Source organism: Dermacentor albipictus, chromosome 5 (assembly GCF_038994185.2).
Source record: "Dermacentor albipictus isolate Rhodes 1998 colony chromosome 5, USDA_Dalb.pri_finalv2, whole genome shotgun sequence".
Lineage (NCBI taxonomy): Eukaryota > Metazoa > Arthropoda > Arachnida > Ixodida > Ixodidae > Dermacentor > Dermacentor albipictus.
The window spans coordinates 124691545-124816094 of record NC_091825.1 but is presented as its reverse complement, the minus strand read 5'-3'; the positions used below and the strand labels follow the sequence as shown (position 1 = coordinate 124816094).

At 46.2% G+C, this 124550-nt stretch overlaps 6 protein-coding genes and 1 long non-coding RNA gene across 9 annotated transcripts; 4 read left to right on the top strand and 3 right to left on the bottom strand.

The window, feature by feature from the left end:
* Positions 1–4180: 4180 nt before the first annotated feature.
* LOC135913963 (FAST kinase domain-containing protein 5, mitochondrial-like) lies at positions 4181–6204 on the bottom strand. The gene has a single exon (XM_065446674.1). The coding sequence runs from the start codon at positions 6082–6084 to the stop codon at positions 4195–4197; it is 1890 nt and encodes a 629-aa protein (XP_065302746.1). The 5' UTR covers positions 6085–6204; the 3' UTR covers positions 4181–4194.
* Positions 6205–13983: 7779 nt separating this feature from the next.
* LOC135913923 (myristoylated alanine-rich C-kinase substrate-like) lies at positions 13984–19572 on the top strand. The gene is made up of 4 exons (XM_065446614.2): positions 13984–14371; positions 15908–16172; positions 17144–17368; positions 18662–19572. Exons 1-4 carry the CDS (start codon positions 14049–14051, stop codon positions 18980–18982), a joined length of 1134 nt encoding a protein of 377 aa, XP_065302686.1. The 5' UTR covers positions 13984–14048; the 3' UTR covers positions 18983–19572.
* A 14360-nt stretch (positions 19573–33932) lies between these two features.
* LOC135913965 (uncharacterized) lies at positions 33933–35363 on the top strand. Its single transcript, XR_010568178.2, has 2 exons — positions 33933–34931; positions 34996–35363. It is a non-coding gene; the product is annotated as an uncharacterized lncRNA (long non-coding RNA).
* Positions 35364–36805: 1442 nt separating this feature from the next.
* SerRS-m (Seryl-tRNA synthetase, mitochondrial) lies at positions 36806–39142 on the top strand. The gene is made up of 2 exons (XM_065446675.2): positions 36806–37764; positions 38145–39142. The coding sequence occupies exons 1-2, from the start codon at positions 36988–36990 to the stop codon at positions 38664–38666; spliced, it is 1299 nt and encodes a 432-aa protein (XP_065302747.1). The 5' UTR covers positions 36806–36987; the 3' UTR covers positions 38667–39142.
* An 8315-nt stretch (positions 39143–47457) lies between these two features.
* On the bottom strand, positions 47458–55373 carry LOC135913924 (pre-mRNA-splicing factor ISY1 homolog). The gene is made up of 9 exons (XM_065446615.1): positions 55158–55373; positions 55017–55039; positions 54757–54923; positions 52409–52521; positions 51607–51668; positions 50585–50640; positions 50033–50280; positions 48472–48564; positions 47458–47641 (listed from the first exon to the last, which is right to left on the bottom strand). Exons 1-9 carry the CDS (start codon positions 55158–55160, stop codon positions 47531–47533), a joined length of 876 nt encoding a protein of 291 aa, XP_065302687.1. The 5' UTR covers positions 55161–55373; the 3' UTR covers positions 47458–47530.
* A 165-nt stretch (positions 55374–55538) lies between these two features.
* LOC135913966 (protein arginine N-methyltransferase 6-like) lies at positions 55539–77387 on the top strand. The gene is made up of 13 exons (XM_065446676.2): positions 55539–55837; positions 55923–55970; positions 56045–56178; positions 56246–56287; positions 56362–56462; positions 57899–57946; positions 59266–59334; positions 61411–61484; positions 65298–65380; positions 65505–65614; positions 69447–69556; positions 73959–74066; positions 77149–77387. The coding sequence occupies exons 1-13, from the start codon at positions 55767–55769 to the stop codon at positions 77231–77233; spliced, it is 1083 nt and encodes a 360-aa protein (XP_065302748.1). The 5' UTR covers positions 55539–55766; the 3' UTR covers positions 77234–77387.
* A 13295-nt stretch (positions 77388–90682) lies between these two features.
* LOC135913925 (paired box pox-neuro protein-like) lies at positions 90683–120478 on the bottom strand. Of its 3 annotated transcripts, none has more exons than XM_070539724.1 (7): positions 120388–120478; positions 111537–111561; positions 104211–104431; positions 103020–103251; positions 101889–102213; positions 99844–100085; positions 90683–91225 (listed from the first exon to the last, which is right to left on the bottom strand). In XM_070539724.1, exons 2-7 carry the CDS (start codon positions 111547–111549, stop codon positions 90747–90749), a joined length of 1512 nt encoding a protein of 503 aa, XP_070395825.1. In that variant the 5' UTR covers positions 111550–111561; positions 120388–120478; the 3' UTR covers positions 90683–90746. The 3 variants fall into 3 exon arrangements, with proteins under 3 accessions (XP_070395825.1, XP_065302688.1, XP_070395826.1); XM_065446616.2 differs by lacking the exon at positions 120388–120478 and adding an exon at positions 113361–113439; XM_070539725.1 differs by lacking the exons at positions 111537–111561; positions 120388–120478 and adding an exon at positions 108647–108753.
* Between the last annotated feature and the right edge of the window lie 4072 nt (positions 120479–124550).

Here is a 124550-nt window from a genome sequence, read left to right as displayed (position 1 = left end):
CTTAGTGGCACAGCGCCTTTCTGTGCACCCAGTGTTGGTAGTCGCATGATCTGCCGAGTTTCAGAAACGTGGCACAATGAAACTGCGAAAGGAGTGGCAGCATGGAACGCGCTCTCATTGAGTCAAGCAGACGTACTCCCCACTGCCGGCACTTGTCGCGTCGGAATCGTGGCCACTAGTGAACTTGGTTTGCGTCTTTCCTTGGCCACGTGACACCAGGCAGGTTTAGTTTGTAAGAGAAGCATACTGCAATTTGTACTGCCCATGAAACTGCAAGGCTTACTTCATGCGATATTCTAATACTTCGCTAATGTTGTCGATTCATCGCTATTGGCAAACGAATTAGACCCACCTCATGACTATAGGGTGGTGCTTCTAAAGGGCACAAGGTTGTTAAAGGTCGTCGCCACTGAAGCTTTATTCCGATTGGGGCAGATTGAAAAAAATCGTTCTTGTGCACCAAGCCTTAAGTGCACATTAGGAAACTCAGGTCATCAAAACAAATCTGAAGTTGCCCACTATGATATACTTAATGGACTCCGAGTTCCTTTAAGACAATAAGCACCATACAATTAATGTGTAAGCAATTTTGTGGCCGGTTTAGTAGCATCGGTGATACAGACAGAAGTTTTCACGGTTCTATTTCTGAACCAGTTCACAGAAGGGCAGTGACACTTCTGTAGTCCTGCATAATGCGAGCCTAGAAGTGCAAGAAAAACTGCAAACTAAACCTGCACAGAGAATGCATTGTGGGAAACGAATGGCAACATGCAGGTGCCATTGCGCATTACAACATGGAAGTGCTAACCAAGTTCAAGAAGTTCGGGGATAAGCCTGCCACCAAGGTGTCTTAGACTAATGAAGGAGGCTGAGGAAAAGGCTGCTGTAACACAGATTACACAGCCCACTGTTGCAAAGGCAACACGGTACACTGAAAAGAGCAAACTTGTGTAATGTAATACAGAATGCAGAGCTGCTTACCTTTTCAGGAGCCAATTCTGTTGAATGAAAACTTACTTTCACTGCATTTCTTGCATGTACAGGATCTTAAAAAGCATGCAGCTGTAAAATAAAGGAATTTTACATTCTGTAGCGAGTTTTGTCAAGTTTACACAATGTGAACAACATGTGAAAACACTACTGGAACATCGGACTAGTGAACATCAACTATTTCATGTCCAGCAGGCTTCAAAAGCACTGATCCAGCCACATGAAAATTATGCCTGGTGCAAAACAATGAAGTTAAGCCGCTACATAAAGGACCCACTGACACCTGGCAAGAACAACCAACTGTCTACCTTCCTACTCGTTTTACTATAATGTTTTGCGCATGTTATTCAACCTTGCAGAACAGTTCCAATCTGAAGTGTTTCAAGATGCATGCGACACGTTTTAAATATCATTACCTTCATCAATGCTTTTGCTGTTGATTCACTATCTTGGTGTACACATTAACGAACACAGCACTTGAAAGGGTTCGAGAAAACCCATGGACATATGAGTAATGCCAGATATGATGCTGAATTAGGGATTTAATAAGCAATGAGCTCTGGAGGTATCGTGGTCTACATGTCATTACCGGATTGAAGGTGCCAGTTCAGTAACCTAGACATGATGTTTCCAAACATCTGGTGCCCGTAACAAGTTCTAAAAAGAGCTATGTGCCATTGCTCAGATATGTGTGTGTTGCATATCAGTTATGTTTTGTAGCAAGTTAGCCACTTGAACTGTTGCATTATCTTTTCTTGTTAGTGGTGATGTGGGGCGCAATTGGAGATAGTGGTTCGAAACGTGTGTTCAGTTCGCGCTTAGTTTTGCCTTGCACGAGTAGCCTTGGCCATGCCAACGCCATCAGCCACACCTCTCGGCGTGGCCTAGGCCAATCGCATTAGGCAAAACGAAACACAAACTGAATGTGCGTCTTGAACAACGATTTCCGATCACACTTCTGTTACAGTTCTTATAGCAGGCTTAAACGAGAAGAAAGGGGGTTAACCGACGGGCTCGATTTTTATTCGTCGCACCATAAGAAGCAAACAAACACTGACCAGAAGGACAACATAGGGGAAATTACTTGTGCTTAGTAAATGAAGGAAAGAAATGATAAATAATGGAAATCAAAGAGGGTGAAGAAACAACTTGCCGCAGGTGGGGAACAATCCCACAACCATGCGAAGGTTGGTTGTGGGATTGTTGCGAACATAACCTGAGCAACGTGGGCCACCATCTGGCAGTTCTCTTTTTGGCAGCTGGGATTGTGTTCACAGGATGTTGTAATGCTAACGGAGGACCACTTATGGTAAATGCACCAACTGCTAGGCTGTTAACATTTCTGCTTGATATACTTGGATCGGAACCGGAAAGTCAATACAGTTCAACTGCTTGCATTCTTGGAGCCAGAACATGTGCTATCTGTATCTTTCCAAAATGATTAAGCATGAATGTGGTGTTGCTTTTATATCCATACAAGTATGTTATACACTTGTCCAAGCTAAGATTTGATTGTGTTCCCTTTAGAATCTGCATGTGCAGCTGATGATAATTAAAATTCGGCATTGGCAAATTTGCAACTCCCCAATAAAATGTCAAAGAAGCATAGTTTCAAGCTCCTAAGCCTAGGAGAAAGGTTGTTTAATGTACCAAAAAAGCATGTTGCAACTTGCAGAACAGATAAAACTGCTTGCTATGTAGCTTTTGAAGAGCAGAGGGAAACAGACTTGTAAATGCCATTGTAACAAAATTGTGGACTGTATGGACAAAAAAAAAAAACACTTCAATCTAGCGCAGCATCTGCATTGTCTGAAAGTGTAACATGGCTGAATAGGTGCAAAAATGATAAGGCTATATATATAGCTTGTGCTTTCAGGTGGCCTACAAAATGCTCCGTACATATTTGCCGATTGTTTGGCATTACTTGAGGCTTATTTTGTTATCGCACATGCTGCTGTTAAATGTCTGAGCGTGATTTCTTCCTTCTGAAGTTGAATAGACGGTTTGAACATCAAGGACAGAATACCAGTAATGATCGTTACCAGTACTTTGACACATGTGCTTTTGATGGAAGATGACTCGTTAAGTGGCTAAGGATGCCAGTGGAGATGAGACAACTAATTATTTTGTTACATTTCATAACACTGTATCGGCTCGCCTAATCCTATCACAACTTTCTGCATCAAATTAAACTTGATCTTTTATTTAAAGGACAAAACTTTGCTTGTTTCTACCATTTGGAATGCAATATGTCCGCGCGACAATTTCGGGACACGCTCTGGATGGTAGACAGCCCCTTTAAACCAATTCACAGACTATTAAAATATTCCACAAATATACACCTAGCTCAGTCATTTAAGAGAAGTGTTATCAGCTTATACAATACTTAAAGCCCAGAATTTTCTACTGAAGGGTGAATGACTCGCCTTAATGTTCCAATATGACAAGGCATTGAGCAAGCTTGTGGCCACCATAATGAAAAATGTTAAAGGGATACTATAGGAACACGAAATAAGTTGATTATTAAATTATGCTTTGCACATTTCATTATAGTTTATATCATGTAACAGGCTAATATTAGAAGAGAAAATATAGGTCGAAATTAAATTTTTTTTTTAATTTGTACCAAAACCACCAGTGCTTGTGCTTCACTGCAATGTCAAGGATTTCAAAGCATTTTCTCGTATTTCAGCCATTATGGCGCAGTAGAAGTTCTTAAAACTGGCCAAGTTCTATCTTTGGCTCCATTAGAATAGAGCATAGTCCATTTTTACCAATAAAAGAATTATCTAGGCCCAAGCAGACGCAGTCAAAATCTGCGACATTACGGCAAGTTGGTGTAGGGACTTCAATGCAGGTTTCCCCCAAATCTTTTGTTCTTGCACCTCTTTTTAGCCCAACATGCTACCCCTTACACTAAGAAATTCAGAGGCGGCATGGTATTTTTATTTTAGAAGCGTAATTTAACAGCTCAATTTATCTTTTTCTTCGTAGTTTAAGCATGGATGAAATACCGAAGGCAATTAACAAAGGAGCATTACACATGCCTTTGTGAAACTGGCTTCATGCTTGACACAGCAATAACTAGCCTCATATACAGCCTCGTAACCACCACACTGGAGTTGAACGGTATGACATTTTACTTGCTCAAGAAATAGAGGATCAGTAAGCCATTATAATTACTCAGCACTTTAATTGCATGGTCTATAAAACCCCTTTTATTGTAGAAGATTCTGAAAGTTCTACAGTTGCACGTTGAACCTGTAATTGCTGCTCAATCCAGGAGTCAAATGCAATCCTTGACATTTGCGACAGGAGAAAATGAGGCACTTCTATTACCTTATATCCCACATGGCGCAACTGACGCAACTTCATGATCTCGATGCCCAACAGCTTGTTAGTATTAGTGCAGTACGACCCTGGCCCGTGCACAACAACAGCACAAGCAACTTTTGTGCCACTTTTGCATGGTTTCCATACACCACTGGCAAGCTGCAACTCGCATTTTGACGGTTTCAACTTTCCTTCCTGTTCAACACAAAGCAAAATGTCAGGGTAGTGATGGTGCAGAAGAGTACGCTTGATAGTGCACACGTCGCCGAACTGGGTCTGCAGGCGATTTACAACTTCTAGAGTAACTTGCTCTGTGTAGACCAACCCTTTTGTTCCTTCATCAATGTCACGCCCCTTGATATGGCGCTCTGTCTGTAAGCTCTTGAGTACCTGCAGGCTCAGAAATGGTCCAGTGTACCGGGGGAGTTCAATCTGCACAGAGCTCTGAAGTGCCTCCGCATGGAAGCTAACGTCCTTGTGTTTGCAACTCCCATGCATGCGATCGTCATTCATTGCCACAAGCAGCAAGTCCGCAGAGTATATGCCCAGAACTGCCAGATACCACAGTGCTGACACAAATGTGTGATGATGAAGTTCAATTTCTGCCTTCCTATGTGGGCTCGACAGCTCATGTAATACAGATTTGTAATCAAACCCTTCAGGGTTATGGTTGAACAGCGCTACAGCTTTCAGTGTCCTTGTGATTTCCTTCAACCGAACAGTTGTTATCTCTGCCATTAAGTGCTGCAAGGCAGTGTCCAGGAGAACAGGGTGGTAGCTCTTGAGTGCAGTTGCCAGTGCCATTACATGCGCCACTGTGGCTGGCGCCCACTTGGCTACAGCAGGCTCGCAGGCTATCAGAGCCTTATCCCAAACAGATGTGTCATGAGCAGCCCGGCTGTAACGAAGTGCCTTTGCTACTGCTCCAATCAAGATACTGTCCGCTTCCACTACATTTTCTTCAAACGATTTCACGATCCGTGCCATAAGCCGTTTGTCTTCGATTACTTCCTGAGACTTGAAAAAGCTTTGACACACCAATCCAATTTCAGCAACACTGAGCACGTCAAAAGATGACAGAAGCCTTCCCTCAATGGCGGGCTTGATTTTTCGCACCATCCGCCGCTGCAGGTTCGTGAAGTATAAGTATTGAATCAATTCTCGGGGCGTTAGTTTGGTGATCGAGCGCCCAACAATATTAAGCATGGTTCTGTTGTACTTTGAGATCCTGCTGAGCCGCAGATGATAGAAACAGTCAGCCAGCAGAAGCTGGCGATGTTTGTCCCATAGAGAACACCGTGCGCTACACTCATTGTCAAGCGCGTTCCACAGCTGCTTAAAATGCGGAGTTGTGGTCGACTCCGTCTGTGGCCACAAGCAAAGACCTGCAAGAGCACACCTTAAGCCATCGTTGGATACGGCAGGCAAGCTGGCAACTACAGTCTCTATAATCGGTTTGTGCTCTTTATTTTCGATACATGAGATACGCTCGTCCGTGTGCACGGAAAGCTCGACGAAACGACGTACGGCGTCGTCTACCGTAGGGAGAGAAGCTCTAAGCAATTTGCGTACGCTGTCGCTGTTTGGCTGCGTCATCACACTGTGCTTCAGGTCGGGCTGCCTCTCCAGAACTTCGTGGAAATACTCGTTCTCGAGCTCGCGATGAATTTTCCCGTGAAGCGCTCGCCGAAACATCCAAAACTGGCACATCCGGCGCATCGCGGTCGCGAGCTGCGGAGTGTTAAACTTTGCGGCATGCATCAGGCATCTCAGAACATGACCACGGTGCTTGAAAGTTCTATCACGGTCGCACACATTTGGTCATCGCTTAAGTTTTAAAGGCTGCGATCCCAGCCGACGTTCGGAGCCGATCCGCGTGATTGCGCCCATGCGGATTCGGATATGGATTGAGGCTTACACAAAAAAACAATCCAGCGAGATACCCAATCCAACAAATAATTATCGCTAAAGTGTATATTATCTATAGTACACTCTACTTGTTGCTTTCGATCTTAGAGAAAAGAAACAAAATAGCAAGGAGGTTTAAATAAAACTTGCAAAAAAGAAGAGGCACTGACGTCACGTTTTTGAAGCCAGAAGTGTGCCTCCAATCAGCCCAGCGGAGCTGACAGGCGCTATCACGGGGCGCGAGCTTTGAATTTGCGTTGTTACGAGCCGCCAGAAGTGAGCGCTGTTGACGCGTGTCAAAACAAAGCCTACAAAACTTCTGTAACAGTTTTAATGAAGCCTACACGCTCCTGTGTTTTTCCGTGGCACGAAGACGACGAAGGCCCGTGCTGTGATGACTTGAGTCTGTCGGCTGCAGGCCCACACTCACAGAGCCAAAACACAACTTTCAAGCTTACACACCACACTCCGAAGTCGGCTTATCCCGCGAACAGAACGTGCTGCGAGAAAGACACGGGCCGAAAAATCTCACTTTTCAGAGGCCGGGAGCAGCAGCAAGAACTTCAGGAGCGCGGTTGCTATGGCGACGTTGATGTTTGGAGTGCCAGTCCCAGTGCCCTTTTGCGATAAACAGCACGTGAGTTCCGTCACACTTCCTCCAACGCTTTCGTTCCTGCATGCGTCCGCTCCTAAACGCACATGGAGCAAGTAGGGAAAATTTATGAAACTCATGGAGGAAAGAAAAAAACGTAGGAGAGGACCCGGCAAGCCCGGGTCAGTTAATTGAGGAGAGTGGCGGTCAAATAGAGGTTAAAACCGCAAAGGTTTGGGGAAGGAGGTTTAGGCTAATTTTTGCACTCAAGGGCACGTGACGTTAAACAGATCTGCTTATGTACACACAGGGCTTATAGTAATTAAGGGGTGGTTATCGGGGGGACCGAGTCCTCCACCAAAACTTATAGTGGGGTCCTGGCCGCCTAAGCCCGGTGTGATCAGCAGTAAATAGGCGCACGCACGTACGTACCCACATACATACATACATACATACATACATACATACATACATACATACATACATACATACATACATACATACATACATACATACACACACACACATACATACATACATACATACATACATACATACATACATACATACATACATACATACATACATACATACATACATACATACATTATGGTTGACGTTTCTTTGGTGTTTAATTCATTTGTTTCCAACCAGGCAGATATCTGTCAAATGTTTACCTTTGATAGCCCATGTATAGACCAGAACACGCTAGTCTCGCACCCAGACTAACCGAACGCATACTCTCGCACCCGGGTTGCCCGGTCGACCGGCGCTATTTTGTACTGGGCTGCCAACGTGTGTTCGCCGGCGACCAGTAGACATGGCAAGCGCCAGCTCTAGGGCTCCAAAGTGCGGAAATGTGCCCGTTCACACGGATCCAAAGTAGAAGAAGTCATCTGGGCATCATTGCGTCGTGTTTGGATGCCAAAACAACCAGCGGAAAAGGAGCAGGTTGCTTAGCGCTGTTTGCGAAGAGCACAACACACGTATGGAATCGTGCCGGTGCGGTGTTTTCAGCCTGCGCCGATTTCCATCCGCAGCGAAGAATGCCAAGCTGCGCCACCGGTGGATAGCTGCAGTGAATAGGAAGAACTACCAACCCAGTGAAAATGCACGAGTGAGTATTCGATCTGTGTATATTTTGGTGCCACGTTCAACTTTGCGCCCTACAAACGTAATACGTGTAACACGCATGTTTTCTCCGAGCACTTTCTGGGCAACAAGCCTACAGAGCAGAATCCCGCGCCGGTGCTTCGCCTTGGCTATAACAAAAAGGCAAGCCTTTTCGTGTTTTAAGGCAGAGCTCCCGACGGTTAAGCAGAACAGTTGAGTTTGCGGTTAGCGATACTTGCAGCTGGTGCACGGAATGACCATTAAGCGTGAACGACAAGTTGTAGGCCTTGCTGGTGAGCGTTATTGCTAATGAAAGTAAACCGAAGTCTGCTCGTCACGTAGCATGCGTCCACAAAAACGTAGACGACGACTACTCGTCGCCGAAGGTGTTCTTGCAGCGCACCTACCTTTACGAGCTGGTGTTGCAGGTGTCATTCGTAACGAATTCATTTGAGCCTCCTGAGCTCTAAACTGCGTGCGGGCTGTTATGCGGGGCAAAGCGCAAAATATTTCCGTTCATATGGCGAGGAAAATAAGGTGCTTAATTATTCTTGTATTTTGTAACAAAATTTTGATCGTTCTCACTAGTTTTTTTTACTGTTTTCTTTTCTGAGGGAGCGCCAACAATCCGATGGCCTCGCACAAGCGAAACAGGTCTGGCACCAGGTAGCTGCAGTTGGTGGGGCTAATTTCTTGGAATGCAGGTGCGGTTGTTGTCTTGTACCAAAGGGGTCCTGATGATGCAGCTTTAAGTAGGGATGGTAATTTTACGTGCCCTGTCATGGTTTGTGCAACTGTACAACACCTGCATCTGTCATGCTCGCCCTGTTATACGGGCTTTGACTGCACATGTAGTTGAACATTATAACTACTGTAGTACCTCATTTTCCAATGAGTGCAGGTTTAGCATCATATGCTGCTTGTTCGAGTGCTGTAGGCTTTTGTTCTGAATGTTGTACTCTTAAGTGGTTGCACGATACAATTGGCCTGGTGTATTTTCTATTTCATTTTGAGAGGACTTTATATCTTCGCAAAAGTGATGGCATGGGAAAGAAGTACATCCCTTCTTACTATAACATCTATTTTGTTTTCAGTGTGCAGGTGGTGAAGGGCAGGCGTCTGCTAACCAGGCAGTCAAACGACCTCGCCAGTTGGTTGCCAAGCGCGGCCAACCCAGTGGAGACCATTACAAACAAGACCAAACTGAAAGTGCAGATGACAGTGTTCTGCGTGCTTTAATAATATATGGCACCAACACAGTGCTGTAAATTCCTTCACAGGTTACGTGCCAAAAAGCTCACAGGTGTTCTGGCATATAGCGCGCGGTTTGTACAAACGTAATAGCGCACCTACCCGATGTATTCGCTTCTGCAGTCTGCACAGTACTCAGTGTGTCCATTGTGGACTTGCACGAGGTCTTGAAGTTTGATTGAATCCAGACAGCGAAAATGACAGGTTAGAAAAAACGTGAAACACGCCTTCCGCCCAGCTAAAAAGCCAAAGTTTCGCTTTCGCGCCGGGTCGCATCTCCCGGCGTGGCAGCCCAAGCCTGCTACTTCGCGGCGCTTGGGATAGATGGCGCGACCGGCGCTCATCAATATGGCGGCGCCCTTTGAATTCACGGTGTTCTGGTGTATATATACCCATGTATATATGCAAAGCCCATATAAGAAGCTGAGCCGTGCTCGGTCAACTTGGCTTCTTGTCAAGAAAGGTGGCCACGTTCCCGAATACTGTAATCCGCTGTTGCTCGGATCACACGGGCCACGTACGTTTTGTTGATTCCCCGAGTGTAATCGATATCCTGCAAAACGTTTTACTAGATGAACAATTGCGTAGTATTCAATTAACCGGCCGCTTCCCGAAACCTTCACTTCAAATGGTTCCTGTGCCTCATAATCATATCATGGTTATGGCACGTTAAACTCCAGAATTATTTTTTTTTTCAGCTGTATTCCGAAATTTGTGTTGCCACATGCATATTTTTTTATTTCTCACTTTTTCTCCGCATACGTCTGGGGTAGCGTGCACCAGGGATCAGGTACCTGCCATTGCTGTAAGTCACGCGCACAGGCCTCATCTAAACGAAGATGAAGAAGAAAAAAGAACAGCGCGCTTCACATTCGCTTGGTTATCGGCTAGGTTGCCTTCGTTGGCGAATTATTTGGTCCGCTGGCCTACTTAGTGCAGTCATCAGTTGAAAGACATATCTACTGCTGCCAAGATAAACGTCGACAAAGCGGTGAAGGGAACGGAAGCGTTCGAAACCCGCCCTTTACCGATGTCTGGTCCGGTGCATTCCGAGTTGACCGGCGGGAGCTACAGCGAGGAAGAAGGCGGATTCGCAGGTGCTTCTCCGAGGTATGAGCCACATCTTGACGGCAGCCATCGTGCCAACCAACCACCTGCTTCCGGCTCGGAAGGAGCGATCGCTCCGGCATCCGTGCAGTCACCGGAACAGCAGTCGCTGCGCGACGTGGCGCCGAAGTCCGATGCCGGTCCGTACGACTTCGCTGTGACAGTTGAACAGGAGGCCGGCGACGCTCTCGCCCACAGCTTCGCCGGACTTGCCAGGTTCTGGACCGACGCTTTGAACGCCTGGCGCGGCACGGCTCCGCCGCCCGCGCCATCTGACCAAGAGGCTGGTCGCCCCGCCAACGATCCAGGAGAGAAAAAGAACGCGGCGCGGTCCAGCAGTCCAACCGACCCTCGCAAACAAGGCACCAAAGAGTCGGCCGCCGGGGAAACGGTCAACGAGAGGACCGCGAAATCTCGCCATTTCCTCGATGACCTCGTCGTGGACCACATGTCGCCCTCGGAGCTCCTGGACGCTGAAATGCGTGAAAAGGCCGAGGAGGAGCTGGCCGAGAAGTACCGTGAAATCGAAATCTTGCGGCAGGCCGACGTGCCATCCGACCCCGCTGAATTAAGTAACTTGGAGAAGGAAAGAGAGGAGCTGCTGTCCTCTCCGCCCACCGTCACTTTTTTGTTGCCGTCGAAGGAGGAGGAGGAGGCCGCCGACGACGAGAGATTTGCCGTACACTTCGTCCCCGTCGCTCCCGGCGATGAAACGACGCAAACGTCGTTGGCCGAGTCGTTTGCTCCAGCGTCAACGTCACTCGCGCGTCCAGCTGCAGACCGGGACGGTGCCGGTGTGGAAGAACTGGACCACGGCGACGGTGGCGGCGAAGCTCTGGAAGACTGCTGCAAAGAAGACAAGCACGAATCTCACAGTGAAGAGCACCTACCGGACCACGGGACCAAGCTGGCAGCCGGAGGAACAGAGGCAGCAACCGACACTCACGCAAGCGAGTTCGGACCCACGTACCACCTGCCTCCGGACGTCGTGCAGAAGATCGCCGAGCTTCCGAAAGGCCCCCCCGCCAGTGCTGTGGTTCCTCCCGAGAGCCAGCCGGTGTCGCCGCAGCAGGCCCCCGCGCCTGGAACACAGGTCACCGAGCTGGTCTTTCGTTACAAGGCGCCGGTAGGGTTCACCGCAACGCTCCTCATCTTGACGTTGGTGGTGGCGATCACTATTGCGATCGGCCAGTTCAAGGTCAGGGGTGGTCAGCAGGAGGGTCGCGAGGAGGGCACCACGCTGCTGACCTTTCCGGAGTGGAACAAGAGCGAGAACGGCCGGGCTCAGCTTATGATACCGGAGGAAGAAACCGAAATGGACATTCTCACGCTGGACACCAATTAGGCGCAGGCGCTGTTGTCTTTGACATCGCTTTACATTTAATATTGTTTTCTTAATGACGCCGCTTGTGATTCGTGTTACGCTGAAACATAGGCACCGCCTCTTCCCCCCCCCCCTTTTTTTACGTTATATTTTAACGATGGTGAATTACCTTTTATTGACGTGCAAGCGAATTGAATATAGTGCAATTTGCCCTGCTCGTTCCTTGGAGAATAAAAAAAAAAGAACGAAAAGCATGTAAGGCGCAGATGATGTCGTCATAGAACTGTGTAGGTATGTATAGCTTGTTAGATGTGTATAGCTAGCTTCCTGTTAGAAGGACATGCACGCCGTGCTTTATTGCAGCGTGGCGCTGGACAGGACATCTGTGAGCACAGTTGGGCGAAGGCTGCTGGCTATCGCCCGTAAACAACCTCCTACCCATACCTGATGGGCTTCGTGTGGGCGGTGGTTGTGCGAGCCGTTCTTGCCATACCTGTATGAACGAGGAAAACGTTACCTGTGCAAGTGCGATAACCGCCACAATGGTGCGGCCGAATAGCATGGTAGTTTATATGTGTCGGGCACGCACAATCTGCAGAGCCGCAGGCGTGGTCAGTCACCGAAATCGTTTTCAAGTTCTCTCAACGATGTTTTAATGTGGTCGATAGTTCAACGTTGTTTAAGACCACCCTGAGCAAGATGATTTTTTTTCCGCACAGACCTAAAAACCAAAGATCGTGCGTCTTGCCTGACCTGGGGCTAAATTCTCAAATCTTTTCGTTCGTAAGGGTTATTTCCTTGTCGCATTCTCTAATGCCGTCAGGTAACAGCTTTCCTTTTATTTCTTTTTTTTTTGTGTGTGTGTGAATAAGAGGACTCGGTCTGTTGGTTCTCTGCAAATAATGCTAAATGTATTTGCCCCGCTAGTGGCTCGCATGAAACTGCTGTGGACATGGGTATAGTTCGAACGACCATATATATGAGACACAACAGAAGGAAAAGGAGCATGATCGCTAAGCTGACAGTATCCTTTCTAATCGTCGCAATACGGGTCGTGTTCTTTTTTCCTTTCTTTGTTAACAGAAAGGGCTTTTGGACGGCGTCATTCGATATTCTGGCTGGGCATACCACGCAACGCATTACTGCCATACACATACTGAATGTTCTATAATTGTGCCGCGTTAAATATTGTACTATGTATCGACGTAATAAAGGAATGCCAGCTGGGATTGAAGCACCGAATAAAAACGTGAAGTGCAAGAATTCGCACAACAAGATATTTAGCAATCATTACAATAGGATTCGCGTTTGTTTGTTTGTTTCTTTCTTTCTTTCTTTCTTTCTTTCTTCGCTTCTGAGCAGTATAATTATTGTGGCTGGGCATACCACGCAGCGCATTGCTGCCGTATACGTATACTCGTGGGAAAGAGTGTACTGACCACAGACTCGCCAAAAAGAAAAGCCTAATTCCTTCGTAATTCAGACGCACCAAATGAGATTGACGAATGAACTGGAAAGTACGCAAATCCAAGTTTGGTGCGCAGTCCTCAATTTCAAGTTACATTCACAGGCTGAGCAGAAAATCGACTTTATTGCGGGATCCCTGGTCCGTACACTTTTGCTCAGGGGAGTACGGATATAACATGACCTACACTTGTACCACATTAAAGCTTGGTCTACACATTGACGTATTTAAGTATGTCAGCTGCTTGGGCGGAAAGTTTTCAGAAACCGATGTTGTTCTGTTAACACCTTGTAGGCTATAGTGTCGAGGTCCCGAATGATCTGCAACAAGAATATTCTTAATCAATATCCACTCTTGCAAAGTGTATACTTTTCAGTAATCTTTATCACTCTGTTTCACCATATATTCATTTGCTTTTCATATCCAATTTCTTCATTTTTGCCTTCAAATACTGCGATTTCTTAAGTGCACTTTTAAAAACGCCCGCTTCTTGATCGGTCTCCCGTATGTGCGTATGCACCATCGCTTGGAAATAACGAATTTTTTTCACTTCTACGACAGAATTAGAATAAAGAAATCGTCACTTATTGGACTGTCTTTCGTTTCGCCTCCCTGAAGAAATTGACTTCGCAAATTTCACTGCGATAGGCTGACCTCCCATTGGACTCTCCAGTGCCACTCTTCCTTTCCCCATTGTGGGTCCGTGCAATATCCTTTGAGGCATCATCATCATCATCATCATCATCACCTTCTTCTTCTTCAACAACAACAACATCATCATCAGCAGCAGCAACAGCAGCATCAATTTAGTCCGCGAGAGTCACAAATTTCGTTTTCTGTGGCACTGCATCACCGATCTCCACTGGAGGGAGTGGACATGTCAGTGCATTGCATACATCCCCTTGAGTGGGCAGGCACCCCTGCATTTAAGATTATGATCATCATCAAGAAGAGCACGAAGAAGAATGGGCCAGTACTTCTGCCTCCCAGAAGCAACTCCGGTCCACGACGATGACGCGCAGGCGCAGCTTGTGGACTCGGGAGACGACCCCAGCGCGGTCGCTAATCGCCAGGAGTCGCAGCTGCCTGGCGGTGGCAAGGACGCCGGGGCAACGGATGCCGGAGTCGGCCACTCTGCCGGGGGTGCGGCCGGCACGGTTGCGGCAGCGGGCGACGCGTCGCAGTCCGAGGACGCAGCGGCCCACGCCGCCGATGGAACAGCGACATCCGCGGCGTCGAGCAAGCGGAAGAAAAGCATGCGCGCAACGGGAACCTCCGCAGAACGCCAGTGGGTGGGCGCTGCGAACTTCTTGCGCAGCGTTAATTATGCTTGTAGAGGCTTTCTGCTTACTCTTCAGCATAACAGTAAAAAAATAGAATTAGGCAAGAATTTATTCTTTGCTTTAGAGCAACTTGGGATGTGTGAGCACTTCCCTTGAAATTCAGTTGGCATCATTAACAGCAATAGTAAACGTACCTGCCTCACAATTTTATGTTTGTCTTCTGTTAGTTTGTAACTGTCCTGTGCAATTGCATTGTGTGTTGCCTGCTTTGTATTCATCATGTTTCGTTTTGCCCTTACTAGACAATTGCAGTTGAACCTTGGAGGTACTTGTATGCGTTTACCGTACGGAAATTGCACGGTGGGTAAGGAGGTATCTATATACTCCGACTCCGGATTAATTTTGACCACGCGGTGTTCTCTGACGTGCACCCCAAAGCATGGTACGCGGGCGGGTTTTTTTTTTGTTTTTTTTTTGCATTCCGCCTCGCGCACCGCGGCCGGGAGTCGAACCCGCGTCTTCGTGCGCAACACCATAGCCACTGAACAAGCTCGGGAGGTCGCTTGCAGCATGATGGCTATATATATATATATATATATATATATATATATATATGCATGGTCACCGCGTGTAGGCTGCTATTGACACGCGGAACACACAGCTCGCTATCAGTTGGAAGTCGACACCAGTACCAACAGCTTGACGCTTCGAGGCGGTTTGCCGAATTAAACAATTGAGCGGAGTTAGTTCCTTCAAATCACTTCAGGGGCCACTGGCGTCGCGGGGCGCTTTTTCGTACTGCGCACGTCATAAACGAGTAGTACGCGAGAAAAAATAATTACTCAGGACGTAGCGCGCGTAAAGGGACCGAAGTAGATGGTTTAGGACGCACGCAATGACACAAAGAAGTAAGAGAAAATAATTGAAGTAGTAACTTAGCGCGATGAAAACCACAGAGACAAGAAAGGTGGACAAAGACAAGCGCTTGTCTTTGACCACCTTTCTTGTCTCTGTGGTTTTTGTCGCGCTAAGTTACTACTTCAACTATGGAAAAACCAATAAGCCCAACAGTCGACTCTTCTAGTAAGAAAACAGTTTTCCCGTCTGAATTCGTGCCCTTAATTTGTAAATTAACACATTGATTATTCAATTTTCTCTATTTAACCAGATTATTATGACGAAAGAATGTACTGGTAGCGGAAAATAACTATACTGTACAAATACTATAGTGTACATCTTTCTTAAAGTGTACATCTTTTTTGTTCCAGTTAACGTCGGCTGACGTTAACTGGAACATCCCGCGCGTATATATAGTTTGCCCAATGAATTGTTCACAGTTTACGCCATCTCGGCATGCCGGCCCGTGTGCCATTACAGCCACTTGAAAACACACTGTTCTAGATGTTGAATCACGCTACGGATTAACTTTTGTGCGGATTGAGCGCTCGCTTGCACAAAGCCGGCGTCGTCAAAGCATTGCCCGTTCGTACGCTGCGACGCTGCGCTTTCAGCCCGAAATCTCTCCACTGCTTTTACCGAAGGGCGACGGCCTCGAAGCACAAGGAAGCCGTCGGGGCGGATTGCATCTCGGGAGAGCCCGTGGCCGAATTCGCGACCCCCACAAAGATGGCCGACGACAGTGGGCCTGCCAAAAAGGTTGCGAGCACCGCCGACGTGCACAAAGCCACGGCCTTGCGGAGGAATCGCAAGGGCGACGCTCCAAGGAGCGGGGCCACCGGGAAGCAGGAGCTGCGCGGAGGCAAACCTGACAAATATGAAGTCGCGAAACTCGTGAGCGGCACCGCTGTAAGTTGGGTGTCTCACGTGTATACTGTGGTGTGATCGCGAACGCGCGAGTTTAGTTGTGTAGCTTTCTTTGATTCAAGAGGAAGGAAAGGGGGGGGGGGAGACTTTGGGCCAATTGGTCCGACATGCTTAAAGTGGAAAAGAACCGCGACTTCAGACGGGACGTGACGAAGGAGTGGACAGGACGAGCGGTAACTATATATATATATATATATATATATATATATATATATATATATATATATATATATATATATATATATATATATATATATATATATATATATATATATATATATGTATGTATATGGAACCATATATCGATGTTTAAAGAAGAAGTGTAACTTTACCAATCTTCCATTCAAGCGGAGCTTCCCCCGTTGAGAGTGACTGTTGAACAGAATGGCGCTTCCGTCAGCAAAAATTCGACTCTATGAAATGAAAATATGGTTCAGGTCATAACAGAATAACGTTTATGGGCTCAGCGCCGTGGCTTCTGAGCCAGACGGCCAGCTCAGGCTCTCAGAGACTGATACCACGCGCGGACAGGAACAGGGAGTCGCCAAATTTGCTCGGTCGCATCTGGGCACCAACTGCCATGACTGCCAGCGCAGCTGCCCGAGCCGGCCCGACCACTCGCAACGGGCACCTGCCCTGGAGCACCACGACAGCAGCTCGCATAGTTCGCCCACAGTTTATATGCATAACAATTAAGGTGCAGCGAGCCCCTTTCGTCTTCCGTTGCGAAGAAATTCTAACATTCAAACACAAGCATGACACCTCCCCAATACCCCCCCCCCCCGATCCTTAAATATATGAAGCAAGATATTGCAAAGAAATAGCGCTAATAAGAAACGGACTGAGAAATCAACTACACACATGGATTGTTTCTTTCCGTTACGTCGTGCGAGCGAGGCCGATGTTTCTCCCGCTCTAATAAAAAAAAAAGAAAGAGTGCCTGATCTCCGCAGGTGAAAGGTACGGACGTCGTGGGCCGGCCATCATCGGCTAGCGATAGCTCGGCCAGCCGGGTATCCCGCACTGAGGTCCGCACTCCTCCGACTAGCGACTCGGCCGCATCTCTGGCTTCGACGCAACCGCCGGGTGTGCGAGCCGGCACACACGTCCCTGCTGCATCGGCCACCTCACCATCGACGTCACCGCCGCCACCGCCTGGCGACGAGGAAGAACAAGAGGTGCTACGCGAATAGCTTTCTTGGGTTCGTTCGGTCGCGTTTGTGTGCATGGTGGTAGGGAAGAAGTTTGGGCGTAGTTCAATCGTGAAGTGGGTTGCATAGCGCAAGAATGACACAAGGACGAAGCAGGAACACGGGACGTGTTCGTCCTTGTGTCGTTCCTTGTGTCCTTGTGTTTTGTCCTTGCGCTATGTATCCCAGTGTACCATGGCGGTAGGTGATGGTCACACTTTCACTGCTGACACATACATGCACGCGCCGATGCGTAAGGCCATGGGCGCTCGCACAACCGAGTTGCAGGGTGGGTTCGTCGCCGAATGCTTACTGTTATTTGTGTCTCTTTGAGAGGCGAGCGCTTTGAGGTGTCTGAAGGTTTAGATGCTGTGGGGGAGCGTCCGGGGGAAGGAAGACTGGCCTCCTGTTATCCTGACGCTCTCTCAGCCTGTGGCGAGCTACGGGAGAAGGCTCCCAGTCGCTTTCCACCGCATGCGTTCGCTCCACTGAAGACGCCACCACCTATGACGAATTGGCTTACCTGTATCGCCACCTATACTATAGCCACAGATGTGCTGGTTAAAGGCTCTGTTCTCTGCGGAAATTACGCGATGAAACAACAAACACCACCTAAATAGCTTCACTGCAACAAGTATGCGCAGCAAGCATACAGTGCATAGCTTTTCTAGAAGTCTTTGTATGTATGTATGTATGTATGTATGTATGTATGTATGTATGTATGTATGTATGTATGTATGTATGTATGTATGTATGTATGTATGTATGTATGTATGTATGTATGTATGTATGTATGTGTGTGTGTGTGTATGTATGTATGTATGTATGTATGTATGTATGTATGTATGTATGTATGTATGTATGTATGTATGTATGTATGTATGTATGTATGTATGTATGTATGTATGTATGTATGTATGTATGTATGTATGTATGTATGTATGTATGTATGTATGTATGTATGTGCATACGCGTGTGCGTGCGTGCATTCACATGCGTTTGTTTGTGCGTTCTTATACCTTCAGCCAGGTACAAAAGTAATGCAGTGTTAACGAAGAAAGTACTCCCTCTAATTTTGCTACTGCGTTTATGCGCCAGTCGACGGCGCTGCTCCTTTTTTTTTTTTTTGCTTCCTATCATATAGTCGTATGCCTGCTGCGAAAGAAATAATCACTGTGACATTTCTAGTCCAAGCAAAAAAAAAGCGCTATCAATCAATCACGGCGCGAAGTCAGGGCCAAGGTGGTGTGCGAATCGATCGATCAGTCATAACACGTGCAGGCTGAACGACGCGAGTGGCATGACGCTCGGTTCAGGGATGTTGTGCGTCGCATGTGGCGTCACACGGCGGCAGTTTGCTGCGTGCTGCTGCTTCTCGCCGTAGCCATCGCCTCGGTGGCCTTCAAGACCTCCGACGAGCTATCGCACCTCTTCATGATGCTGGACCTGGACCGACACACGCCTGCACCTGGAGCCGGCAACACGTCGGAGCCACCTCCGCCGTGGCCCGGGAACGAGACGATCATCAACGAACTCAAGCCTGATCAGCTTCTGCTCGATGGAATTCGCGGTCAACGCCGATTTCGCGACCAGCGTGACTGAAGCTCGTTCGCGGCTCGTATCGCTCAGCCACTGTGCATAGGAGACGGCGCAGGGGACGTGTCCTATGGCGTCAACGCACCACGGACGCCTTAACGAATGACGTCACAAAGCGTAGAGATCTATATTTACGTACTCTCTTTTTTTCCACCCTCCTCGTGCTTGTTTATCCTTTTCTTGTAATTTGCGTTCTTACGCCGTCATTACGCAGTTGTCTCGAAATATGAAAATAACGTATTTTTACTAATGCTTTAGTAGCGCGCGATCCTGATAAAGATGCTGACGATAATTGTGATAGAAGTGTCCGCGGGCCTTTTTTGCGACATGGAACTCTTCGCGATACTGGGTCCGTCTTTCATATTGCAGCTTGGAATAACAAAATATAATATTTCACGGCAGTGTGAGACAAGTAGCAACAAACACATTAAAAAAGCGTTGTACGCTCGCGTGAAAACAGACCATCGATGATGTTATGCCTCGTGTGAAAATCGCGTCACTGCGTAGGAAATCGCGCAGACGATGGACAACGGCCTTTCGAAAGTAAGTTCGTCGTGCTACCGTAGTATTATATAATAAATTTAATCTGAAAAGGATGAAAATTTGCAACAACGTGTTTCTCCTTTCAATTACTCTTATTGTGGAGAAGCTAGCTCTACAGGGGCCTGATGCTTATGTGCATGTACGGGAATAAAAAAAAATTATATATTCTTCTTCTCATTGTTGTTCTTACTGTTTTTATTATTCCGTTTCTGCTCCTTTTTCTCCTGAGACACGCGGCCGATTTGTCACAGGTGTCTGCAGTTTCCGAATTGTTTAAGATATATTGTGTCATAACTATTTTTCAACCTATTTTTTATCCATCTTGACGGTGTGTTTGACATGTCAAGTAGAGTGTTCGACAGCAAATGATAACGGAACACGGATCTTTTGTATATTGGTAGTGACGTGAGCGGCAACTAACATTTATGGTACCGCGTTTTTCTTTTTCTTTTTTAACAGTACAACGGAAGGCTTAGAGTGTGCAATCCTGCAGTGGTAACACGGAAATTAAACGTCATGGAATATTTTTTATTGGCGTCTTTTAGCCTGCAGTAGCGGTCACGTTTACGAACTCCGTACGCTGGAAACCTGCTAGCAACGGCGATAGGCAAGTGCGAAAGCGATTTTGTACCGGAACTGGTGGGAAGCGGACAAGTGTGGCGCTAGTCGCAAGAAATTAATATCTTGTTTACCAAGGCGACGTTTATGCGATGGCTTTTTGTATCTCACAAGAAGACCACACAATTCTAGGTATTCACTCGCTAACTCGTACGCGTACAAAGGCATTCATGTGCGTCGCCATGCAATGAGGTGCACCACAGCTCGACACGGTTCTTGATTTCCACTCGTTGCCACGAAGACTGTGCCGCTCGTTAGCGGGAACTTTTTGCTTTTTTGTTTTAGATCGTAATACGCAGAATAAAACGCTGGCGCCTATATGAGATAAAGGCTGCCATCTTAAACGGTACATATGGCGCACTTAGCAGCCAGGTAAAGTAAAGGCAAGGCGCAGAAGACCAGCACTCAAGAAGAACACAAACGTAATGTGCGGTTACGTAATGTGCGGTCACACAAAAGTAATGTGTGGTTACGTATTACCAAGGTTTCGCCGCAAAGTGGCGCGGCACAACATTCTCGCGACTCTCTGTACCAATTTAAGATTGCACTTACCACTTAAACCGCAAACAGCACGCTCAATTCTATCACAATAAGCCATGATCGTTTGATTTCCATCAAAATCGCGTGACAGGTTGTGGGTGGTTTTCGGTCTCTTTAAATAATGGTTTAACATACGCCAAATATATAACGAAAGCAAAGCACCTAGAATACACCGACAGTATGCCAGTAACTGCACTGTGGTAACACGTTCCCCATTTTTGCATTAAAAAAAAAAACACGACCAAAATTTGCGCTTGCGAAGGTAGACCACACCAAGACTTCTTGTTTTGCAAACAAGAACGAGTCACGCAGTTGGTAGCTGCAGGTGTAGATGAGATTGGAATTTATGCACAATATCTATGTTCCTGGGATGCTCAGGAACTCAGGCAGCAGGTACCAGTGAGCAATTTCTTTGATACTTAACAGTAACAGTTATATCCTGTAGACAAATTAGACTTCACAGGCAAGCAAGATAATATAAACGCTATCGGAAGGAGCAGATTTGGAGGTATTAACTGCGTGAAGGTTGTGTGAAACTGATTGACCGTAATGCTAATGTACTCTCCATGAAAGAAACTGTCGTCCAATCGGGTCCCTAGACTGAAACCACGTAGCACTGCGGGAATTCAATTTGAACAGGGAACTGTAGCGGATGCACAGGCACGTGAACGCAAGTCGACTGCACTGTCTTGTCTAAAACTATATTTGAAGAAAGACGAACATACTTTTTATAGCATCTTTAAAAAGTGGCCTGCGCGCAAAACTGTCGAGGCTGCGCACGAATTCGGAATCCACCGATTGAGAAGGTTCAAAATCTAGTTCTGATGACACACCTCAGATATAACTTGCTCGTATAAAAAGCGACATGCGCATAAAACTGTCGAGGCTATGTACCGGCAAGAATCGGAGGCCGACAGGTTCAAACCCTAAATTCTGATGAGACACTCGGTCCCGAAAAGGAGGTTCATGTCTCGTCGTTCACGTCCAAAATGGCAATGTCGTCACCTTTGGCCTCTTCTTCGGACAAGAAGACAAAAATGCGTCTGGTTCGGTTTTCGCTTGCTTGCCGGGCCGTTGGACGGACCATCTCGGTCGGCGTCTTTGTGGACGGCGTCCTGGGCGATGTCGCGTCGATCGAATCTCTATCGGAGAGATAGTAATCGGCCGCCACCGATACGACGACGAGAATCACCATGATCGCGAGCGCCAGCGTAACAAGCCCGGCAGCCTTGTACCGCACCACGACCTCCGTCTGCCCGGGAGGGCCTCGAGGCGCCGGCGCGGGGGCGGCCTGCTGTGCGCGTGACTTGTGCGGATCCCGAATATTCTGAAAAACGTCTCCCGGTGGAAATGACGGTTGAGCCGGCCCGTTCTTGTTACGCTCATTTCCTTCTTCCTCCGCTTGCTTACGAGACGCCGCGCTTCCTTTTTCCTCCGCTTGCTCACGAGACGCCTCGCTCTCATACGCCCCCGCGCTGTCATCCTGCTCTAGCGCCGCGGGCTGGACCCCTTCGCTGTATGAGTGGGAGGTCGTGTCCTTGCCGCGAGCTTCCAGGTCTTCTGAACATTCCGAATACGCTTCCCGGTCGGTACTCTGTTCGACTTGCTGCTCCTCTTCGGAGTATAGGGGTGACTCTAGCACTAGGTCGAAGACTAGACCGCGTTCACCTCCGTCAAACCAGTCACCTTGAGGCGCTCTCTCGACGACAGCGTCGTCCGAGTAGACCGGGTCTCCGTCATCCGGAGGCGGTTCGTCAACGACCAACTCCTCCAAGACGACGCAGTCGTCTTGAGGCACTACTTCGGCGACCGCCTCGTCCGAGTCCCCGAGTGTAATAACGACCTTTGGGTACCGAGGACGCTTAGGATGGCAACGGCCAAACTGGTCGTCACTTTCTTCGGACAAAGGAAAGCCGCGCCGAAGGCCAGGGACGTCTTCTAGGGAACCGCATTCGGACTCGCTGTGTCTGAGAAAAGGCAATGCATCGGCGCTACGCTGGCTCTCCGTGGCAGGAGGGTTCGCAGATCGAATTCCTTGTCCTCCATCGTTCAGCGCATCGGCTATTGTTGTCAGGTCTTCGTCCAGGTACCTCAAACCCCGCGAAGTTCCCACCTTGAGTTTGGCTTGTGATCCAGTATTGGTACCTTCTCGAAGACATCTGGTGTCTTGTGCGGATTTTTCTGCACCTCTTCTCGCTTCCACTGATGTTATTCCGTCCGATGTAGCGGGCTTGTCTCTGTCTGTACTGGATGAGCTCCCCGCAGACTCGGCATATTTCCTGGGTTGTTCCGACATTTCGGATTCCCTTGGCTTTTCCGTGGATTCGCTTTTGGCCGTAGATTGCTCTTCTGCAGCGACGTCAGTGACTTCTGTCCGCGGCTGCTGTTCCATGACGAGGCTGTGGTCAAATCCGTAAGTGCAAGCGCTTCGTGCGTCGCTCGTGACCGTTCTGCCTGGCAAAGTTCAGCGCGTCGACGGATATGCTGGTTTCAACTCGGTTACAGTTGACGTCGTAGCGCTTACCAGGGTCACGCTTCCGAAATGCTGCACAAAGAACAGCCTCAGCGAACTTCCCCTTCTTCCTCGTCTTCTTCGTTGTCTTATGCAGGGTGAAAATCGTTGGGGCACAGAAATTGGTTTTATAACAAATAAAATCAAAATTAATTTATCCCGCAAATCGCGCGTGCTGAAGTAAATTAGAGCAGAAACGAGAGGTTCACACAAAAAGTGGAATTATTGTAAGGACATCACAAAAGTTTGCACACATACATTACGGTAACCGTTAGCACACCTTGAGATAAGGGATGCTTTAGGAGAAATATATCTTCCCCTAGTCGAAGCGATGTCGCTGGTACGTGGTTGCCGCCAAGGCGCCAAATATTTGAAAAACATCTGTCATCTGCACTGACAGGATAGACGCACAGGTGCAGCGGTGTCGCAAGGCCCAGGCAGATTGATCCCAAGGTCATGTCACAATTTTAGTACGAAATGCGTAAATTCTTTCCTATTATATCCCGGAGCTGTCGCTGCCATATCCGTGCGGCTTGACAGAGCACTATGAGGCTTAAAACTATCATCCTAACAGTCTGAAAATGAACGTTTCGGTGAATTTTGGGGTTGCCACTGGGTCGGCTTTTAGGGAGAGCCACTTTGGGGAGAGCCAGTTTAGGGAGAGCCAATTTAGGCTCTCCCTAAATTGGCGCATAACGTGTGTCGCAGGCGCTCTGGCGGGCGCTCATAAATAGCAAACAGCCAAAATGTTGCAAGCGGATTAATTTCTAGGTATTTATATAAACTGTCCGCTGTCGTGAAACAGCCGCGTTAGCTGAAGTTGTAACACTAAGGGGTCCATTCTTTGAAGTATTTTTTTCTTTTCTTTTTATTTTCTTCTTCAGCGAAGTCGTTAATGCGAACACAGAAGCGCTCACAAACGTTAAACGCCAGTTTTCTGGGGGAAAAAGAACTGTGCCGTTCGCGAAGTTTCTATTTTACTGGAATGTGGGGAATGTTGGTGGCAATAAGCAGGCGAAGTTTGAAGCATATTTTTCAATTAGAAGTTAAATGAAATTTACTAAATCCTCGTTTTTCGCTCGTTTAGAGGCGTTATAAGAAATGCCTAAATAGTTACCCCATGTTCCTGGGAGGACCATAAATGGCAGAAATTTCGTACTTGCAGGAAATGTAGACACCTCTATGAGTGGCGTGTACCGAGGGTATGAAGTGTGTAACTTAATTATGTATTTTCAAAATAATTACTGAATACTGGTCTTCATTCAGTTTTTTCCTTTATACAAGTCATCTAGTTGCTTTTCCTCTGGCTTCTCGGTAAAATGTGCGGTGCACAGTGCTTGTACTTCGTTGAAGAAGGAAGAACGTTATGAGTGAAGAACGTTAAATGTTTAAACTACGCAGGTTAATCACAGCCTTTCTGGAAAGTTACTTGTTCAAGCATTCCACAGTGTCATACCGCCGGTGATCCGCAATGTTTCACAGAGTCCTAAAAAAACTGTGCAATACAGCAACTTCAGATTCAGAGTAAGTAAACGAAATGTTAATTTTAATATGTGGTCAAACTCTCACGTTACCTGCTCAATTAGAAGCAAATAATTACTGAACCCCTGTTTTTTTTTCATTTTTCCTATAAGTGGTTCGTAGTTGGTTTCTGCAATGTCCACGGGGAATTTAACTCGGCACCTTGTTTGTATCTAGCGAAAGTGAGGGACACCTTATGGGTGATGTTTAGGACAAATTTGGAGGTTGTTGGTTCATTGCAGCCTTTGAAATAAATTACGTATGCAACTGCTCCGGAGCGTTGTCAGTCTATTTTACGAGCGGCGCAAAATTGAGCCCGCTGCCCTGTAACTACAAACGCCCGTGGATGTACGTTCTGAATTTTTTTAGTGTCTTATAATGATTCTTTTATTTTTTTCGCCGTTTCGAAAATTTTAAAGCATTGAGTTTACTTCTGAATACACGGTATCACAGCATATTTCAGGTCTTTACAATCTGAATATTTATTCATCTCCCTTTCAAAGCGAAAAATCACGCGTCGCAAATTAATATCTCAGCATGACTTATTTGTTTTCTCATGCATTTCACTTATGCTGCATATCGAAGATGTTTAAGTGCACAGCGCTGTAAGCCGATCGCAACTTAAAGGAAAGCGAATATATATTAGAAGTATCATCTTTCACACTCTGCACTTTTACATTAGAATAGAAACTTGTAAACATAATGAAATGAGCGCCAAATAAATGGTTCGAATGGATATTTTCCGGAATGATACAGGAAAAGCAATGTAGTCGGGCTACCACAAAATAAATTTTCCCAGTTTCTTTTTCTTACACCATGATTTTGTCCTCGCCTGTAATATATAACATGACAATCATACAAGGAACGCTTCCTCGATCAAGCTATTTTGGGTGCGGCCTTCTGGAAACTAAATGGTATTATTTTCGAGAATAAAGTGGGAGGGATAAAACCCACTGTATGGCGCGGTTTCCATAGAATGAACCTTCCTAGACAAACTATACTGCCAAGTCTCAGAGCACCGTAAAAAAGTGCTACACTTAGTTGTGTGTAAACCGGATTAGGTTTACTTTACCATGAGGTGTACGTTTGGTAACGTCATATATGGTCACATGGGAGCAGGACATCGCGATGTTTTGACTCTCGCTCCAGCTCGCTCGGTAGTCTGCTGCTGCTACTCATGGAGCGGCCCGGTGTACCAGCGGAATACCAGTGTCACACTGCCACTTTTGATCGCGATCCAACGCGATTTGGTTGGAAATTCCGGACCACGATTGGCTTCCTTGTGCAGATTGAGCAAAGAAGACAATCGCAACCGAGAAATTCGGTCCATATATCGGGTTCGATCGTCATAAAAAGTGCGCCTTGTGATATCCGTAAAACAGACCACCGGGCGAGTGCCAAAAAATCGGAGCATACCTAAGCATTTCTTATCAGTTGTGAATGCAAAAGCGTTCATATCCAATTGAACGCCGCTGCAACGGTCCTTCGAGTTACGAACGCTTCGTAGGCAAGCGAGCGCATTTTGGTTTGGCCTAGCCGAAGCGCAGGTAGAACGCAGACGAGAGCTTGCGCGGGCAAAGAACGACTGGGAGAGAGTGATTTGGCGTCGCGGCGATGCCCTCTCCCCTCCCCACTAGCCCCTCACCCATGCTCCGTCGAGGCCGGCCTTTGTCAACACCTTCTCTAGGGTGTTGCCTTTGTGCGCTGCACTTTTTTACCAACACCCTCTAGAGAACTAGGAGGTGTTGACTTTACCCCAACCTTTCCTTCCCATCATCAACAAGAATCTCCTCTCTCTCTCTCTCTCGAGGCGCGTCGTGACGTGGCGTCGCAGCCAATGGGAATTTATGTGCCGTTTCGCTGCTACAGACGCCGGCTTTTTCGCTCAGTGAGCCATTTGACGATTTCGCATCAAAACGTCGCGATTAGCCGCGATGGATGCGAAACGGGGTCCGCTATCTTGTGCTGTTTCGCCAGGTTCCCTTGGTCCAAGGAAGGAACCGATTGCATCCTCACGTTCAACAAGTCAAGCGGCATCGACGGACACCACTCCCACCTCGGTACGTCGAATTTTGACCGCTTTCTCGCCTGAAAACCGCCGTTAGGCATAGCTCCTGTCTGAAGTGGTCGGGGCCGGACCGGCCCGCGACGCCACGCCAACATGGAAGTCGTCGTGGATGGGACGCCCATCACCCCCGAAGACCTCGCAGATAAAGGATGGCGCACGCTGCAGCGCGACAAACGTACCCAATGCACGTCGGCGACAAGTTCACCCCGCGAGAAGGCGAGCACGGCCGGAGTCGTTGTTAGGCCTAACCCGGCGCGACGTCCCAAGCACCCGAGGGAGCCCCCTATCCCTCCGCACTACTTCAAAGTGGTGTTGCGAATCAGCGGTGGTTTTAATGTGTCCGGACAACGCCCATCAGCCGTCATGGAGGCATTGTGTGTTTCCACGGGACTGTCAAAGCAAGCTTGCGGCAAGGACATGGTACGTTTGGACGCTGTCGGCAACTTCGTTGTCGTGGGTACCGAGGATGGGGACCGAGCCGACAGTTACGCGAAGCTATCGACGCTAAAGGTGGGAAGTCAAACCTATCCGATTAATGCTTACTTCCCAACTGAAGATCAAGGGAAGGGCATTATTCGCCAAATTCCTCCGCACCACACCCAACAGCAAATTCAGGAGAATCTGTCCGAGAGCGGCATGAATCCCGACATAGTGGGGTTCCGCCGTCTAGGCGAGTCCGAAACCGTCCTGCTGATCTTCAGGAGACAGGAAGTTCCTCATTACGTCATGTACGGCGGGGCATGGCACCGATGCAATTTATTTCGGCGCAGAGTACAAGCCTGCTTGATTTGCTACCAGACCGGGCATCGAGAAGACGTCTGTCCGAATCGAGGCACGACCAAGAAGTGTAGAGAATGCGGAGCACCCGACACGACCGACGGGCACGAGTGCACGCCACATTGTCTATTGTGCGGCAAGAGCCGCGTCACGGGAAGCCGGGAGTGCCGGAAGAAGTTTGAGACCCCTTTCATCATCCGCCAGCGCCGACGCCAGCGCCGCGATCGGCAGGCTCGAGAGCGGGAAGAGCAGCTTCATCCACCACAGCCACGGGGTGACGACCACCGCAGCCGGTCTAGGGAGAGGCGCTCGTCGTCAGTCTCCTTCGCGGACGGGGAGTCGACCGGTGACGGCGGCACCACGGCCGGAAGACGTCGGTCAAGCAGCCGGGGTCGGAGCCGGAGCCGAGGTCGGAGCCGGAGCCGCTGCGGCCGGTCGAGATCGCGGAGCGCCCCGAGGCAGCAGCCGGGGAGCCAAGCCAACCGTGGAGGCCGGGGCCAACAGCAGCATCGGCAACGAAACCAACAAGGAGCCCAATCACAGGTGACGTCCCGAAGAAACTGGGCCAGCATAGTGGCAGGGAGGGGGAGCGAGGTGCATCCCGAAATAGTTACACTTGACACAGTTAAGAGTCTACAGCAAACCATCCAAAACATGCAGACAAAGATCGCACAACAGGATACAAAGATCCGCGCCTACGAGAGGGGTTGCTTCCCACAACCAGTGGACAGGGACCGACACCCTAGCACGGCAATTAGCGCCCTATCAGTTCCCTCACCGACTTCGGTGCCTATTAGCAAACCAACAACTACCGAAAGTGAAGAGTCCGATATGGACTCCCAGGGTCCACCGAACAAACGAAAAGCCAGCCTCATTCACAGGACTCCCACTACAGCCCCAATTGAGGACGCAGACCTAATGAAACGCGTAGAGCAACACGTTGAACGCGCGGTCAAGGCGGCCATGGACGCCATCCTTCCTGCGATTTTTGAACGCTTCCAGCAGTTAGAGAACCGCATGACGGCACTCGAACAGAACCACAACACGCTAGCCGCACAGGTCGCACAAATCGCACAATACATCCCAAAATTAGCGCCCGTCCAGCCGGAGCAGACTCTCCCTCACCCCGCGGTCGTTCCTCAGGTGGCACCCATCAGCGCAGCGGCGGTCCTCCGCCCATCCCGCCTGGACCTGGCCGTCCACACACTCCCCAACAATCAACATGGCTGTAACAACCAATAGCACCTATCACGTTTGGCAGTGGAACTGCCGCGGATTCAAAAAGAAGAAGGCTAACCTTCACCAGCATGTTAATAACACGGCACAGCAAGAATCATACAAACCTGATATCATAGCGCTACAAGAAGTCAACATGGAAGCCGGCCTCTCCTCTTACAGTGCTTTCCATTGCCGTAACAACTCCAAGAAAGTCACTACGCTCGTTCGCCGAGAACAGGTGACGGCGATCCACGACATCGAAACTTCTCCCCCCTCGGGCATCCCCCACGTTTTCGTGGAGATCATCCCAACGCGCACGTCAGATCCCAGCCTATTCATCCTCAACGTATACGTCGCCCCGCATGCAGACCCGAAGCTCGATGCGATTTTTCGCTCGGCCCTCAAAGTCAGCCGCGACTGCCCCCTGCTCATCGTTGGGGACTTCAACGCCGGTCATACTCTGTGGGGATACCTGGGCGACACCCGCAAGGGTAGACATCTAGCAGAAGCCGCGCAAGAGCTGGGCCTCACGCTAATCAACGATACTACCACCCGCACCAGAATCGGCAGCCGAGGTCAGGTAGACACTAACCCTGACCTGACGTTCGTCGTCCACTCGCAAGACTACGCATGGACGAACACCGGCGAAACTCTGGGAAGCGACCACTGCATCCTTCACACGGAAATCTATGCACGCGGCAAGCGTCGGCGGCAGCATCGCTTCTCGGTTACTAACTGGGACAAATTCCGCGAGTCCAGAAGAATGCGAGCCAATGAGGGGTCCATCGCCAATATCTCATCCTGGACGAGCCAACTGCTGGCCGACGTGGAAGAGCATACAGAACATCTTGACCCGGAGGACGCCCCGGAAACCACCAACGTCGACAGCAGGCTGCTCCACATGTGGCAGGCAAGATCGAGCATGCTCCGGCGTTGGCAAAAGCAGGGGAAAGATAACCAAGCCCTCAAAGAAAGAATCACTCGACTCGACGCAGAGATCTCCGATCACGCGACCGAGGTTACCCGGCAGCAATGGTACCAAATATGTGATCGCATGAGGGGACGCCTCAGCTCAGCCCGGACGTGGCACCTCCTACGCCACCTCCTGGATCCGGACACCACCAGGGTCGAAGGCAGAAGAAACATGGCCAAGTTAATCCACAGGCATGCTCAGGACCCGGGGACGTTCCTGGCAGAGATGCGAGACAAGTACATCGGCCCGCAACTCAAGACACCGTTACCTGCGGCCTACCAGGGCCGGCCGAACGCGCACATAGACGAAGACATTACGTTCGCTGAGGTGTCGGCAGCCGCCTACAAGCTGCGGACGAACTCGGCGCCGGGTTCGGACCGCGTTACCAACAAGATGCTACGCAACCTGGACGAGGCCGCAATGGAGCAGCTCACAGAGTTCATGAACGAATGCTGGAAGACGGGCGCCATCCCGGAAGAGTGGAAGACGTCAACGATCGTCTTTATACCAAAACCAGGCAAACCACTCAATGCGGACAACCTCAGGCCGATTTCACTGACATCATGCGTCGGCAAACTGATGGAGCACGTGGTCCTAGACCGTCTCAATGAACACGTAGAAGATGGAGACGAGTTACCCCACTCCATGTTTGGTTTCAGGCCACACCTGTCCTCCCAAGATGTGCTCCTTCAGGTAAAAAGGCAGGTGATGCAACCCGAAAGTCCGGCGGACGCTCGCCGATTCCGGTGCCTCCTGGGCCTCGACCTGAAGAAGGCCTTCGACAATGTCGCCCACGCAGCGGTGCTCGAGGGCCTGACCCAACTGGGTGTCGGAAACCGTGCGTACCAATACGTCCGAGACTTTCTCACCGACCGGAAGTGCCGGATCAAAGTCGGCGAACATGAAACTGAACTTATAGAGCTGGGGAGCCGAGGCACGCCGCAGGGATCAGTCATCTCCCCTTTTCTCTTTAACGCGGCGATGCGCGGGCTCCCGGAACTGCTGTGCTCTATCCCTGGGCTTCACCACAGCCTTTACGCTGACGACGTGACGTTATGGGCAGCGGCGGATGATCCACAAGCTCTTCAAGAGATCATGCAACGCGGCATCGACGTCGTACAAGCTTATGCGGAGTCAAGGGGCCTGACGTGCTCACCGGAAAAATCCGAATACCTCCTGATCAAGCCCAGCAGGAGTAGCTGTCCCAGGGGATTACCACGGAGAAGGCGCTTCCTTGAGCTTAAAGTCGGAGAACTTACCATCCCGGAGCGCCCCAGTATCAAAATATTGGGGCTAGACTTTCAGAACACGCTGCGCTGCGGGCTCATGTTAAAGAAACTCCAGAGGGCGACCAACTACACACTACAGCTCATTCGCCGGGTGGCTAATCGGCACCACGGCATGGGCGAGGGCGATCTGCTTCGACTTGTGCAGGCATACATAACCAGCAGAACCATGTACTCGACACCATATGTCAAACTCGCAGTCACAGATTTAGCCAAATTAAACACCATGATCCGACGAAGCACAAAGGCAGCTTTGGGCCTTCCGGACCACGCGGCCACCGCAAGGCTAGAGGCCTTAGGCATGCATAACACGATCGAGGAGCTCTTGGACGCTCACCACACAGCCCAAGTCCGTCGTCTCTCGCTAACCCCGGCTGGCCGCACAGTCCTCCGGAAGCTCAGTCTCGAGGCTATCCCCGAAATTACAGAGTACGTTACGATTCCGCGAAAGGTGAGGGGGCATATTTATGCCCCACCTCTACCCCGCAACATGGACCCCGAGTTCCATCAGGGCCGTCGGCAGGCCCGTAGTGAAGCCATTTGGCGACGCTATGGCTCGCAAGATGGAGTGGTCTACACAGACGCAGCCAGACACCCTCGCGGCGACCTCATGACTGCGGTGGTAGCTGATCACAACGGAGGACTGCTAGAACATACAACAATCACGGCTGGCCGAGTGGTGGAAGCGGAGGAAACCGCGATTGCCATGGCCATGCATGCGGACGCAAATACCGTCATCAGCGACAGCAAGCAGGCCATCGGCAATTTCGTCCGTGGTAGAATTTGCAAACAAGCGTACCATGTCCTCACAAGACGCCCCCTAAGCGGCTTGAAAACCCTCGTGTGGACCCCCGCTCACGCGGCTGTGCCCGGCAACGCGTCGGCTCACAGTTTGGCTCGAGATCTCGCGCGCCGAGCCTCGTCCGCGGATGCGGACGGCGTGAATGAGGAGGAGACACACGAGGAACCCTGCGAGACTTATTATGAAATAGCCCATCGGTATCGCTTGAGGCGTCGCGCGCTCCCACCACCGGCCAAGCAACTCGACAAAACGCAAGCGGTCGCGTTTCGGCGACTTCAGACAAATACATACCCACACCCAAAATACATTAACAAAATCACAGGGGGCAGGGAAAGCGACAAATGTAGGCTCTGTTCAGAAACAGGAACACTCACACACATAATGTGGGAATGCACCTCGCTCCCGTTCTCTCATCCCCCCGTCAGCAGCGAGACTGACTGGACAGCCTGGCTCAGTTCCGGGGACGTCGACCGACAATTGGAACTGGTGGACTGGGCGGAAAAGGCCAAGCAGGCCCAGGGCCTTACTTGAGCCCTAACGCTCAGCCACGTCCCTCTTTACCCTTCCCCTTTCAATAAAGTTTATCACCACCACCAGCCGCGATGGTCCTGCTCTCACGTGACCACATCTTGCGTCATGACGTCACGACAGATGCAGCTCCTGGGAAACGAGACCGAAATCGGCTGGTACAAAAACTTTAGATAGTATTATAGTAAATTATTAAGAGTGGTCTGAGGCTTATTACCATCATTTTTTTCTAGGATTTCGAGATCGAATGCCTTCACAATAAAAAAATGACTTTCACCTACCGAAAAAGAAAGTGTAAAATATAAAGAGACCCCGACGAGTCTGACGTTGTGATCTTGAAATAGAACCTATGCCACGCGGCGTATATCGCAAAATGCTACAGGTTTCGGCATAGAGTTAGTAGAACAACTCTAGAGGAAAAGCTGGGCCGGAAAAGTGGGAACCTCTAGGGCGCCGCCCTGTTGCTACTGGTCAATGTGGCCAGCGCAATTACTATTGAAAGAGCTGAAAACAAGTACAGGTCACCTAATGCTTTGTCATCTAAAAACGCAAACCTGATGGCTTTATGAAGGTGGAACGTTATATTAAATTTACAGAAAGCGATCTCTAAGTCCATGACTTATGTAAATCACGATGTACGCATTCATGCAATAAAGGATGACACGAATTTCGGTTTCGAATCTGTTTTTTGGTTGCATAGTAGTTTCGTACAGTTTAGGTTTGACCAAGTTTGACATGCGATCGCGCGTCGACATCGGACGCTATGACACACTCGTTCGTGCCTTATGTGCCACCGAAGCCCCGAAGTGCTCTGGCATATACCTTCACATGTAAGTAAACGAATGTATCTCCTTGTTGAGAGTGTCACGCGAGTAGGCAGCTCTTGTGGTGCATCACAATCGTTTGAGAAGCGTCACATTAGTGCATTTTTATGCATGCGGAGCGGTGTTTTTATTTGCAGGTTTCCCTTCAGTAGGAAATTGCTGGACAGGCAGACCAGCGCACCGGAATTGTACTGGCGAAGCCACAAGCAACTGAAAGAATCTGTTTAATTGTTGCACTTTGAACAATCATGCTTCTACGAAGGCCACAGCAGAAAAACAGCCTGATGCCGAATATTTCTGTGCCACGAAGTAATCAAGAGGCGAGTGCCTATAATGCGGACGAAATCGAGTGCATCGAGACTTAGAACGACAGAAAGCTGAGCTAGTTGGTAAGGATTCATTATGCAAAACAGAGGTGAGGCGTGCAGACAGGACACAAGAGTAGAGAAGTGGGCGGCGCTTGTGTTGTTTGCTTGTAAATACTCTACTCTCGTGTCCTGTCTGCACGCCTCACCTCCGTTTTGCATAACGAGTGCATCAACCCACATATTGATTGCGTAGGCGTTTTATTAACTGTGTAATGTTTCCAACACTTCCTTGCATGCCATTTCATGTGGAATATATTTTCTGGTCACAAATGTGTGCAGCGAATCTATTTGCATGATCGACTCCGCGCCTGTGGGACCGTTCACTTGCACTTGATGCTGAGTCTTTTACATGTATCCATAAACTGCAGATATGCACATCAGGCCCCTGCGAGCATTTTCAAAATTCAATTATTTTAGACAACAGGCACATATGCAATACTGACATAATCCCGAATACCACACGTTTCCCTTTTATGCAGATATGCAATGGCAAGCCCTTCCATGTGTTCCAAAAGTAAAATTTAAGCTCTAAATTAAACAAGATATTTCTAGTCAGAAACAAGCAAAAATGGTGACTGCAGAGTATCAGAAGCCCAAGGTACAGAAATTGTGAGAAGTGTCGAATGATTTTAAGGAAAGAGTCGTATTTGAAAATGCAAGACTCTTTAGTGGAGGTCAAGCAAGTCAATATAGGTAGAATACTCTGCAAAATTATGCGAGTGAGGGGATGTCAAACAATGGGTCAGGAAATGCATTGTTTTTCTGCAAAACAAAAGCTGATTGCCATTACATAAGTCACTTTAGCATCATGATAAATTCAGAAATAAACCAAAAAACAAGACACGCAAAAATAAAAAAAAAACATTTAATGATGCTCTCTCCACACTGGGATAAATAAAAACAAACACATCACATCTAATGTGGACATATCAGATGCCTTGTGAAACACTAAAGGAACAATTCAGTTTCGAGCTATGGCACTTGCCACATAGATGTGGGGGGGCCTTGCACCAATAGTGATAGTTACCACTGCATTTAGAAATTGAAAGCATTCGTGCAGACAAGGATGATTCTTTCTATTCTTGGCTACCACTTCAAATGCCTCCACCAAGTGTTACAATGCTGCACGCAGCCATACTATCTCGCAGCAACACCTGCAGGTAAAAAGCAGAAGCAGTCAAAGTGCTGGTGTGTTCTGGACACTATGTTTGAAAACATTTAGGCAAGAAGAGTGCAAGAAGCAGACATAACTGCATTTATTTCCATAATTCCCCATTTAAATGGCCTTTTCTTTTTGCTTAGACAATGCCTACGCCTAGCCACAGCAGCTCCCTCATACAGACTCCGCAAGCCAAGAGGCCGTGGAGCCAAATGCAGGTAAGAGGCAATAAGCAATAGCACTGGTATTGACATTCATCTAATTTCTTTTTATTTCGTTTAGGCAGCCAGCACACCTCGAACAGCCACCTTGACTGCAGGTGTGTCACCCTAGTCGCCAAGGAAACATTTGAGGGAAAGTGACAGGCAATGTGAACAGCCACTTCTCCACTTCTCTCGGATGACTCCTACGCCTCGCCACGCCAGCACACTTGTGCACAAAGATGCCGCAGAGGCACGTGCAGGTCAGAGGCAAGAAGCAGTGGCACTGGTGTCGACTTTTACCCAATTTCTTTTTCTTACACTGAGGCAGCCAGCACACCTCGAACAGCCACCTTGACTGCGGGTGTGTCAGTAGATTCCTGTTGTACATATGCTCATAATAAACTTCAGTAAACTTGAACTTCATAATAAACTTGAAGGCAAATGGGACATTGATGCATTGTATTTTTTAACATTTATTGTACACATACAATACATGTTATACTTTGCAGTGCTACAGAGCGTATTTTGAAGCTTCCCCCTATATTTTGCACCTTTAATTACGTATGTGTTGTGTGGCCCTCAATGCAGTTCACGTTGTAGCAGCTGCTTTGTATCACACATTGGCTTAAGCTCGTGATATCCACATACTTCTCTCACATATACAAAGTAAAGTTCTATGTAGTCCTCAAGTGTTACAACAAAATATGAAAGTAAACAATCTGATCGTGGAATTGTGTTTATTACAGTGATTCCTATGACAGTTACTGACAAGTTGACAACTTGAACTGGTCAATCGGTCCATAGCCTCCTCTATTTTTCAAAAATAAAGGAGGCTATGATCCGTCATGGCAAGGAATTGTATGTATACATAAAAAAGGGGGTATGTGTGTGTGTGTTTGTAGTGGGGGTATAGGATTAGGGCGGTACGAAAAAATGTACCAACACCGTCCTCTAGACCCATTCCGTTAAGGTACCGTAACAAAGCGTATTATGCATAAAGTTCGTACAATGAACTCTGATATTACTACACACGCCAGGCGACGCGAGCTACATTTGTCATGAGGCATTCGCCCTCCATATTATTTTGGTTAATCTTGCTCCCTGCACCGAGGCAAAATAAAGATCATGGGCGCGGGTGCCTTTAAAGTATCTCGACCTTGCGAGGCACTGCTGCGCGTGCCAGGGGAGCTGTCCGTGCGAACACTCCCTGGCACACACCTGCCTCGGCGGCACCAACCTATGTAACGTTCTGCTTCGAGCTTTGATCCCCCCACTGTCCCTTGGGTGCCCTGCAGTTCCTGCACCGCCTGCTTTATTATAATCTCAGGCGCTCTCCTGAGACTTCCGTTTGTCGGTTACATGTGCCCTACAGCTGTGTCAGTACTTAAAATGAAAAAACCCGATCTATCGTCGCGACGATAGATCGCGAAAGCGGCTTTTGTAACATACCGCGCACGTGCGAAGAGAATTACGGAACACCAACGAGGAATCTGACCACAGCTTCGAGCTCGTAACCTCGTCGAGTGACACTCCTGCAACAGGCGTGACCGCTGAAAACCGCATACCGCCGGAAACTTCAACATGATCATCCCTCGGTTGCATAACTGCCACCTGTACGGCCAACATGGACCACACCCACACCTTCCCGCAACACAGAATAAAGAACCAACTTATAAAGCCCAAACACGGCGGCACGCACACATCACAACACCACAAGCGAGACGCCATGCTGCTATGGTTGCCGGATTAAAACTGACTACTGTCACCAAGTCTAGCAAGCGTCTCAGGAGCTGGCAACCTCGGCGCGTAGCAACATGGCGGCGCTCAATCGTTGTACATACTTTTTTAGCAACAGCCGGCGCGGAGGCTGTTTCGGTTGGTTTCGGTGACTTTGCCTTTGGCAGTCTGCAAACCATGACTACAACATGTCTGCTTCCACTGGAAAGTGCACATGCACCGATCCGCAGATCCGCGCAGTAGTTTAATGCGAAACTTGGTAATTACACCGGGGAAGCGATAGAATGCAAGTTGCGTTATAAGCTTTTCTTCTGTGTAAATTATAAACACTACCATGCTATTTATAAGACAGTTACAACCTTTCGCAAGGCTTGGAAAACAAGTTTTCGCTCCCGCTCGACACTTCAGGGAAGGTACGCATCGCCTTTTCGACCTCGACGTCGAATTCTACGCGGACTTCGCAAACCACGACCTTATCACGAAGAATCTTACAAGGAGGGGATGCGTCGCAGACTTAGACGAAATTAGGACGCTGTGGGAAGAGCTCAAGGTGAGACACAAAAACGAACAAATGCGGATCGACCTGATGCGTGCCATCGCCAGGCTGCCTAACATGACACACCCAGACGTGCTGGGAAGGGAAAGCGACGAACCAGTTGTCGTGGACGTTATTGGCGAAAAGCGGCAAATGGATTTTGTCCCCAGGCGGTTCGAATATCTCATGACAAGGATGGGCTTGCTTCAGGCAGATCCGAACTACAACGTCATGTGCGGCGAGCGGACGTACTTCTTCCGCGGGGACCTAGCCCGTATGGAACAAGCTCTCATTGATTTCACTGTCGACAAGCTATTGAAGAAAGGCTTCACTCCAGTGTACGTCCCGGACTTACTGCATCCCGCGCACTTGGAAGCCTGTGGCATGCTCACGACTGGACTGAGGAACCAGGTGTATCGCCTCAGGACTAACTGGGGAACCGAGGTGTGCCTCTCTGGCACAGCGGAGATGGGCTTGGCGAACATGTACCGCGACCAATGCTTAGAGATGTCTGACCTGCCCCAACGACTGATGGCGGTCAGCCGCTGTTATCGGGCTGAGATATCGTCGACGAAGGTGAGAGGTGGTTGATCAGGGGCAAGGACTGTAAACCACCCCAACTATCCCACTAAGTATTGCCAGTTTCAGGTTACGTAGTGGCTATTACCATGTTTTAATTTGTAGTGTCAAGCGCAAAGAACGAGCCTGATCTGTTTGCTTCTCGTACTCTCTCCGGAGCGCGGTATTTTTTTCTTTTTAAAAAATTGCTAACTATACACAACAGTGGTTTGCGTGTCACAGATGATAAGCGCGGCAATTCAGTTTGACTGTTTCTTGCTTTAGTATAGTAGCCTCGTTCTCAGTTTCCCGATTTACAGCGAGAGTTTATTTTATGTGGTTCTATAAAAAAAATTAAAAGGTATTGTTTGTTTCTTATCGGTTCTTATTTCTTCCAGCAAGAGAAAGGCATCTACCGGGTCCACCAGTTCAACAAGGTGGAAATGTTTGGTTTTGCTCCACCCGGCCAGAGTGCTGAACTGCGTAAGGAGTTTGTCGAGATCCAGAAGGAGATATGCCGAGACCTCAACCTCCACGTGCAACTTTCAGACATGCCCCCCATTGACCTTGGGCTGCCAGCATACCGTAAGCTAGATATGGAAGCTTGGATGCCAGGTAGCCGACGGTATGGTGAGATCAGCAGTGCTTCAGACTGCACTGATTACCAGAGCCGCAGGCTCGGCATCACTTGTCGAAAAACACTGGGGGAGGCGCCATCCTATGTGTTTACAACTAACGGCACGGCCTGTGCAGTTCCGAGGATGCTTACAGCTATTGTGGAGAACTACCAGCAGAAGGACAATTCCGTGGTCATCCCTGATGCATTGAGAAGGTATATGGATGATAAAGCACTTATGGAACCATGTGGCACGGAACGAATACCACGACCAGTGCCATTTTATTTTATGGAAAACAGGTAGCACTGAGGTCCCTATCTTTGCAGCAGTCATGTTGTTGACTTTTGTTTACTGCTTCAGATGGGTTCTTCGTGTGGTGTGTGTGCTTCTGAAAAAAAAAAAAAAAGACTGGTAGACAAAAGTCTATGGACAGTGCGTAAGCTTGTGGCAGAATCATTAAGAACAGGTGTCATCTTTTGTCAATCTGTACTCAACACTGTGCGTTCACACAAATAGTGTCAGACTTTATTCAGCTACATTACGTTGCTGAATGCTCCTTATTGAAACCAGTGTGGAAAGATCTAGCCACTTGACACTTGAATGCATGCGAGTCCTTGAGTGAAACAGCACATTCAACTCATGCTTTAACCAAATGTGGTATGCAGGGACCATTTGGAGGTTATGTCTGTATAGTTTCCAGTGGAGGTTGTTTTAAGTTCATGCAAGCACCTTGTGGGCAGTGTTATGATGTTGTGATTAAAAATTACTCAAATTGTTTATTTGGGCAACCTTCTTGTGTGCTTAATGGTGTCTGTAGCCACACAGTGTGCATCATGAAAAGTGTTGCCACTGAAATGGTAAAAGAAGGCACATAGAGTCATATTCAAAACCTATCCTATCTTATATGATGCTCATGATTCATCATAAGATGTAGACAAATTCGGCATCCAGCGTTTAAGCAGAAAATGTACATTAACTGAGCATGAAGGCATGCCAAATACAATGAGTAATAAACATGTGGCTACTGCACTTCTTCCGTCCAGTCATTACATCTCATTGGCACGCACGATCTCGTTTGTGTGGTTTCACATAGAAAGTGGACAGCTATGGTCGGCCACTGTACAGTGACCATAATAAGCAAAATTATAGGGTACTTCATCAGGTCCTGTCAGAAATTTTGGGCACATACTAGATGCTGCAGAGTGTTGTCCATGGAGCGTCTTATTGCAAAAATATTCAAAAGGGTTTACTAATAGTGGAGGTAATAAGCAAATTAAAATTTTACCCACCATGGTCGCTCAGTGGCTGTGGTGTTGGGCTGCTGAGCACGAGGTCGCGGGATCAAAACCCAGCCTCGGTGGCCACATTTCGATAGAGGCAAAACGCGAAAGCACCTGCGTGCTTAGATTTAGGTACACGTTAAAGAACCCCAGGTGGTCGAAATTTCTGGAGTCTTCTACTACTGCGTGCCTCATAATCAGAAAGTCGTTTTGGTACGTAAAACCCCATAATTTAATTAAAATTTGCACAGTGATGATGCAAGGAGTTTACCTACACAGCAGCAGCAGAGGCTATCTCCCATTTCCTTGAACAGCATCCTCAAGCAATATTCCTCGTCTTTTCTTCTTTATTGAAGGGTTCGCATGACATTTACATAGTACTTCACACCTGCCAACTCTTGAGATTATTTCATAAAGTTTATGAATTTGGGCTCGTTGTAGAATTTTACTAATGTTTTATCAATTAAAAGAAATCTGCCCACAAAAAAGTTTTTCTCATTAGTCTCTTACCATACCCTTAGAAGTCTTGTTTCAAGCTCATTAAGGTGTTGTGTGCATGACAGACAAACTTTAATGTTCTCAAGTTGGCAGGCATTCTACTTTAACAGGAAAAGACACGGGACAAGAAAGCAGAGGACACCAGATGTTAAAGAAGTAGATGATGTTAAAATACTATGTGAATCTGGGCCAACTAGCCCAAATATATATGTTGGTGATGTTTACATCCCACATTCTGCCTCCGTCTTTTTCTTTCTTCTGTTCTTGCTGTGCGAAGCACACTTATGGTGGCGGTTTTATGTGCTTTGCATTTCATGCAAATACCTGTGTTTACATTGTTGCTGGCTATTTGTGCATTGTAACCGAGACCTGTGATGTGATAGGCAAAACCAGCAAGATTATCTCTGCTGGCAAGGTGACTGGCTACTCTGAAGTTAAGGATTCACAGGCTTTCCTTTGAGTTTCTTGTTCTTTCCATGGGATACAATGCTGCAATATTTTGTAGACACTGTCGTCACTGCATGATCTATACATCGGGCTTGCTTACTTGCAGCGACCATACTTGGTGAGGGGTCCTCTAAAGGGCGCCTCACCAGGCCACATAGCAAATTTTGGTTATATGCTGGACATTGTTACACACCTTCTAAAGAGTGTTCTACTGCAAGAATTATTAAAATTAGTTCATTAATGGCAGAGATAGAAATATTTGAAGTGCCGCAAACCCGATTTCAGGAGGCAAGCATCACCGCTAACATAGACACTTTCTCCATTTTCCCCATCTAGCCTGTGCAAGCGAAATTCCTTCCCTGCATTCTCCAATACAGGAGCTGCAGCATCGTGTCACAAATACGTCATGGGCCCGTCTTCCTTTATTTATTTTTTTTGTCGGGTTTTTGCGAGTGGTGCACGTTTGGTGACAGCTCCGTGCGCGAGCTGCTGTGTTTGTCTTGTTCCTCGCCGCAGACAATTTTGCGCACTCTGCACAAGAAAATCCGATTATCAGTGCCACTGTCACAAGCACTGAGGCTGGCGCGAGAGGATAAAAGAGCGTGATCGCAGCACTGGTACCCGGTAGGAAATGACAAAGTTTCATTCCCTGCACGCAAGCGTGAGAACATCCACACGAAACGGAAGTACGCCTGTCTTGCTACGGTACGAAGTAAAACAAAAACATGCAGACATTCAGTTTGTATGTTTTATTATTTCTCTAATTGGTCTCAATACTGAAGTAACAGGTTAGACAAATAACTGAAGTTGCTTTGAATAATTCTCAAAGTCACTCTGAGCGATGTCTCAGCACTGCCATGTACGTAGGCGTACTTATGCAATTGACGTAGACTCTTCTGCTGGGGATGCGGTGCCCTCAAGGAGGGCAAATGGCGTTTGGTTTAAAATTTAAGCTCTTTCCGCAGCACGTAGGGATGTAATACTTGGTAGGCACGATTGTTTGTGCACATTGTATGCACTGTGCTTGTCGGCTTGAAATGGCCAGACCTGGTGAAGGGCCCCTCAAATCTGGTGCATTACAGAGGTCTGCAGGGTTTACCAAGGGGAGGGTGCTCTGTCAGTACACGTTTGTAAAGTTGACGTTCTGCAAAAATGTGGAGGAGTACTCGAGATATTAATAAGTTTTGTGTGAAAGCGAGTTTTAACTGGGCTATTGGAATGGGTGTACTACATGTATCACATGGTAGCCACTAAGCTATATATGCTAAACTGTCCATGCACTGCCAAAGAGCGCAGCTTGTAAGCAATGTCATGCTCGGTGCTAGCATGGCCACTCAATGGGGAAGTGCACCATTCCATCAAGTAGCCATGGAACTGGTACCATCTTACTTGCATTCCTTTATCTACTTCCTTGTGCAGGAAAGACAAAGGAAGCCTTGAAATGTAGCCGCAGCATTTGCCAATGCACAATACTAAAGGCACTGCTGCTCAAGTTAAAGATCGCTGTGTGGCCTGCTCTAAACTGTAAAAAGCGAGCGAATGTTAGTAAATGCATTGCACAACCGTTGCCAATTAGTAAATGTGGTGCCTTTTGTTTACTTCTGCGCTGCTTAGAATGGCTAAGGCATTCACTGCAAGAGTCCATTTCCGTGACGCAGGGCAAATGAGCTAACAAGGTTTGATTTCACCGCATTGTCAAATCGGATTTGATGACGTTGCTTAACCTTGTCCCTTGTGGTTAAGGTGCTCTCAGAAGACGTTACCTCGACTGTTTTCGGCAACCATACCTCAACGTCCTTGTTGACATTGAAGTCTAGTCTCGTCCCTCATTTCACAACTTCTGACATACATGTGTCGCATAGTTGAATGTTGCCTATACAAAATTTTTGGCTGCACCCATTTTCAAATCAATGTTATTTGTCATGATAAATGGATAAACAATGGAACAAGGTTTTAAAATGAGCCAGCATGAGGGTTGTACATCTTAGTTTTGACGTATCTGTTGAGCAGGTGTCGTCATGGGATCAGTGGCAATACTGACAATGTAATTTTTGCATTAGTATATGATATGTCACCAGAAGATGACAACAATGAAGTGCGCATGCGAAGGCACTGGTGGTTTTAGACACGAGCGTGCATCACGGAACGAAAGCCTCACCAGTGCTGGCTCCTGCGCCTAAACTACTGTGTGCTAATATGAACCTGTTTCCTTGAGTTAATGAATCGTCGACAGCCAACCACAGCTGTAGAGACATAACACTTGGCGACGAGGAAAACTCTGGACTCGCTGGCACTTCACCGACGTCAAGGCTTAACATGGCGACATCCGACTTTGGTTGGCTACTCGAATTCAGTGGCAGCTCTGGCTCCTGGAGATCCTGGAATGGGAGTGAGTGAGTGAGAAAACTTTATTTCGAATTGGAACGATTCGCGTCCAGTGAGTTAGTGGGCTGGGGCACCCGCTGAGGTTACGGCCAAGAGTTCTTGCTTCTCGGCGGCTCCCTTGGCCCGCTGCACAGCCCAGAGTTGGTCTTTCAGGTTCAAGCTAAGCAGTGCAGCCCGCCATCGCGCGCGGAGGCTGTCAATGGAAACTTTGCTCTCATTGTCCTGTATTAGTCCCTGGCATTCCCATAACGTGTTCTAGCATGGCTCTGGTGTCACACACTTTGCATCTATCTGTTGTATATATGTCTGGATAGATAGCATGCATTAGTATCGGACTCTCGTGGCAAATCCTTGGATTTTGAGGTCGGCTCAGGTACAGCCTGCTTTTTTATCGGTGAGGTCACATTCAAAGCCACACGGACACATGACCCACTACGGCTTCAGACGAACGTCATCATCCTGCGCAGCATTCGGATTGGGCAACGCCTGTCGGTACTCATTCAAAAGAAGAACGGCTCATTACGAATATGCGGCGACTACCATTGTACAGTGAATCGGGTATCGAAGAAGGCAGATTACCCACTTCCCACAACAGATGAGGTCCTCAGGCACTTGAGGGGCAGCAAGGTCTTCAGCACTATGGATTTAGTACAGTCTTACCAGCAACTTCATGTGGCACCACAGACATCAGATATTGACCCACAAAATGCTGAAAGGGCTCTACAAGGTCAAACGGTTGCCTTTTGGAATCTCTGCAGCACCAGCCATTTTTCCACAGTTCATGGAGACTATGCTTTCTGGCATTGCAGGCATTTGTGCATACTTAGATGATGTGATCATCAGTAGAAAGGACACCACGGTATGCGCCATCAGATTGAAAGAAGTCCTCAAGAGGCTGCACATGTACAATCTGTGCCTTGGAAAAGACAAGTGCCATTTTTTAGTGAGACACGTATCTTTTCTAGGATGCCGAATTGACCAAACAGGAGTTCACACCTGCGGAGAGAAAGTTCAAGCTATTTCTGAGGCTCCCACACCAGATTGCAAGCAAGTGCTGCAGTCATTTCTAGGAATGCTGGCTTTCTACAACAGATTCTTGAAGAGCAGGGCAACTATTGCCAGCTATCTCTGCCAGCTCCTTCAGCGGGATGCCATGTAGAGATGGGAAACTCAGCATCAAGAAGGGTTTGACGAACTTAAGACATTGCTTCTCAGTCAGACCGTACTGGCACACTATGACGAATGGAAGGAGCTTCTTGTCTCATGCGACGCTTCACCATAGGAGCTGTTTTGTCTCAACATGATGATAAGAATAGAGAAGCACCGATCGCATTTGTATCTAGGACTTTTGGGCCGGCAGAACGAAACTATGCACAGTTGCATAGAGGCCTTGCTGTAGTGTTCACAGCTCATAAGTTCGACAAATATGTTGCGGGAATAAAGGTAACTTTTGTCACTGACCATCACCCACTGCTTCGTATACTGGGCCCGGTGAAACCAACGGCTCAAGTCCTCTCACAACGAATGACCAGATGGTGTATCAAGAGTCCTGAGTGTGACTACAACATTGTCTACAGGCATGGCAAGAACCATCAAAACGTAGATGCATTGAGCCGATTGCCATTACCAGAATGCACTGACGAGCCATGGCTACCTGGCGACGTGCTATTGTTTGAAGCGTTGTCGAGATCACCGTTTACAGCCACAGAGATAGCACGTTTGACAAGACAATATCCTGCAAAGGCTGTACAAGCCAGTGCATGATGGCACAGTAAAGAAACTCACTGGAGATGACTTCACTCCTTACCGACAAAGAGCGACTGCACTGGCAGTTCCTCGTGACTGCCTCACGATTGGGTCACGGGTGATTATACCAAGCTCAGCGCTCTCTCACGTTCTGGAACTTCTACATGCTGGTCACCGAGAAATGGTAGCCATAAAGGAGTGCGCAAGAAGCTATGTATGGTGGCCCGGAGTCGACAAGGTTATCGAAGAAACGGTACGACATTGCTGTAAATGCCAGTCAATGCAGAAGAGTCCACGCAAAGTTACTATTCCCGCCTGGGACTGTCCCCAGACATTGTGGAACACAGTGCACATTGATTTCGTGGGGCCACTACACGAACGCACCTACTTAGTTGTGGACACATACACAAGGTGGGTGGAAGTCCGTCATGTGACACAACCAACATCCACAGTTGTCATCGATGTACTAAGTCTCTTAGCTACTTTCGGCATTCTCCAAAAACTCATCTTCGACAATGGAAGAGCCTTTATTTCTAGCAAGATAAAGCAGTTCTGTGGCATGAAATGGCATACATGCCATCACATCATCAGTGTATCACCCTGCAACAAATGGCGAGGCGGAATGCTGTGTGGCAGAACTGAAGAGAGTGCTCCTGACGGACACAAAGTGGTCCTTACAGTGTCGACTTGTGAGGTTTCTGTATCAGCAACACACGACGGTTCACACAGTTATAGGAATGACACTTGCAAAAATGATGTTTTGCGACGACACCTGTGAGAGCGATGAGAACCTTTGTGTCGCCTTGACCTACTCAGGCCGGAGACATGAACAGATCCACGAGTGCCAGGAGACACTGAAGCAATCACGTCACTTCTCAGTAGGAGAAAAAAATGCTTATCCATCAGTTTTTTAAAAAGGCCAGACTAGATTGAAGGTGAAATACTGCATCCTAGCTTATAAAAAGCATTCTCGGAAAAGTTCGGCGTCACCTCATCCACATAAAAAGAACTAGTCAGACTAGGCAAGCAAACCAAGCGTCGATGGAGTGGAGCATAGCAGACGAATTATTGGATGCAATGCCAAAAGAAACAAGTTCTGCTGCTCCTCTGGTAGCAGACTCACTCAATACGCAAGGCACCACTTCCTCTCATCACCTCTCGACCTCAACTTCATGAGCAGGAATCACCCGGCAACAGCAGCCACCAGACTGCTATGGAGATTTCGTCTAAGGGAGGAACAACTGATATGTCGCCAGAAGATGGATGGATGAAAAACTTTATTAGGGTCCTTTAGGGCGCGCACTAGCGTGCAGCGGGCCGCTCCCACGTCGGGACAGAGAGGCCGAGTCTCTCCGCCGCGTCGCGGGCCCGTTGGACAGCCCATAACTGTTCTTCGAGGTTGGGGCTGTGTAGGACCGCATCCCAACGTGAAGAAGTGTTGTTTTTATCGCTGTGTAACGCGGGACATCGCCAGAGCATGTGAGGTAAATTCGCTAAATCATTGCATAGTGCACATGCATTTGTTGTCTGAATTTCGGGGTACACCTTGTGAAGAAGTAGGCGGTTTGGGTAAGCCCCCGTCTGTAGAAGCCTTAGTGTCAAAGCTTGAGGTCTATTGAGTTTGCAATGTGGGAGGGGGTAGATCCTCCGAGCCAAATAAAAGTGCTTAGTAATTTCGGTGTAGGAGGAAGGAGAGTCCCGATTGTCAGCAGCCCCAGCGTCACGCTGCCTGGTAGCTCCGCGGTTGATGATCCCTCGCGCTGCTCCGTGTGCCGACTCGTTGAGGTTGGGCGGGGCCCCCTCGATCTGTCCCATGTGGGCTGGAAACCAGATCAATGTGTGTGGCTTGATCTCCTTGCTTCCTAGTATCCTTAGGGCCAGCTTGGATATGGTCCCTTTGGCAAATGCCCTAACAGCTGATATGGAGTCACTGTAGATTGATGTCCTCTTGTCGTCCAATAAGGCCATCGCTATTGCAGCCTGCTCTGCGATCTCGGAGGACGTCGTCCGAATCGAGATTGCGTTTGTTATTTGCCTTTCGTGATCTACGCTAACTACAGCGAAGGCCTGTCCGTCGGCGTAGCGCGCTGCGTCTACGAAACTGTTCTCCGAAGCCCGTTCACGAGCCTTTTCCAGGAGAGCCTTCGCGCGCGCCCGACATCTTTCCACGTTGTGCTCTGGATGGACGTTTCGTGGGATCGGGGCGACAATGATGCGGTCCCGCTGCTCTCGAGGGATGCTGCAGAATTTTGTTTTGATTACTGTGGGGGGGAACGCCCAGCTCCTGTAAGATGTGTCTTCCAGCTTGTGTGGTAGATAGCCTGACGAACTGGGCCCTCTCCTGTGCTTCCGCTATTTCCTCTAGCGTGTTATGCATGCCAAGTTGAAGTAAGCGTTCCGTGTGAGTGTATATGGGGAGGCCGAGAGCTCTCTTGATTGCCTTCCTGATTAATGCAAAGATTCTTATCCTGCAAAGATCGGAGCAGGATAAGCTCGCCAGAAGATGACCATAATGAAATGTGCGTGCGAAGGCACTGACGGTTTTGGGCATGAGTGCGTTTCACGGAACGAATGCCTCACCAGTGCTGACTCCTGCGCTTGAACTACTGTCTGCTACTATGTACCTGTTTCCTTGAGTTACTAAATTGTCGGCAGCCAACCACTGCTGTAAGGACGTAACAGTATACTTTGATATGGAAGGTTTGAGTGGATGTCTACACGACACAGGCTGGCAATGATGCAGGTGCACACAATGATGTGTGGTTTTATTATAAAACGAAATTAACACTGTACAGTTCTTGTCACAGCATGCTACTGCAACCCCAACATCTCCTTCACTTCCTCAGCTTCCTGCTGAAGAACATCGCTGGCATACTTCTCAAGGAGCTCCATCTTTTTTCTTCGCACCAGCGCCTCTTCAACCTGCATGAAATCGGGCCTTTTGTAGACATGAACGTATAGAATGGACAACAAACAATCACGCTGACAGACCTTGAACCTTGACTGTTCTATGCATTACTTGTGCAAATGACCACACTGTGGCAAAATTTTTGCCAGAACGGCCACCTACTAAATTCCAAGTTGCTTAGGAAAGGCCCTGCATGGTAAAGTGGCTCGAATCTAAGCATCTGCCTGGGTGACTCGTTGCCAACGTATGACGGTCGGCTGTTCAAGTGGTGTATTGTAACGGACACTTGGTCAGGCTCGCTCACGTGTGATTCACAGTAAAGGTGTGTTGATGGCGGCACGACGCATATCCATACTGGCTGGTTTATTTCCTCGCTGCGCCCATTTCTATGTTATCCTGAATTATCCTTGTTGCATCAAAGTGCGCAACAAGCACTTCGATGCGCATGAAGTGCATCTTAGCCAAGGGACGCCAGCTTTTCAGTTTATCAAAGACCATACCATGGCACGAGCTACCTCCAACATTCATCTCCAAAAATAAACTAACATAAGTACACTTTCGTACATGCCATGTTGCCTTGGGGAAACAAATCGGTTTGTTCCCACTATTCACGATCTCGGGAGACTCGGATGTACGGAGTCTTCAGATAAGCTTCAGATAGGTTCATTCTATATTTCAAATTATCGGTGTATCGAACTATTGCGAGATCTGCTGTGATATATCCGGGATCTACTGCAACACCACAGGGATACACTTGTGTCAATGACAAAAAGAAGTGGGAAAGGAACAGAATCGTTATGCTACTTTGATCCATGTGTTACATCTGCAATCAATGATAGCTCACCTCTTTCTGTGAAGGCACTGGGACATGAGCAATAAATCTGGCTTGTTCCTCGGCACTCTCTGTGGCAGGCTCGTCATCCATTTCCTCGTCACTCTAAATAGATATGCAAAAAACAAGTAACAAAAGCGTAAGCCCTTCATGACTACTGTGACATGCTGTTCCTAGGGGTGCGCAATTTTTCGAATATGAATCAAATAGTCTTTGCTATTCAATTCATATTTGACTTGAGAATTCACTACTGAAAATTTTTAATTTACGTTTCGTCTGACTATTACAAGGAAAAAAAATAACAGTTCCTCGCAGTCTATCGGGAGAAAGACTGATGTATGTGGGGCTTGGGTGAATGATTCCGCGTAGCTCAGGACAGGCACAGTTGCTGCGCAGACGATCCAGTTCCTCAACGAACGCATAGAGGTCACTTACGCAAAATAGTTGCCAGCTAATAAGTAAGCATGCCTTGCCTTGGGTAGCCTACGAAATTGCTCTCTATTTAGACAAAGCAATTTTTTCATTTGGCTGTTACCATGTTTGGATTCCTTAAAAATTATGCACTGTGCTGTAGTACTGCCCTTTGCTCAATCAGGGACCACCACCCTCTACTACATGCATCTGGTGATGTGCTGTTTCTTTTTTGCTTATTACTGGCATTATCACTGCGCACTATCATTGGCATTATCATTGAGATATGATCATACTTTCCTTTGTTCTCCACTGACAAGACATGCAGTTGTTAATAGCATTACATGCACCAAAATATGTAAAGAAGCATTTCGTTGCCGAGCCAACTCCACAAAACTTTTCATTTTAATTGTTTAGGAATTGGGAGTATTCAATATTTGAAGGTTCCTTTACTCGAATAGTATTCATATTCAATCTGCTTAAAATATCTTTTGCTACTCGAACACCACTAGCTGTTCCTGTAACAATAATGCCTTGGAGATAATCGGGCTGTGTGAAGCAGCTCAAAACTGATACAAGTGTTAAAAATGAAGGAAACAATTTGCCGTGTGAACTGCAACACACACATTGAAATATCTGTTCTGCTGGCTTTGCATGTTTCAATCCCCTTAGTTGTCATGGGATAGTATCCATTCTCAAGTAGCCAGCTATCCTTGGCATGCCAACTCACTCAGAATGTAATATATAATGGAAGAAAGCACCACTTTCAAATATCAACTACTCCTTATGCCGATAGAACTGCTTGGTATGGCACACAACATGAAGTTTTCTATGTACCTGTAATGCAATTGCATTACTAATCAGTGTTAACACATAGTCTTAGTCAAAAGTATACAGGCTACATTGCCTGTGACTGCGAGGCTGACAACAGGCTGTTTAATGGAGTTCCCATGGTATAGCACAAGTTCCAATGCCCTGGGGAATTCAGAAAACTTTTGCACTCGCCATCCAGAGTCTGATATGGAAGCACCACGAGGATTGCACCACACAGTTGAAAGACGAATGTAAAAGCACAGAGTAGCCAGTATACATTGACAAAGGCTGTACCTCTTGTAGGGTATGTTGAAAGAACCAAATTGATAAAAAGCAGTTTCAGATATACCTCTGGCTCTACAGCATAGATGTCCTCTTCATCTTTCGCACTACTAGCAGTGGCTTTGTCACCTTCAGTGGCAGACTTCACTCCTTTCTTCTGTGCTTTCCACTGGCGGACGGCCTTGGCTATGGCTACCTTCTCTTGTTCCTGCTCCAGGGGCACCAAGACACCATCATCGTCGTCTCGGTAACCGTAGTAGTCTGCATCTATGTCCCGCATGATTTCTGCTCTCGTACGTCTTGGGGGAGGTGGCGCTGCAACACATAAATTATATATTTAGAATTGTGTATGTCTTTGCTATTAGGGTAGTTGGAGAAGTATGGGAGTGGCCTTTGCCCTGCAGTGGGCATAACCAGGCTGATGATGATGTAAGAGGATGCACGTTCTTAATGTCATTCCAGATTGTAATGGTAATTAAGTTACTAGCAATGGTATTATTCAGTTTTATGAACAGTACTAGCAATGGACAGCACTGTATGATATGAAGCGTACAACAGTATAACTAATAGAGCTGCTGAACTGTACTTTTTTCTAAGTTCTGGTTCAACTGCTACTTACGTTCTTGTTCAAACAGCTCCCGAACTCCTGGAAGGTCTTTTGCAGCACCAAAGTATCTGAATCACGGAAAATAACCACAAAAGTATTCAGTATAATGCCAATATCCATACTCAGCTTCTGTTAACTAGCAACACTTTTGCAAACAATGCAGCACCACTAAGCTCCCTATTTCACCGACGTGCAATTGACCCTAGACACGATGACTGTGTGTGTCTTCACTTCAGCATGTCCTACTCGCAAATTTTTGACTGTTTGCAATCACATTTCTACTTGAGAGGGCGGTTAGAGAGGGGGGAGAACAAGTTGAGTGTTGGCTCAGAATTATTGTGAATTAGCATTACCTTGGAAACTTAAATGTAAATCACTGGAACTCTCGTGCCTCAGCCATTCTGCAAACAGGTCAACTGATTTGTTTTACCCAAAGATTTGTAGGTACTTTCTGTCCGTAATTTAAAGCAGCTGACGATTCACTGTTTACAATCTAATCTTGTTAACAAGAAAATTGCATCAGGCAAAAGAATGCCTTTGTTATATTCAATATTTGTTGTAAGATTATGTTCATAGCATGCATACTAGCATGCTATGAACATAATCTTACAACAAATATCATTGAGAAACATTTTACATTTATTGTGTTAGCTCTGATAATATGCTGTATTTGTATTTGCTATACTGAGGCTCAAGCGTACCGACACATTAACATTTGTCAAGCGCAATTGAGAGAAAGATGCTGTTTTGCGATGCAAGAGGTGCAGCTCTGTTCTCACCGTTAAGGCATTTTTCTTTTCACTATTTTCTTCCACAAAGGCTGGTGGCAAACTAGCGCCACAACTGCAATGTGTGGAATGGTGACAATGTTTGTGTGCACATTTCTCTTGGTGGCAAAACATCAAGCACTGATAGCACCGTAATGAATCCACCTCTACTTTACATTCCATGTACTCTTTTTAACACAGCCAATGACATGCACAGCAAAAGCCAGTGGTAAAAGTGCCTTAGGCTGAAACACAGGCGACACTCACTTATAGCCTCGATTTCCAGGCACCTCTCTACCTTCTTGATCGAGCATCTTCGGACCAACTTTCTGGAATGAACATGCGAGCAAAAACACACTGTGAGCATTCCTGGCAGCTTCCTAGTTCATCACTCACAATTCAATCACTCAATCAATCCAATACATATCAGGCTGGTGCCAATTTTACACACTGATCTAGAGTTTAATGGCACCCAGTATTCGATTGTTGTGGGAAAGAGTATTGCTTCCAAATGCATATATGTGAATCTTAATGCGACTCGCTACATATTGCAATTAGGAAAAAAATGGAAGTTGCCGGACATTACTGCTGGGCGCGTAATTGTACAAAAGTACTGTGTGAATTAGTGACCTATGCTGCCTGTCTCACTGGTTATTGTTCAATCTTTGATATCAGACATTATTGATATGCTTGTATACATGAAAACAATAACAGAGAGGAGAAAGACAAAAAAAGAGCAAGCTGGCAACTGCCTGCCTACTTTAGAAGAAAAAGGTACATTGAGAAAGAGTAGTGAATGAACAATAGGAGAGAATTAAAAAAGAAAGATGAGGACACTGAATGAGGCATGCATCAGCATCACACGATGCAGCACTCAATGCTTGGCAGATGCTCCACAAGTTCGCACAAAACTATGCTGCATCATTGGCCAGAATGCTTTGAATGTAATTGGAAGCACTATAAATCAAGCACTTCAAAAACGGAAGAAAGGCTCTGTGAGCTTTCTCACGTCTAGACTCTGAAGTAGACCGATAATGCAAGTGGCCCGTGACCAAGTTCTCGCACTTACGGCATAATCAGGACCTCCGAGCTCTTTGATCCGGTCCTCCCAGTGCCCTTTTTCTCGAAGCAACTTGTTAATCTCGTCATTGAGATCTCGAATACGAAACTCTCCCAGGCCAGCTGTCAAACAAAATGAACAGGCAGGTTAATGTATGTGACAGTGAGTCAAAACCAATTTAGTGAGCAATTTTATAGCTGTAGAGAACACACACACTATGCTCCATTGTCAAAGATGAAATGTGTCAATTATAAAGAAATAGATATATGTTTACTTCCACTGTAAATAGTAAGAGGATTCAAAAGGAGCTCTACAGTGTTTTGCAATATTTGCGCCAGTGAAAATAACACTACATAAGTGGATCAGAATGCAACATGTACATTAATATGAGTTCTAAGGAAAAAATCCAGATATCATCGTCATTCAATACAAAATACTGTGATAGGCATGTAAAATACAAATATGTGCAAGAAACCATGAACGAGATCATTATAATGATAATTTTCAACATTTGCTTGGGTGAAGCTCTACAGTTTGCAAGAAAACAATAAACAGTACAGCTTATTATGCTATGACAATTATATACTTGCCTCATGACAAGTGTTTATGCCCTGCTGCCTACAAAAGCTTACACACAAACGTCCCCATAAACTGCACAAGAAAAGAAAGCACCTGCCAATCTGACTCAATGATAAAGTTCACTTTTCTTTTCGGTTCCTGTATTTCTTTTCGGTTCCTGTATCATAGGCTGGGACACTTCGTAACAATGATACGCTGCTGTCTGCAACCTTCTGAACAGAAAAGTCAAGGAAAGCTACAGCATAAAGGGAATTATGCTGTATGCTGAACATGACATAAGCATTACAAACACTGCAATTTTGTAGTGGCATTACAACTCTCGATGTGGAGGCCACAAATGAGCCAAAAGCATGCTTTGGTATGCCATAGCTGACATGGCATGTACAGTCGACCAAAAAAGTTTACGGACGAAGAGACCTGACAAAAAGCGGAATATCTCCGCAGCCTCGAAATGCAGCCTGGTATTCACATTTCCAGCCTTTACTGGTATATGCGAACAACATTGTGATGTACGGTTTTACTGGCTACTTTTAAAGGCTGCTCGTATATTTAGCATTTTCTGAGACCCCGTGGTCCGTAAACATTTTTGGTCGACTGTACATGATTTAACTAACACTTGCATAGTCACTTAGCGACATGAGGCTGTATTTGCTCTTTGTGTGAAATAGTCATCCCCTACAGCTCGGAAGCTTGCGATACTGTAGCCCTCGCAATTGGAATGTTTTGGGGAGTAGATAGAAAATTTGTCCATGATAGCACTACTATTGTACTAAATAAAGCTCTAACTGGTTTGAACCATTATCGCTTACATATGTCACCTTCTTCACCACTTCAAGGAAAAAAATAAAAAATCGCTGCCCAAGCACTTCGTACATATGGTTAACCACCGAACCTGAAACGTGTGACCCCAATGTTTATCACTGGGTTAATCCCGATGGTTCATTAAACGAAGGCTGGGTATCCGAGGCTGCTAACGAGACTGCCGGATCCTGAGTATGCAGTTGCTGCTTGAGCTCGGCTGCATGAGCCTGTTATTGTGCCCGGGCTGCAGCATCAGCATGGCGTAGGCAAGGTTGTTCCCACTTCTGCTTGCAACATTGCTGAACGCAAGCCACCTGCTTCTAAGGGGTACGTATGACACATGGCCTACCCATTCTGGAGCCAGAAACTGCTATGCGTGCGCTCGGCTGAAAGGGAGAGCAAAAAAATTATGGGGTTTTATGTGCCAAAACCACTTTCTGATTATGAAGCATGCCGTAGTGGAGGACTCCAGAAATTTCGACCACCTGGTGTTCTTTAACGTGCACCTAAATTTAAGCACACGGGTGTGAAAGGGAGAGCAACGACATCACTACTGGCACGGCTAATCCCAACACTACCTACATAGCACAAGGCCTTTTGACTCTGATCCATGACAGCATGTTACCTGGCCCGACTGCCATAGAATCATGCTCCCGACTAGGCAACAGTGATTTTGACGTCACTGCTTTCATCAAGCCAGCCTTGTCAATGGAAATTTCGGGCTAGGTAGCGAGGCATCATGGATCGGAGTAAACAGGCCTTCTGCTATCTAGGTGGTGTTCGCTAATCGTGCAACTCTCTTTCTTTCTTTCTTTTTTTTTTACGCATACGCATGGGGTTGCGCCGGAGGAGTTTTCGGAGCACAGGGAACCGACAGACGGACGGACAAATCGGCTAGGCATATACAGCTTCGCGGTAAAATTCCGCCTGCAAACGTACAAGCAAAGCCTGACGGACTATGTCAAGAGTTCACTTGCCGTTCTGTATCTGGGCGACTTTCTTCGCGATCTCGCGAATAACCTGCATCCTCCATTTCTCGCATTTCCTCAGGTTGTGACAATTGGATGCGAGGAAAGGTCGTCTTTCCTGGACACCCTTGCCTTGTTCGGCCAACTGAGCGGCTCTCCAGCGAGCCAGCGTCGTCCTAGAAAAAAGGAGAAATAAGACGCTCATTTGAAGTCGCATGCGAAAAAGAAGTGCGCTGTGAGGGAAAAGATACAATCTAGCCACTACTTACATGGCCTTTTCAGCATTTCTCGCCTAGAACAGTGCGTAAGAGAAAACATCGTGCATTAGCAACAAGGCGACGTTTGAACGAGGCAAACGGTACGTACACGAGACTTCAAGAAATGTTTAATCGGGAACAAATGTCGCTTACCATTGTGACAAAGTATGACGGAAGCTCAAGAATGCAGATGAGGATTGCGATGTAATTACACTTCTCCAGGTGTAACAACGGGTGACGGCGCAGTAAGCACGTCGTAAACAACACGATTCGCCTGCTTGACCGATGCGCCTTCACGACTTCGGCTGCTTTGGCTGGATGCTTGACCTGGCCGTGACTTGTTTCTAGCTCTGTTGTAAAGATGGTAAACTTGTTGTGAACTACACGTTATCAAAAAGTTATAATATAAACAAATAACTTAATTTTAGTGCTGTTTTGTAATTGATAGTGTTCTGCGAGTGCACTTTGTAGTTACTGTAAGAATGCGAAGTACGTTCTTTGTTTTTAATAGTTGTATCGGCTGTCTACGAAACCGCCAAACTGCAAGCGGGTATACACTGCTTGACAAGTGCGCGTCTCGAGGATTACCCGCATGGTATCATTTATCCGCCGCAACTTTTGTATGGAACCTTGCCAAAGTGGTTTTGCGTCCGTCATTAGAACTTATTATGTCGATGTAAACGTACAAGTGCTTCCTGAACGTGTTAACTATTGGATCTTACCGCTGTAATCGCTAGTCACTTCCCAAGGTCTTGTAAGAAAATGGACGCTGTCAGCAACGGATCCCTGCAGCCAGAGTTGAAGCGAAAACGTTCCGACGCTGAAGAGCAAAGGTGCCCCTCATTGAAAGCATCGTCGCGTTTTACTCGAAGGGTCTTTGGTGCACGCTCTGACGAAATTTTTGATAATAAATTTCAGCGAAGAATCGCTCAAGTTGAGGACAAAACATGACAATGAATACTTCAAGTGAGTCGTGCATAGTGTTATGCTGAATGAATGTGTTGTATCTAACGAAATTATTTGTCTTATCCCCATCGAAGGTGCTACGCCGGACTGGACATTCACAGAGAGATGATCGGTGATTTTGCGAGGACGTTTACGTATAGAAAGGCGATATTGAACAACTACAACTGCATCTACCAGCGGTCCGTCTTGGACCTAGGAGCCGGCACAGGTTTGCAAGAAGCCGTAAGCATACTTAGGCATCTGCCTTAATACGTGCCCACTTCATTTCATTGCAGGCATCCTTAGTATGTTCTGCGCTCAAGCGGGAGCCAGGAAAGGCAAGCTTATTCTCTTATTGAAGGTCAATTTCGCCGGCGCTGCCTTGTGCTGTAACGATGCCCCTTGCCTGCAGTCTATGCCGTTGAGGCCAGTGGTGTGGCCGAGGTAGCGAGAAAGGTTGTGTCGTCAAACAAAGTTGAAGACCAAGTCGTGGTGGTTCAGAGCAAAGTAGAGGTAAGAGGCAGCGAAGCGAATCGTTTTCCTTCATCTATGGCTGTAATACAGTGGCGCAGCGAGAATATCATCTCGGAGAACGTGCTGTTTTTCTTCCCTGTCGTCTACTGTACGCGGATGTCTAGTTTCGAATGAATTAGTACGGCACTGGCCCAATTGTTGAAGTTGTTATGAGTGTTACTGTTAATACCGCTACCTCTTCGCAATTACCGCGCGTGCCGGGTGCTATCAGGGCATGGCTTGCGCGGTAGAGCAGCAGTTAAAGTGATCAGGGTTGTTTTAAGGAAGTACCTTATAACAGAGTACAGAACTTAAATGTACTTTCACCGCTGTGCATTCAAAAGCGAAAGCACATTGTGAATAAAAAAAAGAAGCACAAAATCATTTTTAAATGATCAAGAAAGAATAGTTTCTAAATTGCCTTCTCTAAACTTCATGTTAACAAAGGTTATGCTTTTCCACTTGCTTGGTGCAACCTTGTGGAACGGTTCACCATATGCAATCAGCGGTTCAGTCTTAAGTGATGATTATTGTTTTGGACCGTTACATGATCGCATCCCTGGTTACCATGAGCTTTCAGTAGAACTGGATTAGGGATTCTAGTTACTTTAAGGGGGCATTCTTGTTCCGAGAGCAGCAAGAGAAAGGTTGTGACACTAAGTGCCACTTTTTATTTGTTGAGTAGTAGTATAAGAGGAGGTCCTGGAGTTATAAAACTGTTAGAGGGACTTTCCATTAGGCACAGCATTATTGGTAACTAAATAGTGACAGCAGAGTAAAAGAGGATAACATAGCAATCAGGTAGGAAGATTGAACATGTACGACATGTTCAGTGTTCAAAATGTACAAGTAAATAGATACAGAGATACATACAGCACAAAATCTATGCAGTTTCTAAAAAGAAAAGAAATGACATAAAAACATCAAGACATTTCTGTTGCTCGTAATCATCCCAATCAACCGTTGTCACAATGTGGTAATAAACACTGTCTGCTTTTCATAGTTATTGCGGGCATAAAAATAAAGTGTAAAGGACATCACAAGAGTCCTTTAACTTTACCGATATTCTGTCGTAAGAATGTACCTACATGGCCATGGTATTTCTTCTCATGTTTGACCATTGAAAACTTGTGTATATTTGGCAGCAGTTCTTTAAGCGACCTGAGCTCACTGAATCACATTCTTTCTTGAGTCTTGCCTATAGTTCCTAAGCTGAAATGGGAGGTAGTTTCACGTAGCCAAGCCGGTAAAGTGGCAAGCATTCAAAAGAAAGGCTGCATTGCAGAGAGGTTGGGGTTTGGTCCTGAATTTCCGTATGCTTTTTTGTACCAAGAATAGCTTCCTGGCTATATGGCACTGTGGCTTGATTTTGACCAATGTAACAGTGCCAGCTCGTGCGTGCACTCATACATGTGTTTCTTTGTGCCTTTTTTCAGGAAGCAACGCTGCCTGAGAAAGTTGATGTTATTGTCAGTGAATGGATGGTAATTGTATTCCCACTCCCACTACTGCATGAAAACTAGGGCTCAAGCAGGTGCCTTAATTTAGAGGTTCCACATAACTTAAATAATTGATTTTATGCAGAGAACAGTCTTACAGTCGTCCACACTTATATCTGGAGCACTTAACTGGTGTGTGCTTTGTTACAAATAAATTGACATCTGAGCATTTCTGGCCAGTTTGAGAGACTGTGCTTGTAATCAGCAGAAGCCACTAGGATATCCAGGCAACTAGTCCTCCCTGCCTTTCTCTCATTTCCATCTCTCTCTCTCTCTAATATACAGTTTGGTACCTTAAAGGGACACTAAAGACAAATATTAAGTCGACATGGACTGTTGAAATACCATTCCAGAAACCTCACAGCGCTTGTTTAGTGCCAAAAATACTTAGTTTACGAGAAAATCGCATCTGAAGGGTCCTCATACCTTTAGCGCCATTAATATCACCCCCCCCCCCCCCCGAATGGAGAAGGGTGGCACTGCAGACACCATCACTGCCCTTTACTGTCATCGGTTACTAAAACAGCACGCGACAGAGTGTGCTACAGTTTTTTGCGCAAACGTGCGGCTATGAAGGAATCAAGCCCAAACATAGCGTTGGATTTGCCACTGCAGCTGCTCTTGGGCAAGTGCTGTGGACCGTTCAGGAATCTCACAAAATCAGATAAACGTGGCATTCTCTGCTACTTGCAGTTTGTACAAGATTCGCGAGCCAGCAAAACTAGCGCAGCACTACGCAATAACGAAACTACTGAAACGAGAAAGTGTGGGTGGCACAAAGCGGAGAAAACAAAACCGTTCATCTGCCTGCGTTGTTGTAAAGGGTAAAGTGAATGAGTTTTTTTTTATTCAATTGGAACTGGACGAACAGTATTTTTTTATGTTATAGTGCAATGCAGTGGTCTTTTTATTACACGTGGTTGAGTACTAGTGACAGAATTGTAATGAGGAGTGCCTTCGTCAACGGGCAAGGACTTGAATGTCTTGGGGGAGTTTCTAATAGTGTCCTGCATTCACCTCCATTTCTTGGTTACTGAAGCTCTGTTCGCGATAATATTGACACCTTGGACGTTCTCGAGCACTAATCTATCACTTTAGTGTGGCTTAATAGTTGCCTTTAGTGTCCCTTTATATCTAGCTGCTGCTGTTATTACTCATTGCTATGCAGGGCAGCACTCAAGTGCTCTAGACATATGCTTGTATTTACTGACATAAGAAACTTCCATTCCTTAGTTGAGATGTTTGAGGGGTAGTCTTGTTTACCTCTGGACTAAGATGTTGGCGTTTTCTTCTTCCTAATACAGGGTTACATGCTCCTCTATGAGTCCATGCTTCAGTCGGTGATATTTGCGAGAGACAAGTGGCTGAACAAGGTAGACTGTTTTCCTTTCTATTAGACATTTGCAGCTTTCACGGTGCCATTTGTACCACTGAGACTTAATGTGAAAGCATCAAATGGCTCATTGAGTGAAACAGCTGGCATCCAGCATCTGTAGCAGCCTAAATTCCCATTGGCTGCGATGCCATGTCATGAGCATGCCTCAACGGAGTTCCAGTTGGCTGCAACTCTACGGCACGAGTGCACCTCAACAGAGCTGAGAGGGCATCGCCGCGATGCTATGTCACTCTTGCTCTTCGAAGCCTGTGTTATTGGCACGTTCCTTGTCCGTGCAAGCTCTTGCTTGTATCCTAACGTTGCCTTAGTGGGGCGAAATCAAAATGCACCAAGCGTCTTAATGTGCTCGCTTGCCCGTGAGGAGTTCATAACTCGAAGGGCCACTCAGCGGCGTTCGATTGGACATTAATTCTTTCACATTCACAACTCATAAGAAGTGCTTAGGTGTCCTCGAATTGTAATATTTTTTTTGTTTTTTCTGCTACGGTAATGTTACTTCAGTACTGATGCGTGACAGCTCAGATATATAGTGGGCTCACCCATTGCTGCTGAGCTGTTATGACTATGACACGCATGTGTCATGTTTGCTCAGTGTATTGCATTAAGACAGTGTAGTGCTGCTCATGCTTGGTACATTGAAGAGGATCAAACAGCACAAAAGATGGAGTTAAGTGTATATGACTGACCCCTTGTCCTGTCTTTTGTATTGTTCGATCCTCCTTAACACGCATCAACTCGCCCAGTTCAGCACACTCCTGCACGCATGGCCCACCAAATCTTTTGCAAAAGTGCTGGTACCATGTATCATGAGTTTTTACTACAGACATGATTGTTTCACTTTCAAAAGCAGTGTGGGTAGAAGCAGCAGAGAGCACACAATAGCAAGTGCACAATTTCTCATTCGTGCCTGATTTGCTGCGCAGGCCATGTGCATGAATGCATGGTAACCAACTTCTCCTTTTTGATTAACCGCCATTTGGCATGTCACTATGACATCCTGCCCTGGACCCGCCGTGGTTGCTCAGTGGCTATGGTGTTGGGCTGCTGAGCATGAGGTCGTGGGATCGAATCCCGGCCACGGCGGCCGCATTTCGATGGGGGCGAAATGCGAAAACACCTGTGTACTTAGATTTAGGTGCACGTTAAAGATCCCCAGGTGGTCGAGATTTCCGGAGTCCTTCACTACAGCATGCCCCAAAATCAGAAAGTGGTTTTGGCACATTAAACCCCATTAAAAAGAAAAAAAAAATCCTGCCCTGGCTGCATTATCTCCTTCATATGCGTTCATTACACTACGGTATGTTATATGGGTGCACCTTAGCTTTGCATTAGCGTGAACTTGCTACAGGATTAGTCTTGTAGTGCATTATAGGAATGCTGACATGAGATTCCTTACATTCAATTTTTTTGCCTTACATGAAGGTATGTGTCATGATGTCATGACTCAGAATTTGCTCACATGGGAGCAAAAGCTCCCAACATTTTGATGCTTGCTGCGGGCCACTCAGTCATCTGCTGATTGCGCGGTCTGATGTAGCATCATAACAGATGACTGAGTGAGCTGGAGCGATTGCCAAAATGCCGCAATGGTCTGCTCACACGTGACCACGTTCTGCGTTGTTTGCGACTCGTGTACCGTCTGAGAAATGAAACCCAAAATGGTGTGTACAAGCGCTATTGTAGGGAATTATTTAAGTTTCACTGAGACTTGACAATATTTTATATTCGTGTTTTGAGGTCTGGGTCTTCATTTACCACAAATAATGCAAAGTTTAAAATTTGATATCAGTGCTTTTTTAATGCAGAACTTACTTAATATAAGATGAGTACTAATCATCCAGCTGACATTGTGAGAATAGCTGTTTAATAGAACTCTTAGCTAGGCGAGCTGGTTTATGTGTAGAGAAGACATTAGACTGCAAATCGGTTTGTGCTATTATGTCTTCTCTAGGCTTATGTTGCTGTAGCATTTCTTCTTATCTGTTGATGTTAAGAGTATGAGAAGAGAACAGGTGATCATCAATTACTTTTTTCTTTGCTTCGTTTCTTGCAGGATGGTGTTCTGCTTCCAGAAAAAGCTCGTATGTTTATTGCTCCTCTGACTGACCCGGACGAAGGCTTTGAGAGGCAAGTGCGAAGTGTTCAGTCAGTTTTGTATTACTATCAGCGAGTGCTTTGTCACCACTTGGCAGCTGTTACTTCTTGTTCTATATCATGCAGTGGCATCCTCACATTACGAAAACACACACAGTTATACATGCGATAATTTTCTTTTATTAGATGGGCGAGATTGTCTGATTCATTGAAAAATCATGGTACAATGTCCCCAAGCCACGAAGTTTTGTACATCTGCTTTCTTTCTTCTTTAATTGGACATGTGAAGCTCTTTGATTAGAAGTGCCAGTCTTTATACCTCTGAATGCTTGTTTTTCAAATGTTGCAGCTAGGAAGGTGTTTATCAAAGGATCCACGACACACTGGTATTGCACGTAAGGAAAAACATGAGGCTTTAACACGTGTGATTATTGCATACTCTGCCAACATTACTGTAGCTGCAAATGCAATAGTTGACATTTACTTTCAGCCTTGCGCGATTGTTGATGTGGGAAGCACTGTTGCAGATTGTGCTGTTCTGTTGTAATAGTTATAACGTTTTAATCTCAGTTGTGCAGTTAGCTACGAAGTGCTGAGTGATATTTCTCCAGTTGGATCACTTGCATTGAGGCTTTATTAGAGAGTTTTTTAGTATGGTGGCTCCAAAAAGTTTTGCATGAGCCGGTTTTAGGGTATGCAAGCGAGAAGAGTTTTAGAATAGGGTTTTGCACTTATGTATTACGTCTTGCTCTTGGAGCGTCGCTGTAGCTTCACAGCAAAGTTGCAATAAATAATCACACGAAATATGATGAAGGATGCAGTTTTGGCTTGCCTAATTTGGTGCTTAATTAGAATTTTGATGTTCATCTATTATCAGGAAGCAATTTGTTGCATTTAGTTTTTGTGACTATTATTTGTCATCACCAGCCTAGTTAATCCAAGAGGTCAATTGGACATGCACTCATAGTGACATTCATGACTTTTGCCTTTGTTGCAACGTAAAGTTACAGCTTCACGTTATCCTCCATGCCGAATATGAGCTGATCACCCATATCTTTATCTTTACTTTATCTAGACATCAGTTGGAGCAACCTGGAAGAGATTTTCCTTGTATATTGAGCACATGCCCTAGCAGGGTTAGTCTTTGAATGGCCTGTGCAACATTGAAGAAATACACGAAGAGGCTTCTCGGTCTATGTTTAGATTTGGCTAGAGAATGAGAAGCCACAGTGGAAACAATACCTTTATTCAGTACATATTAAAATAAGTAGAATAAAAGAACACAATGTGCTTGACCACAGCCACACTGGGACACTAGCACAGTGCTCTAGCTTTCCAGTGTGGCTGTCACTTTGTAGAAACGTGCCACAATAGCACGAAAAACACGGATTGAGTTTCGGGGACAGCCTGGGCTCACTTTCTATAAGAAAATTTTTGCTATGTCTTGTGCCATGCATTTCCAATGTGAAAGAAACAAAGAAAACTACAGTCGCCGACCGTTTATTCGGACCTCACGGGGACTGCGAAAATGTCTGAATAAACAGGTGTCTGAAAAAGCAGATTAAGAAAAAAAAATGAAATCCTTTATTTCCACGCACTTATTCGGGCTCGGCAGTAGGCTTAGAAGAAATCGTGAATGCGCCATTGCACGCTGTTCCGTTTACGCGCAATCAGATAAGCCTGAATCTCGAAGAGGGTCGTACGGTCACTATTGGCGGCTGAAAGCACAGTCACTGCTCGTACACGCTCCGCATGCGGCGGCAGTGTAGCACATGGTGCGTCATCTCCCGACTCAGAGTCATCGTCTGGTGGTGCAGCAGAAACCTGACGAATAATCTTGCCGTCGTCGAATTCTGCGCATGTCAATACAGCAGTGTCAGCACCTATGAAACTGTCAAATGAGACGGTGTCCGGAATCGCAATGCAACCACTGCGCAGGTCTCGGCAGAACATTGTCCGCGTCAGTAGGGAGCACATAGGAAGGCGACAAATCTTAGGCCTCCCGACACCTGCTTGCCGGCATTGCCCAGCGCAGTCTGCGCGGGCACTGTCGGCGCCATTAGACCCTTGACGCGATGTTTACGTATGCCGCGTTGGATCACCGAAACTTCGACACAGCACACAAAGCAAACACCACCATGCCGACACCAGTCGCACAAACGAAAAACGCGGCCTGCTCGCAGAGTCTTGCGCGAAGAAACAAATCAGCTGCTGGATTGTCTTGACATGGCTTACTAAGCTGAAACCGGAACTGCTGCAGAGCCGGTCTATCTAACCAGGCAGAAACGATGATGATGAGTGGGGATTTCCAGTAGCGCCACTTCATGGGGCAGCAAGGAAGCTCCATTCAAAATAAAAATGGCGTTCAGCAAGTCGAACCATGCACCGGTCAGAGTCGGTGCATGGTGCTCTCGACCAAGTTGGCTAAAGGAGTGTCCGAAAAATCAGACGAGAGGTTGCAAGGTGTCCGAACTTTCGGCAGTTGTTATACATTATGGTCTATGGGGAGAATGGCGGTGCCGCGAAACTGACCAAATAATCGGGCATGTCCGAATTTTCGGAGTCCGGAAAATCGGTCGACGACTGTGTTGCTTCAGAACATGTGGACACCCAACAACACGATGTCATCGTCGTGGCAAAGTTGCATTCGTTAAGTTGCTGCCCTCCCTGGCACCAACACTTCGAAAATGATCGTCAAGCTTTGGCTACAACATGATTTGGCTGCGTTTGGCCACAAGCTTGGCTTCACTACAAGATTCGACTGTGTATTCACCTAGCCCAAACATTTCCCATTTAGGCCTACCACCTCTCAAATCAGCAACCAAACATGGAAATAGCATTGTTTCATTGATCAGTCTTAGTCTGTTACGTGAGATGAGACAAAGTGATAGCCTAAATCACCACTTGTTTCTTAGAACCTTACAAGTTACCAGGAATCGAGTCGAAGTTGGAATAAGGTGGGAACCATCACTTCGATGGTTGCTGCCACGTTGGTTGATGTAAAGCTTTTAGGACAAGTTTGGGGCGGCGTACTATATCTGAGAAATAGCATACCCGACGCAATCTTAACGCCCTTTGCGTCTGATGCATTTACAATGGTGACAATGTTATTCCTTTGGGGCCCCAAAATATTTGGGGTCCCTATTCTAAAACTCTGTTAAGACAGTGCAACCCTTATATGGCAGTGGCATCAGGGCATCTTTTGCTCCAACATTTATTGTTTTGCCAGCGCAGTGACGACCAGCTTTGTTGGCTTTATCACTGAAGCATCATACATGCCCAGTACTGTATTACAGATTTGATTTTCCTCAGCAGCTGTGTTTCAGTTGGGCAAACTGAAGCACCTCATTTACTGACATTTCACTGAAGTGTGAAAGAACATTTGGTGGTTTAATTAGTGCCTTCTTCTTTGTGCTCATAGCACGAATAACATAACAGTAATGATACATAAAACAACTTTAGAAATAATATTTCTTTCTTTGTCATTTTTTGTCTTCATTCAGGTGGTTATGCCTTTTATTATGGCCTTCACTGGGTCCTTGCCCTTTATACAATTTTTTCTTTTTTCTTTCAAGTTACTTTTTCTCCCACCTGCACCTTTTGGAACTAAGGTGTTCCAGAGCTGTGTCACTTTATTGTAGATTTGAATTTCAATGGCATATTAATCTCTAACAGGGCTTGTTACCTTAGTTTTCGAACCACTATCATACTCGTTTACAATTTTGCATTCTAGACAAACAAAATACTGATGTTATAGCAATTTTGTAAGTTCTTGTGGATTTTGTCTTGTAGCGCTACTAGAAATTCTGCTTGTTTTGAGTGCTATGGTCTTGCTCTTTCCTGCAGGATCGATTTCTGGAAAATGGTAAAGGACAACTTTCACGTGGACATGTCTTGTGTCACTGAGTTCGCAAAGGCCGAGATGTACAGTAAGCATCTCGATTTTATCTTTGAAGATGTGAACTTACGTTCCTTTCTCTTTGTGAGCTCTTTTCTCACGTAAAATTGGACGGTTCTAAAAAAAAAAACCTTTTTCTTTTTCAAACTTTCCAGAACACATTACAGTGAAAACTGTAGATGCAGAGAATGTGATCTCAAGAGGCACTTGCTTTCTCGAGCTGGACCTCTACACTGTCAAGTCTGAAGACCTTCAGTGCATTAAAGTGAGTTGCTCGCTCATGACATCTATTGAGAGCTCTCTCGTACACTTAAAATTCAATAGCTCATGTTGTTACACTGAAATAAAGTGCTGGAGTCTAGCTACATACTGAATTTACAAAGCCAGACACAGCAGTGGTCAAGAAGGAGTCCAGCCACACATCAAGACAGAAGTTGTCATCCTCAATTCAGCAGTCTTTATTATAATAAAGTGTCGTGTACGTGTTTGGTAGGTATAGTAGAACCTCTTTGATACATTTCTTAGAAGGCCATGGGAAACAAGTGCATGATTCAGGAAAGCAAAACATCAGATAATGAGGTGGGGATGTTGCTGCATAGGCGTGAAAGTTGAAGTAACCATGCAAGGTGTCAAAGTCAGCCACAGTGGCTTTTACCGTATTTACTCGTATAATGATCCCACCTTTCGTCAAAAAAATTGGCGCAAATTCAGGGGTGCGATCATTTCGTGGATTAAATTGCTAGCAAAAAGAAAAAAAGCTTTTTTTCATCCCGTGTTTGCTGCGGGATGACAACAGGTCAACAAACAGGCAGCTACCACTGTAACAGTGCAGGACACTGTTACAAATGGTGGCCAGCGGAGCAAGCTAAATGCGCCAAACGCGATTTTTTTTTTTCCCGTGAGTACATTACGTGCATTGAAACAGTTTCTTCCATATCAGCAATGAATAATGTTGTCATTGTCGGCAAGTTTGTGACAATCACATAGCTATGTCCACTTTGAGGGGACAGAAACAGAGATGAGCACGCTTAGCTGCTAGTGACATAGAAACACATGGCGGGCATGCCACGAAAACTGCAGCATTTGTCTTCACCACTATCCTAATATGGCACGTTTCTGCTAAGGGTGTGTGAATATCTTAGCTGTGTTACAAGCGTCGGCATATGAATAGGGTACACTTCCAACGTATCAGTGTGAACGTGCCTACTATTGTTGCCGCTCGCGATTTATTGCGTGCCCACGAGTGGAGACAAGAGGAATCAAAAGGCACCTTTTTTGTTGTTGTTGACCACAACCATTATAAAACCTACAAATAATAAAGCCAAGACAAGTTTGTTGTAGCTCTTTTTTTTTTCATGGAAGCGCGGAAAGTGATGAAGGGAATGAAATGGGGCATCTGCTTAAGAATGGTTGGTGCGTGCAGACTGCTTGATATCTCTTGAAGAGTCGGTTGCGTAGCATTCAACAGATGGTAAGCGCAATCATCATTAGCTAGACTTGGCACACAACATATCGCTGCGGCAAGTTCGGGGTGCGATCATTACATGGGAAAGAAAAAGAAATCGAATTCTAATGACAAAATTCAGGGGTGCAATCATTATGCAAGCAAATACGGTAACAAGTGCTGCCTGTGGATTATGCCTCAGCGGGGGTGCACCGTGTCAGGCTTTTCAATATGATAACTTAGGAAGGCAAACATAACAAATGAAAAGAGTGGGAAGAAGAGGGCCTGGTCAAACAGAGTTCTAATAACCTGTGTTGGGTTAAGAGTACAAATTAAAACTGGAAGAAAACAGCCTACGTAAGCTTGCCGTCCCAAGATAAAAAAAGCAAGTGAAACAAAAAACGGGAGATTCACTGTAGACTACAGAAGCTAAAAAATTTTTATGAAAAATAAATAAATAAACAAAAGGGTGAAACTGGGTATGATAGTAAATTAGTAGAGTAAATTGTGTGCTGACAGGCTATAGTGCTGCGCCACTGTGTTGGGAAGTTTCTTGGCTGTGTCCTGTTCAGTCTAACATTCACTGACTGTCTTCTTTTGCCAATGTATTGTTTCTGACGCAGTGAAAATTCCAGCATGTAGATGGAGTTTGAGCTAGTGCAGGTAAAATGGAATCAAATCCAGTTTTACCTGTAATAATTGAAACTTTATCTACACACTTCCCTTTATCCCTATCGCTTCCCTTTCCGATTCGTCTTTTCTCCCCCCCCCCCTTCTTTTTTTTGTTCTTTGACATCAGCCGTCGCACCACCACACACAGGCCTATTCTCTTCCTCCCCCCCATTTATGGGGGAGCGTGTAGAGTGAGCTACGCGCACATAAATATGCTGCTAAGGAAAGCAGTTGCTGCCCTTACGAAGACAAGTCTCCTTGTAGAAAGGTTGATTTCAGTGACATTTCTTGTTCAACTGCTGCTCATCACTCCAAGTTTATTGAGTGTCACTCGCAGCAAATGTTACTTTGTACAGCCCCGTCATAGCCGTCTAGAGCGCTGCGCACATCCGAGACCCCTCGCACCCGTATAGGAGCAAGGTCGAACGACATAGTTACCTCTGAGCAGGTGCTGCCAGGTGGACAGAACTTCACCACTTACTGTCATAACCATCACCCCTTGTGCAGCTGCTCCCTTTTTCGGTTTTATCTTGTACATGATACTATCAATCCCTTACAGGGTCAAGATAGGAGGGGGATATAGATCATGTGATTGATGGTTCTGCCCTATGACAAGATACACGAGTGTGCATTTAAATTATTTCTTTTTTCACGTCATGAGTAGTTTCAATGTCATGCCGGAATGCACCCCGATAAGGACCCACTCCTGCCGCCTGGCATTGCTGGTGCGTATCTGGGCTCCCCATGTTATCATGCAGAACCACCAGAAAGGGCTAACTCCACGAAGGACATGGATAAGACAGTGAGTGGCCAAGAGCTGTCCACCTGGCAGCGCATGTTCAGAAGCAACTATGTCACTCCAGCTTCCGCCGGTACATGGCACTGAGGGTCTTAGAAGTCCCCAGACAGCTGTGATGGGGGCTGTAATTACGTTGCCCTCTTAAAATAAAGTGTGAAGAAACACTTCGCGACATAATAAGCAACAAGAGTTATCAAATTCTGGAGACAGTGGTGGAAAAGCTGTGCCAATTGCACCAAGAGCAGTCCTCCGTGCCATCTTGCACCAAAACGGCATTTTAGCAGAAAATTGCGCCACACCTCCGCCAGGGAATGCATAGGAACAAAGGCCTCATTTCGTTGATGCTGCCTGGCCGGTAGGGCTGCAACCAAAACCTAAAGTGCACTATCATCATCATCTTCATCCTGGAAGTTAATGGAGCGCCATAGCTGACGTCGTCGTTCCACCATTCACTGTTTAAGCCTGTTTTCACATTTCTCTTCAGCGTAGGTTGCAGTGTACTGCCACCTGTTATCTGTGCCGTGTGTACTTTTTGTACTAATGTGGCACAGAGCTTGCTCAAGGACGCTGCCAGACCAAAAGGTGCCTTGTATAATATCCAGTCTAACATTGTTTAGCATGGTTGTTGGCAACCTTATATATATGTGCCTTGTAATATGGGGGCTCAACCACTGACACATATTTGCATCTTAGGGGGACTTCTCCTTCAACCAACCCTGCACATTCGGAAGAGCAGGTTCCATAGTTCTAAATTAAACAGCTTTTACGTGATCCAAGGCACAGTTATGCACGAGAGATTTTGCATGTTAGCTGCAACGAATGCCAAATTCAATTTAGTAGTGCACATCCAAGGGCGTTGTATTTCTTACATGTCCTTATTTCACAATCTCTTTTTTGCTTTTATTTTTCTTGCTCGCTTGGAGTGCTCTGAACACGAATATGCTTGTTGCAAGTCAAAATGGTGGAAGCAGCTTTATACCGTGATATGTGCCCCGGGAGTCAAATTACATATTATAGAAACTACAGTAGTATAGTAAATTTTATTCCAAATGCCCCATTGACGCACATAAAGCCGACTCTATTATATTTATTGACAATGTGTCGCTACTGTGCAGTTTCTTGAATTATATTTACTGTTTTTGAATGAATCCTTTAATGTCATTTCCCCTCTTTTTAATGCAGGAAAACTTCATGTGTTGTTGCTATGGCCATGGCAGGGTTCACGCCTTTGTCATTTGGTTTTCGGTGGAATTTCCTCGGGATGTGATTCTTTCCACATCACCTTATGACTCGTGAGTTACTTAGCTTATTTTGTAGTCAGTAGTGAATGTCTGGATCTTTTGTTGTGCGCTTCACTAGTGAATAGTGAATATTTATGAGATCTCAGTGGATCTTGTATTCTATGTGTCACTGCGACTTTTCTTAAAACCAAGGCTTTAAGATAGGCTCAAGCGACTAGCTGGGATCAAAACTTGCACATTTAGTTTGTTATATGTCATTTCTGTAGGTCGATAACTGATTTTTAGTTGTTTTGCGTTCATCAGATTGTGTGGTGAGTGAAAATGTTTGTTTCTAAGAGCGTTTCTAAGATACTAAATTTGGTTTACACGATTCTCTTTCTTGAAGTCATCATTCACTTTAATACTAGCAGTTGAGAAATTTGAGAGCACGGCTGTTCAGTTTTTGTTAATCAAGTGCACCATCAAGAATATGGAGCCTTTAGTTGAAAAACTAAACACAAGGGCTTGGTATAACCTGAAAAGGAGCAGTTTAGGGTATTTGGTGCAATCCACAGACAAATTGAATATGGATCAGTTCAGAGGTACACTTGCAGTTGGCGTCAAAAGTTTGCAGTCCTTGAAATCAGTGGAGAAGCTGAATATTTCTGCAGCTCAGGCACACAGCTTGGCATTCAGATTTCTAGTCTGTATTAGTGTCATATTTTCTCAACTATAGCCTGCACCCGATATCCACAGGGGCCAATTTGGGATTAAAATAAACTTTTTTTGGATAGTTTGCACCCGCTTACTTCGAACAAAAATAATTTTTTTATTTAGCTTACCTGGAACCCGTGCATAGTCAGCTTATATTAATTCAACCCTGATGGGACTGTCGAAATTGGTTGATGTGTCCGGAAGGTTGAATTAAAGACGATGCAGAAAAAAACATAAAAACACATTGCTTATTTATTTGACAATACTTGGCCAACACGTCCCCCCTGAAATGCGCACCCGCTTTCTATATGTACAAAGTAGAAAACTAATGTAGATATAACATTAGATCTCCTGAATAAAGTGGAAATTGAACGCGCACCAGATTTTCTACCGAGAAAAATGGGCAAGGGTCTAATATGTGTTACGCGGTTGCGGCCTGTTTTCTTAACTCAGCTGCACTTTTAGCTTTGCTGCAATACAGCTGTGTTATGCGGCAATGCATACGAAAGATCTTTTAGCTCACTTGGGAAAAGAAAGCGCACACTAAAATTGGTCAAACACCATAATCAGACATTGTGAGCTGCCCTTATAGATGTGAAAACTTGCCTAGGGAAGGCAGATGGATGGATGATCTGTTTGTGAGCAGATTACTGGCGAAAAAATAATCAGGACATGCACGCTAGTAAAAAGCATACTTCAGATGAATACATGGGTCTTGTGCCATGAAGTCGCAAGGCCTTCACCACTGTGTGTGCCAATCAGTCACAAGGTTGTGAGTCTTCCAGCTTCCATACTGCCTTGTGCAAAATAGAAACAGAATTTGCTGATTTATTCAGTAAATAACAACATGTTGATGCAGTAAGCATTTGTTTTTGTTCTCTGGATACCCTCAATAATTTGACAGTCAATTCGGAAATTTATTTTGGTCCTGTGAAATTTGAATTAATGAGGTTTTGCTGTACTATTCGAACATAGTGTGGTATGGTTTTACTGCCTGCTGGCGCAAACTGCTGGGAAACTCCACATTTTTTTATGAGGTTCATGTGCCATAAACATTTGACGCCAACTGTACATGCGCTGAAGTTTCAGTTAAACTTCCAGTCCCATGCATTGGAATTCGTGCAAATGTGAGTTTGTCAGTATATCTGGTTGCCGTGTGTTGTTTCATCATCTACGTACGTAGTGTAGCAGAGTGTACGAGGAGTTGATGCCATCGCTTGCAATATTGCCATTTGTCAAAGCTACATAGACAGCAAACGGCCATGTATCTAACACGGAAACCTTGAGAAGCTGCTGTTATTACTTGTTACAAAGGGTTGAATAGAGCCTCGAATTAGTCTGACCAGTCTTGTCCTCTCCAGCAGTCTTTGTGCATTAGTGGCATTAAATGTGTGAAAAGAACTTAACTTATTTCCGTGCATTCGTCTGACAAACTTTTGAAAAGGGCTGTAAAGTGACCCAGCACAGTTGCTGGCATGAAGCAAAGCGCAAGAAACAATGTTGTTTTCTCATACAGTCGCCGACCGATTTTCCGGACTCCAAAAATTCGGTCATGCCCGATTATTCGGTCAGCTTCGCGGCACCGCCATTCTCCCCATAGACCATAATGTATAACAACTGCCGAAAGTTCGGACACCTTGCAACCTCTCGTCGGATTTTTCGGACACTCCTTGAGCCAACTCGGTCGAGAGCACCATGCACCGACTGTGATTGGTGCATGGTTCGAGTTGCTCAACGCCATTTTTGTTTTGAACGGAGCTTCCTTGCTGCCCCACGAAGTGGCGCTACTGAAAATCCCCGCTCATCATCATCGTTTTTGCCTAGTTCGATAGAGTGGCTCTGCAGCAGTTCCGGTTTCAGCTTAGTAAGCCATGTCAAGACAATCTAGCAGCTGATTTGTTTCTTGCCGCGTTATTCGTTTGTGTGACTGTTGTCGGCACGGTGGTGTTTGCTTTGTGTGCTGTGTCGAGGTTTTGGTGATCCAACGCGGCATACGGAAACATCTCGTCAAGTGTCTAATGGCGCCGACAGTGCCCGTGCAGACTGCGCTGCGGAATGTCGGCAAGCGGGTGCCGGGAGGCCTAAGATTTGTCGCCTTCCGATGTGCTCCCTACCGACGCGGAAAATGTTCTGCCGAGACTTGCGCTGTGGTTGCATTGAGATTCCGGACACCGTCTCATTGACAGTTTCACAGGTGCTGACACTGCTGTAATGAAATGCGCAGAACTCGACGACGGCGAGATCATTCGTCAGGTTTCTGCTGCACCGCCGGACGATGACCGAGTCGGAAGTTTACGCACCATGTGCTACGCTGCCGTCACATGCGGAGCGTGTACAAGCAGTGACTGTGCTTTCAGCCGCCTATAGTGACCTTACAACCCTCTCCGAGATTCAGGCTTATCTGATTGCACGTAAACGGAACAGCGTGCAACGGCGCATTCGCGATTTCTTCAAGCCTACTGCCGAGCCCGAATAAGTGCGTGGAAATAAAGGATTTCATTTTTTTTTTTCATAATCTGCTTTTTCGGACACCTGTTTATTCGGACATTTCCACAATCCCCGTGAGGTCCAAATAAACGGTCGGCGACTGTATGTTCGGTCACCAGTCACAGTGTTCCTACATGGCAGCACAGAGTGCATTGCTATGAAGTCGCACAGGAAGGCAAAGTTGCCATTGTAACTTCCTGTTTACACTCAAAATGTTTAGGAATTTTAGTGTGGATTATATAGTCACCAAAATGTGATTTATATATAAATGCAGCGAGAACCAAAGTGAGAAATTACTGAGCTTCCAAATTCATTTACGGAAACTAATTGCACTCAATGATTGGGAAGGACAATGTGCATTTTACTTTTCCACAGTTTTGATGGCTTATTTGGCTCATGCAAGAATCACGCTTGCGTGTGCAGCAGATATTGCGACTCAAATTTTGATATGATGCCAGTTCTGAGAATAAAAGCGCATTGTCATACCTTGCAACCTTCCTGAACGTTACAGATTTGAGCTCATTCTATGATTTTTATGAATGTTGTGTCTGGATTTACGAAAAATAAGTTCTGTTCAGAAAAAAATTTCTTCCACCAAGGTCCAACCACATTCTTGGAAGTCAAGTTTTTTTACTGTGAAAAGACACTAGAGGGGTACTTGCTTTGAGCGAGCTTCTTTTAGACGAGGTACAAAAGCGGGTAAAATTAACAGCATTAGAGTCTGTACGACTAAAAAAAACAAAAAAACTCTAGTACCTAACTTAGAGGCAATGGCTTTGCGCATTTGAGCTTGAGGTTGTGGGTTTGGTCCCGGCCATAGCAGCTGCATTTTGATGTAGACGAAATACAAGAACACTCACGTTCTTAGCTTTAGATGCACCTTAAAGAGCCCAGGTGGCCAAAATAATTTGGAGTGCCCCACTGCGCCGTGCCTCATAATCATATCGTGGTTCTATCATACAAAACCCCATTTCCTTCTTTTGCGGGGAAAGAGGGGCTAAGAACTGTGTGTTGCTTGTCAGTTTGTCCTGTTTCAAGTTTGCTGCTGCTTGTGTGCTACATGTAGAGGTAAGTCATCGTTAACAAAGTGCGTATGCATATCCCACAAAAAGTGTGCGCTCAGGGCAAACTCAAGAAATGCTTGCGATTCCACTACACTATCCATTTCATCCACTCCAAAGTTGTGTCCGCGGGAGTTTTGCCAGTTTCGAAGTACAAAGGTTGCCAGGTATGCATTGTGCTTAAAGATGCTTCTCCCCTCTGTCACTTGCAGCGAGACGCATTGGCAACAGACAGTTCTCTACATAAACCCTGTTGATGTCAAGCAGGACTCAGAGATTCGAGGAACCGTCACAATCAATCCAAGTGCTGACCACCATCGGTAAGTAAAAACTTGGCAGTTATCCTGGCTTACCTGCTTTTATTCACTTCATTGTCCATTTTCTCTATTAAGAGTGTCACAAAGGCGAAATTCGCACTGCCCTGATGTCACACCTTAAGGCAAAATTTGCATATAACCTTCGCTGATTATTCTCATTATCCCAGAAGCTTCTGGTTATTTGGTATTTTGGGCACTCTTCGCTTAGTCTGAATAATTTATCAGCTACTCTGTATTGCTTTATATTAGTGTGTGTACTTAATCTTTTTTCTTGGGTCCCCTAACTGCACCCTCACCTCATAATCGTGACCGCCTTATAGTTGAATCAATACGGTATCAGCACCGTGTTCATCTGGAAAATGAACACCAAAGATCTTTCCTGTTAGGTGCTGAGATCGTATGTCACACACTTGAATTAGAAGAAAAGGGGTTAACCGAGGGGCCCAGTTTTTGTTAACCATATCATGAGAAACCAACACACAAAGATACCAAAGACAACATAGAGGAAATTATTTGTACTTACTAATTGAATAAAGAAATGATAAATTAATGGCAATGAAAGCGGATGAAAAAAACAACTTGCCACAGGTGGCGAACGATCCCTCATCTTCGCATCACGTATGCAATGCTCTAACCAATTTAGTTAGAGCATTGCACACATATTTTTTTGTTGGCTTCTCATGACACCCTTAAATTGTCATACGAACAGACCCTAAACAAAGGATAATAGTCACTAAAATGCTAATTTTGCCATCAGAAAGCTATATGGCCTTGTATAAAGTTTGACTATATGAAGTAAACCTTCTCATTTTAAGAATTTCCAAACTATAGCATACCTTTGAGGACCTGCATCATGTTTTCTCCCATAAGGAAGGCCAGCATACTTTATAAAGTACACTATTGTGCCATTTGTACTAATAAAGGGCAATTCATAAAACTTTTGCAATGCAGTTATAGTGTGAAAAGATTGTTGCATACCAAAAGTCGATGAAATCTGGCAGGTAGTTTTTCTTGGGCCTTTACGACTTAACTACCTGAAATCTTGTATATAAAGGTGAGACTAATTTTCTTGGATAATGCAGTTGTACCTTACCTGTGCCTTTCTGACATACCGTATTTACTCGAATCTAGTGCGCTCTTTTTTTTTTTGATAGAACAGGTTTGAATATTGCATGCGCGTTAGCATCGAGTAGAACCCTAAATCTGCATTACCACATCACCATTGGCATTTCAAAATGGCCGCCTCATACGCACTTCGAACCTAGCTGCCGTAGCTTCCTCTATGTGCTGCAGTACGTGCACTTAATGCTTCTTTTGGCTAGTGCACCATCCATCTTCCCGTTTTCTGTGTTTGCTGTATCAGCATGGAAGTGCCAACTGCAAAGACTTGCTGAGTTCGTCACAGTGCCGCAATTAAAAGGAAAGCGATCATGTGTGCGGAGACAGACGAAAATCTGGCCAAATTTCAACAATACTTTTGTTGCACGCACTGAAATTGCAGTGTCAGTGCAATTGGAGGGGGTCCCTTCGCTCGTCTCGTCGTTTAGCGCTGTTTTTATTGCTCGTAAGTTTCGGAGTTCCCGGAACTTGCGTACAGGACTGGTGCAAACAGGAGAGGCATTCTACACCAGCAGCTGCTACGTACGGCACAGCCGCACAGCCCCTATCTTGAAAGCGATCTGCGACGAAGACAAGAGTCTATGCATTTAGGCACACTGTGCTGTGTTCTCGTCGCTTAGTTCGCATTGAAGCGAGAGGCCGCACAAAGGTCAATTCCCTCGCTCCTGCTACTGCACTTCCTCGCTCCAGCGTTTTGAGAAAGAGTTTCCGCGGTCATTGAGTGAGACGTGTTCATGTTTGCTTGTGCACGCGTGACACCATGCTTGTTAATTTAGCTAGTAAGCGAATGTTTAAAGTTTATACGGTTGATAAAACTACTATCCCTACTTTTTGTATAGATGTCTACTAATTTGATATTGTAATCGATGCTTCGCCTTTCGGGCGAAACTGCGACTTTACTTATCGCAACTTACGTGCATTGAGAGTAAATCATTGTTTTTTCCAAATGAGAGAAAGTTGTATTTCTGTATGAAAGACAGAGGTGTGCGGTACTGTAAAGGACTTCCCTTTTTTTTAGATCATGGCAAACAGGTTCGCGTTACAATCAAAAGCAATTTTGTCCCTCTTTTTTTGGTCGCGGAAAACAGGTGTACGTTACAATCGAGTTCACGTTAGAGTCGACTAAATACAGTAACATGTGTCACTTAGGGCAGAAATGCATGCCGACGTGTTGTCAAACTTCAGAAATAAATTTCCCTACAAACTTCCAGAGAAAGTGTGTAACAGAACTAGTGTCACTGTCGGCGTGCACTTGAATCGCGGTCTCTAAACTTGGTACTCTTCAGAGCGGTCAGATAATCTCGACAAACAAGTGGTGGGTAGCTTTCTTGGAAAAAGATCGGATAGGTGAAGTGCCTTGTCCAGGAATACATCGAGACCAGCATAATATTTCATCTGATATATGTGTTTAAAAGTCCCACTTAATTGATAAAAAAAAAAAGTGATTTGTACATCATGTTATAACACATGATTTGGGGGGTTGCTAATTTTCTTACATACATTAAAGAATCCATGTTAAAAAATCATTTATTTTTTATCACAATGTTGCTTTGTGCTTAAACAATGATCGTAGCGAATGCTTAGTTCTTCTTCTCACTTTGAACGAGCTGCAGTTCGACTTAAATGCTCGAGTGCATGCCAGCTGGAATATGACCTAGCAAAGTGACTCAGGAATGAAAGGGTACGAGTCAGATTAAATAAAAGGCCGCGCAATTGCTGTAAAGCCCAGGAAAGCAACAAAATATGTGATTAAAGGAGTTGACAAGTTGCCCAGTGAAGGCAGCAAGCCTGCTTGTATTAAACGGAACTGGTTATTTGACTTTCTATTGTCTCAACAAAATCTGGTGATGCTGGTGTTCATCATTTGTGTAGCTGGGCATTGCTTCTGGAGTCAAATAACCCTATATGTTTCTTACAGTTCTTGCAGTGCAAATCATGCAATGATATTTATTTGTACTATGCACAGAATGTTGGACGTGGAGCTGGCCTTCACCGTGGATGGCAGGCAGGCACGAAAGCAACTGTACCGAATGAGCGAGTGCGGTCCTTGAATGCTGCAATTTTAAACTCTCCTGGCCTTCTTTTTTTTGCCAGCGCTGTTTCAGCATGTGTATTTATTTTACATGGCATGTACAGTGGAAGGCGGCAACCCTTCAATGTCACAGAAATAAACCCACATATGTTTAACTTTCATTTCACCAAAAATCCAGCGGTTGCATTGTGTCTGTGTTTGAATGCCATTGCACTGAAGCAAGAAAAAGATCTGTCCCACTGAAAGCTTGCCGTGCTTATCTCTGCCTAATTTATTGATATGAGGAGTGCACTATCATTTCAGTGTTGTGCTGCAGAGACAAATGGGAAGGAAAATTATATGGCAACTGAAGGGGGTATATACAGTCAAACTTCAATACATAACGAAGCCTCATATAATGGTTTATCGAATACTATATGAAATTAAATCAGAAATTGGGTTTTTAATGCTTTATTGCAATCAAGTGCTTTATTATAACAAAACCTAGAATGTGTGATCTGATGTGCTATTGATTACAATGAAGCAAATTCTTGTTTTCAAGTGGCACGAAATATAATTCCGTTAGCAAAAATTGTTGAGTACAGTCGCCACCCAAATTTACAGATGCCAGATTTGCCAGAACAAGTCGAGCACGTCAGATTCGACAAACGCCTCCTCAATGTAGTCATCGCCTTCAGAATCTGACATCTCTGTTAGGGCAGTTTTCAGTCTGGCTTTCTTAAAATCGTTGACAATAACCTGAGATGGTATTGCTCGTGCTCATTGACGATCATTGTGCAGCTGATTTCACTGCATTGTAGTGCGGGGAATATTCGTAGGCAGTGTGTGAATGTGGTATCTTCAAGCATGCTTCCAACCTTAAAAAGTAGTCATGTATTGTCGGCACCTGTAGATAGTTTGCATCTCACAAATTTTCAACTTTTAAACTTGTATAGCTCGTGGATATAGTCTGGAATATGAAGTACTTGTGCATTTCAGCCCATAGCTTGGCTAGGTTGAACTGCAGCCTGCAATCAAACGGTGCCGATCTCATGTGATCACGCTGATTGTATATTAGTGGCATTACAAAACACGCACACGTAATTTATTGTTGTTCCCATTTTGTGTTTGCACAGCAAGTGGCCAACGGGCCATCAAAATTTGCAGGAAACTTTTTGCTGACCCATCAGAGGCGGCTACACTTGCATAGATTTCATCATGATATCTTTTTTTGCCTGTCTGTAAGTTTATAATAAATATTGGATATAATGAAGTATTTTAGTGTCAGATGCGAGTTTCTTATAACAATGTTGAATTGTGGTGAGGTACTTCACGTACATAAACCACTATCGGGTAGATAGAGAGGGAAGGTTTACCATTATTTGATCTATTCACAGCTTCCTCGCTGCAGCCAGAGGCAAGCAGATAATGATAGCATGCGGGTGTTCAGAGCTATCTGTACAAAAGCAGGGCACATTGGTGCGAACGCTTTGTATTAAAGCAGTCATGTCTGAGCAAAATGTTTACTATATAGTTTCAAGGTAAAGGCAGAGTCATTTAAAACTGCTACATCAGCTAACAGCATAGTCCACAGTTGATCTACACTGCATTCGGAGAGGCTGAATTGGAGCGGAACTTCGATGTTGGCATGCAATGCCAGTTGGGCAAGAGGTTCAACGAAAGACTGCTGCATTTGTTGGGAGCGCATGGTACCTAAAGCACTGGAGCGAATTGTAAACTTGGCTAGTGGCAACAGTTAAATGTAAAGTTCACAACGAGTCTGCCACACATCTCAAGGTTCATTGGAAGCTTGAGTGAAAACTGTGCAGTTTTCAGCCCTGTATTTGTGCTGTGAGCACGTGTGTCTGTCTAGGAGTAAGTATGCTAGTGTCTATTGCAATGGGAGGGACCATAGCGCCTAGCTCTTCACTGCATGAAGGCTTTCTGTTATAGAGAACAAAAGAATTCAATAGTAGCCTTGTCTTATTTTAGTGTAAGCCAAGTATTATTAAAACTGTAATCCCGGCCACGGCAGCCGCATTTCGATAGCGGCAAAATGCGAAAACGCCTGTGTACTTGGATTTAGGTGCACGTTAAAGAACCCCAGGTGGTCGAAATTTCCAGAGTCCTCCGCTACGGCGTGCCTCATAATCGAAAAGCAGTTTTGGCACGTCAAACCCCATAATTTAATTTCTTTTTGAATTAAAACTAGTTTTTATGATGTGCAGGTTCTACTGTACTAGTGTTTGAGAAGATGCATGCATTTTGCCATCTTGCAGTCTGTGGAGTAAAATGTGTTTCCCTCTTGCGTACGCGTTTTGAAGGAATGGCTCTAGAGACTTGATAGGTGAAGTTTGGATGAAACTCGAGCGGAATCGAGATGTCAGCTTCTCACATTCTTGCTGCTGCCTTCGTAGACATGGATGGCCAAATTCAAATGCATTTGTACACCCCAGGAGGTGATGTTCAGAACATGTGATCATCCCCCATTTTTGTTTTTTTTCGTGGACATCTGTTTCCATCTTGTTTCAGCTTTACTGTGTTGAATTTGCATTTGCTTTCAAATCTCTATATAGCATGGTTATAATAAATCATTATAAAATGTTTTTTTGCCATATCAGCACATAATTAACATTGGATATAACAAGGGTATACTTGTGTCAGATGTGACTTCGTTTTATTGAGGTTTGACTTTATTGGACGGCATTTTAGTGGGACACTTTGTACATAATTGAAAGATTGGTGCATGACTGTAGTTTATTATTGCAGAAGCTTAAGTTGAACTAGGGCATCTTTGACAGCCTGCCTGGTTCGAGCCCTGCTTTATTTCTGTGCTTGCATTGGACAACTTTTACATATTTTGATACAGCTGTAGCTTGAGTGTAGAATGTCAGTGTTACCCTCTTAACAATTGTATGTTGGAGTTGTATAAAGTTAAAACAATTCTCATTATGTGAGTGAAGCAGCATTGAGAGATACAAATTATGGTGTGTTTTGATAGCATTGTGCCATATAATGGGTAAGAACATGAGCTTTTGCTACTGCTGCTGTTGCCGTTTACTGATGGCATTGCTACCTCCCGTATGTGACATGTCAAAAGGACAGTGATCTTTTAAACCTTTTTCGTACCTTACTTGATTATGCAGGGTTCAGCCTGCAAACTTGCATGGCCAGAGTTTTTCTTTTTTTTTTTTACTTCATAGAGCATATAGCGGCTTTTATCATTCATGTACACTAATGCTTTGTTGTAATAAAACAAAACAGCTATTCAAATGACCAGCCTTTTTTTGTTTTTAATAACTCTGTGTCCGCTTGCAGTTTTGTGCGCTGTAGTTGGCATCCCAATAATGCCAAAAAAAAAAAAAAGACATGGCCGAGGTCAGGATTTGAGCATAACCAGCCAGAAAGGTTTGAGAAGTTTCTTGCAGATGCTTTCACCCCTAACGCTTTAATATGCACGCCTTTTGCTTAGCCTAGATCTTTAGCACATTGTTAAAGACAGGTTGATGGATATTTTCTTTAGTGCAGGAATTGTGTAGCTTATTATTATATATTTATCTTCTGTTTGAAATATTGGCATGAGTCTGCTCAATGCCAGGCATCTGCTCAAGTTTGTGAAGAACCTGCCATGGTGGCGTGGTGACTTTGGCGTTACTCTGCTAAGCTCGAGGACGCGGGATAGTATCTCGGCCACGGCACCGGTGTTTCAATGGGGTTGAAAGGCGAAAACGGCCATGTACCACATTGGGCGCATGTTGGAGAATCCCAAGTGGTCAAAATTAGTGTGCACTTCCCCACTACAGCATGCTTCATAATCATATTACGGTTTTGGCGCATAAAATACCAGAATTCTTTTATTTGTGAAGTAGCAAATGTACAACCTTGGAAAAGGTAGGAGTAAATTGGTCTGCATGTGTGCAGTTTAATTGGGTAAGTTAAGGCCATCATATTTTGTATTGTGAAATGCGAACAGATGCTGAATAAACACGATTTTGCTGGCTGCAGAGTTGCTCTGTTAATCACCAGAGCCACTTCGACGGCTCTCCTACCTGTCCTTTTACGGTTTTTGTAGCCTGCATAGAGGGGCCATATGACACAGCGGTCCAGCCATTCTCAGTTTATTACTCTAAGAGTAAATGAGGCAATATTGCCAGGCGCGCGTGCAAAAACTCGGCTCTTGGCGCACATTTTCAATTTCAGGTCGTAACCTCTGAACTCAATCCAATCGACGGCGACCGCCATTGTGGCATGACTTGTGTGACGTCGAGAAGTGCGGGTCCGCTCTGTCGTCTGCTCCGAAACATACCGAAACCACCGCGCGATACCGGAGTCCTGGCTTCGCATGACAGCAATGGCGTCACCGTTGCATTGTACGCGCATTTCATTCACTAGCGTGAGAGAAACGGCAGAAACTATCACGCGGTGAGGGCCGAGACTCGCACATGTGAAAACGAAACCACGCGCGCACGTTGACTACGCAGAACGCCCTTCATTTCGTCACCCGTCATTGTTGCCAATGGTTCAGTGCGATATAAATAATCGTGTAACAATTTTCTACTCAATCGAAAGCGCCGAAATTTAGTCTTGCTGTGGGACGCGTACGGTTTAACTTGCACTCGCGCTCGCTGGGGTGTCAAGTCGGCTACCAGAGATGTATCACGCGAAGCGCTCGCTGGGGTGTCGCATGTTCTGTGACTTCGAGTTCCGTGGCCACCAAGAAGGTGGCCGCTCTGTCGGACATGGTTGAGTGGAGAAGCCTACGAGCCCATGTTACTGTACCCATGTGCGTGAAAGCCTGCTGGATTGCGGCAACAGGTGGTCGATCGGCGTGAACTACTACGCCCACACCGTAAGCCACATTGCACTTTCCCGTATCGATCTGTCCCTCCCCCGTATTCGCACGGCAGAAGAATCCAGAAAAAAAAAACGATTGCAAGAGCCCTTTGTGGTTTATTAATGTGCAGGTTCAAAGTCAATCTGCGAACGCGTTTAACAAATATGCATTATTACTACAGTGCAATGGGGTATATCGCGCGGCTTAATTAAGGGTTCTCGCAAGAGTACTAGGCCACAGCAATCGGGTCGGCTTGTGTAGACGTGCAAGCACCGCTACACGCCTTATCATCCTTGGCTCAAAGACACGTGACTCCTCTCGCCTACACAACTTAAGTCACGTGTCATGACTAGCCATGTGTGCGCTTTACACATTCTTTTCAGCTGCACTTGACTGTTAAAGTTGGCGTGAAATACGGACGAACGGTCGTCACGGCAAGTATCGCAACTTGCTCAAGAGTCGCTAGGAGGCTGTGTAAAATAATATGGCAACGTGAATTACGTACAGGAATGCATGTGTTATAAATTTCGAATACGAATTGCTATTTCAATCCGAGAATTTGATATTTTTGCATGGCACTTGGGCAGGAACGCGATGCGGATACATGAGCCTCTAAGTCGCGATGGTTTTACTTCACCCTGTGTTGAAATTGCGATACCTTCGGTTGAAAAAAAAAAAAAAAATCCGCGTCCGCCACCATGGTCTTGTAAGTTTCGCTGGTTAACATTCTCGAGGCGCGCAGTGGGTGCAGGAGATTCGCAAAAAAAAAAAGGGGGGGGGGGATTGCGGCGCACCAAAACTACCCGGGAACCATCTGTGCAATGTAGGAGCACCAACCAAAAAATACGCAAACCTTTTTTATGCTTGATGAAGACGATAACGTTTTCGAAGGAGACAACGGGCTGCGGTACAGGAGGGGCAATACTATAGCGTTAACCTCGGCAAGAAAGAAAGTGCGGTCCAGGTGGTTCAGGCGGGCTCCAAGCCACCGTGGTTCATGCTCGAGCAGATATAGCAATAGAACAGATCTACTAGCGGCGTGTGAGAGCTTCAAATTTAACGTAGAAAACTTGAACTGGAAAAAAATAAGCATCAGAAAAGAAGCCCACGATCGCAGGACCAGATGAAAAAAAAAAGCTATAGATGTCGAAGGTACCATAGTAGGCGTCATGGACGTGCGGGCTAGCGCAGAACGCGCGCAAGTTAGTCAGCCGCGCAAGCTCTGCTGCTGGTCTCGTTGAGTTTGCTGCGGTGCGCTGACATGCACACAGCGTGTTCGCTGCATAAAATGACCTCGCGATCGCCAGCGTCGTTGACAATGCAGAAGCGGCGACGTGAAGAGGCCTGCGGGAGCTGCAACTTTTGTCGAGTTTTACATCGTTCATCAGTTGAAATTACATGCACACGCACGCACGCGCGCACACACACAAAAAGAAGAAAGCGCGACATATATGGTGTACCAAACCAGTGCCGTCATCTACATCTATATAGCGCGTCTTAATTAAGGCGTCTCGCAAGAGTACTAGGCCACAGCAACCGGGTCAGCTTGTGTAGACGTGTAAGCACCGCTACACGTCTTATCATCCTTGGCTCAAATACATGTATGTGACTCCTCTCGCCTACACGCCTTTAGTCACGTGTCATGACTAGCCATGTGTGCGCTTTACACATTCAGCTGCAGTTGACTGTTACAGTTAGCGTGAAATACGGACCAACAGTCGGCACGGCCTGTAGCACAATTCGCGTGGCCCACAAACTCGCTACGCACTTCGGACTGCGCTTGCCCGCACACCTACCCTGCACGGTGGTGAAGGAAACCCAAAGTGCGCACGGGTGGTCGGCATTATGCAAGAGGTCTGTATATGCCATAGAGCAAGTGCCGAAAGCAAAGAAAAATTTCGATTGGGTGGCGTGTAAACAGCATAACTCGAACTCGTACTGATCCGTTGCAGTGACGTCCCGCTGACATATAGAATAGTCCTTAACAAGCCTCAATCGCGCTAGCTTCATGCTCGCCCGACGATGTAAGCAGTCTGGTCACTCATGGATGGTCGTCTATTAAGGACGTGGCAGTTGCGCGGTTCGGCTGCTCGGTGTCGCTTTTGAAATCGACCAGAGTTGATTACGCGGTAAAAATTAGCAGCGTCAACTTTTTTTTTTATTTCTGGAAACTGTATATACGAGATCCTCAGATGGCATGCTTCAAGTCTTCGATGGGAACCAATCGCATGTCTATTTTGTTTAGAAAGTTAACTAATCCGATTTGCATAATCGTCTAACTACACCAAATCGTATTCAAATGTGCGCTTCTGTGGTAAAAGTAATCCAGGGGAAATCACTTAATTATCTCAGCTTCCGTAATTTCAAGCAACTTCGTATGCATATCATGGAAAACACAGCACATCGCAACAAACGAATGATAATTATGGTCTGGTTTCTGTTCTCCTTATGCTAAATAAAGTGCCGCAAATCATAACAAGTCAGACACAGCAAGAGTTTTCTAAGCAACACGGAAACAAAATGGGTATTGTAGGCTTTGTTTTTGGTATCACGGCGGAAGCCGCGTATGCATGACAACGTGCGACTTGTCTCTCATTTAGTGTTTCTGCCAGTCTAATGATGCAGCAGTTTTTTATCTTTTACGCTACGATATATGATGTTTTCCTTGCAGTAGGTTCTTTTACATATGGATGTATACGAAACACAAATGCTTCAGCAGCTTTCTTAGAGCGCAGCTCTTGGGCGCCCCTTCCTAGCGCACGAATATACATATATATTCGTGCGCGGTATATATATATATATATATATATCCCTTCCACGCGTTTTCGGCGTATACGCATGTTGAAAGTGCAGCGTGGACGGACTTTTAGCAGATTTCTCGCTTTATTCAACGCGTGAAAACAAAGGAGGTTATATAGCTAAACTTGGTGTAAACACAGGCGCCAGAAATTACCTCAGCATCATGCCTGGTTGCGGCGCCTTCAACCGAACGGAGTCTGGAAATACATTTTATTGCATTCCGCGCAGGAAGGACGTTGTGTGTGGTGCCTGTTCTCGTGGTTGTCGGCGGTGGTTGATGGTCGAGGGTAAGACTTGCGATACGAAGGCGCCGAGGAAAAGGGCGCATGCTGTGGCGCAATGGAATTGTGGTGAAGGGACGAAGGGGGGGGGGGTGATTCTGTCGCACAGCCGAATTAGAGGTGAGGGGGGAGGGCAGGCTAGAGAGGGGTGCACTGTCACTCGCTCGTCCCTTCGTTCGCTCGCTCGATCATTCGGGCTATTCGCCTATATTCAAATTATAATCGACAATTTGTGCACGATTTCTCGTTCAGTAATTACTTTCGCGCCGTTGCCTGGATGGTTGCTCTCACGTGACTGGACTTTTTGCATGCGACCGATAATCTCTACCTGTTCGGTTTGCGCGGATCGCTATGCTTAGCGCCATTGAAAACAACGTAAAGGAATTTCAAGTAAGCTGTTCGGTTCACACGGCTCGCGCTTTTTCACGTTTTTCTGAATTCAGCGTACACCCTGCTAGTTGAAGAATGGTATGGCTGAAGATTGCCAGTAGGCATTACATCTCTAAGTAGCCCCGTCCGTCGCTTTGAGCCAACAGTGCTGGGAAAGCCAAGTACCCTTCCAAAAATATAAATGCCCCATGTGCATAGCATGTTATGATCGCGCTTTTCACATCTGGTTTACCTGTCACGTTACAGACCCCGTCCTAAAATACCATTATGGTCGTCTACAACTGGAAGGAGCGCGATCGAAAAGAATGAAGAGAGGTTGGATGAAAAACATGGAAGAATACCTCACCCCTGTTTACGTACTGGAAACATCAACAACAAAATAATCTTCAAGAACACAGCAGCAACTGTGCAAGTGTACTGCAAGTTCGATGACATCAAAGGAACAAAATACGTATTAAATGCACATAAGTACACACATTTATTTATGCCACTATACGCGGTGATCATTTTTAAGTTTCCCGGAATTAAAAAAAATCGCCTGTTGCAGATAACACAATCCTATAGTCCTTGTGCAGTATTATTAAGATAGACTGACATCACTTGCACGAAATATCGAAACACATATTCGTCTAATTAAAAATATCACGAATGATTTTCTAGACAACTACTTTACGGCACATATTGGAATTTACGAATTGTAGCCGATGAGTTTGCAAGACGCGTCCACTTTGAATTAATTTCCAGAATGACACCAGTTTGGAAATATGCGCTATAAGACTCGCCATAAATATGTACTGTTCTTCCACTTACTTTTTAATCAAAACGCTTTCTTCATGCATTAAAGCGTTAAAGTAACGGGAACGTCCGCCTATTTCGTCCCACACTTTGAGAAATATCTCGCAACTGGTGTCATCCTGGAGATTCGTTTCAATTGGATATACGTCATACAATTTCATCGGCTAACAATGCGTAAATTGAAATATGTGCCACAAAGTTCAAGCGCGATAACATTGTGGCCGCGGGCTGTGGGTACGAGCGAGAGCGTGCGAGGGTGAGGCTGAGAATGGTGGCTCGATCTCGTCCTTGTAAGGGAGGAAGGCGGGGACGAAGCGCGCCGTCTTCCATCGCGCACAAGGCAAAGCGGGAGCAGGGAGCGAGGGTGAGGTAGGTTTTTCTTTGCTGGTGGCTGCGCACGGCTCGGCTGAGCGCGGGCCCTACCCATCTTGAAAGCGATCTGCGATGGGTACATAGTCTAGGCGGGCTGAGGGGCTGATAGTTTCGTGCGCTGTGTGTTCTCGCCGCTGAGTTCGCGTTGAAGCTAAAGGCAGCAGGAATGTCAATTCGCTCGCCGTGCAGCGAAAGCTGCAGGGTGCTTGAACAAATCAGAGGAGCCAATGTGCAGGTCATGTCAGTTCGCGATGTATGCAATCCACGCCTGTGCCTGTTTAGCTGAGGACAACTCACCATTCTTCGCCTACCTACCCGGTAGGGCTCTCTCGTGGGTTATCGAGATGCGACGTCTGTGCCACTACAGGCCGCGTTCTTCGTCCCGCCAGCGTTGTGAGGCGTTTTGTAGCTGCCAGGTCGCTGTTCCTTTTATTCAGCAACACCTTCTCTTGCGTGCTGGGTCGCGCCAAGATGTCGCACCGTGTCAGAGGAGTCCAAGCGCAGCGCCAAGCCTTGCTGACGCTCTCAACGCGCAACGCGTATGCCAACAGCGGAAGGCAGAACGTTGGCTTCGTAGCATGTCATACGCTCCCTGGCTTGGTTCTTCCACCGAGGAGACCGAACGTAGTGTTTACGGTGCGTCCGTTTTGCTATGTCGCTTTTTGCAGCCAAGTGCATGCACTCAACGTCCTTGAAGACCTAACCCTCCTTGCGCGCGAACTGCGCATATTCCGTCGAATGGGATGGCACTCCACTGACGGTGGCGGCACGAACTGTTCAACGTTTAGCACATAGCGTTTCCTTGCACTCGATTTACGCGTTTACCAGCCTCTTCAATGTATTGCTATAAGGATGACGTGATTTCGTACTGGAAGGGAGTGGTTTGATACTGCATGTCAACTTAAAAGTCCGCGAAGCTACAGACCTCAGGCGACCTCGAGTGATTAATAAATGGAGTTAGCGCTAGGGTGTACCAGAAGAAGACGTCAGCAATAATTCTACGTAATCCAGATAAAGCAAACTGTTGTCATGGTCGTCAGACTGCGCACGCTTATACCTTTCTTGCTTGCTCATCCTTTACTCGGCTTCAAACAAGAGTTTTGAGCTTGTTTTGGACTTCGTGCGTGATTCGTCCCCTTTCCGCGTATATTATTTTCATTCTCATAAAACTGAACCTATGCCAATTCATGTGCTTAAGACGCGTCTTTGTGCGTTTTACTACAACGGTACCTCTGTCTATCATCTTGCAGTTTGAAGCAGAGAACATTTAATTTTATTCATGTCAAGTATGTAGTTTTGAGCGTGTATGCTTTGACTGTAACTGGTCAGGGAATATGCTACCATGCATTATTTGATTCCGCCGCCTTCGGTATGTTAACTTCTTTCCAAGTGACAGCGTTAAAATAAAATACATTGTTAAACATGGCATATAGGAGGCAGTCGAACAGAGATAGAAACAAAAGAATCACACACGTCCGTGTAGGGTCATTTACTTTATTGACAACATTCTCACCATTGCTAGTACTTGGCATCACGGGGCAAGAAACGCGAGATCACTGTAAAGAGGATAATGATATAGATCCTTACAGCCGTAGCCACAGACCAGCTTCGAGTCTAAGTTCTTCCTCGATTCCACCGAGCAGGGAGACTTCATGAGACGGATCTCAAGGTAAGGTGAGAATAACTGCACTAAACACAAAGCCCCAGTCCCCGTCTCTGAAGAGGAGAGGCCTAGTTGTCAGCCAGGCCTTGAAGTCTAAGCTAGGTGTCTGACAAGTGCCCTCATGATATCTGGGAAGGAGTCCGCTAGCCACTTCTTCAGTTCTTCACTTCTTCTCGAGCTGTTTCTAAACCGCGGGTATCGCTGGCAAATGTATCGCGTGACCTCCGAGATTGAGAACCGCGGATGATCTCGGAGGCTGTGGTTATCGTAGTGCAGTGACTGAAGTCTCCGGGAGGCACAACTCCTCGCAGGGTGGAGTCGAAGAAGAGCTTCGATACGAGGATGCTTTGATAATGTATAGATTGGTAACCATTACAACAACGAAAGCGAACGGGCTCTCCACATTTGGAGTCATGAACTCCGGTAGCAAGGTTTGTTGATTTCGTATGACTAGCTATGAACGATGAAAATGACACTCTGTGTTTTCGACCAGATGCTGATGACTTCAACGACAAACAACGTGCCCATGCGCGCACTCTCGTCATGCACAGAATAAGTCGTACCACTCCATGTGTACACCGAAGGTCGGGAACTAACGCTTTCTTTGTTCTGGTGCTTACAGTGACAATTTTCACGCGCGAACAAGTGACGAGCTCCAACTCTTCGAAGGGGTTCGCAGATTCCACGACATTGTTCTATAGCGGTAACAAAATAACACCGATTTGATCGCCTTTATTCTGCTATTATAAAGAGCCCTTCTATAGTCGTCTACAGCCTAGATATGCTATTGACAAGGTGCCGGAATTAGAAAGATGCCGTGCTCAATTGTTTACTGCACGTTTTTTCCGTACCGGTTGTAGAACAGCTGTGAGTAACGCAGTGACCACCCTGATTACATGTATAGCTGTGTTGGTTATCCGCTAGTTTATTTTTAAGCTTTTTACGCCGTGGAAGGCGGTTTTGCAGCGACATATCGCGTTGGCCAGGTACGGCTATTTGCTGTAACATTGGTTTGGGCAGCAAAAAAATCGGGAGATAATAACTTTTACTCCAACGCAAATGGCCTTGAATCCAATATCTAGGAGGCGCCGGATCAGTTTTCAGCATTTAGGTTGAACGTTTGGTACGTGTTGCATTTGCGATTCTGCATTCGTCAAAACCTGGCCTATAGCTCTGTGGCTTAGTACAGAAACTGAAACGCGTTCTTTTTTTGAGCAGCAGAACACATAGGCCACTTATCCGCCCCGCAGCGGCATGCGAATTCCATTACTGAGACGCGAGCTAACCTTCGGGTGAAGTCACATTAGACGTTGTGGGTGATTCAGAAAATAGGAAATCGATTTCAAGAGGTGGAACCGTGCGCACACATGCCGCGCCTCATCGCCGTGTTCACTTATCCGTACTTTTTGTTCTTTAAAAGCCCACACTCAGCGCAATGGTAGCGTTACGCTGTCTGACCCCCTTATGAAACATTTGCAACAGTTGCACGAATATCCGAACGTCATTTTCAGTTATCACTCCGATACATTTGTTGCGGCCCTTAGTAGGGGGAGTGGGCGTAGTCTGGTTGTATTGTTTTTCCAACGTTGCTTATTCGTACTTGCGGGAGCCCCCATGCTTCCCTGACTAGTGACTTGTCAGATATGCTCTGCAAGCTGCTTCAAGCATTGCTCAGTTACTCGTTTTGCTCGCAGTTCCTGTTCTATTAGGGCTATATCGGCTTATATAATTCCTCTAGTTAACGGATCGTAAACTCCTATTTTTTTTCATTTATCTTTGGCAAAGCGGGGTCGTATCTATCGAGCAGAATAAACGGCGCGATCAATTTCCGTTTACTCGAGATGGAAGGTACTTTTACGCCGAGTTAATATAGTGTGCAGTACCAGTAGCTTAGGAGCATTCTGGCGATGCCATTAACCGGAAGTGCACGCCACATGCATGCCTAACGTCGTAGGTTTTGCCTAGCGCGAAGTCCTTCATCCCAAGGCACCTGCCGCATCAACAATAGTTTATACCATCCTGTTGAACGAAAAAAAAAACATATTTTTTTACTCAAGCACAGCCTGCGCCTGTGTGTTTGCTGTTTTCTTGTCATTGTCGTCTCACAAAATTTGTTTTTTTATTCCTATAGTTTCCGTTTCCGCGTGGAAAAAAACAAAACTGCCCGCCTAGAGTGCAACTCTTATTAAAGAGTTTTAGATTAGGGGACGCAAGCGGCTTGCGTACCCAAGAACTAGGGGCCTTGGTACTGCGCATGCGCAGACACCTATGTCTGAGTCTGCGCACGCGCAGTACTGTCGCCCCTAGGTCTTGCGTACTCAAGCCGCTTGCGTCCCCTAATCTAAAGCTCTCTATTATATGGAACGCTCAACAACTGTTACTACAAACGAACAAACAACGCACGCCTTTCGCCGACGCGTCACGGAGTCAGTGCCAGCGAACTCGGCTTTGAATGCACCGCGTTCGCCGGTGCTTCCGCCGCGGGCGACGGCGAAGTTGCCGAATCGGCAACGATGTTGCTGTCCACCACGATCGCCGGCTCGATGGACGACGACGATGGCTGTGGCGGCTGGGCGTGCGGGTAGATGGCGGCCATTTGCGAGAAGTAGGAGCACGGGAACGGCGCCATCATGGGTGCGAACCTCGTGAACGGGAATGACGCGAATCCTACGCTGCCTGGGCTAGATGCTGCGGCTCCGGCCCACAGAGCCAGAGCTGCGGCTTGGGGCTGGAAAGCTGCTACGGCTGCGGCGGCAGCCGCTGCTGCTGCCGCGGCGGTCGTCTGTTCGGTTAGCTGCTGCTGGGACGTGGCAGGTGGCAGCCCGTTGCACTCGGCGTCGGCCGACGATGATGTCACTTCCGCCTCCAAACTCGACTCCTGTTCCGACTTCGAGTGGCCTGAAAGAAGGGCGAGGTGTGAAGAGCAGACGTCAGTAAATGCCAGCAGTTTCAATTTCTGCGGGTGCAATATGGTGCAGAAGCCGCGTAGAACAGTGAATAAACAACCTACTAATAGGGCCTCTACTCAGGTTCAGTCTGGCTATATATTATACAGCACCGATATGCGTAGTGCTTCGCCTATAGAGGCGCCACTGATGGCCACCTAGCAGTTCTTTTCTAAGTACGCTCGGGATGCAGTAGCAGACAACTTATGGCTGAAGTTCGCGGCTGCGATTTCGCTTTTGTTCGGGCGCCCTTACACACATGCACACGCGCACACACACGCGCACATGCATGCGCACACGCACATACATACATACACACATGCATACTTACATACATACATGCATACATACATGCATACATACATACGTACATACATACATACATACCCGCCGTGGTTGCTCAGTGGCTATATGGTGTTGGGCTGCTGAGCACGAGGTCGCGGGATCGAATCCCGGCCACGGCGACCGCATTTCGATGGGGGCGAAATGCGAAAACACCCGTGTGCTTAGATTTAGGTGCACGTTAAAGAACCCCAGGTGGTCAAAATTTCCGGAGTCCTCCACTACGGCATGCCTCATAATCAGAAAGTGGTTTTGGCACGTAAAACCCCATAATTTAATTTTTACATACATACATACATGAATACATAGATGCATACATACATACATACATACATACATACATACATACATACATACATACATACATACATACATACATACATACATACATACATACATACATACATACATACATACATACATACATACATACATACATACATACATACATACATACATACGCGCGCGCGCGCGCGAGCGCGCGTGTGTGTGTGTGTGTGTGTGTGTGTTTGTGCTGTGTGTGTTTCGCGGTCTTTTTAAGCCTTCGCTAAAGTTAGCCTTGGCGAATACATGCAGAATTGCCGTGCGACTGGCCGCTATAGGCATTTCGCATTTATTTGCGGGACTCTTTCACGCTCGGAAAACGCTTTTAGTAGCACGTGTTGAGCAACAGAACGCTTTATCGGGAGTTTTTCATGTTGCTCTACAATTTTCTCATTGACTCTTTTAATCTAACTATAATATTTGACAAGTTCATTTATTGAGACTAATTGTGTTATTAGAATGCAGAACATAATCTGAGTATCTCCAATCTACGGCAAACAACTTTACTTTGGTTATGTCCGCTACGTGGCGTTTGCGTATCTTCAAAGTTTAGCTGAAGTTACGTGGGACACCCTGTACACTTCAAGTGGTATGACTGCGCCAACGGCCATTCGTCTGCATGTTTGAAGTAGAGAAAAGGATTGAAGTGTTACTTGTGAAGCGAAAAACTGTTACTCGTGGATTTGCTCTTATTTTTCAGTAACCCATAACATACTTGTGTATGCTATGGTCATATGGTCGCGGCGCGTCAAAGCAAGTAGCCAACTCCTCCGCAGCTTTATTTGAAGAGAAGCTTTTTGCGAGGTGCTGTTAGCAACAAGTAAGAAGAGAGAGAGCAAAATATCATATCACAAACGCGCGAGCAGCTAAAAATGGCTGCTGTGCGCCTCCTGCATCTTGTGCCTGGCCACATCATTTTCTGGGACCTAGTATAGAGACCCCAGTGGTCGCTATCAATGGACACAAATCTAAATTCGTTTTCTCTCTGTTCAAGAACCTCTCAACACGTCCCCTATTTGCGACGAGAAGTCCCTAGAGCCGCGATTGATCTCCCCCAGTGCGCCAACAGCGTCCGATTCCTATCTGGTCCTCCCCTCCCTTTTTTCACCGCTACGGGAGCAAGTAAAGCACTGCATCACATTCGCCAACCCAGAGTCAGAACACCGACCGCTGAACTGGCGGTGTCGAAAAGCGAACGCCGACGGGAACAAAGTGCCCTTTGGGAATTCTCCCCCCGCCTCCCTCGAGCACTTACTATAAACGGAAATAAAGAAAACGTAGGCCTCTGGGGAAGGGGGAGCTAGTTTCCATTCAGCTTCGGGGTGAGGGAGGAATAACAGCTTGGGTGTGGTGGGTGATCGGTGGCCACAAAGCTGGCAGGGGAGAGATTAACCGCGTTTTTTGTCGTCTGCTTCCGATCGCCATGAAATGAGTCGTCTGCGAGGCCGCGGAGCGTGACACCTATCACTCCCGCCACAAGGTGGCGGCGGCAGCCGTAATCACAGTACGCGTGTGTCGTGCGCGTGTGCGCGCCGCGCCGTTAGTGGCGCGTGGCGCTTCTCGTGGGCGAGGGGTGAACTAATTCAATTCTCGTTTGCCACTGTCGCCAGATGGAGGGTCGCAGATCTCTCGAAAACTTGACGAGCGTTTATACAGTGAACTGCAGCGGTGTCGTAGGGGTACGTCCACGTCGGGCTGCCATAAACCGCTTATAACGGCACATCGTTGCGTTCTGTGTGCCAGAAACGACGGAAGAAGGCACCTCCTGTGTGGAACATTTGAGGCGCATTCTGTGGATGAAGTTTCACTGCTCCGTCTAAAGGGCCAGGGAAACTGACCACAGGTGATTATGGGCCTGCTCGCTTCGTTAAACACCGGAGGATGGGCAGAGCTTGTTTTACGAGCTGCTTGCGAGCACAGTGCCCATTCTGCAGTTGATAATGGTTATGACTAGCCGCTGGCAGCTGGGGTGTTAACGTTGCGGCTAATGCTCTACCCGAGACTCGCGGCTGGTGGTCACTACTCGACGAATGCGAAGAACGTTGTAGGCGCAGGGAGATGGTTTGCGCAAATAATTTCTATAACTCATCCTTTATAAGCGGTGTTGGCCTTCGTTGCTTGCGCTACTGTCTGTAAGTGCGCCTGTATCCTGCCTAATCTCGCTTTTGCTGCCTACAGATGATGTCCTGAGTTCTGGGTCGTATTCTTAATTATGTCGTCATACATAGCATATAAAGGTTAGTTGTCCTCCGGTGTACGGAATTGTAGAAACGTCATATCTTCGCATTTTCTTTAGTCTATACTACTCTTGCTTTCTCTTGTATTTACACAGGGGAAGGGGGTTAAGGGAAGAAAGGAAACGGGAGGGACGGAAGAAGGTCCTATCGGTGTGAATACGTGCAGATCAGTGGCGTAGCCAGAAATTTTGTTCGGGGGGGGCTACGCCACTGGCCCAATATATATATATATATATATATATATATATATATATATATATATATATATATATAGCTGCCCGTTGCAGCTCAGCCTCCTCCTTAAGAGGTAGCTTTAGCTCGGGTGCTCCTATTTAAGTACATGTAGAAGGGGAATTCGTTTTTCCCTGCAACCACTTCACCAAATTTGAGGAGGTTTGTTGCATTTAAAAGAAAAAGTTTAATTCTAGTGACTACTGGCTTTGAAGTTTTCATTTAGGTGGTCAATTATATATAAAAAATTGGCCAAAATTGAAAATTTTCAGAAAACGAAACTATAAAGTTTAAAACTCCGTGACTCAACAATGAAAAATGATATCACAATTCTATGAATTGCATCTAATAGTACATCTGCAGGGGACAAAATATATATGTTACACATGAATCTCAAAAAAATTTAGTATTGTGGAAATACGGCTTTTGCAGAACCCTTGTACACAACGTAACCAATTCACGTAAGATACAAATTGACACAGCAAACTTGTCCGCTTTGACTGTTATAATAAATGCCGTTTACAGAACCACAGTATCTGTTCTTCATGCATTGCTATTAGTTTGTAAACGTCGTGCTTCCATTTTTTCAAACTTTCGAATTTTCCAAGATATTTTAAACAAAATTCAGGCCCTAAATCGAAGTTCTGTTTCCAACAGACACTAGGATTTAACTGTCTCTCTCAAATGCAACCAATTTCATTAAAAGCGATTTGCAGGATTATCTCAGAAAATCGTTTTTCCGTTTTATGAGTATTTTAATAGGCCGCGTCGGATTGGGCCCGAGCTAAAGCTTCCTCTTAAACAATTTATCGAGGGATCAAATACATGAATAATAACTGCATTGTCATTGCCAAAGATGCTGCAAACGAATTATTGAAAGCTACGCACTGTAAATACAAGTAACATATGTATTTTTTCATAAAATATTATACTCGTATGTGCCAAAAATTGTGCCCAACATAACTGACGTCAATGCTTCCATGTATTTTGTCTATTTATTAAGTAAAGAAAATATCACACGAACTTTAGAACTATATCAATTCGAAACCAGGAAAGCAGTGCATGCCGCTGATATGAAAAATTAAAAGGCAATGAACTGAACAAGTTGAGGACAAATATGTTAATGAAACTTTGTTATTCAAGAACCGTGCTTACATTCTTGTATATATACAATGGCCAGTGAAAAATCTCAATGACGGTGTCGTTTGTTCCAATGTATTACGCAGGAGTAGCTGTCCCTTGTCGTGTATCGTGAGTAAATGCACCGAAGTTATAGTCGCGACAGAGAGCACGTATAAAAAGCAGGAGTTCTGCAAGATATATGAGGGCAAGTCAAATGAATGGGCCAACAACGGGGTACCTTATTTAAAAGTAGTCTTCATGAGAATTTAGACATTTGTCCTATTGACTAACGAGTTGCGTGATTCTCGTCTTATAAAACTCCTTGGGTTGCTGCTTCAAAAAGTCTGTATCTGGTTCCCTTGAGCTGTTTTTTCGGTTGCCCCAAAATGTAGAAGTCGCAAGGTGACAGGTCTGAGCTGTATGGCGGATGTTGCAGCGTTTCCAACTTGAACTTTGCCAGTTTTGCATTAACCGCATATGCGACGTGGGGACAGGCATTGTCGTGGAACAAGATGACCCCATTCGTCAATTTTCCACGTTGTTCGTTCTTGATTGCGACACGCTGCCGTTCTGGCGTTTCACAATATCGGAAACAATTGATAGTCTCTCAAGATTTAGCGAATTCTATCAGTAATGAACCCCGTCGATCGAAACAAAAAGTCAACAACACCTTTCCAGAGGAAATGATGGCCTTTACATTCTTTGGGCGTGGTAAATTCGAATGTTTGCACTGTAAGCTTTGCCGTCGTGTTTCAGGCTCGTAGTAGTGGCACCAAGGTTCGTCCCCGATCACAGTTGCAAGCAAGAAGTTGTCATGCTCATTGTGATACCCGATCAGATGAGTCAAGGCAGCGCGAAACTTCTCCGTCTTCTCGCGATCCATAGATAAAAATCTTGGGGATCCACTGCGCACCAAAGAGCCGATAACCGAGAAGCTCATGAATTATGGCGTGAACCGAACCGTGACTGATGTTCACACGGTCTGCCAGTTCATCGATGCTTATCCTCCATTCTTGTTTCAGCAGCTCATGAACCTTTGAAATTGTGTGGGAGGTGATTGCACGATGGTTTTGGCCCGGTCTTGGTATGTCTTTGCAACGTCCTTTGAACCGTTTGCTCCAACGCTTCACAGTGGTCAATGCAATGCAGTGTTCACCGCACACGGCAGTCATATGGTGATTAATTTCTGTTTTGGAAACACCTTCAGCTGTGAAAAACTTCGTGACACCGAACTGTTCAACTTTTGAAGTGTCCATTATGTGACGCAACCATATTCAACCCAGTGTATGAGAGCATTAAAGAACATTTTTCACACCTGCGTGTCACTTTTGTAAATGAGACATGCCGTTCTCCTGCGCGCATGCCTCGCAGATAATGAACCAAACCATTATTGCGCGGTTAGGGTAGGCTCACTTTCATTTGACTCGCCCTCGTACTTTAGAAATGCAAAGATACAATGAGATATGCAAATGCGAAAATACGGCTTGATAAAGGACAAAAAAGTGTCACTGGAGACAAAGTTCACTGCACGTATACACAAAACCTCGCAACAAGATATTTAAGTATACGTATAAGTCTCCAACGAGTCTATGTATGTAAGAAGAAGTAACTGTATATAATGCGTCAAACAAGGCAAATAAACATGTTGCACAATCATAGATTCACAGAATCCTAGATTCCGCCCCCATTCCATCCACTCCCCCCGATGTATTGCGCGCGACGGAAGGCGGCGCGCTTGCTCCCCGCTTTTCTCCTATGCGCACACAAGACTGAGCCACCATCGTCGGCTCACCCATTCCACCTCCCCTCCTACGCTTTCACTCGCACATACAGCATGCAGCACGTGGTCACGATGTTATCACCCTTGGACTTTATACGAAACATGAGGGCGATGGCAGGAGTGCGCAATACCGAAGAAAACATGAGACGCTTGGTCCACTGAGAACCATACGCATACTGCTCAGTATCCTACAGCGGCGAAACAAGACTTTCCGGAAAGGTTCCGCTCAAGGAATGCGGTGAAATCCTTCGAGTCCCCACAGTGATGGAGGCGAACGACCATTGTTTTTTTTTTCTCGTCTGCTAGCCAGAAAGCGTCCAAAACCCTGTCCGGTAAAAATCCACTCGGCCAGAGCAAACCGAACGCGCACCGAAGTGCACCGCACGGTGGTCGGGCCCATACGAGAAAAACGTATGCGCTCTGGCTGGCTCTGGTAGCCCGCGGGTAGGGTAGCGAGAACAAAAAAAAAATGAAGAGGCTCAATGTGCCCTCGCGAATAAAAGTCAAAGTAGAAAAAATAAATAAGAACGTAGTTACTTTGGCTGGCCTTAGTGTCTTGACATGGATGTTCTGGCGTATGTTAAAAAAAATGTTGATATTTTTTTATGTGACATGACGGCACAAATGAACCACCCCAACGCTTCGTCTCATCGGACCTCGCTGCCTGCTTTGTCAAGTCGTCTGCTAGTGTGTTGATTTGGCTTGTCTCGTTGTATGTTGAGATGTAAGACTTTAGAAAAGTCAATAGACCTTTGGCGTCAACTGTTTATAACAACATTAAACCCACAAAGTTCCGCAATTGAAAATCTAAAGCACAACTTTGGAAATGTCAATGCACCTTTCACATCAAGAGCTTATGAGATTTATACCCATAAAGTTTCGCAATTGATATCCATGCGCTCCATAGCCCGCTCACCATCAAAGCGCCCTTGAAACTTTGTGCTCGGATGGGACTGCTTGGCGTTATGTGACTCCGGGTGTATGGGCGTTGCCACGAAATCCAGCCCGAGTTTGCAATCTTCGCGGTTAAATGTGTTTTCGAGCGTCAAAAAGACATTCTAGACAAAATCCAGAGTGATTTCCGGCGCCGGGGGTCGCTTTGGTCGGCGGTGCATGGAAAGCACGAAAAAATTTCGGGGGGGGCTGAAGCCCCATAAGCCCCCCCCCTGGCTACGCCCCTGGTGCAGATGTCCATAACTTCACGCTTACAATCGGTCACTGAGGCCACTCGCCTTCATGAAATGTAGCAGTGCCCGCGTCGCTTTGTAAGCCTGGGACGTGCGTCCGGTTGACCTCCATACATTTCCTTCGTTCATTTTCCTCCCCCTCCTCCTCCTCCTCTAGTATTCACGACAATGCCGAAATACCTTATATTTTACTCTATTTCTGTTTTTCACAATCTGCAATAGCCATTGCCCGGTGGTTGCTATCAATAAATGGAATGAAGATGATGAACAACTCACAGTAGTTATAAAACAGAAAAAAAGAACTATTATTCAAATGGTTGTTGCTTTCGAAAGATGTTCTCTATTTTTGCGTTAAGGAAGCAAAAAGGGCTAAATCGGTGGAAAATACAGCCTTTAATATGTTTCACATATGCAACTAAATGAAACGTATCTGCGTTTTACATAAACTCGACAAATAATGTCTCATTTTGGGCAACTCTGTACATCGTGCGTGGTGACTATTATAGATGAATGCATGTTCCAACGGTTTCTGTTACAACACTGTCGTATTGGCGAGGCATTTGCTCGGTCCTTCGCACAAACAGAACCACAGCCACAACTGTTCTACTGCACCAACAGGTTGAAATGACATCTGTGTATAATGAATAAACACAAAGACAAGATGTGGTACAAATAATTCGTTGCCATGAATGTTTCTTATACACTGGAACTATTTACGGGCGTAAAACCTACTTGGGGCCCAAAGAGTGTAACGACAACACGGCATTTACAATAACGCCGTCAGAGACCGATAAGCAGACCATAGCTGGAAAGCTTCGGAAGCTTTAGCATTAGACGATGGCTTCGGGAGCTTTAGCATTAGACGATGTGCCGATGCGAAAAGAAACGTGTAGTCGACGTTCAAACAATGGTTTTCACAAAAGCCTTATTAGGATGTTGTACTCGCTTTATGTATACGCCAAGTTCGAGAACATGCGACTTAATACTCTAGTTTAATTGCTTTTGTTTCCAAAACACGAAGGCATTTAACCGTCGAGAAACGAGACCAGGTGCTCCGTTTCACAGTGATCTGCAATGCAAGAAATCCCAAGAAATCAAATGAAATTGTGTAATTTAGCTTACCGAAGCGCATGGCGCTCTGATGGGTGGCTTAGCTGACACTATATTAATTGTAATCGCTCGGAATTATTTCACATACACTTCAACTAAGCACTCGAGTGTTTTTAAATTCCTCTCCCATCGGAATGCGGCCTCCACGTCCGGAAATCGTGCCCGCGACACTCGGTTAGAACGACAATGAGTCGTTGCGGCGAGCAGATTGCAAGAAATGATGGTGACTTTCACGCACCTTTGGGATGTTGTGGCGACGTGCCGTTCGCACTTCCGTCGTCGGAGCTCCAAGCCGCCGTTCTCCTGTGGGGGGCCCTGGACCGCCCAGCGGGAGAGTCGCCCGGTTTCTTGAGAATGTCCTCGATGGAGTACGACGTGACGCCCTTGCTGCCTCCGCCGGTGCGCCGCCTCGACGGCAACTGCTCGTCCGCCGAGTCTTGGTCGTCGAGGTCGTCCTCCGAGTCAGGCTCGTTCGAGTCGCTGCGCGCACACGAAAGCGAGGACAAAACGTGACGCTAAACGTTGTGCCGTCTCTCGCAATGGATGAAATGATTTTCATATGAATCGCTTATGATCACAATAGAATAAATTATAATTGCTGATTGCTTAACATCCTGAAACTACACTTGGGATGTGAGTACATTTGGTTGATTGATGACTGACTGCTTGATATACCTGTATACGAGTGGGTCGATCCCGATGGGGCCAGTGGCTGAAGCTCGTTGTTGTAAAATTCCTTGCCTGCCTTGCCTAATTTCAAGCCTCATTAAGTTATCTATTGAACTTTTCGCATGTGCACATAGCAGGCAAAATTACACTATATGAAACACTTTTGTTTTTAAAATTTCTCCACGCGAGAATGCGCCTTGAGAGGGCGGGAGTTGTCCTGTAAAGAGTACTCTACCGCAAACATACCGTGCGTTTCGCAGAGCCCACCTACCGTTCGGCGATGCCAGTCAGGTCAGCCAGTTTCGGCTTGCAATAAAAGGTCCTCGCTTGTTGTTTTCAGAATGAGTGTGGTATATGAAGATTTTTTAAAAATACGCCTCGTGCCTCGTTCACCTTTGTGAGATGAGCGCGCTGCATAATATTCTGCTTCGTTTTGGCGGCAGCTGGAGCTGTCGTACTTTTGCCTCGGGTTCACAATTTATGAGAGCGGGACAAAGTCGTGATCGTGAAAGGAATGCATGCTGCCCAAGTAGCTCATATTGTCCTAACCAGAAAAAAAAGATCCTGCGGATTTTCCCTATTCTACAACTACATCTACCATGCTGTTTTTCGTACAACAGTTTTGGTTAAGTAATATTCGAGATTGCAGCTCTTCAAACTCATTATCTCGCTTTGCCGTTGCTACTTTTCTAGTTAGCTCACTTTGCAGAGCGGCTGACCTCGTCATGCAGGGGTCCCTCGTTCGATTCCCTATCCAATCACATCAAGTGACTGGCAGTTTTCTTTTCGTGGATGAGCTCCTTTTCTCGCATTATGCTACAAATAGGTCGACGTGAACTCTTCCCCATACGATGTCTACTCCTACCTTGTTGTATTCTGTGCAACTCATTCCATTATAAAGTTTGAAAATTTATCAAATAGATAAGTGATGGTTGTAATCGCTGCTTCTATGTTTAGGACATCATATGCTAGCTCTCTATTTTAATGCCTAATAGAAGCGAAAAATATATTTTTATGGAAGACTTCCGGAAACGTTATTTTAGGATACCCAAAAAAATCTTTGTTAGAGTGAGACGGAATTCAAGGCCTCTGAAATATTTTAGTACTTGGATAGTGAGCTATCTTAAAACACAACCCGGACATACAAAGGACAGAATGAACCCTGCGCCCTCAACAGCTGCTGGCTGAAGTCTGGCTAACACATAGGCATAGACGCGTTATCTACACGTACGCACAGTTCCAAGCGTTGGCTACGTCCAGGAAAAAGCACGGCCAGAAAGATGCTTTCTCGCCCACGACGTACAAACATAAGATGCACAAAGACGCGACTTGACTAACTTGCTGAGATTTTCGCTGAAAAGAACCAAAGGACCCGATTAAATTTCCGAAAATCGTCACAGTAATGCTACTGGCGCCCAATTTTTTGCATGGATCTCCCGATGAGGCCTTGTAGCGAACTAAGCTAAGTAGATTGGACTTTGATTTCAATAAGCTCGTTGTTCTGTGTGTCTTCTAGTAGTATTATGGTAATCGCACACGCACACGTACACGCGCACACACAGAGATGGATTTATTTCCGTTAACTAAAGCTCGAATCCGGTGTTATGTACTTACGGCCTACTCCGCTGTTTCTTTTGGAAGAGCATTCCTCCAGAGTTATGCGATGTCGAAGGCCGCGTCATAGTCGCACACGAAGAGGCGGCAAACATGGCGGACGAGGTGGAAGGCCGCGCCATCTGGCCAATTCCGTTCTGTAGCGGGTGTTGTTGCTGATGCTGTTGATGCTGTTGTGCCTGCCGGGCCTGCGGATGCTGCTGCTGCTGTTGCTGGGGCAGTGTGGGCAGGCAGGTGGTGACGTGCTGCAGGGCCAAGTAAGGATTGGGGTAGTAGGGCCCCATGGCCAGAGGCAGTGGTTCAGCCAGGCCTCCTGTCACGTCCACTGTTCGGGGAACACACAAGGAGAAATACACAGACGAGTTGTTCAGATCCGACAAGATACGCGTCGCTTTCAACTGATCAATGTAGTCGAGAGTTCAAGGGAACGTTGTCTGATCAGACTGAAACGAAAATAGCGGGGCAATCCACTGACCAGCCTAAAACAAACAAATAAACAAACAAATTAATTAATAAATTAGTAAGCAAACGCGCGGGTACCTTGGAATATTGTACGGATTGTTTGTTTACATTTTCACCAACTTTTGATCAGCTTTAAGAATCGTGATTGATAATGATCGTGATGATGCTTTGTGTTTGTTGGTGCGGGAGCAAATCTCAATACCTGGTCTTTCAGTTGACGTATTTACTTTTGTCAACAACGATAGATCTTGGCTCGGAAATCTGGTGGAGGGGCTGGAAGCCCTGACACTCTGTTTTACTTGTATATGGCCTAAGGTGCTATAAATAATAAAACATTACTAAAAAAAATGAGATTTAGATGAAAAATAAAATAAAGAAAAGACAAGTGGTATATTCGTGCGCCGTTCTTGGTACAGTCTCAGAGTTCAAAAAGTTTCATTTGTAAGACAACGCACGCCAACGTTCTTACTGAATGAATAGTAATCAAAATTGTCGCTTGTTTGGGCTTGGTTGATTATTTTATTCGTTGATTTGATATTTTCACGTACAACAGTGGTAGAAGTTGGGAAGATGACATCAGACTTTGTTTGTTTGTTTGTTTGTTTGTTTGTTTGTTTGTTTGTTTACCACCCTCTTAAAGGAAGCGAAAATTGTTATATGCCACCGTACCGGTTGGCGAAGCTAGCGTCGAGCACTCGGCGGCGCATCGGAGCACCCTGGAAGCAGAGGGCGGTGAAGAAGCGAGTCCGTGCTCCGCTCCCAGCGGGTGATCGGGCTGCGGCTGGTGTTGCGGCGGGTGCTGCTGCGGCTGGTGGGGCAGCAGTTGCCGCACGTCCCAGCCGCTGGGACCGGTATCGTTCTTGTAGCGCAGCATACGACGCATCACCTGCGGATTGGACACCTGCGGCAAGGGCGGACAGAAGAGCGCGAACGCACGCGTGTGAGCGAACGGGTGCTGCTCGATTTAGAGAACCTGTGAAAAAAAAGTAGCTTCTGGAAACCTACATATTGGACTGATTGCGATTGGTCTTGTAGCAGGATAAAGAACGCGTCTGTAACATAAACGGCGTGGTTGTGAGGTGTCTCCTTAGTCACGCATCTCCACTCTCCCCTCAGCGTGGGGTAGCCAACCGGATTTTTGGCTGGTTAGCATCCCTGCCCCCCTTTTATCTCTCTCTATCTCTCTTTTTACTTCCTCTCTCTCCTTCTTTATCCTTGGGATAAAGGAGTATTCCAACCAAAAAGAGATGTGGTATCTCATGCAAGCAGTTGCGTCGTTCTTACTCGGGTGGGTCTGGAATCGATATTTAAATTGTACGCCTATTGAAATTTCTACCTGGTGGACGCGAGCATGTGCTCGGTGCCCACAATAGTCGGCAGCACTGCAGGTCATGAAGCCGAAATTCAATCACCGCAGGTAACGAGAGAAAGAGAAGTAATGTCACAGAAATGTAAGCTTCCTCACATATGGAGCCCTTAAGCTGATTTAAAGTCGTCCAGTAGACATGAAGTCGTATTGACGTGTGGTGACGATTATTATTATTATTTTGTGGTGGCGACAATGGTGGTGGTACTGATGGCATCGTCGAAATCTGCGTCTTCTATTAGGTCATGTCCAAAACATGGCGGCCATGCTTTCTGCGCCTATAAAACCGCAAAGCCATAGCCTTCGAGGTCTGCTTTCTCCACTCCGAGGAGAAGGTCTCTGGGCCTCGGGTCTGGATCCCCACCTACACCACTTCTGCAGAACTCTTAAGGTTAAGCGAATGTCGATGAACGTTCGTTTGCAAGTGTAGAAGGACGCAAGTGTTGAGTGTAGTTTGCAAGTGTAGAATGACGCGAGGAGCACTCGCTCCTCACCTTGGGCTTGCTCCCCCCGATGGAGCCCGGCTTGATGGAGCCGGTCTCGTAGAAGCGCGTCAGTATCTTCGACACGCAGCCGTGCGACACGAGCAGCTGCCGCGAGATGTCGCATGGCCTGACGCCCATCAGCGCCAGCTCGACGATGCGGCGCCGGATGTAGTCCGGCAACGGCCGCCCGTTCACGAACACGCCGCCCAGCTGGTTGATGCCTGCCTGGCCTGCAGCAGAACGTAATCATGCAAGACAATTAAGTTGGCTTTCTCTTTTGACGTGTTTCAGACATCGTGGCGTAGACAGTTACTTTACTGTTTGCGCCGGAAAGACGCCATGTTAAGTCGTGTTCTAATTCTCGCGTGCATGGCGTGGAAAATAGCTTAGAGGAGACAGCACGGAAGTCTGTAATGATGCAGGCTATACTTCGCTGTCTAGTGAGCAGACGAAACGAACGAGTGATGCAATAGGAAGCTTCGAGTTTGGAAGAAGTAAATATACAGACTTACAATCGTGTCGAATGCTCGTTGACTTATGTATAAATGAAACATTAAGTAAGAGGCGCCGATATAAGGGCAAACCCTGGTTTAGGAAAGCGTTGAACGCGAGTCGTGAATTCCCAGTGGTTCGCAACCAGATTTTTTTTAGCGACTTATGGACAAAGATTAAGCAGCAGGACAGCCTAAAACACAACGCGGTAGAACTAAGTGATTTCTTTTATTTCTACGGGATTACAAACAATACTGGAAATGACATTCTGGTTCTGCTTTGGGTCAGAACTTCGACGTCAACTGTCGCGTTTCGATATGCAAAGCAGCTTTCCCAGACGTAAAGCAAGCAGCTTTGTTTGCTGAAATGAATTGTCACACACACTGAGCAGTTATCAAGCGCACTTTGCACACAAGTCTGTGGCAGCTCGTGCCCACGCCTGAAAGCTTATGGAACGCAACTTGTTAAACAATTCAACAAGCTAGCTGATCCATGTTCGACTGCGCCTTAGAACATCGTGAACCGGGCGGGAGGACTTTGGCTTTGAATTCAATGTGCCATTTTCTTTTTTCCTCCTCACAGTACAAGACAGGCTTCACTGAGCGCCGTCGGATGCGTAAAGATAGTCAGAGTCAGTACGCTTTGTGACGACATGTGTCTCTGCAAACCTTGGCACATGAAAGAAGTGGTTCTTGTGGGGAAGGAGGAAAGGCTAGCACTATTTTCTGCAACCCATGCGGGAGCACGGCTCAGCGCCAGCAGGGTGGAGGCGATGGGATTAAAAGAGAGAGAGGGTAGGAGGGCGAAAGGTAGAAGGTCGTAGAGCCGACTTCTGCAAGAGTTCCACCGCCTGGGGCTCCCATGTTCACGACAAGAACATATCCTCTTCCCCTGTCGTAATCAGCTACCAGCCTTCCTAAATGTCGTCGAGTACCTCGACTCGTCGGGGCTGTCGGCGAGGCTATAGGAAATTTCTACGAAGACGGATGGCCTAACGGCTATCCCACCACCTCGGGCTTCCTGATCCGCCACTACTTCGCTTTGCACATGTCAACACTATAAGCGTCCAAAACCTTCTCACAAAGCGGACAGTTATGATTGCATATAGCAGGATAGCATACAGCCTTTGACGTTACAGTTGCCTTTAAATTCAAAAGCCGCACCTATATGCTGAGTGGGAGGCTGTAATGAGACGCTTAGGTAACCTACCGGGTTAGGTTTTACCACATCGGTTTCTTTGACGGGTTCGTAAACGTGATTGCACGTAGATTTGTTTTTTTTGTTTTTTGCATTCTATCGCCACCGGAACGCAGCCGCCAAAGACGCGAATCGGACCCGCGACCTTTGGCTATCTTAACTGCCGGAAGCGGAACACAGCCTTTGAGACACAACACGGAACGGCAGATGATCAGTGCAGCCAGGCTTCTTTCAAATGTATTCCTTTTTTAACGACTGTGTTCTTTTGAAACGCGTTCTACGACGTTTCATTTCAAATGAACAACCAAGATTGTGCGCTATAAGTTATAGCGTTTTCGGGTGGCAACATTTTCGTGGCCTTTCGAATCCCAGGCTACAAACGATTCAGGCGGGTCCTGCGCGGCGGAGTTAAAAGCAAATGTTGCTCAAAGCTCGCACACGCTCAGCAATGACCCGGAAAAAGAAAGAAAGAAAAGAAAGGCACGTTACTCGCTTACTGTTTCTTTGCGTTATGTTTAACTCAAAACCCTAACCTTTGACAGCACAACTGCAAAAGCTGTGCCGAATTTTGAGAGAGAAAAAAAAGTATCGCGAACTGGAATCAAATAAAAGGAAAAGAAACCCGTAATAAACAGACCTGGCCGTACGATGCAACGATTTCGAAACCGTGTTCGCTCGGTCGGCAATCGTGGTAAGTGATTGCGGACGGCGTACGCGTAATATCAACGTACGAGGCGGCAGCTTCGCGGGGGCCGGCGCTGACCTCGGCTGCGTGGGTTTTAGTGCTTATGTCGGTAAGTGACGAGGAGGCTGCGTCTGTTTGTTTATACTTGTTCGTATTTATTGTTTACGACATCCCATCTGCGGTCTGTACCCCGCGGGCTATAAAACACGGCGCGGCGCGCACTACTCGGTCGAATCGCGGCAGCCGCACGCGACGCTTGTGAGAGACGGCGACCTCGCACCGAGTGGACCTTCTTTTTCGTTTCTTCCTTTTGTTTTGCTTGCCGTTAAGTGTCTTGATCAGCTAAAGTAACAGAATAGATAAGTAAAGAAAGAACACCACAGAGGAGGTTACTAGAAAGCGAGTTGGTCCTTTAGCATCTGTGGCTTGCCTAAAGCAGAAAGTAGTGGGTAAGTGACAGAGAAATGAACAATTAGATTCATTTCAAGAAATTTGAGCAGGAGTCTTGCGCATGCGTACGTACGACAAGGGAGCAAGTAACCTCCCTCGGGCAAGCGCTGCTGCCTAGTTAGTGAGCGTCTAACTTAACGCAGTAACTCATGATATTATAGTGTTGTAAAACCGAAACGCGAAGTATGCCTTTAGCCACTACTGCAAGATGTATTTTTTTTTTCACTTTTCGTGTTTCTTTGCGTTGTTCTTGAGCAAATCCATAAGCAGAACAAAAAAGAAAAAAAGAGAGGAAAAGGAAGGATGAAAGTCTGAGAACGCAGTTTCTGTGTGGAGCTTTCAGATAAACGAGAATTGACGATTACTACTCGTAATAAAAGGACAAAAGAGAAGCGTCCGTTCTTAGCTCTTTGTTTTGCAACGTACTCACACACAAGGGAAAGCAACATCGTAAGGGAGAAAGTTCCCGTTTCAATTGAAGTGAGACCTAAATCGGAGAGCCTGCACCTGATCCCCCTGTTGTGTCGTAAACACGTCAAAATATTACTGGGTTCTCAAAACAGAAAAAAAAAGAACAGGAAGGCAGTGGACCGGCCGTCGGGTGGGGAGCGTGATAGAAAACAATGGCGCGGAACGAGCGACCGGCTGTCATCGCGGCTTCTGTCGTCACCGAACCGCTGGAGCTAGTGACAGTGGCTGCCGTCAGGGGGAGCGCACATAGCCGCCAGGGGGAGCACGCTTCGCCGCGCACCCCTCGTGGCCAACCACACGGCGGCTAATAAACGTGTGAACTGAAAAGACGAAGAGCAAGCTTGCCGGCGAGTGTTATATCGCTCGAGGGCACGACGACCCTTTGCTCTAGAGAATTTGTCGTTATGTGCCGGGCCATGCACCAGTGTAACTGTGAAGTCATCGCTGTATTTGCGTTGTTCCGCACGCTGGCTGTCAAATCTGTATGGTACTACGATGCGCATGCTGTGCCACTAAAGGATATATGTGTGTGCAACAACGCACGGGGACCACGTGCACTTCATTGCAGTGCACCATGGACGTCATAGGTCGCAACGTGTTAAAGCGAGCTTTAGCGTAGCATTGGCGCAGTGCATCTGCGCTTTCAGTTTGTTGGGAGCACTCAGCTAAGCATGAAGGGCAAACTGTGCTAAAACCAGTACTTTAAAGGTTAACTTTATTTTGGATAATGATCCATGTCGCGGTCTAAAACGCTCTATTCTTTATGCAAAAGTAGCGAAGTGATGATGATGATAACTTGGTAGTATATTTTAAACTTAACTTTACATTGCTTACAGCCCTGGCGAGCCAACAGCCCGTTGGTTTGTGAAACGTCAGACGATTTTATAAAGGGGTAACATATCTCAAGGTACTGTTTCGCCTACAAATGTAGCTTTGACGCACCGAAGTGGCTTTAAGCACTTTGGTATGTCTTTAGAACTGGACAAATGGAGGCTCATATATCCCTCTTGGGATTTAATTGGGAGCAAGGCATTCAACCTATCGCCAAAGTCACCTGAAGAATTTAGCCAAGGCAACTTGTAACGCTGGCTAAATCGCATTGGGGAAACATGCACTGGCGAACGTTAAAATAAATTACGGCAGAACCCACCTCACAATGACTGTCGACGGTAGCGCAGTTAGCACAAGGTAAATATACCTGGTAGCGAAGCTTCCATAGGAGCCCATACGTTCGAAACATGGCGGTCCATCGCCGGTTCATGGGGCTTAGCGCCATCTGTATGTGTTGGGAACACTTCCGGCGGAAAAAAAAATAACGTGACACCATGTCCGTTAAAAGCAAAAGTGACGTCATTTTGTTTTCGAAGGCGCGAAATTTGTTTTGTTGTTCTTCCTTTGGAGCTATATATTCAAATGCCCCGCCATACGACTTGATGGCCGTTTCGAGCTTTCAGCGTGGAAAGCGATGCAGGAAAAGGCCAGCCGTACGGTTGTCGAAATCGCATCCCTGCACAGAACATACTTTCTTTGGAGGCCGACGAAAGCTTTAGGTGTAGAGTGCTGATCCTATTGTCGGATGCCAAGCCCGTCGGCCAGCGCAGTCACGCGAAAACAACTACACAATTACCTGGTGGTCGTAACTCACTACTTTTGACTGAACAGATTAAGAAGCAATGAAGCTACCCGCGTCATCAAATTCAGACAAACTTCGACAAGCAAGAAAGCACAAATTGTGAGGGGGGCGTATTTCAACAGGTGATACGAGTGCGCCTTTCTGCCCATTTCAAGACGTGCATTGCATTGCGAGTGATAGTGGCGTCAACGCCCCCTGTAGCGATGGGCGCTGAAAAGAAATGCATTTATTAATAATAATAAAATTCAACGTATTTTCTTAACTCGTCACGAATATATAAAATTGACTAGGAATTTGGTTTTCGTTGAATGAATCTAACTGTGTCTCGTTTGAATTAAAAAACGCGTTTTTCTTTCCCAATGTTTGTTCCCTCCAAACATAGTCGCGCTTCAATCGCTGCTCCCATAACCCCCCATGCTGATGTCGGTGACAATCTGTACTGAACCGCTTTTCGCCTGAAGCTTCGCGACCTATTTGAATCGACCTTGGTTAGCATTCGAGCAATGTATCTGCTGTGTGGCACAACGCTATATAGGTGAGCTGCCGCGTCATTCTTCTTTGAGTCAGGAGGAAGGGCTCCGGTAGTGCACACGGCCACTGTTCATTGAACAATGCGGAACTGGCTTCCAAAAGGAGTGAGTGATGAAGACTTATGAAGACGGTACAGTGATGACGATGGAATGACGAAAAAGAAACGACGTCACTGGAACGGCGAATGCGGTTTTGCGACGACGAGATGACAATTCTGAGATTATGACGATGCTATAACAACGACAGGGGCGTGACCACGACGGAATGGGGACAATGCGATAACGGTGACTGTAAGACGACGATGGCGTTGACGAGGACGGTTTGGCGGAGCTAGAATAATGACAATCGTATGACAACGGAAACATAACAGCGACTGCGACGGCGACGCAATTACGAAACGGGCATGTCAACGGCGTCATAAGTGCAGTTGAATGACGATAGCATGACAGTGGTATAACGTCGTGATAGAACGACGAAATGGGTCTAATGACGTCGGCATGATGACTATGGGATGGCGTTCTTAAGTGATGACGCTGGTTGAACGACAGCATGACAATGACGGTATGATAACAAAAGTATGACGATGACTGTGTGGCGACGACCAGGACAAGGACAGGCATGACGTGACATTACATGACAAGGACGGCATGACGTGAGTCGAATGACGAAGCTGGAGTGACAAATAACGATGTAACTACCACGGCAGTCTCACGAGGATGGTACAACAACGAATGCATGACTGTGGACAACGATGGGGTGAGGACGAGGGCATGATGAGAGTCGGATGTCAAAGCTCGAATGAAGACGGTGCTTCGACTACGAAGGCATCACGACCACGAGTACGTACGTACCTAGTGTTCCAAGTTATTGGACAACTTGGATCACTGGGTCGGCGTAGCAGGCGTGACGATGACAGGATGACGAGAGTCAGATGATGAAGCTGGAATGACGAGGATGGAAGGACTGGTGATGGCACCCCGACCACGAGCAAATACGCAGTGGCTCAAGCCGGTGACAACTTGGGTCACGTTGTAGGCGCAAGAGGCTGTATAGATAGACTCAAAACGCCTGAAGTCGACAGAGGATGCTTATCGCATTAAAATGTACGAAGGTTTGATCTCATTTGTTTGAACTTGTTCGCGTTTGAGCTAAATGATTACAACGGCTCAGAGCTGGAACGCGTGACGAACTTGGAATCACTACGAAAAAACTTGCTTCGTGTCATGCGAACAATGGTGTCTAAAGATTATCTTGAATAAGCCAGGTTACAGCTCGCAATGTGACCGAAATTCTATCTAGTGTCGCGCGCTGGCCCTTAAAGGATAGAGAGTATAGGAAAAAAAAACAATATTTTGAAGTGTAGGACTAGGGCTGGTTATGGAGGCATGAAAGCTTACAGAAGAGCCACGGATTGTAGTCGTTAACACTTGTGCGCGCAGATCATAAAGCGTGCTATAAATACGTCGTTTATTAAAACTCGCACTATACATCGATATGCGAATGAAAAATAAAGACTTCTTTTGTGCTAGCGGAGAAGGTGGGCGCGTAAAAGCAGCAGCTCGCCCGCAACGTTACAAAAGCGGCCCCATTACTTAGAGCGTTTACGAACGTACAAGTGTTGAGGGGCGTTATCAATCCCAACGGAAGCTTTCATATACCACGTATATGGCGAGAAGTGGGCTATCGGATTTCACCGTGTTCTTTGTAAGCAGTTTACTTGCCATATTGTTTTTTTCTTTTTTTATTGCGTTCTAATTATAACACACGCATGTGCACACGATCGCACCCACGGCAATATTTTAAGTGAGCGAGCAGTTAATGAAAGGTTGTTTAGCTGCAGCGGCGGGAAAGCGTATTGAAGAGACGCAGCACTTACCAGTGTGCGGCATCAGTGTCGCCACCTGTAATCAGAAAAAATAGGAATGTTCGTGATAAACAGGAATGATAGAGGTAGCGTACGTTACCGTTTTTTAGGAATAGATTAGTGCCCTAAGCTGGCGTACGACAGCTACATTGTGAACGATTATCCCTAGCTGCTGGAACAATCATGCATGCATATTATAGCAATTATTAATATGGTCACTGACCACACAACGACGAAATGGATGTTTCTGTGTCCGTACGGGCATTTTGTTCATAATCAAGGAGGGTGACCACTGAAATAGCCTGAGTGCTCCTGAATATAAGGCCGAAGTTACTTCGCATAGATGGGGTGAGTTTCGCCAACTATTCTGTTGATGGTGTTGGAAGTATATAGTTTCCAGATGAATAGATTCCATATGAATCCGTAATGACACATTTCAGTCTGTCGCTCAAGATGCTTGCGGCGTCCCAGACCATGGCCCATCCAAATACTTCGACGTGCTTCGCTAAGGCGTTTGTCGATGTGCTTCTCTTCTCATGCTGTCTTAAAAACCTGTTCAACTGTCTGGAGATGCCGTGAATGGGAGTGGCGCAAGCATTCTTCCGACAGACCAAAATGTGTCAGCATTCAAAACACGGACAGCGCTCTTACCAGAACGAGTGGCAGTCTTCGCCCCGTCTATACGAAGTCACTTGGTCACATATTCAACAGTAGTAAAGCCATTTCAGGGGTGGTGACCAGTCAGCGCAGTGAAAAGGAGCCCGTACGGGGCACAGGAACGTCAGTTTCGTCGTTGTTTGGTCACTGACAACATTCGTCATTTCTAACTGTGATTTTACCTGACCAGACCATTTTCTGTCTAAGCCTTAGCTACCTCAATCATGCAGGTTGGTTCACATTTAGTTCACGGTTGCTATACTATCTCGAAAACTCTGTGCTGTAAAGAGGAAACAGAGCCCGCGCCGCAGGTGGAAGAAACTAAGTTGTAACTTGCACACCGTGAAGCCGCGGAACGTGCTAAATCGGCGTGCGTGACGGCTCAAGAAACCTGGCTCAGTGTTCAGCACGTTATAGTTTGTCTGATTTGCCCTCCTCGTACACACTCCAATGAAATAATATTAGAAAACGAGCTCACATCCTCGAAGATTCGTCACGCGCTCACGTATATCATATGGCACGTCTGATACATGCGACATGGTATATGTGGTATGACATACACTACACTTATTTATTTTAGTCTTTACATGAAGGGTGAAAGCTGCGAGAACGTGCTTCCATGCAGTCTATAATATCGGTCAGACATCCTTTATATGACCGATAATTTAATAATCCAGACTTCCGTGGGAAACAAATAGCCTAGGGCTGCTATACTAAGTCACAAGGTTGGGACACACGAACATTCGACCAAATTAAACGCTATGCAGAACCCACGCTCTGTATGGATGGACGTTATGCGAATCATATTGTAGGCTGCTGGCTATCCAGCATACAGTTAGTGTCTCTGCAAAGAGTTACGAGATGCACCAACGTGTTTTTGTCAGGCAAGCAATTGTGTGTGTTACGCGATCGTGTCTGTCTGACGACAGCAGCAAGATGGCAGGGACGACGACAGTACGACGGCGAAGGCACGATCACTGATTCTTTAATTATTATTACTTTGATACTCCTGCGAAAAAATTTTAGAAAACCTGGGCCAATCCAGACCTGTTCTGAGAAACCGAGGCTCGATCCCACCATTTGACACTTAAACGCTTTTTTCGAATCGATAAGTACTGCTAACCCATATAGCCACAGAAAAACAGAAAACGAGGCTGCAAATAATGAACTGCTTCTTACCTAGAATTGCACCGTAACGGTTAATTATGTGGTCTTGAAGTAGGCTGCGCGCGATCGAATCTTCGTTCCTGTACGGTAGGCGATCGCGAAGTAAGCTAGTGCTTTTCCTTCAAGCTGTTATTTTATAACCTGCAAAATCGTGCACCTATCTTCTTTGTCTCCCAGAGAGAGGCGCTGAAAACAGTTATGCTTTAGCACCTGTGTCCGTCAAACTCGGCTTGCCGTGCTGATTCAATTTAGACTATGAATAGTTTTTGGACTCTTTTTAATTGTTACTCTGATCGGTCGAACATTAAGTATGCGGCTTTAATGTACGCAATGAGTCCGGTGACTACGTAATGCGTGCAGCTTGCATTTATTCTTTCTTCTTTCGCAATCAAATCCTGCTTTGTTCAAGGAACACCGTCCGTACTGCCGGAGCCCTTCCTCCTGAGTCAAAGAAAAATGGCGTGGCCGCTCACCTGTATAACTGTCTGCCTCACGGCACAAACAAATCAGATTTTCTCTCGGATATGTCTCTACTTATGTCAAGAAAATTATTCTCATCTTTAAGTGACATCTTTCTTTTTCTGCAAAGCTACAAATATCTGAGAAATTCATTTATCATGAATTGTTATCGTTGTAAAAATTGGGCCCCGTTTTTGCTACTATGTTGTCCAAAAGGTGGCGCAGCTGAGTCACGTTAAGTCCTCGAGTTTTGTACCTCTCGATACACGGAAGCGTTGCTGAGAGCATTAGGTTGAATCCCTAAAATTTCTTAGCAAAGGTTATGCGGCTGCTTACATGTTTCTCCACTTGTGCTGTCCAGTTGTCTTTGAACTTTCTTGCGAGCGGCGAGAAAACAAATCGCAAGAAACAGTCTGCCGTTGAATTCACTCGCTCGTTAATTGACATCATAGTTTGTTCAGTTATCACTAGAAGTGTATCATCCATATTCGCGCATGTTTCCGTTCGCAATCATAGTTGCTGTGTCCGTACTGAATGCAAGGTGTCATGTAGAATTTTAGGCCTGTGAGGTTGCTGCGCAGCGAATGCTTAATGCGAAGTTCTAGCTGCTGTTCGCGCGTGCTGCTCACCATTTGACAAAGTAACTTACAACATTATGGATTAGGAGCTGGCAAAATGATAATTATGATTACTAGGCGTGACTGCCTGTGTACATGTATGCGCATGCGCGTGGTTTGCGCGTCGGTGTTCACCAGCGAGTTAGCGGCTTTGCGGGGCATCCTTCCTGCACCGCGTCAATGTTTAGTCAGACAATCCTGCCAGCTTACCAAGCTGACTGTGTTGTCTCGCTCAAATACCGCTCCAATGTTTTCCTAAGTGCACGTATGTGCTTGGGCGCGTGTCATCTGCCTACTCAAGCGTCCTGAGCTCGAAGAATTGGCCATCGTGGGCGTCGACTCGTGCTGGCTTGACGTCGAGATATATGTTAGACATCGTCGTCGAATAGCGCAGAACTTCCTGTAAATCGAAAGCTCTCTGCCAATCGGCGGGTATATGCAGCAGCTGAGGGTCGCAAAAACTGGCTCGAGAGTGCTGTTATAGTCGCACGTTCTCTCTGATGACGTAAACGTGTCTAACGCCAATAACGGCTGTAATACCTCTATAGTATAATACGTTAGCGTAACACCTCTATAGGAACATATATATGCATAAGGGTTCCCAGCAGGGTAATTGCAAATCGCGACGTCGTTCGTCGCCCACTTCTCGTACACGCCGGCACATGGTCCCCACGAGTTCTTGCACGACGGGAAAGGGCGCAGGAAGACGGGGAAAGGGAAACGGCGGGCCCGTCCATTTCCTGGCGGAAAGCTTGGCGTCCCCGCATGCGTGCGTGCGTGCGTGCGTTCGTTCGCTCGCTCTTTCGTGCCTCCGCGCGTGCTTGCGAGCGTGCGCGCCGTGGCGTGCCAATGGCGCGAGCCGGCCACGCGCCGACCGAATCCCGTAACGACGCGGAGACGTCACAGCGCACGGCGGCGCGGCCCTTCCATTTTTGATGAGCGGCGCGAGCGGTACGCACGCTCGCTCGGGGCCCTGGCGTGGCGCGACGCGCGGGCACGCCACCACCACCACCACGCCGGGGCTCGGGCCCCACGCGCGCACACTTGACCACGCGACGGCAAACGACCGGCGGAGCGCGAATTATGGATGTCCGCAGTCACCGCGGCTTCGTCGCGCTGCATGCGTCCTGATTCTTTCTTGGCGTGGCTGCCACGAAGGGCAAGGAGAAAGAGATAGAGAAAAAGAAAGAAGTAGGGTGGGGAGGGTCATGGATTGAAGGAAAGGCTGTGTAATATCTACTCTCTTCACCTCGTTCCACATAAGTTACCTTAGGTAAGCGGAGCATTTCTGCAAATATGTCTCGCTTACTTAAGAGCGCATGTATTAGTGCACGCGCCTTTTGGAACTCTTTCTCTTTGGGACCTATATTGTTTGTTGTTGAAAAGTTTACGTTGCGGCATACAATGGTATTCATATTAGAACGCGAATGTGATACAGATGTTTAAATTGTAGTGATGACTTAGAGAAATTGTTGTCTATTGGCAAACGCGTATAAGGGTCTTTCTCATCAGTTCTCAGCTTGGTAGCTTCGACAGTTCTCTCTCGGGTCGCTACACTTCATGGTCATGCACCAATAAGCTCATCGGTGTGGTTTACTGAATACGTTTACAAGATCATTTCTGGAACTGTTGAGTTCCCTTAAGATCTTAAGTGCGCTTAAGGTCTTAAGATTTCTTGTACCCGTCAGGCGTATTTGTGGTCGCTATTTTAAACACACGAGAAGGAGCTGCAGTCATCAATCTGTTGTGACAGTCTCCATCTGTTATTTTTATTTAGTCGGAGAAAAAAAAAAGAACAAACGACGAAGCACAACCGAAAGGCATTGCACTAACACCACGAAACATTTTGGACAATTTATATCCCTTCCCAGACCGCCTGGCTGTATGTCTCTCTCGCATTATGATAACCCAAGGTATGGAGGATGCGCATGGAACGCATCGTATGGCTCTTGATTTACCTACGGGTTTCTTTCCCATTAAGAAATGGAAGGGCTAATACTGCTGGTTTCCTTTCGGTTTTGGAGTACCTGTTTCCGGAAAATGCCTTATATATTTACTTTCCACAGGTTTGATGACAAGAATAAGGAAGAGTTTTTTATTGCCCTAATTAATAAATAATAATAATTATAATCAATAATATCTAGCGTTATGTTCTCATTATTTCTATAACTGCTACATGGCTTAGCTTCGCCTCTTCTCTCATTGTTCTACTGCCCTTTCCTTGCTGGCCAGTCTCCCGCAGTGGTCATGTACCATTGTATGGGAGCGTCGTCGTCGTCGACATAATAATAATAATAATAATAATAATAATAATAATAATAATAATAATAATAATAATAATAATAATAATAATAATAATAATAATAATAATAGCTGAAAGCTTTGGCGCAAGCAAAACTACCCGCCGCGGTGACTCAGCGGTTGTGGCGTTGTGCTGCTAAGCACGAAGTCGCAGGTTCGACTCGCGACGCCCGGAACTCAGGTGGGGTGCAGGCATTAAAGATGGTCCTCTACGGGACTTCCGATGCCCGTTCGAGAACTCCAGCTGGTGACCGTCACAATCCAGGCTTCTCCACCACCGCGCTACTTTGAGTTGTCGGTTCTCGTCGTTCAGTAGCCGAATAAACTTCTGTTCGTGTGCCCACAAATTCGAAGGCCAGAAATAGGCTCATTATAAATGCAGTTGACATATTGACATAGTTGACGCTGTACCGCCAGTCTTGCGCTGCACAGGCAGCGTAATTGGCCGCCGTGTAGTTGGCCTCGAAACCGAGAATGGGGCCTATTGCATAGCCGAGCACCGCGTTAGTCTTTGAATAGGAATCGACCTCGGCGCCTCCCTTGTGGATGTAAAGCAAGTCTGCAATGGGGAAAGTCGTAAGTAAGACGGGCGCTTTGTGAAACAAGCATTAAACGTCTATACTGAGTATTATTACCCTATTTAAAAGATGGAGGACGCTCAAGCTTCGCCTTTATGAGTGGAACGCGATAGCATTCTAAGATCCCTGACTGTTTCTCAAGCTTTCCGGAAACTGGAGCGTACGTAACCGTAATTTTCGCCGGGAAACGCTGGCCGCGAATGCTATGCACGAAGGTGGGCTTTCTGGTAGAAACGGGGCCTCTTGCGTAGGCCGCGATGCGGCGGAGGTGAGCACCATCTGGAGGTATTGCAAGGAACTGGGCGCACCTCTCCGTGGCGTCCGAGATACTCAAGCGCTGGCGCACGCAAATGGCGGACGGCGTGGCCGGTCTATGGATTGTAGAAACGCTGGAAAAGGGTTTTTTTTTAGTTTTCGCGTAACATAATTATGTTAAACAGTCTGGTGCTAGGCCTGTTGGTACATAGCTTGTCAAACAAACGACGAAACCCAGCCTTCAAAGACGCGTACACAAGAAGAGAGAAAAAGACAACTACACACGCTGGAATTAGCAACAGAGTTTAATTATGTTTTCTCGTATAGTCATATTACAATCCGACGCTATCATAGCTGTAGGTTGTGTGTAAGTCGTACTTTATGATTTTTTTACGTATTTTAGCTTGAGAAATTCAATTATTTCAGTACCTTCCTTGCGCCACATGGAGGGCCTGGGTATGGGCGGTTCGAAAATCTTTTTGCCGAAGCGGCATCCTACGCTTGAAGGCAACGCCGGATTTTCTGAGACAAGGGCCCTTAACGCTATCGCATTAATAAGGCATGACATGTTCCGAAGATCAACAGAATAAGAAGGAATCGCATATGTCGAGAACCTTTCTGTTGTTAAACTGCCGTTGGCCTCATGGGCTCTTACTTCGATGCGACAACACTTGTGCAAGCGGGATTTTTGGCCAAGTGTAAGGATAGGTAAGAATTTGGAAGGGAATATAATACCGGAACCTTTTCTGTCGGCGCACCTGGCGGAGCACCTTACTGGTAAAATTAACGCGAAAAAAAGTAGAACTGGTGACTGTAACCTAAGCAATTATTTGTTAGCGTGAGACATCGAAGTCAGACGAGGAATACAAGAAAATGCCAGGAATGCGCTAGGACATTGCTGGGTCCTGCAGGCTTGGACCTTGGGGCCATTGCTTCTCAGCATTAGTTGTTTGTTTAGTTGTTTGTTAGTTTGCAAAGGTTGCCATTTTCTTTCTTAATCTGCTCCTAGTAGATGCACGCAATATAACTGTGATGTCTAAATCACTGGACACGTACGGGACAACGCTGTTTGATTCCAGTGGCCGATTGAAAGAAAAGGCTGAGAAGTACTAAGTAATCTACGTAGATACTACAGAAAAAGTTGTCGACACGTATAGCAGTCACTCTCTTCAAATGCATTTTGTCTAAGATAAGGACAGTGTGACGATCACGCTGGTCTGTGTATTTGCTGTATTACATCATTCACTCGCCTTCAAGACTCCCTCTTAAGCACTTGAAGCCAATTAAGGTGATGCAATAGTTTGGTTAATTTCAGAGGAAACAAATTATTGTTTTTCTACTTCGAGTGAGCAAACGCGATGGAACAGTTTGTTTAGAACGGACTAGCGTAATAAAGAAATTACATAATACGTAGAAGTGTCACACAGTCCCCCTTCTGCCCTACATGATGTACAGAGACGACAAAAAGACATGCTAGGAAGGCTTTTACGGGTCTGTTCTGTGTGTTTGAAGGCTGTCTGCGTTGCTTCTGAAAATTAAGAGATCTCAACACCGGACGCAAGTATCTCCTTGTGTGTAGTAACGAAAGACACTTTTTAACCAAATTTTTGTTGCTGTAGCTGCTTCTTCGGCAACGTTTCGCTACCATGCGCCTTGGGCTTACTGATCACTAGTGATCGCAAGAAAAGTTCTCATCACGCATTGAACAAAAACCTGCGCGCTTATTAAACGTTTCCAATTAATTAAAGAAGAGCGATTGTGTGCACGAGAAGAGTGACCTTAAATAGTTAATTAAGTGCAGTAAATTAAGTCATGTATACAAGTTACCTGATCCATTCACAGAGAGTTAATTACTACAAAGCCCTGCGGCGAGTAATAAGTAACGAGTGCTTTGACGTTTGACCCGCGTGCCACACACACAGACGTTTGTGAAGTAACCAGAATCAAGCAAGACGTTCTGCTTAAATTAAAAAGAAAGAGAAAGAGAGAGATTGCGTTGACAATGGGACCGGTTGTTGGCGGCTTTTATTTAGTTTCGTGTTTGGTAGCTAACGCATGCCGTACGTATCACTCACTCAGTAATATGACGCATCTAATAGACCGCAAAAGGTGTACGAAATATAAATTGGATCGTTGGATCACAATAATCTGATAGTCAATGAAGCGAATCATTCACAACACCTTTCGAAACAAACCTCGTCGTAATGGAGGTGAGTGTGGCTTTTCTGCATAATGTACAATCGTGAGGGAAAGCCTGCTTTAAGCAGCACGCATGGTGTTGCAATACGGCCTTACGTTTTCCTCTAACGTGCTATTGTTGATTTAGGATGCCTCTAGCAGCTGATCTGAAGGTTGTGTTTAATGATATGCAAGATAATGATAAAGTTATGGGCCACGAAAGGAGGAAATCTTTCTCGAATTCAGCCAGATGCCAAGACTAAGAGTGGGTCGCAATAACCCCGGAGAGAACACACGTAACAGTTATTCCTGCTCCAAAAGTACTCGGTTTTTCATACAACATACAATAACAAAAATTATATAAATAGAAGATGATGGAAGAATCTGGCAACTGTGAACAATTAACAGGGGATCTTTCGCTTCGTGAAAGCGCTGGTCGTACAAAATGTGAACCAAGTATGCCGCACACGCCGGCCCGAGCTTGCATCTTATTGAAGGGGCGCTACACCTTTTTTTTATTTTTGTCTCACAGAGTTTCTTATTTTCTTCAAAAAGCGGAGACATGCTTTCATCACTATTTGGGTTCTTAATGCACTGACATTCGCCGCAGAAGCAGCGCCGTGGCTGACACGAAAATTGTTTAACGCTTACCTCTGATTTCGTAGTAGGCTCCGGTCGGTCTTGCAAGGATGGAGCGCACAGCTCGGTGGCAGCGTGGAAACAGCACCCGCCGTTCCGTCCCTGGTCCGTCACCGCACCGTCGACGCGCGGCGCATGCGAAACTGCGCCACTGAATCGGTTCCAGCGGTTCCATAAAACTTTCCCCCAGTTCCGTCTCGGAGCGGCCGGGGCACGAAACACCTAATACGCAGAACAACTACAGATTCGCTGCGTATATGAAAGACAACAAACATAAAGAGAGAACTGCATCGAAGCAAGCATTGAGGGAAGGTTTCGGGTAAGGAGGAAACGAAGGAAGGAAGTGAAAGAAGGGGGCGGAATCTCCGCGCGAACGCAGAAGCGGAGCGCACCGCCGCCGTCGCCGCCGACGGAAGCATGACGTCACGGCTGGTGCGGGTCGTGCGCATTGGCCGGAGAGCGGGCCGAATCAGATGAGCTGTGCGGCCGTCACGTGGTGCGTAGAGGGGCGGAGCTTCACGGGCGCCCCCATGGAAATAAGCAGGCTGCGCGAGGGACCGTAAGGAAGGAGAGCGCGATGGAAAAAAGAAAGGAAAAAAAAACGGGAGGAGGAGGTCATGGAACGAGCGACCGTGGTGTGGTGCGGGAAGCGCATGCTTCCTTCCTTCCTTCGCGCGTCGGCGTCGCGAGCGAGAGGCTATCGCGGCGCTGCCGACTGACGGCGGCGGCGTCATGAATGTTTAAGCGACCGCGGCGACCTCCTCGTTCTCTGCGTCGCGCGCCCGAGACGGGAAACTGTCAACGTCCTTTTTGGCTCCGAGGATTAGTTGTAGGGATTTCGGGAGGGAAAGGGCAGAGGGGGAAGTGTTGGGAACGACGGACGGCAAAAAGGAAAACGGTTCGGGAGAGCAAGCCAGCGGAAATGTAAAGGCGACGTCTGAAACACTGACGTGCGTCAGACGAGCCGCATTTCCAACTGGGTCCAGCGCCTCTTTTTCCTCTGGTGTATACGACGCAAGAGTAGGTGCAGAAAGCAGAAGGAATGTCGATGTTTTCTGACGCTGCAAAATGTGAAAAGCTGAGGAGTAGCAGGCACCGCTGCGTTAAGTCGACTCTGGCGCTCGGGATTGGCATGGGAAGCGAGCGGACACAAATCTGGTGGAAAGCGGGAGGCGGGGGGGGGGGGGGAGGTGAATGAAGCAGGGCTGCGAAAGAAGGGGCCTGCAGCGTGCTGCACCTGCTCCAAATTTTCTGTGTCTCGCACGCTACGGCTTCGGAGGGGGCTTAAGCGAGAGGACATTGGCCACGCCTTCGCTTTTCTTCCTACCGATTTTGATCCCTTCGCCACCCTTTCGCCCGGAGCGCGGAGTTTAGGATGGGCGGGGCCTTGAGCGATCGAAGTTGGTGCTGCCCGACAGCGGATCCAAATAAAGTGCGCGAGGACGGGGCGACGGCTTGAGCGGCCAGGTGAGATAGAAACGACGCCGAAACATCGTTTTAAAACGCCGAAGTCGAAGTGACACCAGGAGGTGTGAGCAGATATAAGAAAGAAAGAAGAAAAATGATAGAGAGGAGCAATTTTAGCGGATGCGCAACCAGAAGAACAATAAAGTGCGCAGATATATATACTTCTACATATATAAACCTAGAAATCGATGCGCTTATAACTTGAAAGGCCTTGTGTAGAAGGCCGCAGGGCCGTTGGGGGCTTTGACTGGTTTGTAGGTGCGCGTTTTGTCGAAGTTTTGTTTCCTCGAAGTGTAAAAAGTCTAAAGAAAGAAGAAAGTGTCGTCGGCGAATGGCAGGGCGGCACCCGAAGACGCGGACTTATCTCGCCTTCCACACCTGGTCCCGTCGTCTTCGGCCGCGGTGGTGCGTCGAACGTACATTTTATTGAAGTCGCTTTCGGTTTTCTTCCGGTAACGATCGCGGTGTACGGGCATGGGCCGAGTGGAAGTGTCTCGGCCTTCAAGACGTTAAACGGGCGTTCGTTTCTCTGTATGTAGCGTAGACAGGTTGCCCATAGCGGCGTGAGTGCCTCGAAATTTATTATAGGCTCTCCAGTGTTTACTACATTTAACTACGGGGCTAAACAACATCGCGGCTGCAGTTATATATAGGCAGGTATAGGATGGCTTTGTGTTATGGTGCGCCAATGTATAGATAGGTACGGCGAAACCCCAATGACCTGTCCTTCGTCTCTCGTGGCTCTATAGCCGAAATTGTCGCATTTGAGAACGGCAGTTCTATCGTCAGAGGAAAAGCCGTTCGACAAATTTCTTCAATTACACCACAACACTTGATATTATACCTACAAAGAGGCGTGCATGCGGGCGCAATATCATTAAAATATTGTAACATGTATGTTGCACCGCGTGAGCAAGATTATTTTGTTCATTATATGCCAGAAGAAAGCACGCGAAATGACATGCTTATTTGCGAAACCGACGAATACATATAGCCTGCTTTCCAGCTAGCGTTAGCCATGATGTTCAAAAAAAAATAAAAATTGAATAAACGCGCTGCAAAATACGATTATAAGGCCTATGGTGTTAGGCCGTCTGAGGTCTGGCAACTGAACACGGTAGGTCTTAAAAGTATATCTTGCACCATACTTTTAAATCTTTTTTTTTTTTATGGGACAGCTTGGCTAACGTTAGCTCGGGCACTCTATATATACGTATATATGTGCGGCTATAAGAAACCGTACAACGTGATAATATTAGTAACATTGTAGGACATGATGTAATGTCGCAATACAGTGAAGTGAGGTCGCAGGGTCGTATACAGCATTTAGAGACTAAACATCTTTGTTCCGCGCATGGTTAGTCGACACCCCTTAAAAACAATAAGTCAGGGATAAACGAAAAAAAAAACACGAGAAATTTCTACTTGATTTTGTCAGGACGTACCTGTTTTCTGGCGTCCATACTCAAAAAAGGAATACATGCATGTTCAAGGACCTGCAGAGCATGCACTTTGACCTGCAAGCATACAAAAAAAAAAAAGAAATGTCTACTGCCTAAATGACGTAAACTGCTATCTGTACACGCAGCCTCCGTAATCGCGTATCCTCCGTAAATACGTGGATTTTCTTCGACTTTTTTTTCAGTATTTTCTTGTTTTTTTTTCTTGGGAAGTGCAAATAACCATTGTAGGCTATTTCGAAGGAAGCGTATGGCTTTTTGTCTCATACAGCCGTTGCTCATAATGAGAAGGCTTTAAAATTGATTTTTTTTTTATGGAACACTGGATCTTGCTATATAAGAAGTTACAAAGAGCGCGGGAAAGCAATACATTTTTATTGAAGGAAGAATAAGTTTTAGAAATTCAGGAGTATTTGATTTCTGAACTAAACTATGCCACAAATAGGTTTGCCAATGTATGTCACTGAAATATCTATCACCCATGGAAGAAGAGAAATTTCGAGAGCACGGATCAGAAAGGCAAGGCAATTTTTATTTATGCCAAGAAGTGCGCCATTGAGTTGTTCATTGAACAAGGCTCCGCAATTACACAGCACGGATACAAAGTTATAGACATAACGAGACAGTATATTGAGCAACTGCTAGCAGTGCCTAATGATGGAAGGCGAGCAGGGTTGCCACGCGCGTCACTCCATGGAGCATAGAACAGAGTTTAACTAAAAAATGCTCATGCATATATATATATATATATATATATATATATATATATATATATATATATAAACGAGAAGAAAGGGGGTTAACCGAGGGACCCGATATTTATTAGTCATATAATGAGAAGTCAAGAAACACTGACACCAAGTACAACATAGTGGAAATTGCATGTGCTTAATAAATGAAATAAAGTAACGATAAATTTATGGAAATTAAAGTGGATGAAAAAACAACTTGCCGCACGTGGGAACCGAACCCACAACCTTCGCATGTCGCGTGCGATGCTCTACCAATTGAGCTACCGCGGCGGCGTTTCCCCATCCACTTTCTTGGGTATTTATGCGTACTAGTAGAACCCTGGGAGTGTTAGCCAGCGCCCCCACTCACAGACCTTGGCGGCGGACGTGGAACGTCTTTTTTTGCCGCAGGCGTCACGAGAACGTGATCTTTTCGGGAGAAGGCAACTGGTCAATAAACCCACATATGCGACCTAAAGGCATCAATGTTGCCGGATTCGAGACCCTCGTTATGTAA

Excerpts from the sequence above, each read along its gene's own strand:
- LOC135913924 (XM_065446615.1), bottom strand. Across the intron at positions 52,522-54,756 it reads AGTCGCCCAGATACAGAACG|CTGGCCTGGGAGAGTTTCGT; the intron begins GCAAGTGAACTC and ends TTTGTTTGACAG. Across the intron at positions 50,641-51,606 it reads CCTGGAAATCGAGGCTATAA|ATACTTTGGTGCTGCAAAAG; the intron begins GTGAGTGTCGCC and ends TCCGTGATTCAG.
- LOC135913963 (XM_065446674.1), bottom strand. The coding sequence starts at position 6,084 with ATGCATGCCGCAAAGTTTAACACTCCGCAGCTCGCGACCGCGATGCGC.
- LOC135913923 (XM_065446614.2), top strand. The coding sequence starts at position 14,049 with ATGGGCCAGTACTTCTGCCTCCCAGAAGCAACTCCGGTCCACGACGAT. Across the intron at positions 14,372-15,907 it reads GGAACCTCCGCAGAACGCCA|GGCGACGGCCTCGAAGCACA; the intron begins GTGGGTGGGCGC and ends CTTTTACCGAAG. Across the intron at positions 17,369-18,661 it reads GCGACGAGGAAGAACAAGAG|GCTGAACGACGCGAGTGGCA; the intron begins GTGCTACGCGAA and ends TAACACGTGCAG.
- LOC135913925 (XM_070539724.1), bottom strand. Across the intron at positions 102,214-103,019 it reads GACGCTAGCTTCGCCAACCG|TGGACGTGACAGGAGGCCTG; the intron begins GTACGGTGGCAT and ends TTCCCCGAACAG. Across the intron at positions 91,226-99,843 it reads GTCGCCACAACATCCCAAAG|GCCACTCGAAGTCGGAACAG; the intron begins GTGCGTGAAAGT and ends CCCTTCTTTCAG.
- SerRS-m (XM_065446675.2), top strand. The coding sequence starts at position 36,988 with ATGCTATTTATAAGACAGTTACAACCTTTCGCAAGGCTTGGAAAACAA. Across the intron at positions 37,765-38,144 it reads CTGAGATATCGTCGACGAAG|CAAGAGAAAGGCATCTACCG; the intron begins GTGAGAGGTGGT and ends TATTTCTTCCAG.
- LOC135913966 (XM_065446676.2), top strand. The coding sequence starts at position 55,767 with ATGGACGCTGTCAGCAACGGATCCCTGCAGCCAGAGTTGAAGCGAAAA. Across the intron at positions 56,179-56,245 it reads GGACCTAGGAGCCGGCACAG|GCATCCTTAGTATGTTCTGC; the intron begins GTTTGCAAGAAG and ends ATTTCATTGCAG. Across the intron at positions 59,335-61,410 it reads GAGACAAGTGGCTGAACAAG|GATGGTGTTCTGCTTCCAGA; the intron begins GTAGACTGTTTT and ends CGTTTCTTGCAG.